Here is a 144,179-nt window from a genome sequence, read left to right on the forward strand (position 1 = left end):
ATTTGTCACCCCGAGTGGGATAGGTATGCTCAGACAGGAGTCCCATGCACTCCACACCACTGGATTCAAGCAAGCCGGGCTGAAGACGGCTGGAATGCCAGAAACCGGTCCTCAGTAGCTTTTTTCCGGTCCAGGGAAGGCATGGCTTGGCAGGTCGGGCTGGACTGTTCCCATGAGGCACAGGGTCTTACTGATTTCCATATGGTCATGTCTGAACTGGGGTGGTGTGGAGTGCAAAAAAACGATGGATTTAGGCCCAGATCTCTGTACTGGGGTAAATGTATGACATTGTTCTGCATTCTGTCCATCACCTGTGTTTTTTGCATTTGTCTCCCCGAGTGGGATGGGTATGCTCAGACGTGAGTCCCATGCACTCCACACCACTGGATTCAAGCAAGCCGGGCTGAAGACGGCTGGAATGCCAGACACCGGTCCTCGGTAGCTTGTTTCCGGTCCAGGGAAGGCATGGCTTGGCAGTTCGGGCTGGACTGTTCCCATGAGGTATAGGGTCAGACTGATTTGCATATGGTCATGTCTGAACTGGGGTGGTGTGGAGTGCAAATAAAACAATGGATTTAGGCCCAGATCTCTGTACTGGGGTGAATGTATGAAATTGTTCGGCATTCTGGCCATCACCTGTGGTTTTTGCATTTGTCACCCCGAGTGGGATGGGTATGCTCAGACGTGAGTCCCCTGCACTCCACACCACTGGATTCAAGCAAGCCGGGCTGAAGACGGCTGGAATGCCAGAAACCGGTCCTCGGTAGCTTATTTCCGGTCCAGGGAAGGGATGGCTTGGCAGTTCAGGCTAGACTGTTCCCATGAGGCACAGGGTCAGACTAATTTGCATATGGTCATGTCTGAACTGGGGTGGTGTGGAGTGCAAAAAAACGATGGATTTAGGCCCAGATCTCTGTACTGGGGTGAATGTATGACATTGTTATGCATTCTGTCCATCACCTGGGGTTTTTGCATTTGTCACCCTGAGTGGGATTGTGTATGCTCAGACTTGAGTCTCATGCACTCCACACCACAGGATTCAAGCAAGCCGGGCTGAAGACGGCTGGAATGTCAGACACCGGTCCTCTGTAGCTTGTTTCCGGTCCAGGGAAGGCATGGCTTGGCAGTTCGGGCTGGACTGTTCCCATGAGGCACAGGGTCAGACTGATTTGCATATGGTCATGTCTGAACTGGGGTGGTGTGGAGTGCAAATAAAACAATGGATTTAGGCCCAGATCTCTGTAAAGGGGTTAATGTATGACATTGTTTCGCATTCTGGCCATCACCTGTGGTTTTTGCATTTGTCACCCCGAGTGGGATGGGTATGCTCAGACGTGAGTCCCCTGCACTCCACACCACTGGATTCAAGCAAGCCGGGCTGAAGACAGCTGGAATGCCAGAAACCGGTCCTCTGTAGCTTGTTTCCGGTCCAGGGAAGGCATGGCTTGGCAGTTCGGGCTGGACTGTTCCCATGAGGCACAGGGTCAGACTGATTTGCGTATGGTCATGTAATGTAATGTAATGTAAATACTCATTTATATAGCGCTACTACCACTCCATGGAGCATCTTGGCGCTCAAGCCAACCCAGCTCGAAAGGGTTGGTGGACTGAGAGCAACACAAAACACATTACACACTACACACTCTACACTAAAGCCCTGCAAGCACCATCAGTGAGGGGAAAAAATCCAAGTTTTCAAGGATTTCCTAAATTGGCTCTCCTTGGACATGAGTCGGAGCTGAAGTGGCAATTTTTTCCAAGTCCTAGAGCCCAGAACAAAAAGGGATTTTCCACCTTTGGTGGCCAGTCAAAATCTGGGGATTACCAGAAGATTTTGGTTAGCCAACCTCAAACAACGTGCTGGCTGATAATGTTTGAAGCCCTTGACCAAGTATCTGGGTCCTTGAGACTGGAAAGCTCGAAAGGTGATTACAAGCACCTTAAACAATACACGCTTGTGTATGGGTAGCCACTGGAGAGTTTTTAGTGCGGCTGAGGCAGATGACTTTTTGGACCACCGAAGTACTAAACGGGCAGTGGCATGTTGGACTAACTGCAACTTGTGGAGCACTGTTTTGTTGGTCCCTGCATACAGGCTATTGCAGTAGTCCAGTCTAGATGCTATCAAGGCCACTGCCACTGTTTTCCTAGTGGTAAGAGGAAGAAGATCAAAAAACTTCCTTAGTGATCTAATAATGTGAAAGCACATGCCAGCCACAGCTTTCGCTTGCTGCTTGAACGATAAATGGTCATCAAACTTGATGCCCAAATTGCGGGCAGATAAGATGGTATTTGGCGGAGCTTCAGCATCCTCGGGCCACCATTGTTTAGGGGAAAACAGATTTTGTGGGCCAAACAGCAATATTTCCGTCTTTCCTGAGTTACATTTGAGGTGATTGTTATTCATCCACTCAAATGTGGCTGAGAGGCAGTTTTTAGGGTTTTCCTCTGCTCCAGGCAGCTCCCTGTCCAGTACCAGAATCAGCTGCGTGTCATCGGCGTATGATATTGCGCTGATCTGGAAGGAGGCGATTAAGTCCATCAGGGGAACCATGTAAAGGTTAAAAAGTACTGGGCTCAAGCTAGAACCCTGAGCGACCCCTGAGCTGATGTTTTTTTCTCCAGATTTGAATCCGCCTAATACAGTTACTTGGCGTCTCTGGTTAAGAAAATTCTTAAACCACGTCAGCACCGTTCCTCCTATACCAGCGCTGCCAAGACGGTCGATCAGGATGGAATGCGAGACCGTATCGAAGGCTGCCGATAGGTCGAGTAAAATCAGGACAGCCTTCATCCCTTGGTCCATAGCCATTCGCAGAGTCTCCGCCCTGAACAAGAGGGCAGATTCAGTCGAATGTTTGGACCTGAACCCTGATTGATGTGTATGCAGGATGTTATTCTCCTCGAGGAAATTTGTGAGTTGGACATTGACGAATGTTTCGGTCAGCTTGAACACTACAGGGAGTAGGGAAATGGGGTGCAGGTTGGAGAGCGTAGTTGAATCCGATAGAGCCTTTTTCTGGAGTGGGGTAACTGCAGCGAGCTTCCAGTCGCAGGGGATTTCAGCAGTAGCAAGAGATGAGTTGATAATACCATTGATGATTGGATTTACATCCTTTACCAGCGTCCGTAGGACCATGGGTGGAGAAGGGTCGAATGGGGACCCTGATTTGATTGCTAAGATGGCTTGATGAGACTCCTCTAGGGAAATGGGCATGAATGAATCAAAGTAGATGGTATTAACTCGATCATGACCCGGCCCAGCCTCTTCCGGCTTCAGCGGGTTGGATGGCGCAGGAGGAAAATCCTTCACAATATCAGCGATCTTCTTCGCAAAGTAGTCAGAAATGGCATTGCAGAGAGATAACGAGGGAGGACTTTTCTGAGACAGTGCTGTAGGATTAGTAAAGTTGGGGATGATCTTAAAAAACTCCTTTTGTCCACTGCCTGAGGAGGTGATAGCTTCTAGGTAGTGTGCTTTTTTCGCCAGCTTAATAGCGGCATGATACTTCCTACTGGCAGCTTTAAATATGTCCCGGGCAGCCACCTCATACTTTCTTCGCCATCTCCGCTCGAGGGATCTCACTTCGCCTAATTCCAATTTTAAGGCTAATGAGAACCACGGAGCGCTCTTTCTATTTTTGCCACTGCTTGGATTACTATGCTTCTTTGCTAAAGGCAAAGACGTACCGAAGGACGTCATCCAATTATTAAACTGCAGATTGTCAGTCTGCGTGTGACCAGTTAACACTGGATTACTGACTCTGAGTTTCTCCAAAAGTTCTGACCGAGTGAGTGAGTTTTTCCAGTCGGGTTTACGACTGGCTACACTTGTACTCACACCTTTTACTGGGACCAAGTGTTTTAGGGAAAGATCGAACGGAATGAATTTATGGTCCGACCAAATTTGGGCGCACAGAGATTTAACTGTCAGGCTGTCTGAATTAGAACAGACACAGTCTAACACATGCCCTGCACTATGGGTAGGTTCAGTCGTCAACAAGGTAAGACCAAGTATTTTAATGATATCCATAAAACAACTTGTCCCTAGCTCGTTGGGAGAGTCTAAGTGGAGATTAAGGTCACCCAACACTGTACAATGGGCAAACCTAAGCGTGAGGTCACTCAGCACGTCTCCAATACTCTCCAGGAAGTCCGTGGGTGAACCGGGTGGTCGATAAATCAATGCCCCAGAAAAGGAAAAGGAGTCATGGATACCAAGGCAGAAAGCCATGGCCTCTGCCCCCTTGATGCCAGGCAACTCATACGTCGTACATTTCAATGTATAATGATATATTATTGCCAGACCGCCACCTCGTTGTGGAGGTCTGTCTAAACGCTGGATTAGCAAGTTTTGCGGAAGAGCCACTGCACCAGGGACGGAGCCAGGTTTCTGTAACGAGAAGCCAGTCCAGATTCGTCTCTACAATTAGGCCGTTAATGTGCTGTGCATTTTTGCACAAAGACCTGGCGTTAATAAGGCCCCCTCGTAGTAAAATGAGCGGGGAATCATCTGGAACAGACGGCACTGGGCAGAACTTCGTTTTACAGTGTAAACAACAAGCTGGGCCGTCCCATGTATCAGGTGATAGGGAGTCGTGGCAATCAGAGGAGAATATGTTCAAAGAATGTAACCACTCCCCAGCATAAGTATGCCCGTTTACACATGGGGCCTGGTGCCTAGCCTCTGCCGCTGCCTCGACGCTGACGAGCGCAGACAGGCAGGACTCTGGCTCGGCTCCGGCGCGGCTACATCGCGCCCACTGCGCGTCACCGCTGCGCGTCACCGCTGCACGTCATCATGGTAGGTTTAAATAGGGGACTCGTCTGCCCGCCTGAGCACTAAAGCGCTCACCAAGATGGCGGCGCTAGGCGTCCCAATCTACCCCCAAGATGGCTACAGGACGTGAGCTCCTAACAGTGACCCACTGAAGGAGCGGTGGAAATAACAATTATTGTGCAAGTAAGCGCACTAGTTGCAATTAAAAACACAGAGCTGCTATTTGAACTGGGGTGGTGTGGAGTGCAAAAAAAACAATGGATTTAGGCCCAGATCTCTGTACTGTGGTGAATGTATGACATTGTTCTGCATTCTGTCCATCACCTGTGGTTTTTGCATTTGTCACCCCAAGTGGGATGGGTTTGCTCAGACGTGAGTCCCATGCACTCCACACCACTGGATTGAAGCAAGCCGGGCTGAAGACGGCTGGAATGCCAGAAACCGGTCCTCGGTAGCTTGTTTCCGCTCCAGGAAAGGCATGGCTTGGCAGTTCGGGCTGGACTGTTCCCATGAAGCACAGGGTCGGACTGATTTGCATATGGTCATGTCTGAACTGGGGTGGTGTGGAATGCAAAAAAACGATGGATTTAGGCCCAGATCTCTGTACTGGGGTGAATGTATGACATTGTTCTGCATTCTGTCCATCACCTGTGGTTTTTGCTGTGATCTCCATGACATCACAGGAAGTGATGTCATTACTCATTACCTTTGATCCTGAGTCTTCTTAAGAAGTGAGGTCACATGACCTCAACCCCGATGACAATATTTGACATTATAAGTTCCATAGTAACTGGGTGATGAACATAACAGCAAAACACAGATAAATATACATTTTTGATACAACGTATATTTTAATTAAGGTGCTGACATGATATGCCAAAGGAATATTACCCATTTCTTTTGGCCTTTTATGGCAAACTATACGTTTGTTTGAAGAGTAGGATACAGGGCAAAAAAAGACAGAACTGTGATGGGAACCTACATTATTTCTACTGCGACCTGTCATGATTTAATGATTTTCCTAGTATATACCTCAATGAGAAATGCAATCAGAAATCATATGGAGAAAGTTGCAAAGTCATCCTGTGTGACCTGTACACCCCCATTGTTTGCTGAGTGGTACTGGTGGTAACTGACTCTGACGAACCGTGGGCTCTGCCTAACCAGGGCCACATAGATGAGGGTACACTATATATTAGGGTGAACTTGTTATTTGCATGATCTACCCTTTGAGTCCCTATTACATAATAGAACAGGGGGATTCAAACTACCTTTAAGTTCCTAGGGCCACATGCATCATTGTAAGGTTTTGCGATTCCTTATTTGCGATTTTTAGGGAATCGCAAATAAGGAATCGCAAAATGAGATGCATGATTTTATTCGCATAATATTTGCGATTCGGTAAAAATTTTATTCGCATAATATTTGCGATTCGGTAAAAATCGCAATTTTTACCGAATCGCAAATATTATGCGAATTCCTAATTGCGATTTCGCAAATCCCATTCATTCCTATGGGCCAAAAGGCCCATAGGAGTCAATGGGAAGGCATTTACAAATTGCGAATTTGAAAATGCGATTCGCAATTTGTTAATGCATTCCAAGGGTGCAGAGGGGGGTCCAAAGGACCCCCCCCTGAACCCCTGAAATGTATTTTAAAGTGCATGTTTCACACACACATGTCCTAAGGACATGTGTGTCTGTAACATGAAAGTTTAAAAAATGCATTTTTGAGCATTTTCATAACTTTTCGCAAATTACCACGAGGTTCAACCTCGTGGTAATTTGCACCCCCTAATTGCTAATTCGCAATTTGAAAAGAATCATGCATTGCTTTTAAGAAATCACAAATTTGCGATTCCTTAAAAGCAATGACATTTTTGGTGATCACTAAAAATAGCGAATTTCACAAAAATGCATGATGCATCCCAAAAACTTATTTAGGAATCGCAAACGGCCGAATTTACAGATTTGCACCGTTTGCACTTCCTAAATAGGTTGATGCATGTGGCCCTTTGTATATAATAGGGCATGGCAGAGATCCTGAAGTCATTTTTAACGCTGCCCTGTGTTGCAGCACTGCTTTTATATGTAAATTGTGCCCAAACTCGACTTTGGTGGCTGGTGCACTTAAAAAGGGATAAACCGCAATATTCTGGCATATTCGGCACCCCCAGGATCTCACCTTGGTTTCCCACGTGTAGAGGGTCAGGTACTCATAAGGAGGGCCATCCCTAAACAGCTTTTATATGCCCTAGGGATAGAGAAGTTTCACATTTAACTTTCCCCATTGTAGTAAAGTGCTTCCCAAAATCCACTTCGGTGCTAGGAGCCCTGTGGAGCGAGATTCCGGCCTCTATTTGCATATTCAGGATCCCTAAAGTCTCCCATCGGTGTCTTGTGGGTGGGGGGTCATGTAGCATTAAACAGGGTCCTCAAAAACATTGTATAGACCCTGGTGTTGGAGAAATTGCACATTTCATTTTACCGTGTAGATCCCCAGCAACATAGGATAACATGGCAATAGTTTATTAATGCATAAATATTGCTAGGAATTACCAAAACAAATATAATTCAAGGTCTTCGGAGAATGGTCTTCTTTATCTGTGTGCAATAAATCCGTCTTGGATTTGACCCCCCGCGAGTGCAGTTCTTCTTTTTTCGTATCACATATATATATATATATATATATATATATATATATATATATATATATATATATGTATATATTACCTACTGGCGGTCGCCAGTAGGTATATATAGTTAGGATTTTTTCTCTTTGGAACTTTTGAAAATTCTATGTCTAATAACTTTGGCGTTTGTGTACGGAATCGGCTGAAATTTTCAGGAAAATTGCACATTTTGTTTCTGAGCAGCCCCTAAAATTTTTTTAAGTTTTGTCTAGGGGGGGCCGAGAAAAAAGGGGGGGTCCCAAAACGTGTTTTTTCCATTCATTTTTCCATAGGGCGTTTGGCCTCACTTTTAGCTCGAACGGCTGAATGGATTTACACGAAACTTGGCAAAATTGTAGGGACTGTTAGCCCGATGTGCCTTTGCTGGGTCTCAATATATGTGCTCCAGTGGATTTTGAGAAATTAACGTTTAAAAAAACAGATATATCTGTGACAGCGTCCCGGATAGCGCTCCAGATCGCGTACTTTTCGCGTAACGGAGCTTTGTGAAGCTGATTGGCTCTCCGGTGTCTGTCAACATTCTAAACAGTCCGGTGCGGCCGCCATCTTGTCTCTCGGTAGGATTGAGAGACAAGAGGAGGAGAAAAACGAAGGGGGAATTTAATGAAAGGGGGCAAGGTAGACTCCTCTTGACCCCCTAGGAATGATGTTGGGGTTATTAAAGGGTCCCGTGGGGCAAATTAAAAAAAATAGATTTTTCGTGGTAGAAGCACTTCTCGGTTCGCGAACCGGGTCGCAAACTGGTAGCGAAACGTGAATTCGCCATTTTGTGTTTCGATTTAATTAAATTACTAGATGAAGGAAAAGCAATGTGAGTATTGGGTATAAGGGGGTATGGGAGACGTATCCTGGCCCCCTATGTTTTCTGAGGGTGGTTGAGGAGGCTCATATATGTTGATACTTGTCTTCCAGCGGTTGCGTGTGAGCTTTTTTTTTTTTTTTTTTTGCCGCTTGACTTCTGTTAACGTTCGATTCAAAGGAAATCAGGAAGTGTTGACCGCCATTTTGACACTGCGAGTAAATATATTGTTAAAAATAATTGTTATAAATTAATCCGTATTGATAAACATTGTCTGCGCCATCTTGCTTTTTTTCCAATGCCACACTTTTGTCGTGCACTGCAGCCATTTTAGATGCCTTGACCAGACCCACTCTCTGCACGCCGCCGATCCTCAGCATGGCTCCCCACCCTCGCAAGCATCTCCCCCACGCACTGGTTACCCCTGCTCTCTCTCTCATGCATGGGCCATAAACCTCCCCCCATCTGCGCTGCTCTTCCCTGAGTATCACACCCTGTGCCCGCCCGACACCTCCCTTTCACCCTATTCACTACCGCACCCTCTGACACTCCTCTTCCTCTGTGTCTGATTGTCCAGGCCGATCCCAGGCTTTCACCTAGCCCTGCGGATGTAGTTTATGGCCCCAACTGTAAAGAATCACCCCTGTTCAAAGGAGTTACAGTAGATCAAGGCCCCCACCTCATGAGATCCGTCACACCACACGCGTTCCTACTATCTGATAACGATCCTGTATTGTGATTGGGGAGGGGATTCTCACTGTAAGGGTGTGTGGGACCGAGCCTGAAGCGGAAGATTCCAGGGATGCCTTTTTGTACATCAAAGTCTTCACAATTATGTGTCACATTAAAAATATATAGCACTCCAACAAAGTAGTAGGATTATAACACTTTAATAACTTATAAATATATACAACGCTCCAACAAAGTAAACACGTTAAAAAAACTTTTTAAACAACTATTTACATGACATTGCTTTAACCAGGATAGACAAAGAAATGACACAGTGATGTAAAAGTTTCTGAAAGAAATGCCAAGAACGTCCCATGTGAAAGTGAATTTTATCTGGCAATTTTTTTCTTTTCCTTCTTTTGAAAAGAAAGTTAATGCCAGGTTTGTTACCTGCCTCATCTGCAAAAAAAAAACTCTCGAGAGGGACCGAAAAAAAATATAGCTATGGTAATCATACCAAGTATGGGCACATGGAGAGGTGGCACCCTCTTAATTATTCTAAAGCACAACTTCGAGATTTGGTGGATAACCCCCGACCGGCAAAAACATCCACCAATGACTTAGCAATAAGTGAGTCAGAGGCAAGGGAAACGGTCTCAAATCTGCAAAAGAACTTTGGGCAGATGAGATTGACTTGTGTAGCATGTGGAAAATTAATTTCATGCGGAGAGATGAGTTTTACTTTAATAAATAGATCATATGAAAATCATCAATGTCCAAAACGTCCTAGAAAGTAATTTTTGTCATTTTTGAGGAAGAGAGATAACCTACAGTGGTACGGGTCGTTTTCCATCGTACTAGGGGGGCCAGGTGACATTACTTCGGGGTGGCTTAGGGGCATTTAAAACAACTTCCCTGATACAGGTAGCATATAAAGTAGAGGCTAAATACCAGGATCTTTATCGATTGCTTTATGCTGTACAAAAATGAAAAACACACAACAAACCTGGACAATTCATATTTTCAATGTTTCTGCGTACTATACATTTTAACCCTTAACTAATTGAGCTGCTTCATTTCACCTGCTTTTTTAAAAAAAAATTAAAAAAATCAGAAACAGTGGCCATTTATTCGAAACTTACCAATCTACGCGTTACAACTACGTTTGCTTTTTCAAAAACCTTTAATAAAAATGTTGGTGCCCAAATACGGGCCTACAACCCCGTGGGCCGGCCACGGAGCAGGCTGGAACAGTAAATGGGGGGGGTATTTATTTGTGGAAAACATAACAGAGAGTCAGTGGTCGTTGATTTCATAGTAAAAAGTGCGACAAGTGCAACAAAATCATATCGATAATTCATTGTGAGCAAGTACCAAAAGGGTCGACAATTCGAACCTTCAATAATAAATACAGTAATCAATGATGCATTAGAACTTAATATCAATTCATTGTTCGAACGTGTAATCAGTACCCGTCCCATGTCAATTCATTGTTCGAACGTATAATCAATACCCATCCTGGATCAATTCATTGTCCGAACATATAATCAGTCTTATCCCATATCAATTCATGTGCTAAAAACTGCATACATATCTCATGATATCAAGGCTGAGCAATCGGGGCACAACAAGGAGTTGAGAGTTTCATTTGTACCGGCGCCATTTTGGGTGAGGTCAGGAAGGTCCAAGTATAGTCAAAATGTCTCCACCAACTCGTGGTTGGACCGGGACCTCTTTCGGCAGTCCAAAAGTTTTCGTTGAAGGGTAGCAGAGGGGACTGCCGACATGAACCATCAGTCAAAGTGGGGTGGGAGGCAACAATCTCTCCTACTGGGTCATAATGGTGTCCTACCGGAACTGATCAAGTTGGTAGTCTTGCAGGATTTTGGTCATTTCAAGACTGAGGCCGGCGCCGGCATGAGTGCGCCGACGTCCCGCGGCTACGTCGTGGTCGTTCCGTGGGTGATCATGGCAGTCATTCCCCATCGGGGGTGTCTGCGGGGGTCGGGGGCCCCTGTGGCTCTTATAGAATCTTTAAAGTTGAGGAGAACGTTTCTGGACGCAGGACTCATTTTCTAGTTGAACTCAGAAGCGCCGTTGCACCGCAACAGTGGACGAGACCCCCGCTGGGTGAGCGGAGCATCATTGCCTCGCAATAGTGGACGAGACCTTTTGTCGGGTGAGTGCAGCGCCGCTGCATCGCAAGAGTGGAGGAACCCTTTTGTTGGGTGAGTGGAGCGTTGGGGGTGCAGCTGAGGGGCCCCTACCTGGGGGGGTGGGAGAGGCTCGTTCGCGCCGCCTCTCCCTCCCAGCGCACCCCACGCCAACACCTGGCGTTGATATCCGTGATGTCCGGACCAGGCGATAAGAGGGGGGGGGGTCGGAGGCAGAGGCAAGACATCCCCCCCCCATGGCCTGCAGGGCGCCGCTTCAGGACCGAACGGGGAGCTCATATCAAGCCAGGGCCAGACCAGGAGATACAAGGGGAGGGGGGGGGTCGGTGGCGTGTGCAAAACATCCCCCCCCAGTGTTGTCACAGCCATTATTGAAAAAAGAAGAAGATACCGTCGGCCTCGGCTCCTCTCCTGGTCCACCTTATGCGACGACCCTTTTGTTGGGTGAGTGGAGCGTTGGGGGTGCAGCTGAGGGGCCCCCACCTGTGGGGGTGGGAGAGGCTCGTTCGCGCAGCCTCTCCCTCCCAGCGCACCCCACGCCGACATTTGGCGTTGATATCCGTGATGTCCGGACCAGGCGATAAGAGGGGGGGGGGGGTCGGTGGCATGTGCAAGACATCCCCCCCCGTTGTCACAGCCATTATTTTAGAAAGAAGAAGAATCCCGTCGGCCTCGGCTCCTCTCCTGGCCCACCTTAGCCGATGACCTCCCCGGCTGACGGCTGCCAGCAGGACCCGCCCTACACGTGCCGAAGGCCTCGTCTTCCGGATGGGCGTAGCCGCGAACCTGTTGCACTTCGGGAGTTTCCGGAATGGGGGTAGGTATCTGCTGATTTGTATCTATTTCATGTTACCGTTATTGGGCGTGGCGGGCAGTGGGACAGACATGCTTGGAGCAGTGGGGGGGTGGCGGAGCCTAGCTACCTCGTGGCTGCCGTAACGTCAAGCTTGGCTTCTTTCACTACTTTCATGTTTCTTATTTCTAGCGAAGTCAAAAACTCATCAGTGGCCTACTGATTTTGTTCGATTTCTTTCCCTTCCTTTTCAAGTGTGTTTCATGCTTAAGTTTCTGTTTAACAGGATACAGTGATTACTTAGTATTTTACATATGTCTTCTTTATTAGGGGTACTCTCCGGTTGAGCCAGATGATGTACCTCTAATAAATGGTCCGGGTGGAACTAGTTTCTCAGTCAGTGGGGAGTAGATGGGCATGACATATTACAACGGGGGACAAAGGTCCGCATTACCCACCCTTCACTACTTGCAAAGACTAGACAGAATATTTCTATTCCACGTTATTTGCAAACAGAGAATACCTCGAGAGAACTATTCCTTGAACAATAAATGTCCAGCCAATCAATCAATTAGTGGGGAGAAAAACAGGCATGACGTATTACAACGGGGGACAAAAGTCTGCATTACCTATCCTTCACTATCTGCAAAGGGAGACAGAATATTCCTATTCTTCTCTGTTTGTAGACAGGGAATATCTCAAAGAGCAATAATCGATAAAAAATTAGTAGGATTATAACACTTTAAAAAAGGTATTGGTGAATTATACTTCTCCGGAAATTTAAAACTCACAAATGTTTTATTTGTGTAATCGTTTCAGGTCAAACGGATTGTGGGACAATGTTAAGAATGGAAGAGTCACCAAAAGGCAAAAAGTACACTCACGTATGAAAATCTTACTATTAATGCTTGACTGAGGCCAAGGAGATCAGAGTGCATGAGTCTCATGCTCAATCGATTGAGCTAGCCGGATCGGGCAACAAAAAGTATAAAATAGTTATGTAAATAGTTATTTAATAAAATGTTTTACCCTGTTACTTTGCTGGTGTGTTGTATATATTTATAATATTTGCATAGGGTTTGTCGTTATTTTGGGTGGGGTGGGCGGCGGTGCCGAGCTGTCTTGCAGCCATCATGGTGTCGAGCTCAGTTCCTCTCACTAGTTTCGTATTTCTCATGAGGGGTTGTTCATAATGTTTCTATTTTAGCGAGGTCAAAAAGAGATCCCATTAGTGGCCTACTGATTTTGCTTGATTCCTTTTGTTTTTTTAACAATTTTTCACTATCTGCAAAGACTAAACAGAGTATTGCGACTCTGTGCTTGTTTGTAAATAGAGAATGAACCAAAGAGAACCAATTTCAAAACAATAAATGCTAGGATAACAATCAATCAAATGGAGAGGGAAGCAGGCACGACGGATTACAACAGGGGCAAAGGCCTGCGTTATCTACCCTTCACTATCTGCAAAGAGAGAATACTCCTAAAAGAAAAGGGGAGGGGGGGCAGCGTTCAAAGCACATCAGCGTGCATAAACACGAAAATGTTTTTACGTACCACGTACTTGACATTTTAAAGCTTTTGACGTTTGCTATTAAAAAACCATTGAAATTCACTGAAAAAACCATAGGTTATAGATCATATATAGTTAGGAATTAGCATTTACAAAACCTTGAAAATTCACTGAAAAAAACATGGGTTATAGACCATATAGAGTTAGGAATTAGCATTTACAAAACCTTATTTTACTCACACAAAACCATTGAAATTTCATATATAGTTAGTTGCACTAACTATATATCGCGCACCCGCAATCCACTGCTGATCATGTCACATATTACATCATTCATGACATGATTAGTGACATCACTGATGACATCACTGATGACATCACTGATGACATCTCAAATGACAGCACTGATGACATCACTGATGACAACATCCAGTGACTGTATGTTTCTGAAAAGTCAAAATATGTCTTACATATTGAAGAATGAGTGGATGTATAAGTGTCTGGATGAAGGATTTAGTAGGTGCATGACTGACTGTATGAGTGAGTGATTAAATGTGTCTCACTGAGTGCATGGGTTAGTGACTAAACTGTCTTAATTTGTGCATCATTATGTCTGTTGTTCTGTAAACTGCTGCATGTGTTGATCAGTAGCTTTATGATTAAGTATATGGGTTATTGATTGGTTGCCCAAGTATTTGTATGAGAGACTGAGCGTGTGTGTGGGTGGCTGGGAGGTGTATGACTCTGTGCATAGATGTGTGAGCAGTTGATTCACTAGATGTATGGGTTCAAAAGTGCATGTGGAAACAGCTGTATGGGCGGTTGACTGTGTGCATGAGTGTATTGGTGAGTGAATGGATATCTCAGTGCTACATGTCAAAGTAAGTACATATGTAAAACACAGTACATGTGAGAGTTGACATATAAAAATAACTGTGCATAAGAGCCAGTGAATTTGTGAGTGGCTGTATGGATCATTGTGAACTTGTATCAGGGATTGTGTAAGAGAGTAAATATGTATTAGTATATGTTTGAATAAGTAAGGTGTGTATAACTGTATAGTTGAGGAAATGGAAGTGTGATTGATTCTTTGCATGACTGACTAGGTGTGTGAGTAACTCCATGGATGAGTGACAGTCTGTGAGTGTCTATTTACTCTGAGTGTATCTAAGATTATATTAGAGTCTGAAGAGGTTCACCGTATTATCACATGAATGATGTCATCAGTGATGTGATCAATAATGTCAAATGAGATGTCATCAGTGATGTCATTTGAGATGTCATCAGTGATGTCATCAGTGATGTCATCAGTAATGTCACTGATCATGTCATGAATGATGTAATATGTGACATGATCAGCAGTGGATTGCGGGTGCGCGATATATAGTTAGTGCAACTAACTATATATGAAATTTCAATGGTTTTGTGTGAGTAAAATAAGGTTTTGTAAATGCTAATTCCTAACTATATATGGTCTATAACCCATGGTTTTTTCAGTGAATATATATATATATATATATATATATATATATATATTACCTACTGGCGGTCGCCAGTAGGTAGTTATAGTTAGGATTTTTTTCAATGTTAAATCTCAAAATTCTATTTGGAATAACTTTGGCACCGGTTGACGAATCTGCCTGAAAATTTCCTGAAAATGGCCTCGCGGAGCTCCGGTCCTTCCCTGAAAGTTTGGGGGGGATACGTCATGCGGGGGCCGAGATAAAAGGGGGGTCCCAAAACGCATTTTCCCCATGTTAATTTCCATAGGGCGGTCAATTTCACTTTTAGCCCGAACGGCTGAATGGATTTACACCAAACTTGGCAAAATTGTAGGGACTGGTAGCCCGATGTGCCTTTGCTATGTCTGAAGATATGTGCTCCAGTGGATTTTGAGTAATTTAGGTTCAAAAAATATATATATCTATAGGCTCTCTCCGGTGCGCGCACTTGAGTGCGCTCCCGGCGCGACACGCGACTTGCGCGCAGAAAGCTGATTGGCTCTTGGGTGTCTGTAAACATTCTAAACAGTCTGGAGCGGCCGCCATCTTGTGTCTCGGTAAAATCGAGACACAAGGGGTTTGAAAAAAAAAGGGGCAAATGACCATAAGGGGGAAGAGTAGACCCCCTCTGACCCCCTAGGTTTGATGTAGGGACTAAAATAGGGTCCTGCAGGGCATTAAAAAAAATTTTTCGTTTTGCGCGGGGGAAGCGCATGGTACGCGCACCGGCGAAGCACGGGGAAAATCCAGGACCATATTTATGAAGGCCTTGCGCTGTTAGTTTTGCGCCTCCTGTGCGTCAATTTTTGTGACGCACCAGCGGTGTAAAAAAATGCGCATTGTTATGCAATATTTAAAAAGTGACGCATCTATCTAGATGCGTCACTTTTTAAATATAGTGCAACGAGGCACATTTTATTACACTGCTGGTGTTATGCGTCACTTTTCTGTGCGCACTCCTTATGACATTCCAGATGTGTCATATTTAATGTATGACAAATCATGTTGCAAGGAGTTACAGATACGTCAGTATTTCTGACATATCTGTAAACATAAAAGTGATGCGAGGCAGGTGCAAGATTTTGACGCAACAGCATCCTAAAAGTGACGCAGAGAAATCTTATAGATTTCAGTACGTCGTTATTACCAAGCTTTTTGCGGGGGAATGCCCCCTTTGCATACATTATACCTGACGCAGATATAATGTGGCGCAGAGTTTTAAAAAGTGACCCATGTACCTAGATGCGTCACTTTTTAAAAATAGCGTCAGGTATAATGCATGCAGAGGGGGTGTTCTCCCGCAAAAAGCTTTGTAATAGCGACGCAGTGAAATCTTTGAGATTTCACTGCGTCAGTTTTAGGATGCTGTTGCGTCAAAATCTTGTGCCTGCTTTACAGCAGGTGTTAGACTGAGGCAAGACCTTTCACATGCTGCTTTCCCCATTTGAAAGGACACATTACTGGAGTTGCGTCACTTTTGTGACGCACTCCAGCAATGCGTTACTTGGAATGTCATAAGGAGTGCGCACAGAAAAGTGACGCATCGCACCAGTGGTGTAAAAAAATGTGCCTCGTTGCGTTATATTTAAAAAGTGACGTATCTAGGTAGATGGGTCACTTTTTAAAATCAAGCGCCACATTATATCTGCGTGAGGTATAATGCATGCAGAGGGGGTGTTCCCCCACTAAAAGCTTTGTAATAGCGACGCAGTGAAATGTTTGAGATTTCACTGCGTCACTTTTAGGATGCTGTTGCATCCTTTAAATATAGTGCAACGAGGCACATTTTATTACACTGCTGGTGTGATGCGTCACTTTTCTGTCCACAGTCCTTATGACATTCCAGATGTGTCATATTTAATGTATGACGAATCATGTTGCAAGGAGTTACAGATACGTCAGTATTTCTGACATATCTGTAAACATAAAAGTGATGCGAGGCCGGCGCAAGATTTTGACGCAACAGCATCCTAAAAGTGACGCAGAGAAATCTCATAGATTTCAGTACGTCGTTATTACCAAGCTTTTTGCGAGGGATTGCCCCCTCTGCATACATTATACCTGATGCAGATACAATATGGCGCAGAGTTTTAAAAAGTGACCCATGTACCTAGATGCGTCACTTTTTAAAAAATAGTGTCAGGTATAATGCATGCAGAGGGGGTGTTCCTTGCAAAAAGCTTGGTAATAATGACGCAGTGCGTCACTTTTAGGATGCTGTTGCGCCAAAATCTTGCGCCTGCTTCACAGCAAACCTTTCACATGGTGCTTTTTCCATGTGAAAGGACACATTACTGGAGTTGCGTCACTTTTGTGACGCACTCCTGCAATGCGTTACTTTTGTGTTTACAGATATGTCAGAAATACTGACATATCTGTAACTCCTTGCGAATTGATTAGTCATATATTAAATATGACATATCTGGAATGTCATAAGGAGTGCGTCCAGAAAAGTGATGCATCGCTGTTTTCACGTAGCGATGCGTCACTTTTCAGAAATGAGGCCTCCAGTTTATTCACTGTGTCATAACTTTCTTTTCTAACACTCACCTTCTTTCATTCCTCCTACTTCACTTCCTTTCACCTCTCATACCTTTCTGTTCTTTCTTACTCATTCTCCTTTCAATTATCAATGCACTATATTTCACTTACTCTTCATTTTTTAAGAATATAGCTCTTTGATGAGAATTGGAGGTAGTTCTGAAAAGAACTTTTGGTTTTCTTCTTTTAACTGAACAGGAACAAAAACAGGGAATGGAAACTGCTCAACAGGAGCAAAAAGAAAAGAAAAAAATTAGGGGTGGGAAGGGCAGCGATGGTTCTCCAATGCTCGAACCATGAGCAGGACACTTTGCTCCCCATAGGTGAGGAGTTGATTGCAGTATCTGCATTTGACGACCCCATGGTTAAATGCAGGTTGTATGTTTGCTACCTGCTCCTGTGATTGTTCTCTTCCAGAAGAAGTTGCTCCTCCTGTTGATGTAGAGGCCCCATCTCTGGGAACCTCTTGTGCCAGAGCCCTGACACTTTCCCGGGCAAAATTCTGGGGGTGCCTCCTCTCCACATGGCGAATCATGGTGAAGTTGCCAAAAGAGTTTTTTTTTGGGGGGTTACCCCGTGACAGGACCTGTTTGCAGATCCTGCACTCTACTTTTGGTGCATTCACCTTCTTCTGGTCTGCTGGAAACTTAAAAAATTTCCAGATGAAATGTTCTTTGACCTTCGGCTGAGGAGGCTCTTCATCAATGAAATCATTGGAGTCATCTTCACTGCTGGATGGTCTGGCAGCCATGATGAATCCAGGAATATGGAGCAGCAAAAAAGGCAGGTCTTTCAGTCACAAAAGTGAAAGAAGAAGTGAAGGAAATGGGTGGGGATTTCATTCATTGTAAAAAAAAACTGTTAGCAACCAATGAAAAGTGTTATTTTAGGGTCACATGACCCGACGCGTTTACGCTGCGCGCTCCAGAGCACTTCCGGTACGTTTACGCAGCGCGATCGTAGGCGCTTCCGGGGCGCAAACGTGGCGCGATCGTAGGCGCTTTTGCGTGCGTTTATGCGCCGCGAACGTAGGCGCTTCCGAGGGCACTTACGTTGCGCGCCGAAGTGACGTCATCAATCTTTTATAGAAATGCATAATCATTTTCCTTATTAAAAAAAACTAATTTTATTTGTATGGTACGAAATGTTTTGCATTATTATTAACTTTTCATTCATATTTTTTTTCACGAACGACAGTTGCGCTCTGGGTGCGCTTTCAGATGAGCTCTCGGAAAAGCTTACCGGAGAGCTTAGGTGAAAGCTTCCCGGAGCGCGCACCCAGAGCGCAAAAGAAAAAAATTATATAAAAAAAAATGAATACTTAAAAAAAAACAGCAAATTGTAAAAAAAAAAAAAGGTTAGAAACTCGATATACAAAGGAATTAGCATTTAAAAAACTATGAAATTCACTGAAAAAACCATAGGTTTCACACCAGTTATAGTTAGGAATTAGAATTTAAAAAACCTATGAAATTCACTGAAAAAACCATAGGTTTCACACCAGTTATAGTTAGGAATTAGCATTTAAAAAACCTATTAAATTCACTGAAAAAACCATAGGTTTCACACCAGTTATAGTTAGCTGGAAATTTTACTGATATAAAACCATTGAAATTCCCACGTTATAGTTAGATGGACTCACTATAACTTGCGCGTGCAATGCACTGCTGATGATGTCTTATTAAGCCAGTTAACCAATCAATTTTTAAAAACCATCCATTTAGACACTTATTTAAACATTTATTCTTCCATCAACTTTTACATATACATATATAAAATATATTTATTTTTCAGAAAGACACACATTCACTGGATGGTGTCATCAGTGATGTCATGAGTGATGTCACTGACCATGTCATGAGTGATGTAATATGTGATGTCATCAGCAGTGCATTGCACGCGCAAGTTATAGTGAGTCCATCTAACTATAACGTGGGAATTTCAATGGTTTTATATCAGTAAAATTTCCAGCTAACTATAACTGGTGTGAAACCTATGGTTTTTTTCAGTGAATTTAATAGGTTTTTTAAATACTAATTCCTAACTATAACTGGTGTGAAACCTATGGTTTTTTCAGTGAATATATATATACATATATATATATATATATATATATATATATATATATATATATATATATATATATATATATATATATATCAGCGCGCTTGCCTGTCAGTCCCCTTTTTGCTCGAAGAAGGCAAGTGTAGACCCAAATCTTTTCAAGTGATGTTTATTTTGCTATCACCTTGTCGCCATGATGCGTTTCGGCTGGAAACAAACAGCCTTGATCACATGACAGTGCATGGGCGGCAATGTCTTCTTTTAAAATGCAAAGTGCATCAGCATAGAAATGGAAAACATACTACTCATTTTATAACAATCACGATGATTACAGCATAAATGCCTTAAAGTCATGTTAAAATTGAGCATGTGACGTGCAAAAAAATGCAAAGATAAATCTATTGTGCAAAGATAGTGGAAGCCACTTTAGCAAGTATTTGATCTAATTTCTAGGTATGGACAATGCCAATTACCATAAAGTGCCTGTGTGCAATGTGCATCTTGGTCAGAAGTAGATAAGAGTATGTCAACTCGGTAGTTAATTAGAGGAAAGATCTATAGGTTGGTTCCCACAAAATGATATATACCATATTAAAATTGTTATAAAACCATTCTGACCTAAAATCCTAATAAATTAACTAAAATCCTCCTGTTATAAGATGTTACACAATTGGTAATTGTAAAAGAATGAAAGTGGAATATATACAAGTTATTAGATACCTCTATTCTGGTACCTAAGACTGACCAGGCATAGCTCTTGTTTCAATAATACCCCTGCATGATAAGACAAGTCAATAATCCACAAGCCAACAAATCAACAATCCAATTAATTAATATGACGCAGATACCCAATCATATAAATACCCAATAAATAGATACGTAGATAAATACATAAATAAACAAATACACACTTAAATATTGGATAAAAACTACTGGATACAAAATGTAAAACAGATAACACAAATCACATTGTAAACAAATGATTCACTAATCATTCAAAGGTAAGTATGTAAATCTTCACAAGTGTTGAGACCCTTGGGTTGTTTGGTATCTAGTTCTAGTATATAACTGGTCTCCAAATGTCGCAGTCTGGCCTCTCTATTGCCACCCCCCTTGTTCAAAGGTACTGTGTCTAACACATAATATTTAAAGTGTTTGAGGCTGCTCTGATGTGGTTCATTAAAATGCCTCGCCACCGGGTAACTAGGATCTGTGTTCACAATGGCCCGAGTGTGCCTCAAAATTCTCTTATGCACTGGCAGTTAGTGCTGCTTATATATATGTAAGATTGCAACTACATACCAGTGCATAAACTGTATACTCAGTTTTGCACAACAGATATTTAGATCTGGCGTGTTGCTTTAAACTAAAGGCAGTTTGGTAATTTTTAGTATTTACACCATATTGGCATGCCTTGCAGTTAGAACACTTGTAGAAACCTGTTCTGGGGGTAAACCATGTATTGGATTTCACTTCTTCTGGGTTGTTTTTCATAAGTGCATTGCCCATCGAAGTTCTTTTCCTAAACGTTATAGATGGTTTTCTTGGGAACGCTCCACCAATGACAGGATCTCCCTTAAGTATGGGCCAATTACGTTTCGAGGTAAAGACTTCTTTCTCAAAGGCGATGCAGGTCTGTGTAGTGCGAGTCCACGGAGCTCGATATCAACGGAGCTTCATTTGTGGAAATTGCAGCAAAGGATGTGAACGAGCCGGTCTGCTGAGGCCCATACGAGGGCTTTGAACTTTCTCCGACACTTTTAAATAACAGTGAACCCATTTAGGGAGTTTAACTTACCTGCCACTACAACACCCAGGATGCCTCACGCAGATTCTAAAATGGAACACTCCATCAGGGGGCGTGGCAATAAAGGGACTACTTTACATCCTGGGCAGTGTCAGGACTCGCACTACACAGACCGGCTTCGCCTTTGAGAAAGAAGTTTTTTCTTCGAAACGCGTCAGGCGTATTAATGAAGGTCGCATTGTGAATGGATTTGGCAGTGCGTGGCAGTGATCAAACCGAATAAAGGGCTGTGATCATACGCTGCTTTTTCAAGTGATCTTCATCCGGTGGGAACATTTGAGCATACAATTTATGGCGGCATCCCAGCTGCCAAAGAGCACCACCCTTTGAGAGAAGGAGGCCATGGAGCTCGATATCAACGGAGCTTCATTTGTGGAAATTGCAGACAAGGATGTGAACGAGCCCGTCTGCTGAGGCCCATACGAGGGTTTGAACTTTCTTCGACACTTTTTAATAACAGTGCACCCATTTAGGGAGTTTAACTTACCTGCTACTACAACACCCAGGATGCCTCACGCAGATTCTAAAACGGAACACTCCATCAGGGGGCGTGGCAATAAAGGGACTACTTTACATCCTGGGCAGTGTCAGGACTCGCACTACACAGACCGGCATCGCCTTTCAGAAAGAAGTTTTTACTTCAAAACGCATCAGGCGTATTAATGAAGGTCGCATTGTGAATGGATTTGGCAGTGCGTGACAGTGTTCAAACCAAATAAAGGGCTGTGACCTTATGATGCTTTTTCGAGTGCTCTTTATCCAGTGGGAAACTTTGAGCATACAATATATAGTAAATTAGTGGATATTCAATGGCAAACGGACTTTCTACTGATTTCTCTTGACGTTTCCTCCCTTTATACCTCCATTTATCGTAGAGATGGACTCAAAGGTGTACAGCATTATCTCAATTGTAGACCTGTCTGTCTCAATGAGCATAGTAGAATGTTGCTGGCAATGATAGATCTCTGCTTGCATACCAACTTTTTCCTTTTTTCCAATCAGGTTTTTAATCAGGTGAGGGGTGTGGCAATGGGGGCCTGTTTTTCTCCCAGTTACGCCTGTCTTCACATTGGGTACTGGGAGGAACAGGTCCTCATGCCATCCTTCCCGTCGATAATGTCAAATCAGATTGTAAAATGGTTACGCTATATCGGCGACCTCCTGATAATTTGGAAAGGGTCAGAGAGTGAGGCAGTTACATTTGTGATGATCTGAACAAAAGCACTTTGAATTTGGGGTTCACTAGTCAAATTAGTGAGAAATCTATTTGTTTTTTGGATGTGGAAATGTACATTCACAATGGCAAACTGGAAACCAGACTTTTCAGACAACCTACAGCCGGCAAAGCCATGCGCCATGCATCTAGCCACCACCCTGTACATCTGATACGCAGCAACCCTTATGGAGAGATGCTGCATATCAGAAGGATCTGCAGCTCAGATTTGGACTGCAGATTAGCACAAAATGAATGTAGGGTGAGGTTTTTGAGGAGGGGATATCAATCCAAAATCCTGAACAAAGTGATGTGTAGAGCCAACACAGTAGGCAGACAACAGCCTAGAACTATGCTAGATCAGTTGCCCCGCACTACACATGATGAGAGTAGATTGAATCTTACGTACAGCAACCAGCATCTTGCGATTCGTAAAATTGTCCAGAAGAACTGGTCCCTTATCTCGAGTGACCCGGTATTGGGTAAGGATTTACCCAATCCCCCAAGCATCACCTACAAAAAGGCTAGATATATGAAAGATTGTTTGGTTTCCAGTAGCCCAGATGTCAGGGTGGCAAGCAACTGGCTGTCTGGCAGTAAGGGGTTCTTCAAGTGCTCGGTTTGCAAGGCTTACAAGAATGGGATCAACAAAAGTGAGTACTTAACACCCTTCAATGATAAACCTGTCCGCATCCAATCTAAATTGACTTGCAAAACGGAGTACGCCGTGTATGTGCTGGAGTGTCCGTGCGGCCTACGTTATGTGGGTAGCACCAAGTTGCCAGTACATAAAAGGATACTCCAGCACCTGAGAGCCATTACCAACGGTAACACCGCGTACCCTGTAGCCAGACACTTTGAAGAAACTCACAATAAGAACCCTGCTAATCTAAACTACTTTGTAATTGATACAGTTCCTCCGCATCGGAGAGGTGGTGACCGTGAGTCACTACTACGCAAATTGGAAACTCGTCATATAATTTTACTCAATTGCAAATATACCAAATGGATTGAACTCAAGTGAAGATTATTTTACCTGTTTGTAGGTCATCCTGTTTACATCGAACATATCTGTGATTTTTTGCTTCTGTAACCGAAATATTGTTTTTTTAAATTTTATAGACATTAGAGTTTTTTTGCACTTTCTATAATCATTTTATACTTTTTGATTTGTGTTAAGCATGCATATACATATATATTTCTTTGCTGAGTTTTGCATATTCAATTGCATAAAAAATGCTAGCAGCATATTGGATTTCGCCCACTTGGGCTTTATGATGGGATATGTGCGTTGAAAAGGTTAGACTGTTCGGACATGTAATCTCAGGTGGTACCTTATGAGTGAACAAAATAGAGGTTGTTTGCACTCATTAAAGAATAACTTTAAGTTGTACCATAAATGTAGATTTGTCCTTAGTGAGCTGTTTTGAAAGGTTTTTTAACGGTATTAAATTGAATGTGTATATGTAATGATATGGTAAAAAGATTTTAGGTTTATGATATTATTCATGATCTTTTTTACATATATTTATTCATTCTACTGTTGGATTATATGATTTTATGATATGCTCTGTTATTTATTGTATTTTATATTTATTTCAGTCAACCAAAAGCATATACCCTTGGTATATCCGCTTTATAGAAGTTTGTAAGTCTGACTTCTTTGTCTACGAAACTAATTGCACGCTTGCACTTTAAATTTCACACCGCCTTCTCAGCGATGTCATGTGATCAAGGCCCTTCGCGGGCTGAAACGTTAAATTTGCACTAGTTTCGGGTTCATCTTGTCTTGTTCCATCAACTAAGAAGACGCTGTATGCTTTATATATATATATATATATATATATATATATATATATATATATATATATATATATATATGAGAGCACAGATTTCCCTCTCTCTAGATCTGCGAATGCGGCCAAAGCCTCCACGCCAACCACAGGAAGGAAAAACGGACCACCAATTCAGCAAGCATATTTTGTTTATTGCATTTCACAAGCCATTTCAGCGACGCGTTTCGAGCACAAGTGCCCTTGTTCACGCTGCAGTGAAAGAATAAAGCAATCACAAGCCATTTTTAAATGCAGTGCACCTGTGTATGTTACCACCCCCTGGTGGTGATGTGCTGTATCACATGAGTGATAAAAGTGAAGAAAGACTATCGCTGCAACATCAATATGTCTAAAGCACACTTAAAGAGCTGATCACAGGTTAAATCCAGGATTGTATGAAAGAGTTATTTACATAAACAATATCACTGGTTAAATCCATCTATTAACTCAATCCTTCACTATCATGATTCTATAAACGGCAAATTGTATATAAATAGATGTTTCTTATACTATGATGTGATAGGGGTCTGAACTATACAAAAACCTGAAAACTATAGCTTTAGTGTGCAAAATTTAGCAATGTCGTATTAGCAGCAGATAGACTTTAAAAAAGTGCATGTGTGAAAAAAGTGCAAAAATAGTGATTGCGACAAAAAAATGTATATACATATGAAAGTGCATGATAAGCTGCATTACCACCAGACAATAGAAGCCAAATTAGCAAATATTTTAAAATTCAGAGCCCTGAATTAAAAATTATCATAAATTTATATCGGCTAACAGTGTCATAAATGGTAAAAATTGATATCAAAAGTGTATAAAAGTGTTAAAAAAGTGTTTTAAAAACGGGTGTGGAAATTTGCAAAGGTTAGTAAAACCATCAATATTTACAAACCAAATGGACAGGTCACTTTGTCATAGATACATAGATAAATTGCACCAATGTGCAAAATGCAGGTTCATAAAGTGCTAATGAAGTGCAAAGTCAAAGCGTTGTCATCCGTACACAGGAATAAATATTTACAAATTTACAACACGACTAAGATAGAAACAGATAATAAATTTCAAGTACACACATAGGGAACCTAACTAGTGTAAACTATACAGTCTAGTAGATAAACGAACTTTGTAATAAGAGATGGGCACATTATTCTAGATATCTCAAATAGGGAACCTATATAAATGCATACACATACCACTGCAATAAACTATCGTTGAAAGGTGGACAAGATATTGAGAGAGGAATTTTATTCTAGAAAATGATGCATCTCTTCAATATTGTGGAGCCCATTAGGCCAACGGCTATCTAGCTCTAGGATGAATCTTGATTTCAACTTTCTCAATAACAACTCTCTGTTGCCACCTTTCCTCAACAAGGGTACAGAGTACAAAATAAGAGAGGCAAGACAAATCTCTTTTGTGGGTGTGATCAAAATGCCTAGCGACCGGATAAGCTGGGTCATTATGTAATATGGCTCGTAGGTGTTGTAGTATGCGCATATGTACCTGGAGTTTGGTACTCCCCACGTACCGAAGTCCGCAGGCACATACCAAAACGTACACGGCATAGTCGGTTTTGCAGGAGTAATTGCCCAATATAGGTTTATCTACAGAACTAAATGGAGTCGTGTAGTGGGTAGTGGAAATGCCGAATTTGCATGCCCGGCAGCTAGAGCATTTAAAAAATCCCCTAGATGGTTGCAGCCAAGTTGCTTTAGTTTTTAATTCGGGCGCGGCTGTGTCTAGGTAGGTACCCATGGTTTTTGCTCTCCTAAAGGTCACTTGAGGAGCAGGAGGTAATACTGAATTGAGAACAAGATTACTTAAGACTATCGGCCAATTTTTGTTAAGGATAGCCTTAATTTTCTTTTCTTCCTTACTAAAGGTAGTGATCATACGAGGGCCAGAATCTAGAGGCTTGTTGGTAGTGGGGTTCTCAATATCAGAATTATTATCTGGAAACAGGCTTTCTCTTGTACGGGATAGAGATTTTTTATAGGCTTTTTCTAGTACTGCCTCTGAATATCCCCTGGCTTTGAGGCGGGAATTATGGTCCTTCAAACATAATTCGTAATCAGAGGTGGAGCTGCATATTCTTTTAAGCCTTAACATTTCACCGTAAGGGATGCCTGTGATAGTCTGTCTTGGGTGCATACTAGTAGAGTGTAATGTGGCATTACCAGCTGTTTTTTTCCTGTGTAGAGTAGTATTGACTTTGTTATTTTTTATGTACACTTCTACATCTAGAAATTGAATTCTCTCTTTTTCTACATGTGCAGTAAAATTGAGGTTAAGATTATTCTGATTGATGACATCAATAAATTCAATTGCTTCAGCTTTAGTACCTTGCCAGGCTATGAAAATGTCGTCAATATAACGTAAAAAACTGATAACATGGTTGTCCATCCAAGCTTTGTGATGCGTCATGAGGACCTGCTCCTCCCACCAGCCTACGTGTAAACACGCATAGCTGGGAGAGAAGCAGGCCCCCATTGCCACACCCCTAAGCTGCCTAAATATGTCTTTACCAAAAGAAAAGAAATTGTGATGGAGACACCATTCCATTAGATCAATGATGACCTTGTTATGTTCATAAAGTTTGATGGAGCGCTTAGATAAAAAATGTTTTACAGCCAAGAGCCCTTGCTCATGATTTATACTGGTGTAAAGCACTTCCACATCAAGGGAAATGCGCCACATTTCTGGATTCCATACAATATTCTCAATTTTTTGAATAAAGTCACTGGTGTCTCTTACGAAGCTGGGTAGCTCCTTAACAAAATTTTGGAGAAAGAAGTCGATATATTCTCCCACCTTTTCCCCCACGCTTCCAATCGCAGACACGATAGGTCTGCCAGGCACGGGTGTGACGGCTTTATGGATTTTTGGTATCAGATATAAAGAGGGCAATACAGGGTGGTTGATGCACATGAATTTAAATTCTTCAGACGAGATGAGGCCTTCTCGCTTCCATTGGCCTAGCATTTTGTGCAGTTTGTTTTTAGCACTTTCATAATCTTTGTATGAACTTTTCGCGTAGCAGCTGGAATCATCAAGCTGTCGTTTGGCCTCCAAAATGTAGTCCGCTTTAGGCCAAATCACCAGATTGCCCCCCTTATCCGACTTTTTGACGACTATTTCATGGTTCTTGCTTAATTTTTTCATCAGTGCATCGAACGCTTTTTTTCTATGTATTTTCTTTTTGCGAAACTTGTTGTTGGATCTTATATATAATTTTTTCACATCGTTGATAACGCAGTCATGAAACACATCCACAGCATCTCTCGGCATCATTGGGATATACTTAGACTTACTGCGGAATGGACTTAGTCCGGCTCCTGTTTGTTAAATGGATATTTTGCGCAGACGATTTTGCGTGGCTATATCAGGATCTATTTCTATTGGATCCGCATTGACTGCCAAATCATAGGCATCCAAAAAAGTGTGAGTGTCCGCTGCTCTTACTAGTAGAGTGTAATGTGGCATTACCAGCTGTTTTTTTCCTGTGTAGAGTAGTATTGACTTTGTTATTTTTTATGTACACTTCTACATCTAGAAATTGAATTCTCTCTTTTTCTACATGTGCAGTAAAATTGAGGTTAAGATTATTCTGATTGATGACATCAATACATTCAATTGCTTCAGCTTTAATACCTTGCCAGGGTATGAAAATGTCATCAATATAACGTAAAAAACTGATAACATGGTTGTCCATCCAAGCTTTGTGATGCGTCATGAGGACCTGCTCCTCCAACCAGCCTACGTGTAAACACGCATAGCTGGGAGAGAAGCAGGCCCCCATTGCCACACCCCTAAGCTGCCTAAATATGTCTTTACCAAAAGAAAAGAAATTGTGATGGAGACACCATTCCATTAGATCAATGATGACCTTGTTATGTTCATAAAGTTTGATGGAGCGCTTAGATAAAAAATGTTTTACAGCCAAGAGTCCTTGCTCATGATTTATACTGGTGTAAAGCGCTTCCACATCAAGGGAAATGAGCCACATTTCTGGATTCCATACAATATTCTCAATTTTTTGAATAAAGTCACTGGTGTCTCTTACGAAGCTGGGTAGCTCCTTAACACAATTTTGGAGAAAGAAGTCGATATATTCTCCCACCTTTTCCCCCACGCTTCCAATCGCAGACACGATAGGTCTGCCAGGCACGGGTGTGACGGCTTTATGGATTTTTGGTATCAGATATAAAGAGGGCAATACAGGGTGGTTGATGCACATGAATTTAAATTCTTCAGACGAGATGAGGCCTTCTCGCTTCCATTGGTCTAGCATTTTGTGCAGTTTGTTTTTAGCACTTTCATAATCTTTGTATGAACTTTTCGCGTAGCAGCTGGAATCATCAAGCTGTCGTTTGGCCTCCAAAATGTAGTCCGCTTTAGGCCAAATCACCAGGTTGTCCCCCTTATCTGACTTTTTGACGACTATTTCATGGTTCTTGCTTAATTTTTTCATCAGTGCATCGAACGCTTTTTTTCTATGTATTTCCTTTTTGCGAAACTTGTTGTTGGATCTTATATATAATTTTTTCACATCGTTGATAACGCAGTCATGAAACACATCCACAGCATCTCTCGGCATCATTGGGATATACTTAGACTTACTGCGGAATGGACTTAGTCCGGCTACTGTTTGTTAAATGGATATTTTGCGCAGACGATTTTGCGTGGCTATATCAGGATCTATTTCTATTGGATCCGCATTGACTGCCAAATCATAGGCATCCAAAAAAGTGTGAGTGTCCGCTGCTCTTAAGACGGCAGTATCATTAGTGGTGGTCACAGAATTAGCAATGTTAGTTTCATCCATTGTTTTGGTGGGTTTGGAAGCAAAATGTTTTTCTCAACTTCAATTTTCGTATAAAACAAAATAAATCCACTCTAGTCATTGCATAATTAAAGCTCTGTATAGGAGAAAAGTTTAAACCCAGGGAGAGTAATTGTTCCTCAGCTTTGTTCAAAACGATGTTAGATAAATTTACGATAGTGTTGTCCACTACCGTAAGCATGGGCGGAAAATCCGTTTCGCTCTCGGATTTTGCGGATTTTCGGTAAATTCGCAATCCGCGAGATTCGCGAATCTCCCGCAAAATCCGCAAATCCGCGAGCAGGGGATTTTATGGCTTGCTCGCACTGTTCGCGTGAGTTCGCGGCTTCCCAGTACAACTTCGCGCCCCGCGAATAAGCGCAAAATTGCAGAAATACGATCTTAGCAAAACTGAAACTACTTACCAGGTTCAAAAGTTCAGGCTCATCATTAGTAGCCATTTCCTGTAGTGCTTCCTGAGGGGCCCCTCCAGAGTTCAGTTGCCAGTTGCAACTATTATGTGACCCTGCTCTGAACCTCAGAATAGTTACACATATGCCACAAAGGTCCTGAATTACAGCTAAGGGAGACAAGCAGGAGCCAGGGTGGAAGTTCAAATCCATTAATCAGCCCCTAATTCATTATTGTCAGTTGGGGCAGGGCAGGTGTTGTAACTAATTTTGCAACAATGAAAGCACTTAGCAAGTGCAAAAGATCACTAATCAGGAAGCACTAAGGAAGCAGGTGCCAGCTAAAAAATATTCTGTGACACATTAATCAGCCCCAAATTAATTCAGGTCACTTGAGGCAGGGAAGGTGTGCTTGCTTTGCCACAATAATGTACACTGACTGGGCAACCAGAGGGTGCTGTGATGAAACAGAGGGTGGCATGGGTGGGCCAGAGGGTGGCATGAGTAGTCAGAGAGTGGCAGTGGTGACAGAGAGTGGCAGTGATGAAGAAGAGTGTCCCAAACAGGCTGGACACGTAGAAACAACAAGTTCGCGAAACTTGCGACCCGACAGGTAAGTTCGCATTTGCGAAATTGTACAAAACCCTCGCGAACTGGCAGAAACCCGCGCGAACACACACAAAAAAAAAATCCGCAAATTCGCGAGAATTCGCGGATTTTGCGAATTGCGAGTTCGCAAATCCTCAAAATTCGCGAACGCGAGATTCGCAAAATTCGCCCATGCTTACACTACCGGCGTTCCCCCAGGTTTTCTTTTTCTGTGGCTGTCCTCCGGCGTTGCTTCCACTTGCGTTTCCTTGCCTTTCGGCGCTGGTTTCGCTTTTGTCTGCTTGAGGATTGGACTGCCATGATCGCAGAGTCTGAAGTCTCTCCTCCACCACGAAATCCATCTCTTGCTGTAAGTTCAATCTCGCAAGTCCTTGTAAGTTTAAATCTGAAGTGGAGAAGCTCCTAGATGAAGCGTCACTGCTATAATCACTTTGTAGTGGTGTGGAATCACTGCTGTTGTCATTAGACATAGAAGTTGTTACGTTGCCAGAGCTGGTTTGCTGAGTGGGAGCAGGTAAAACACTGTTATTAGAACATTCCCCGGATTTTTTGTTAGAATACGCCTGTCGCTTGGCATTATTATATTTCCTGGAGAATGTGAAGATGCGGCCTTGGCTATAATCATCTGCGTCCCGTGCAAATTTAGAGGCCTTTCGCTCTTTTATTTTTTCTTCGTGTTTTCGAAGTCGCTCAGTCATTTTTTCAGTGAGTTTCGGGTTCATCTCGTCTTGTTCCATCAACTAAGAAGACGCTGTATGCTTTATATATATATATATATATATATATATATATATGTCCAAGGCTTCCTTTTCCAGTAAGAAAAAGATGAGGGGACGCGGCTGGACTTCACGGATTCTTCTATTGGTGTACGGCATGATGCGTTTCGGCGGTAGCCTCATCAGATGCCTCCGTTGTTGTACTCCCAAGAATGTCTTCTCTTGTTTTATTCATTATGCCCCTCCTCTGAAGTAGTGAGGGGCTCACCTGCACTGCATCACGTACCTGAGCGCTCCTCCCAGTTCATGGTTAAAGACTGCATGCTCCAGTATTCAGTTGGTTCTCAGCATGGAGGAGTGCTCACCACACAGCCAGAGTGTTTTCTATTCTCAATTGAGAGGCTGAGTTGGAGGGCGGTCGGCTTGGGATGGTAAAACTGTGTCGAGTGATTGTTGATTCCTGCCCCTGCGCTTCCAGCCTCACAGTTCCTCCCTTGGCTCGGCTTGGAGACACCGTTAAAGTAACATGTTCTCTCCGTGTGTGTCACGGACTGTCAGCTGGCAGCAACGCCTTCGCTTCCGTCGGGTGCGGGGTGGTCTGGGTTACGCCAATGAACCCAAAACTCTACCGGAAGACCACTTAAGGAAGGCTCCCCTCTGCGTGTCATTGGTCTCACGCTAATATGTCCAAGGCTTCCTTTCCCAGTAAGAAAAAGATGAGGGGACGCGGCAGGGCTTCACGGGATTCTTCTATTGGTGTTCCTCCTTTGGCTCTGTTTGGGAGTGCTGTCCCGGTTTCTCTGCATCTTTCTGGCCGTTAAGCCACGCCTCGCGGCCCCCGCTCCGCGGGAGCCGCTCACAGGCTGAAAACTCTGTCAGGGATTGAACCCTTGGTCCCTGTATGTGCATTGGAGCACCAACGCCCTCACTGCAAGCAACTTTCCACACTCTAAGGCCAGAGGCGGGACAACGAGGACCAGCCTGCTGAGCGGCGCTGAGCGGCCGCAGCTGGTCCTCTTCCCGCCCCCTCCACCAGTCAAAAGCATCACGGAGTGTGTGCTGCCTGGGTTCCTCCTTTGGCTCTGTTCGGGAGTGCTGTCCCGGTTTCTCTGCATCTTTCTGGCCGTTAAGCCACGCCTCGCGGCCCCTGCTCCGCGGGAGCCGCTCGCAGGCTGAAGACTCTGTCAGGGATTGAACCCTTGGTCCCTGTATGTGCATTGGAGCACCAACGCCCTCACTGCAAGCAACTTTCCACACTCTAAGGCCAGAGGCGGGACTGCAAGGACCAGCCTGCTGAGCGGCGCTGATCGGCCGCAGCTGGTCCTCTTCCCGCCCCCTCCACCAGTCAAAAGCATCACGGAGTGTGTGCTGCCTGGGTTCCTCCTTTGGCTCTGTTCGAGAGTGCTGTCCCGGTTTCTCTGCATCTTTCTGGCCGTTAAGCCACGCCTCGCGGCCCCCGCTCCGCGGGAGCCGCTCGCAGGCTGAAGACTCTGTCAGGGATTGAACCCTTGGTCCCTGTATGTGCATTGGAGCACCAACGCCCTCACTGCAAGCAACTTTCCACACTCTAAGGCCAGAGGCGGGACTGCGAGGACCAGCCTGCTGAGCGGCGCTGATCGGCCGCAGCTGGTCCTCTTCCCGCCCCCTCCACCAGTCAAAAGCATCACGGAGTGTGTGCTGCCTGGGTTCCTCCTTTGGCTCTGTTCGGGAGTGCTTTCCCGGTTTCTCTGCATCTTTCTGGCCGTTAAGCCATGCCTCGCGGCCCCCGCTCCGCGGGGGCCGCTCGCAGGCTGAAGACTCTGTCAGGGGTTGAACCCTTGGTCCCTGTATGTGCATTGGAGCACCAACGCCCTCACTGCAAGCAACTTTCCACACTCTAAGGCCAGAGGCGCTGATCGGCCGCAGCTGGTCCTCTTCCCGCCCCCTCCACCTGTCCCTCCCCTTGATAATCTGTGACAGCCACGCGCACGCGGGACGCGCGCAGGGCAAAGGCCGGGGCGAAGGCCGGGCTAAGAGCGGGCCGTTTGAGGCCGTTCGAGGACTGAGCGGACTGGACTGGCCCATCCTCTTTCGCCATTGTTCCTCGATCACCCTCTATTGAGCCTAAAAAGGTAAACTCATTCGAGCACTATCTCATTTTCACTGCTAGATCGGCGATCCCCTTCTTATACTAAGCTATGTGTACTAGGTTAACCCGGAGTAAGGCCTCCAAAGGTGGCCCACCAATTAGTGGCCCCATGGATGACTTTATTACCCGTACCAATCTAGCTATAGACCAAGAAATATCTAAACTCCAAACTCGGGTCTCCCTAGAATTGGTAGCTGCTAGAAGACTTTCCCAGGTTATTGCAACTTCTAAAAAATCCTCCCTAGGCCACATAGCCGCTGCGGTTACTCCGGAGCGTCCTGTTATTCCCCACTGTGTAGTCACGCAGGTTGATGTTCACCAGACCCCGTTTCCCTCCGCCCTTTCCCAGCCCCTAGAACAACTATCTAAATTAGACGAAGCAAATGTATCTGTCGCTTCTCCCAATCAGAATGCTACTTCCAACCCACCCCCCCCCGGCATTTTCTAACGCCACTAGTGGCACAAAACCTAAAAGAAAACGCCACTCCCGCTCTGCCTATTCCCGCAAAAAGGCGAAAATTGCGGTTTCACAACATCTGGCACTGATGAGTGTTCCGGTACCTAACGCTAAAGGAGAGCGTACCCCTAGGAAGCAGCCATCAAGGGAGGGAGGGGGGGAGGGGACAACTGCTGCTTCATCTACCATTACCCTAGAGGCTGAGGGCCCACAGGCAGAGGGGTTGGGCAAGAATGAAAGGGAATTTATAGATCTGGTTTGGGAAACCCTTAAAAAACTTCTTTCCCCCTTAGACCTCAGACTCTCACGGATTGAAAACAACTTACTCGAGATGGAAAAGAGCATCATTGCTCTGGCCACTCTCGGCCTGAGAAGTCTTGAAAATCAGGGTCTCCCTGTAGCTGATCCAACATCATTAACTCCTACACCTCAAGCCCAGCAACCTCCCCCCCCCAGTACCAGCCACTGTACGGCCGGTTCCTAAACCAAGGACCGTGGTTGTGGATCAAACTTCCACTGCCACAAAACCTAAGGCTCCCAAACGGACTTCCACACACCAATCAGTAAAATCTAACCCTGGAGTCCCTCTTAGACCCCATCCTAGTGAAGTGGCTTACCAGCCTACTCAGGGCCCTCCTGCAAAGAATAACTTTAGAGGGGGTTACATTGATCTTCCCCCAGAGGCCAATGATTATGTGGTCGTGTTGACGGGCGTCCCCCAGATTGGTAACGGCCAACAGGAGAACCACTGGTCTCTGAAAAACAAGATAATGTATTGGCTTAACGTCAATAGACCTATCCCCAATGGCCGCAGAAGCAGAGTCCTGATGGTTCGTAGAACTCCCTGGGTGGGCCCTACAAGGAAATCCAGTCCTGGGGATTGTATAGTGGTGACCTTTGACGACCCACATACGGCACAGCATATTTGTTCATGGCCCAGCAGTGAACGGTCTTCTGTCATACCTAGGCCGCTGTCCTTTTTCTACCCACCACGCCCCAGACATAACCAGGCGGATGACTGGTCATTGGCTCAACACCATTCATGGAAAAGCCGCCCTAATAACCATGAGGACTTCCTCTCACATTGGAATGGCCTTCCAACCTCAAATAGGTTTGGTGGCCTGGAGGAGGTAGATTGACTCTCTAGGCATCCTGTTTATCAACCAATGGGAAAAGTACCGCCACCACAGGTTGTTGGGCTTCGAGAATCTCCCTGTTTGCTAACCGAACCTTAGCTCCTGACCCTCCAGCAGGTCCAGTAGGAACACCAAACAGTTTGCTTTTTGATGGGGGGTTGATAGCTCCAAGCGGCTTAGATCCTCAAGGGGGGTTGATTGCTCCAGGTGGTTTGGATCTTCAAGGTGTGGAAGATCAGCTGGTTTCACCCTACATGCTACCCCTGTCACCTACTCAGTCTGTCTTATTAGAGAGAAAGCTGCCTGGGGCAGCTATGGCTCTTAATTACCCTCAGACTGAGCCACCAAGGCCTTCAAGAGCGGCTGTGTCCAATCCACCTTCACCTATCTATTTTCCTAGGCAGATTACCCCAGGTGAACCCCTGCTAAAGATTGTAAGCTGGAATGTGGCAGGGCTTGCCCGTAACCTTGAAAACCCAGAATGGAACGCGTTCTTAGAACCCTACAACATTTGCATCCTACAGGAAACCTGGTGCCAAGAACCCAGACACAGAGTAGGCTTCTCAACCTACTTTGTCCCAGCCTCTCAACAACATGGTTCTAAAGGTCGCCCGTCTGGCGGCCTTCTTATATGGGTCAGCATTGCTCTGGGTTTGAAAGTAAGTCAAAGGATTACCCAATCTCCTGCCCTCCAGAGGATAACCATACACTGCCAAGGGGGAAGGAACTTAGAAGTATTTAACCTCTATTTGAGGGGCGCCAGGGCCGGGGCATCATGTCTAACTTCAACAGGACTAAGCAACGACCTAGCTGCTTGCAAGATCAATTCCTACGTACTTCTTGCAGGCGACTTCAACTGCTGTTTTGAGCCACTGGCTAGGGAAGACATCTTGGATACCTTTGATGAAGATACAAGGAGAGGTATTCCTATTCTGACCCTCGACCCGATTCCCAAATGGACGCAAAGTGCGATAGACATCAATGCTCTTTGCATGGAACACAACTTGAGACCAACAAATGGTCGATCGAAATCGGACTCTATGGGTGCTCATACGTATAACAGGACGGGTCACACCTCCAGAATTGACTTCATCATGCTGAACTATAATCTCTAGTCATTCCATCAAGACATGGAGGTCATAGTGTCTTGTGATAGTTACCATAACCCTCTTTCCCTAACCCTTACTGCCCCTTGGCAGGTGGGGAAACAAGACAAGTCTGTCCACAAGTGGAAATCATCCCATGAAATTGTTCCGTCAAACTGTGGCAGGCGTCTAAAGTGGGCAAAAGCAATAGCGGACGAGGCAAGGATGGCGCAAGCCGGGACCATCTTGTCAGTGGTGGAGCCTCGGCTTGACGCATTAAGTCCCTCTAGCAAAAAAGTTTTACCAATGTTCACAGAGACTATAGCGGCTCTGAGTGATTTGTTTACCATTCCCCAATACAGTGCCAGGGTTGTACCGAATGGCGTTTCCAAGGCTAGAGACAAATGGTATTCCCCTAAATGCCGAGCTGCTAAGGGGAAACTTATCTCTGCAGTAAAGAATAAGGACCCAGTTAGTATTAGATCCGCGAGGAAATTTTACAAAAAAACTGTGGCTGAGGCAAAGGAGGCTTACGAATCCAATTTTTGGTGGGAGCTAGTAGAGGCAAGTACCAGGAAAGATTCAAAGGGGTTCTGGGATCTACTGAGAGCCAGGAATAAGCCCATTGACCAACAGATAACTTGTAACATCCCTGGTGACGTCTGTTTGCCCACTTCTCCAAGCTATATTCTGCTCCATTGGGGTCACCTCATTTAAGCCTGGGTTCCTTGCCCAGTCCCACAGTTGATCTCCCGTTCAATGACGGCCCCTTTACTAGCCAGGAAGTAGAAAGGGCAATTGGGTGTATCGTATCCAATAAGGCTGCAGGCCCTGATGGGATCCCGGGTGACTTGCTGAAGAGCTACCCAGTATTGTGGAGCAGATTAATTGCTTCACTCTTAAATGAGGTTTTGCTGGGAGGCTCTTTCCCTGACTCATGGAGGGGCGCTGAAGTCGTCCCTATTTTCAAGAAAGGCTGTAGGGATGACCCAGCCAACTATCGCCCTATCAGTTTGCTGGACTCAACCCAAAAGGTTGCAGGCAAAGTGGTACTGGGTAGGATTTTGCAGTGGGCGGACGAAAAACAGATCCTGTCAGATTTTTAAGCAGGTTTTAGAACAGGGACAGGCACCATCGAGCAGACATTCCGCCTTCTAATGCTATATTGGAAAGTGGTGGTGCTGGGAGGGGGTAGTTTGTATTTAGTCTTTATAGACTTGCGAACAGCCTTCGACCTGGTCCCACGAGCTCTACTATGGAATGTCCTCGATGGGTTAGGTCTACCCCCTTATTTGCTGGCCTTGCTTATAAAATTCCATGAAAACAATTTCGCCCAGATCAGATGGGGTGTCCAGGGGGAAAAAAACATCTCGTATCCCTGTAGATAGGGGCGTCCGCCAGGGGTGTGTGCTTGCCCCCACTCTGTTCTCTCTTTACGTTAACGGAGTGGTGGAGCATCTCCTTCAACATCCATCGGATGCACCTTCCCTGGCTGGAAGGAAAGTTCCGACGCTCCTATTTGCGAACGACACCCTTCTGATCTCGAAATCACCAGCGGGCATTCAGAAATTGCTTTCTAGTTTCAAAACCTTTTGTGACACCAAGGGCCTGGCTATAAATATAGGCAAGACCAAATTCCTTGTCCTTACCCCCCCTAAGAAATCTGTTGCCCCTCCTGTCCTAGACTCAGTTCCCCTCGAAAGAGTCAAAGAATTTGACTATCTGGGCATACGTCTCTGCGACACAATGAGTTGGAAGGCACACCACCAAAAGGTGTTTCTGACTCATAAGAGGGTCGCAGGTGCCTTGCTCAAGGAACAACGTGCCTCATCCATAAAACCAATCGGGGCACTATTAGACATCTACAGGGCAAGGGTTGTGAGCCCAGCATTGTACGGCGCAGAACTGTGGGGTATTCAGAGAGTTGACACCTTGGCCCACCTCGAAAATAATTTTCATAAAGATCTTATGAGGCTTCCCCACAGTACCCCCACAATCCCCCTCCTGTTAGATGCAGGCACCCGCCCAATTTGTGAGCAAGCAAAACTGCGTCCCCTGTTATTGTAGTCCAGGATATGGAATGTGCCTGAACTGAGTAGTTACGCAGATGCCCTAAATGAACTTTTGTCCCTTTCGGGTTGTTACAAGGTAACCTGGCTCAGGGAGGTTAAACGGCTTCTCTATGAGATGGGTTTAGGAGACGCTTGGGCTAATAATACAGCACCGCCTAAACAACTCCTAAAGAAGGCTTATTGGTCATGGGTGGACAATAAGAGAATGTGCAATCCAAATCATTGTAAATCTGTTGCCCAGTTTTTGCTAGTTAAGGAGCTCCCCTATAGGGAACCCTATCTGGACTTAATCCATAACTCGGGCGACAGATCATTGTACTTCAAATTCAGGGTGGGTGTTCCCCCTTTAGGACTGTTAACTTCCACCTGGAAACCACCACTACAAACTGTACCACATTGTCCCTTCTGTGACTCAAGGGTCGAGTCCGTCGCCCACCTCCTGTTCGAGTGCAATGCTTATGCAGCGCCTAGATCGAGATGGTTAAAGCCCTTATGTAGGAGCCTGGGAACGAGATCACACTCGGAAGCCTTACGCATATTGCGTACAGATGCCCGCCCCTTCTTTGCCTGCTGTATGGCAAAATTCTTAGGCTGGGCCTGGCGAATAAGAACTGCAAAGAAGCTGTTGATCCAGTAATGTGCTCCCTGCTTGTACTGTTTTTTACATTTCGCCCACTAATGTTTTATTGTTCTTTTTACTGCTGATCCCTTAGGACATTTTATATGAGTACTGTTGAACTGTTTTTATTGATGTTTTGCATTGCTTTTATGATATGTACTATATCGAAATAAAGCTTAAATCAATCAATTCTATTGGTGTACGGCATGACGCGTTTCGGTGGAAGCCTCATCAGAGGCCTCCGTTGTTGTACTCCCAAGAATGTCTTCTCTTGTTTTATTTGTTATGCCCCTCCTCTGAAGTAGTGAGGGGCTCACCTGCACCGCATCTCGATATATCCAAGAAAAGAAGCCCCAAACGCTTGGAGGCCCTCACATATCCGTTTATTTTATGAAGTGTCCTCAGCAGCACATTAAAATCTTGACTAGCTCGAGCAGGAGTAGCCATTCAAGTTCCAACGCATTTCGAGTGTCACCGTGCCCTTCATCCAGGGAAATGGCCTAAGAGGAGAGGTAGTGAGATCTTGCATTTAATAATGTTCTTAAGTCCCGCCTCTTCGTTTCGCCGCTATGCAGTATAGTACTTGTAGTTTGAAGTTCAATTAGGAAGTCCTATAGTAGGTACTCACTGCCACTTTCTCCTTCAGATACTTTTAAATACCTTAGTGGGTTGCTCGAGATACACACAGATGATAATTGCGCTCTCTTCACTGTAAGGCGTTGTCACTGGGGCATTCTGGTTGTAGTAGTCCCAAAATAGAAGCCCAAGGACTCGATGTTCTCTCACCAAGTGGCCCCAGTCCTGCCACTCATAATAATGAAATCCCTGTAGGGAGGAAAGCTCCAAGCACCTGCTGTCGCCCACAGGGGCGGGGACTCTAATTGATTAATAAAGAAGTGTTCTTCCAAACCGGTTTCCTGTCCCTCTGTGCCAGTGATCAAGGGCGTCCAGCCTGAAACGCGTATGGCCGAACAGGAACGCGAAGTGCCTGCCCTGCTCTCTTCCACCTACGTGGCGTTGTGAGTCTGGAGGTGTGTGGCTCCCCACATGGGCAACTGTGGTGTTTTTTGATATATATATATATATGTGATCAAGGTCACTGTGTAGTGACCGAAACGCGTCATGCTGGCGAATCCGTGGGAATAAACTATCTTGAATTTCACCCTTGCGCTGTGGAGTGGTCTGTACCTGTGGTATCCGTTGTGGCAGATTGGATCTTGGTCCTGGTTTGAGGCAGCGGAACAGGACTGTGAAGTGCATATATATATATATATATATATATATATATATATATTCACTGAAAAAACAATAGGTTATAGACCATATATAGTTAGGAATTAGCATTTACAAAACCTTGAAAATTCACTGAAAACCCCATTGGTTATAGACCATATATAGTTAGGGATTAGCATTTACAAAACCTTAATTTACTCGCACAAAACCATTGAAATTCGCATATATAGTTAGTTGCACTAACTATATATCGCGCACCCGCAATCCACTGCTGATGATATCACATATTACATCATTCATGACATGGTCAGTGACATCACTGATGACATCACTGATGACATCTTAAATGACATCACTGATGACATCACTGATGACATCTCAAATGATATCACTGATGACATCACTGATGACATCTCATTTGACATCTCATTTGACATTACTGATCACATCACTGATATCATTTATGTGATAATACAATGAACATCTTCAGACTCTAATATAACCTTAGATACAATCAGTATAAACAGACACTCACAGACTGTCACTTATCCATGGAGTTACTCACACACCTAGTCAGTCATGCAAAGAATCAATCACACCTCCATTTTCTCAACTGTACAGTTATACACACCTTACTTATTCAAACATATACTAACACATATTTACTCTCTTATACAATCGCTGATACATGTTCACAATGATCCATACAGCCACTCACACATTCACTGGCTCTTATGCACAGTTATTTATATATGTCAACTCTCACATGTACTGTGTTTTACATATGTACTTACTTTGACATGTAGCACTGAGAAATCCATTTACTCACCAATACACTCATGCAGACAGTCAACCGCCCATACAGCTGTTTCCACATGGACCTTTGAACCCATACATATAGTGAATCAACTACTCACACATCTATGCACAGAGTCACACACCTACCAGCCACCCACACACACACTCAGTCTCCCATACAAATACTTGGGCAACCAATCAATAACCCATATAGTTCCTCATATAGCTACTGATCAACTCCTGCAGCAGTTTACAGATCAACAGTTTAGTCACTAACACATGCACTCAGTGAGACACATTAAATCACTCACTCATACAGTCAGTCATGCACCTACTAAATCCTTCATCCAGACACTTATACATCCACTCATTCTTCAATATGTAAAAAAAAATTTAACTTTACAGAAACATACAGTCACTGGGTGTTGTCATCAGTGATGTCATCAGTGATGTCATTTGATATGTCATCAGTGATGTCATCAGTGATGTCACTGACCATGTCATGAATGATGTAATATGTGACATCATCAGCAGTGGATTGCGGGTGCGCGATATATAGTTAGTGCAACTAACTATATATGCGAATTTCAATGGTTTTGTGCGAGTAAATTAAGGTTTTGTAAATGCTAATCCCTAACTATATATGGTCTATAACCTATGGTTTTTTCAGTGAATTTTCAAGGTTTTGTAAATGCTAATTCCTAACTATATATGGTCTATAACCTATGGTTTTTTCAGTGAATTTCAATGCTTTTTTAATAGCAAATATCAAAAGCTGTAAAATGTCAAGTACGTGGTAGATAAAAACATTTTCGTATTCATGCACGCTGATGTGCTTTGAACGCTGCCCCCCCCTCCTCTTTTCTTTTAGGAGTATTCTCTCTTTGCAGATAGTGAAGGGTAGGTACCACAGGCCTTTGCCCCCGTTGTAATCCATCGTGCCTGCTTCCCTCTCCATTTGATTGATTGTTATCCTAGCATTTATTGTTTTGGAATTGGTTCTCTTTGGTTCATTCTCTATTTACAAACAAGCACAGAGTCGCAATACTCTGTTTAGTCTTTGCAGATAGTGAAAAATCATAAAAAAAACAAAAGGAATCAAGCAAAATCAGTAGGCCACTAATGGGATCTCTTTTTGACCTCGCTAAAATAGAAACATTATGAACAACCCCTCATGACAAATACGAAACTAGTGAGAGAAACTGAGCTCGACACCATGATGGCTGCAAGACAGCTCAGCTCCGCTGCCCACCCCACCCAAAATAACGACAAACACTATGCAAATATTATAAATATATACAACACACCAGCAAAGTAACAGGGTAAAACGTTTTATTAAATAACTATTTACATGGCAGCCTGCTGCAACATCGATCCAAACAAGCCTTTGTATTTTGAGCTCAAAATAAACCATCAATAGTAAGATTTTCATAGGTGAGTGTAGGTTCATGGTTTTCCATCCACAGACTAAAACCTGGAGTGGGAGTGAAAGAACAAAAACTAGGTAAGAAGGAAGGCAGAGGTTGTGGGAAGGACTCTGGATATGGTAAGTTGCTTGGTCCCTGAGATGCTTCGATGTCACTGCCTTGCACAAATGGCATGAGTCCTGGATGTTGGGTGCCATAGTTAAGGGTTCCGAGCAACGCTTGTAACACTGTCTGAAGCTTATTTGCACCTGCTGCAGCTTCACTATTCTCAAAGTAAATGGGGGCTGTTTGTGGACCTGACTGCATTGGAAAACAATGTGATGCGGTGCCTCCCTGAACCACTTGGCGGAGACCCCCGAGATAATTGCGCCTGCTCCACACCTTGTCCCACAATCCGTTTGACCTGAAGACACGTCCTGCGGTGCCATGGTCCGACCATCACATATACCTGCGCCAGGAGACGGCGTGGGGTGCAGTAGAAGGGAGAGGCGGTGTGAACGAGCCTCCCCCACCTCCCCAGGTGGAGGTTTTTCAGCTACACCCCAGCGCTTCACTCGACCAGCTGACTTGCGCCCGCTCTTGCGACACAGTGCCTCGCTCGGCCAGCTGAATTGCGCCTGCTCTTGCTATTACAACGTCTCACCCGCCATCCAACGGAATTGCACCCAATCTTGCGGTACAGTGACAGGCGGCTGCTACGGAGCTCACAAAATGGCGGTCGGCTCCACAGACTTGGGCCTGGCTTGCAAAGATGGCTCTGGGCAACCGTGGAACTCGGACGCTTGACTGCTAGGGCATGGGCCCCATTCCCAAAAGAGTCCCCTCAGCCTTGAAGATTCTACAACAGTCACCGAGACCCCCGACTCCCGTAGACTTCCGGTGGGGAGCGACTGCCATGATTGCTCACGGAATGGCCACGAGGTAGCCACGAGATGGTGGTGCTCTCATGCTGACGCCAGCTTCAGTCTGAAACATCCAGAAACACTGTAGACTACCAATTCGATCAGTTCCGGTGGAGCCCCAACGTGACCCGGTAGAGAAGAACTTGCCCTCCCCTCTTTGACTGATGGTTCTTGTTGCCTGTCCCTTCTCTTGTCATTTAACAGAACTTTTTGGACTGCTGAAAGGGGTTGTGTTCCGACCGCTCGTTGGTGGAGACATTTTGACTATATTCTGGACCTGCGTTGTCGCGTAATGCGTCATATGACGCGCCGCGTTAGCGCACCCGGAAGTGCTCCGGTGCGCGAGGCGCAGCTTCCCGGAAACGATCCAGAGCGCGGCGCGCAGCGCGTAACGTAAGCATAACAGGTCATGTGACTTGTTAATAAAACTTTTCATTGGTTCATTTTACTTTTGTTATTCTAATGATGAAAGGCTTGGTCATATGACCTAAAAATAACACTTTTCATTGCTTTCGAACATTTTTTTTTCCCAAATGATGAAAGCCCCACCTTTTTTTTCAGTACTCGTCCCCGCCCGCCATGTGCTTCAAAACTGCATACGTATCTCGTGATATCAAAGTTGGGCAACCAGTACACAACAAGGAGTTATGAGTCCCATTTATACCGGCGCCATTTTGGGCGAGGCCGGGCAGGTCCAGGATATAGTCAAAATGTCTCCACCAACCAGCGGTCGGACCAGAACCCCTTTCGGCAGTCCAAAAACGTTGCGCTAAATGACAACAGAAGAAATAGGCAACAAGAACAATCAGTCAAAAGAGGGGACGCTTTCGTGAATGGGGCCCATGCCCTAGCAGGCAAGCGTCCGAGTTCCAAGGTGTCCCAGGGCTATTTTAGTGGACCAGGCCCAAATCCAAAGAGCTGGCCACCATTTTGAGAGTCCTGTTGAAGCCGGCTATCGCTGCACTGCAAGAGTAGCCGCAATTCAGCTGGATGGCGGGTGAGTCACTGTACCGCAAGAGCGGGCGGAACTCAGCTGGATGGAGGGTGAGGCACTGTGCCGCAAGAGCGGGCAGAACTCAGCTGGAAGGCGAGTGAAACGCTAAGAGGAGCCCCACTGCAGATGAGGTGCCTCCACCTGGGGAGGAGGGAGAGGCCCGTTTGCGCCGCCTCCCCCCCCCCCCGGCACCCCACGCCGTCTTTCGGCGCAGCATTGTAGGATGGCCACACCAGTGAAACTTGCTGGACACCACCTCGGTGCCAACCGGATCTCGGCGCGTTCGAGTCACTGTACCGCAAGAGCGGGCGGAACTCAGCTGGATGGCGGGCAAGACGCTGTACCGCAAGGGCGGGCGGAACTCAGCTGGATGGAGGGTGAGGCACTGTGCCGCAAGAGCGGGCGGAACTCAGCTGGAAGGCGAGTGAAACGCTAAGAGGCGCCCCACTGCAGATGAGGTGCCTTCACCTGGGGAGGTGGGAGTGGCCCGTTTACGCCGCCTCCCCCCCCGGGCACCCCACGCCGTCTTTCGGTGCAGCATTGTAGGATGGCCACACCAGTGAAACTTGCTGGACACCACCTCGGTGCCAACCGGATCTCGGCGCATTGTGCTGCCTTCGGCCTACTGTAGCAGCAAGTGCGGGCGCAACTCTGCTGGACGGCGAGTGAAATGGTAAGGGGTGCCGCACTGCACATGAGGTGCCTCCACCTGGGGAGGCGAGAGAGGCCAGTTCGCGCCGCCTCCCCCCCCCCACCCCCCGGGCACCCCACGCCGTCTTTCGGCGCAGCATTGTAGGATGGCCACACCAGTGCGGCAACTTGCTGGACACCACCTCCGTGCCATCAGGATCTCGGCGCGTTGTGCTGCCTTCGGCCTATTCGCACATCGGTCCGCTACTGACGCCGCCTCACAGGCCAACGGATTTTGTAGGCTTTTTATAGCCCAAAGCCGCTTAACAGGTCATGTGACTTTTTTTATAAAACTTTTCTTTGGTTCATTTTACTTCTGGTTTCCTAATGATGAAATGCTTGATCATATGACCTAAAAATAACACTTTTCATTGGATTAAAACATTTTTTTTTCCCAAACGATGAAAGCCCCACCTTTTTTTTTCTCACTCGGCAATCCAAAAAGGTTCCGTTAGATGACAACAGAGGGGACAGGCAACAAGAACCATCAGTCAAAAGAGGGGAGGGCAAGTTCTTCCCTACCGGGTCACGTTGGAGCTCCACCGGAAGTCATCGAATTGATAGTCTACAGTGTTTTTGGATGTTTCAGACTGAAGCTGGCGTCAGCATGAGAGCACCACCATCTATAGGTAGTTGGACTCACTATAACTTGCGCGCCTGCAATGCACTGCTGATGACGTCACATATTACATCACTCATGACATGGTCAGTGACATCACTCATGACATCACTGATGACACCATCCAGTGAATGTGTGTCTTTCTGAAAAATAATTTTTTTTATATGTATTTGTAAAGTACAATGGAAGAATAAATGGTTAAATAAGTGTGTAAATGGATGTTTGTTTTTAAAAGAATTGATTGGTTAACTGCCTTATTTAGTGTATCTTAGTCAATACATATATTATCAAGTAACTTTTATATATGGAAATGTATGTATCAGTGTTTCACTTTGTGTATAAGTGGCTGTATGGGTTGGTGACTGACTCACTGTTTGTATGTGTTTTGAAGACAGCATATGTACAGGACTGTATGGATGTATGAGTGTGTATATGTGTATGTTAGTGAGTAAACGACTGTCTCACTATTGTCTTTTTCAGTAACGACATATGTTTTAATCTAGTATATGTGAGTATTGATTTATAAAACTGAGTATATGTGAGAGTGAAAAGATTATAAGAGTTCCTGTTTAAATTAGTATGTGTTTATATAAGTGATTGTTTAAGAGAGTAAATATGTGTAAGTATTCTTAGAAGTAAAGTGGTAGTATGTGTATAGCTGTATATGCAAATAAATGAATGTTCATTAGTTTTTTTGCATGTGTGAATATGTGTGTGAGTAACTTTTGGATGACTGTCGGTGTGTAACAGGATGTATAGGTGTATCACTACATATAATGAGTGAGTATATGTATGAGTGACTATATAGAACTGTTTGTGAATGAGTGGATGTGTATATAGATGGTGGAATTACTGAATTGTTTGTTGTAACTGGTATGGGTATCTCCACTTTTTTGAAAATGTTAAATACTATTCTTGAATATGTGTTTCAAGGCTTACATTACACTGAAAGGAGGTCTCTCACTCTGTCACAAGGATGGTGTCATCAGTGATGTCATGAGTGATGTCACTGACCATGTCATGAGTGATGTAATATGTGACGTCATCAGCAGTGCATTGCAGGCGCGCAAGTTATAGTGAGTCCAACTAACAATAATGTGGGAATTTCAATGGTTTTATGTCAATAAAATTTCCAGCTAACTATAACTGGTGTGAAACCCATGGTTTTTTCAGTGAATTTAATAGGTTTTTTAAATGCTAATTCCTAACTATAACTGATGTGAAACCTATGGTTTTTTCAGTGAATTTCATAGGATTTTTAAATGCTATATCGAGTTTCTAACCTATGGTTTTTTTTACAATTTGCTGTTTTGTATAAGTATTAATTTTTGAGTTTTTTTTTATATCATTTTTTCCTGGGGCGCTCTGGGTGCGCGCTCCGGTAAGCTCTCCGGTGAGCTCTCCGGTAAGCTTTCCGATAAGCTCACCGGTAAGCTCTCCAGAAAGCGCACCCAGAGCGCTACTTTCGTTCGTGAAGAAAATATGAATGAAAAGTTAATAATAATGCAAAACATTTCGTACCATACAAATAAAAGCAGTTTTTTTAATAAGGAAAATGACTATGCATTTCCGTAAAAGTATGATGACGTCACTTCGGCGCGCAACGTAAGCGCCCTCGGAAGCGCCTACGTTCGCGCCGCGTGTACGCCCCCGGAAGCGCCTACGTTCGCGCCGCGTATGCGCCCCGGAAGCGCCTACGTTCGCGCCGCGTATGCGCCCCAGAAGCGCCTACGTTCGCGCCGTGTGTGCGCACCCGGAAGCGCTCCGGAGCGCGCAGCGTCAGTGCGTCAAGTCATGTGACCTTAAAATAACACTTTTCATTGGTTGCTAACAGTTTTTTTTTACAAAGAATGAAATCCCCACCCATTTCCTTCACTTCTTCTTTCACTTTTGTGACTGCAAGACCTGCCTTTTTGCTCCTGGATATTTCTTGGTTTTACCATGGCTGCCAGACAATCCAGCAGTGATGAAGAACCAGAATTCATCAATGAAGAGCCTCCTCAACGAAAAGTTAAGGAACATTTTATTTGGAAATTTTTTAAAATCCCACCTAACCAAAAAAAGGTGAATGCTCCAAAAGTGGAGTGCAGGATCTGCAAAGAGGTGCTGTCGCGGGGTAACCCCTTCAAAAAGTACTCATTTGGAAACTACACGATGATCCGACATGTGGAGAGGAAGCACCCCCAGAATTTTGCCCGGGAAAGTGTCAGGGCTCTGGCACAAGAGGTTCCCAGTGATGGGGCCTCTACATCAACCGGAGGAGCAACTTCTTCTGGGAGGGGGAGATCACAAGAGCTGGTTCCGAACATTCAACCTGCTTTTAACCATGGTGCCCTCAGATGCAGATGGAGAACAAAGTGTACAGCTCATAGTTCGAGCATTAGAAAACCATCGTGGCCCTTCCCACCCCTAATTATTTTTGTTTTTTTTGCTCCTGTTGAGCAGTTTCCATTCCCTGTTTTTGTTCCTGTTTAGAAAAAAGAAGAAAACAAAAAGTTATTTTCAGAACTACCTCCAATTCTCATCAAAGAGCTATATTCTTATAAAAATGAAAAAAGAGTAAGTGACATAGAGTGCATTGATAATGGAAAGGAGAATGAGTAAGAAAGAACAGAAAGGTATGAGAGGAGAAAGGAAGTGAAGTAGGAGGATTGAAAGAAGGTGAGTGTTATGAAAGAAAGTAAGGAGAAGAAGAGTGAATATGGGGAATGTTGATCTTCAACGAAAATGTTGAAAAGGAACAGGGGTGTGGAAGGATAAGAAAAGATGCATTGCTGGAGTTGAAGGCAGAAGGCCTCATTTATGAAGCCATGCGTCACTTTAACGCCACCAAAGCATCACTTTTTGTGATGCATCAGTCCAATAAAAAATGCACCTTATTTATTCATATTTACAAAGTGGTGTATCTAGGTAAATACGTCACTTTGTAAACCCCTGCGCCACATTATTCCTATGTCAGGTGTAATGTATGCAAAAGGGACATATTGACGCAAGAAAGGGTCGTAGAGGTGACACAGTGAATAAACTGGAGGCCTCATTTCTGAAAAGTGACGCATCGCTGCGTGAAAACAGCGATGCGTCACTTTTCTCTGCGCACTCCTTACAACATTCCAGATGTGTCATATTTAATGTACGACGAATCATGTCGCAAGGAGTTACAGATACGTCAGTATTTCTGACGTATCTGTAAACACAAAAGTGACGCATTTGTGAATTGCGTCACAAAAGTAACGCAACTCCAGTAATGCGTCCTTTCACATAGGGAAAGCACCATGTGAAAGGTCTTGCGTCAGTCTTACACCTGCTGTGAGGCAGGCGCAAGATTTTGACTCAACAGCATCCTAAAAGTGACGCAATGAAATCTCATAGATTTCACTGCGTCGCTATTACAAAGCTTTTTGCGGGGGAACTCCCCCTCTGCATACATTATACCTGATGCAGGTATAATGTGGCGCAGGGTTTTAAAAAGTGACCCATCTACCTAGATGCGTCACTTTTTAAATATAGCGCAACGAGACGCATTTTTTTACACCGCTGGTGCGATGCGTCACTTTTCTGTGTGCACTCCTTACGACATTCCAGATGTGTCATATTTAATGTATGACGAATCATGTCGCAAGGAGTTACAGATACGTCAGTATTTCTGATGTATCTGTAAACACAAAAGTGACGCATTGCTGGAGTGCGTCACAAAAGTGACGCAACTCCAGTAATGCGTCCTTTCACATGGGGAAAGCACCATGTGAAAGGTCTTGCGTCAGTCTTACACCTGCTGTGAGGCAGGCGCAAGATTTTGACGCAACAGAATCCTAAAAGTGATGCAGCGAAATCTCATAGATTTCACTGCGTCGCTATTACCAAGCTTTTTGCGGGGGAACGCCCCCTCTGCATACATTATACCTGACGCAGGTATAATGTGGCGCAGGGTTTTAAAAAGTGACCCATCTACCTAGATGCGTCACTTTTTAAATATAGCGCAACAAGGCACATTTTTTTACACCGCTGGTGCGATGCATCACTTTTCTGTGTGCACTCTTTACGACATTCCAGATGTGTCATATTTAATGTATGATGAATCATGTCGCAAGGAGTTACAGATACGTCAGTATTTCTGACGTATCTGTAAACACAAAAGTGACGCATTACTGGAGTGCGTCACAAAAGTGATGCAACTCCAGTAATGCGTCCTTTCACATGGTGAAAGCACCATGTGAAAGGTCTTGCGTCAGTCTTCCACCTGCTATGAGGCAGGCGCAGGATTTTGACTCAACAGCATCCTAAAAGTGACGCAGTGAAATCTCATAGATTTCACTGCGTCGCTATTACAAAGCTTTTTGCGGGGGAATTCCCCCTCTGCATACATTATACCTGACGCAGGTATAATGTGGCGCAGGGTTTTAAAAAGTGACCCATCTACCTAGATGCGTCACTTTTTAAATATAGCGCAACGAGGCCTCTTTTTTTTACACCGCTGGTGGGATGCGCCACTTTTCTGTGCGCACTCCTTACGACATTCCAGATGTGTCATATTGAATATATGACGAATCATGTCGCAAGGAGTTACAGATACGTCAGTATTTCTGACGTATCTGTAAACAAAAAAAGTGACGCATTGCTGGAGTGCGTCACATAAGTGACGCAACTCCAGTAATGCGTCCTTTCACATGGGGAAAGCACCATGTGAAAGGTCTTGCGTTAGTCTTACACCTGCTGTGAGGCAGGCGCAAGATTTTGACACAACAGCTTCCTAAAAGTGACGCAGTGAAATCTCAAAGATTTCACTGCGTCGCTATTACCAAGCTTTTTGCGGGGGAACGCCCGCTCTGCATACATTATACCTGACGCAGGTATAATGTGGTGCAGGGTTTTAAAAAGTGACCCATCTACCTAGATGCGTCACTTTTTAAATATAGCGCAACAAGGCGCATTTTTTTACACCGCTGGTGCGATGCATCACTTTACTGTGCGCACTCCTTACGACATTCCAGATGTGTCATATTTAATGTATGACGAATCATGTCGCAAGGAGTTACAGATACGTCAGTCTTTCTGACGTATCTGTAAACACAAAAGTGACGCATTGCTGGAGTGCGTCACAAAAGTGACGCAACTCCAGTAATGCGTCCTTTCACATTGGGAAAGCACCATGTGAAAGGTCTGGCGTCAGTCTTACACCTGCTGTGAGGCAGGCGCAAGATTTTGACGCAACAGAATCCTAAAAGTGATGCAGTGAAATCTCATAGATTTCACTGCGTCGCTATTACCAAGCTTTTTGCGGGGGAACGCCCCCTCTGCATACATTATACCTGACACAGGTATAATGTGGCGCAGCGTTTTAAAAAGTGACCCATCTACCTAGATGCGTCACTTTTTAAATATAGCGCAACGAGGCGCATTTTTTTACACCGCTGGTGCGATGCATCACTTTTCTGTGCGCACTCCTTACGACATTCCAGATGTGTCATATTTAATGTGTGACGAATCATGTCGCAAGGAGTTACAGATACGTCAGTATTTCTGACGTATCTGTAAACACAAAAGTGACGCATTGTTGGAGTGCGTCACAAAAGTGACGCAACTCCAGTAATGCGTCCTTTCACATGGGGAAAGCACCATGTGAAAGATCTTGCATCAGTCTTACACCTGCTGTGAGGCAGGCGCAAGATTTTGATGCAACAGCATCCTAAAAGTGACGCAGTGAAATCTCATAGATTTCACTGTGTCGCTATTACCAAGCTTTTTGCGGGGGAACGCCCCCTCTGCATACATTATACCTGACGCAGGTATAATGTGGCGCAGGGTTTTAAAAAGTGACCCATCTACCTAGATGCGTCACTTTTTAAATATAGCGCAACGAGGCGCATTTCTTTACACCGCTGGTGCGTCACAAAAAGTGACGCACAGGCGGCGCAAAACTGTCGCAAGGCCTTCATAAATAAGGTCCTGGATTTTCCCAGTGCTTCGCTCCCTGCTCCCCCCGCGCAAATCGAAAAAAAATATTTTTTTAAAATGCCCCGCGGTACCCTATTTTAGCCCCCACATTAAATCTAGGGGGTCAGGAGGGGGTCTACTCTGCCCTCTTATAGTCATTTCTCCCTTTTTTTATGTCACCTCTTGTGTCTCGATCCTACCGAGACACAAGATGGCGGCCGCTCCGGACTGTTTCGAATGTTTACAGACACCCATGAGCCAATCAGCTTTCAACACGCAAGTCGCGTGTCGCGCCTGGTGCGCTCCCTGGTGCGCGCACCGGAGCGCGCCTATAAATATATATATTTTTTTGGACCTAAATTACTCAAAATCTACTGGAGCACATATCTTGAAACATAGCAAAGGCACATCGGGCTACCAGTCCCTACAATTTTGCCAAATTTCGTGGAAATCCATTCAGTCGTTCGGGCTAAAAGTGAAATCGACCGCCCTATGGAAATTAACATGGGAAAACGTGTTTTGGGACCCCCCTTTTATCTCGGGCCCCGCTTGATGAATCCCCCCCCAAACTTTCAGGGAAGGACCGGAGCTCGACGAGGCCATTTTGAGGAAATTTGTCAATCAGATTCGTCAACCGGTGTCAAAGTTATTCCAAATAGAATTTTGAGATTTAACATTGAAAAAAATCCTAACTATAACTACCTACTGGCGACCGGTTTCATATATATATATATATATATATATATATATATATATATATATATATATATATATCTTACACGAAAAGGAAAACCAGCACTCCGCTCGTTGGATGCAATGAAGATTTATTCATACACTGTTACAGCATACGCATTTCGAACCAGATGGTTCCTTCTCACGGCAGTGTTACACAGTTGTCCTACATTACTTTCGATTATTTATATTTTTGTGCATCTAAAGGTGCATTATGGGACATGCAGTTTAGAGCTCATTTTGCAAAATTATTCATAACATTTATATCATGTTATTACATATATGCATTCTCATGTATTGGAAAAATTCAGGCTGAGTGCCCTCCATTAGATTAACGTCCAGTTAGCACTTAGATTGTGTGTCTCGGCAGTGAACTTCACTGTGCACATGGGTGGAGCTTGAGATGCCAAACGCGTTTCGAGAGTTAGCAGCTCTCTTCTTCAGTCGCTACATACATGGGTGTGTGAGGGCCTTTAAGCGTTTGGTGCTTCTTTTCCTGTATATATATATATATTCACTGAAAAAACCATAGGTTTCACACCAGTTATAGTTAGCTGGAAATTTTACTGATATAAAACCATTGAAATTCCCACGTTATAGTTAGATGGACTCACTATAACTTGCGCGTGCAATGCACTGCTGATGACATCACATATTACATCACTCATGACATGGTCAGTGACATCACTCATGACATCACTGATGACACCATCCAGTGAATATGTGTCTTTCTGAAAAATAAATATATTTTATATATGTATATGTAAAAGTTGATGGAAGAATAAATGTTTAAATAAGTGTCTAAATGGATGGTTTTTAAAAATTGATTGGTTAACTGGCTTAATAAGACATCATCAGCAGTGCATTGCACGCGCAAGTTATAGTGAGTCCATCTAACTATAACGTGGGAATTTCAATGGTTTTATATCAGTAAAATTTCCAGCTAACTATAACTGGTGTGAAACCTATGGTTTTTTCAGTGAATTTAATAGGTTTTTTAAATGCTAATTCCTAACTATAACTGTTGTGAAACCTATGGTTTTTTCAGTGAATTTGATATGTTTTTTAAATGCTAATTCCTAACTATAACTGGTGTGAAACCTATGGTTTTTTCAGTGAATTTCATAGGTTTTTTAAATGCTAATTCCTTTCTATATCGAGTTTCTAACCTTTTTTTTTTTTTCAATTTGCTGTTTTTTTTTAAGTATTCATTTTTTTAATATATTTTTTTTCTTTTGCGCTCTGGGTGCGCGCTCCGGGAAGCTTTCAGCTAAGCTCTCCGGTAAGCTTTCCGGTGAGCTCACCTGAAAGCGCACCCAGAGCGCTACTGTCGTTCGTGAAAAAAAATATGAATGAAAAGTTAATAATAATGCAAAACATTTCGCTCCATACAAATAAAATCCGTTTTTTTTAATAAGGAAAATGATTATGTATTTCTGTAAAAGTTTGATGACGTCACTTTGGCGCGCAACGTAAGTGCCCTCGGAAGCGCCTACGATCGCGCCGCGTAAACGCACCCGGAAGCGCCCAAGATCGAGCCACGTTTGCGCCCCGGAAGCGCCTACGATCGCGCCGCGTAAACGCACCTGGAAGTGCTCCGGAGCGCGCTGCGTAAGCGCGTCGGGTCATGTGACCCTAAAATAACACTTTTCATTGGTTGCTAACAGTTTTTTTTACAAAGAATGAAATCCCCACCCATTTCCTTCACTATTGCTTTGTACTTGGAGAGAGCAAGAGCTGTTCTGTGTACTATCTTCATCTCCTACTTTCCTGATCTACAGCAATGGCTGCAAGAGAATCATCCAGCAGTGATTCAGAGGCATTTGTAGATGAGGACCCTCCTAGGCAGAAGAAAAAAATCCATTTCATCTGGAAATTTTATAACATCCCTGAAGGAGAAAAAAAAGTCAACGCTCCAAAAGTAACCTGCAAAATATGTGGTAGTACTTTATCCAGAGGCAATCCTCTGAAAAAATATAGTTTTTGAAATGCCAATTTAATCAGGCATGTCAAAAGAAGACACCCAAACAACTTTGCGAGGGAGAGTGTCAGAGACCTGGCACGGAAATTACCCACAGATGGCGGCAGCACCTCCACTGGTGGAGCAACACCTTCGGGACCATCCCGTAGAAGAATGGTCCCTAACATACAGCCAGAGTTTGCAGGCATCAAATTTCTGTGCACGGAGTGTGACGAACTGCTCTGCTATGGGGAGCAGAGTGTTGAACTCATTGCCCAAAAGAAACAGCAACACCGCTGCCCTGACAGTCCCTAAATTTTCACATTTTTTTGCTCCTGTTGAGCCGTTTTGGAATCCCTGTTTTTTGTTTTTCCCTTGACAAAAATCCAAAAAAATTATAAAATTGTTTTAAAAAGCCAAAAAAAGTTCAAAAAGTTCAAAAAACACAAAAAAATATAAAACAACAAAAAGAAGAAAAAAAAAGTTCTTTTTAGAACTACCTCCAATTTCTAAATAAAGGCTTTTTTTTTTATAAACTCTGTCATCTTTTTCCTTCCTTTTACGCTCCCCGGTGCGCTACCTGGTGCGCGTACCGGGCGCTTCCCCCGCGCAAAACGAAAAAAAAAAATATTTTAAATGCCCCGCGGGGCCCTTTTATAGCCCCCACATCAAACCTAGGGGATCAAGGGGGGAGTACCCTGCCCCCTTATGGTCATTTCCCCCTTTGTTTTGGCCACCTCTCGTGTCTCGATCCTACCGAGACACAAGATGGCGGCCGCTCCGGACTGTTTCGAATGTTTACAGACAACTGAGAGCCAATCAGCTTTCTGCGCGCAAGTCGCGTGTCGCGCCGGGAGCGCACTCCGGTGCGCGCACCGGAGAGCGCCTATAGATATATATATTTTTTGGAACCTAAATTACTCAAAATCCACTGCAGCACATATCTTGAGACATAGCAAAGGCACATCAGGCTACCAGTCCCTACAATTTTGCCAAGTTTGGTGGAAAACCATTCAGCCATTCGGGCTAAAAGTGAAATCGACCGCCCTATGGAAATTAACATGGGGAAAACGCATTTTGGGACCCCCCTTTTATCTCAGCCCCCGCTTGACGTATCCCCCCCAAACTTTCAAGGAAGAACCGGAGCTCGACGAGGCCATTTTCAGGAAATTTTCAGGCAGATTCGTCAACCGGTGCCGAAGTTATTCCAAATAGAATTTTGAGATTTAACATTGAAAAAAATCCTAACTATAACTACCTACTGGCGACCGCCAGTAGGTAATATATATATATATATATTCAATGAAAAAACCATTGGTTTTAGGCCATATATAGTTAGGGATTTGCATTTACAAAACCTTATTTTACTCGCATAAAACCATTGAAATTCCATATATAGTTATAAGCGCTAACTATATATCGCGCACCCGCAATCCACTGCTGATGATGTCACATATTACATCATTCATGACATGGTTAGTGACATCACTGATGACATCACTGATGACATCTGAAATGACATCACTGATGACATCACTGATGACATCATCCAGTGACTGTATGTTTCTGTAAAGTTAAAATATCTCTTACATATTGAAGAATGAGTGGATATATAAGTGTCTGGATGAAGGATTTAGTAGGTGCATGACTGACTGTATGAGTGAGTGATTAAATGTGTCTCACTGAGTGCATGGGTTAATGACTAAACTGTCTTAATTTGTGCATCATTATGTCTGTTGTTCTGTAAACTGTTCAATGTGTTGATAAGTAGCTATATGAGTAACTATATGGGTTATTGATTGGTTGCCCAAGTATTTGTATGGGATACTGAGTGTGTGTGTGGGTATCTGGGAGGTGTGTGACTCTGTGCATAGATGTGTGAGCAGTTGATTCACTAGATGTATGGTTTCAAAAGTGCATGTGGAAACAGCTGTATGGGCGGTTGACTGTGTGCATGAGTGTATTGGTGAGTGAATGGATATCTCAGTGCTACATGTCAAAGTAAGTACATATGTAAAACACAGTACATGTGAGAGTTGACATATATAAATAACTGTGCATAAGAGCCAGTGAATGTGTGAGTGGCTGTATGGATCATTGTGAACTTGTATCAGGTATTGTATAAGAGAGTAAATATGTGTTAGTATATGTTTGAATAAGTAAAGTTTGTATAACTGTATATTTGAGGAAATGGAGGTGTGATTGATTCTTTGCATGACTGACTAGGTGTGTGAGTAACTCCATGGATGAGTGACAGTCTGTGAGTGTCTGTTTACACTGATTGTATCTAAGGTTATATTAGAGTCTGAAGAGGTTCATCGTATTATCACATGAATGATATCATCAGTGATGTTATCAGTCATGTCAAATGAGATGTTTTCAGTGATGTCATCAGTGATGTCATTTGAGATGTCATCAGTGATGTCATCAGTGATGTCACTAACCATGTCATGAATGATGTAATATGTGACATCATCAGCAGTGGATTGCGGGTGCGCGATATATAGTTAGCGCTTATAACTATATATGGAATTTCAATGGTTTTATGCGAGTAAAATAAGGTTTTGTAAATGCAAATCCCTAACTATATATGGCCTAAAACCAATGGTTTTTTCATTGAATTTTCAAGGTTTTGTAAATGCAAATTCCTAACTATATATCCACTATAACCTATGGTTTTTTCTGTGAATTTCATTGGTTTTTTAATAGCAAATATGAAAAGCTTTAAAATGTCAAGTACGTGATAAATAAAAACATTTTCGTATTTATGCACGCTGATGTGCTTTGAACGCTGCACCCCCCCCTACCCTCTTTTGTCTTAGTAGTACTCTCTCTTTGCAGATACTGAAGGGTAGTTAACGCAGGCCTTTACCCCCGTTGTAATCCGTCGTGGCTGCTTGTCTCTCCATTTGATTGATTGTTGTCCAAGCATTTACTGTTTTAGAATTGGTTCTCTTTGGATCATTCTCTATTTACAAACAAGCACAAAGTCGCAATACTCTGTTTAGTCTTTGCAGATAGTGAAAAATCGTGTAAAAAAAATAAAAATAATCGAGCAAAATCAGTAGGCCACTAATTGGATCTCTTTTTGACCTCGCTAAAATAGAAATATTAGGAACAACCCTTCATGAGAAATACGAAAATAGTGAGATGAACTGAGCTCCACACCATGAGGGCTGCAAGACAGCTCGGCTCCATCACCCATCCCGCACAAAATAACGACAAACCCTATGCAAATATTAAAAATATAGACAACACACCAGCAAAGAAACAGGGTAAAACATTTTATTAAAAAACTATTTACATAACGTTGGTTTATAAGATGATGTCAGTAGTGGACCGATGTGTGAATAGATCGAAAGCAGCACAAGGCTCCAAGATCCGGATGGCAAGCTCCTGGATGTTGGGTGCCATAGTTTAGAGTTCTGAATTTGAGCCTTTTTCAATGTCTGTGCTTTGTTGAATCAAATTTGCGGCTTGACACAAAGCTGACTCAAGCGTTGCTACTGATGCTGGATGGCTACTCAGGCTGAGGCTGGATGGCTACTCAGGCTTTTCAGTCGCAGCTTGTCCCAGTAACTCGGGCAGAGCGAGGGGTGGTCTTTTGACTCTTTTTTCCCTTGACCTTAGTGGATCCCTGAAACAGATCAATTATGAATCTCCAAACTGTTTAATTGTGGAAAGGCAAATTGGTACGGCAAAGAGCATCCTGTTTATTAATTTCTACAATTCTGTTAACATGGAGTTTGGGGGCTATAATATCTCAAAATTGGATGCCTTTCTAAACTCATTTTGCCAAAACACCCTAACAAGTTATGAAATTGTATTAATGGGCGATTTTAATATCCACCCCTGCTACTTCGGTTGTACTACAATTGGAGGGTCCGAGACAGGGGATCAGGAGGCGCCGCATTTTGAACATACTAGGGCTGGCGAGGAACTTGAGGATCTTTTGGCCAACCTCAACCTCCTCGAATCTACAGCACGGGAGGAGGAACCTATAATACCAACGTTTAAGGGGACATCCCCGGGGACTGTTATTGACTATATTTTTGTGACACCTGGTATTTTTAATACATTATTTCTTATCGCACTGTGCCATCCCCCTTTAGTGACCACAATCCTATCCTTTTGACTATCTGCTGGGGGGACCTTATGGGACCTATGCCAGGACAGACCAGCCCCGGACCTACCCTACGCCCTATAGATCAGGGTAGACGGCTAAAATGGGGTAACGTGGTACCAGACGATTTTTACTTGGACATCGGCCCACAGATAAATGATCACATTATGGTCTGCTTAGATCAGACCTCTCAAGGCCAGGACATCATGGACGCCTTCCAGGCAATATGTAATACAGTGTCCTCTAACCTTACGGCCCATAGTGGCAGGGGAGAGTCAAAGCCCTACAGGTGGTTTGACTTAGCCTGCACCAAGGCCCTTAAAGCTTTGAAATCTGCCCTTAAAACAATTCCTAGGGATAGAGCCTTGGTCGCAAATCTAAGAAAAGAATACAGGAAGGCTACTAAAAACAGACGGGACAGTATTAAACAAGAGGCGTGGGAAAAACTTACCTCCACTGACATATTGCGGGATAGTAGGCAGTTCTGGGCAGTGGTTAACCACACATATTTCTCGGATTCACCCAACACAGATACTGATTGTGTGATACCAGATGAGAGATGGTTGGCTCATTTCAGTACCGTGTATGGCGATAGGGGCGATTGCACCGATCCACAAAACACTCCGGGTCCGATGGCCATACCCCTATATTTCAACAGTGAGGAGGTGGAAAAGGCAATTCGTGCCACTACAAAGAATAAATTTACAAAAGGGGGGTGGTGATGAACAGAGTGTCTGAATTGAGCAGACCACTCTTACCCAGTCCAAAGATCAGGGCTTGATCCATCACCGTTATTTATCTCACTGCCCCATCCCAGCTCAGAACCTGGCTATATGCAAATCAGTCTGTCCCTGGCCCAGTGCATCATGGGAACAGGGCAGACTAAACTACCAAGCCAATTCTTTACCAGAAAGGAGACAAGCTACCGGGGACCGGTTTCTGGCATTTCAGCCTCTTCGGCCCGGCTTGCTTGAATCCTGATGGAGCAGTGAGAAAGGGACTCATGTCTGAGTATACCCTGCCACACCTATAGTGGCCAAAATCGATTTACAAAAGGGGGGTGGTGATGAACAGAGTGTCTGAATTGAGCAGACCACTCTTACCCAGTCCAAAGATCAGGGCTTGATCCATCACCGTTATTTATCTCACTGCCCCATCCCAGCTCAGAACCTGGCTATATGCAAATCAGTCTGTCCCTGGCCCAGTGCATCATGGGAACAGGGCAGACTAAACTACCAAGCCAATTCTTTACCAGAAAGGAGACAAGCTACCGGGGACCGGTTTCTGGCATTTCAGCCTCTTCGGCCCGGCTTGCTTGAATCCTGATGGAGCAGTGAGAAAGGGACTCATGTCTGAGTATACCCTGCCACACCTATAGTGGCCAAAATCGATTTACAAAAGGGGGGTGGTGATGAACAGAGTGTCTGAATTGAGCAGACCACTCTTACCCAGTCCAAAGATCAGGGCTTGATCCATCACCGTTATTTATCTCACTGCCCCATCCCAGCTCAGAACCTGGCTATATGCAAATCAGTCTGTCCCTGGCCCAGTGCATCATGGGAACAGGGCAGACTAAACTACCAAGCCAATTCTTTACCAGAAAGGAGACAAGCTACCGGGGACCGGTTTCTGGCATTTCAGCCTCTTCGGCCCGGCTTGCTTGAATCCTGATGGAGCAGTGAGAAAGGGACTCATGTCTGAGTATACCCTGCCACACCTATAGTGGCCAAAATCGATTTACAAAAGGGGGGTGGTGATGAACAGAGTGTCTGAATTGAGCAGACCACTCTTACCCAGTCCAAAGATCAGGGCTTGATCCATCACCGTTATTTATCTCACTGCCCCATCCCAGCTCAGAACCTGGCTATATGCAAATCAGTCTGTCCCTGGCCCAGTGCATCATGGGAACAGGGCAGACTAAACTACCAAGCCAATTCTTTACCAGAAAGGAGACAAGCTACCGGGGACCGGTTTCTGGCATTTCAGCCTCTTCGGCCCGGCTTGCTTGAATCCTGATGGAGCAGTGAGAAAGGGACTCATGTCTGAGTATACCCTGCCACACCTATAGTGGCCAAAATCGATTTACAAAAGGGGGGTGGTGATGAACAGAGTGTCTGAATTGAGCAGACCACTCTTACCCAGTCCAAAGATCAGGGCTTGATCCATCACCGTTATTTATCTCACTGCCCCATCCCAGCTCAGAACCTGGCTATATGCAAATCAGTCTGTCCCTGGCCCAGTGCATCATGGGAACAGGGCAGACTAAACTACCAAGCCAATTCTTTACCAGAAAGGAGACAAGCTACCGGGGACCGGTTTCTGGCATTTCAGCCTCTTCGGCCCGGCTTGCTTGAATCCTGATGGAGCAGTGAGAAAGGGACTCATGTCTGAGTATACCCTGCCACACCTATAGTGGCCAAAATCGATTTACAAAAGGGGGGGTGTTGGATCTAGCCCTGATCTCTTGACTGGGTGAGAGTATTCTGTTTAATTCAGAGACTCTGTCCCTCACCACCCCTTGTTGTAAATATTTTTGTCCACCCTAAGCGTGGAAGGGTATACTCAGATGTGAGTCCCTTGCTCATTGCACCATCAGGATTCAAGCAAGCCGGGCCGAAGACGGCTGAAATGCCAGAAACCGGTCCCCGGTAGCTTGTTTCCTTCCCAGTGTAAGAATTGGCTTTTGTAGTTTGGTTTGCCCTGTTCCCATCATGCACTGGGACAGGAACAGACTAATTTGCATACAGCCAGGTTCTGAAACTGGGATGGTGCAGTGAGCTAAAAAACGGTGTTGGATCTAGCCCTGATCTCTTGACTGGGTGAGAGTATTCTGTTTAATTCAGAGACTCTGTCCCTCACCACCCCTTGTTGTAAATATTTTTGTCCACCCTAAGCGTGGAAGGGTATACTCAGATGTGAGTCCCTTGCTCATTGCACCATCAGGATTCAAGCAAGCCGGGCCGAAGACGGCTGAAATGCCAGAAACCGGTCCCCGGTAGCTTGTTTCCTTCCCAGTGTAAGAATTGGCTTTTGTAGTTTGGTTTGCCCTGTTCCCATCATGCACTGGGACAGGAACAGACTAATTTGCATACAGCCAGGTTCTGAAACTGGGATGGTGCAGTGAGCTAAAAAACGGTGTTGGATCTAGCCCTGATCTCTTGACTGGGTGAGAGTATTCTGTTTAATTCAGAGACTCTGTCCCTCACCACCCCTTGTTGTAAATACTACAAAGAATAAAGCACCAGGCCCAGACGGGGTACCAGCCGACTTTTATATTCACTCCCCCAAACTTTGGGCTGGAATCCTGGCAAAGGTGTTTACAGCTGTAAACCGATCACCCCCTCCAAGTACATGGGTGACCTCCACAATAGTCCCCATATTTAAAAAGGGCCAAAGGGACGACCCAGGGTGTTATCGCCCTATATCCCTCTTGGACTCTGCAATAAAAATCTTGGGCAGAGTCCTTCTGGGAAGGCTGAGGGACAGTCTGGAAGGATGTGGGGGTTTAGCTGACATTCAGTACGGCTTTAGGGAAAGGAGAGGCACAATAGAACAGTGCTCAAACTTGCATCTGTTGGCCGCTAAGTATACGGTGGTCAAGGAGGGGTCCTTGTACTTAGCGTTCATGGACCTCTCCTCGGCCTTCGACTTGGTGAACAGATCCAAGCTATGGGAAATCTTACTAAAGATGGGCCTTGAGGAAGACCCGGTGGCGTTTATAGCGTCCTTACACCGGGACCTTTTCGCCGCAGTTAGGGTAACAAAAGAGGGAAGATGTACTACCCGTTTCCATTCGAAGCGGGGAGTCAGGCAGGGCTGCATACTAGCCCCCCTGCTATTTACAATTTACATAAATGATTTAGGAAAGCACCTAGAAGGGGCAGCTACAGACGTTCCGCGTGTAGGAGAAGCTAAGATCCCTGCTCTCCTATACGCGGACGATGCTGTACTCATAGCACGTACAGGGGTGTGCCTCCAAAAGCTTTTAGACGCATTTGGGTCCTTTATGGACCGGCTCGACCTGAGGGTTAACGCCACTAAATCTCACACTATGGTCTTAGGCCACCAGGGGAAAAGGGCCAAAGCAAAAACATTTTGTTGCAGAGGTGAGGTAGTGTCGAGAGTGCATGTCTTCCCATATCTGGGAGTGCTTTTCGATAGTAGGGGGACCTGGGGTCCTCAGATACGAGCTAAAAGTTTAGCGGTTGCAAGAACATCTATGGCTACCCTAGGTTTTGCCAAAAGGTTGGGACATAGACCAATGAAAGCAATCATAAAGGTGTATAATAGTAAATCCCTTCCCGTGGCCCTATATGGTGCACCATTATGGGGCTATGCATGCATAGATAAAATCCAACTAGCGGAGAATAGGTTTTTACGTTCTCTCCTGTCCCTCCCCCAATCTTCCCCGACTTTCTCCATTCATATGGAACTTGGCCTGGATTACGTTCAGGATAAAGTGAGACTGGCACCCTTGATATATTGGCTTAAGACTTGGTTAAACCCAGAATTAACGTTAAATCATATGATCATGAGGGATGTGATGAGTCTGGAGAATTGTTTTAAGTGCCCATGGTTGGTCTATATAAAAAAATCCTTCAATGATCTGGGTCGCCCAGATTTATTCACTGTTCCCTCTGGTATAACAAAGCAGGACGTGGACATAATTAAAAAACAGTTTATGACAAGGGAACGTTTGCTCCGAGAAGAATCAGAATTGCAAAAGTCTACAGTACGATTGCATTATCTCTCACTCTATTCCCCTGCAATTGAGCCCTATTTATGTTTTGTCTCAAACCCCTTTCATAGATTTTTGTTAACCAAATTTAGGTTTAATCTTATACATTTTTATTTGGGTAAATTTAATTCCTGGATGAAACCAGAGTTAGCACCTCCCTGCACATGTGACAATTTTTCAGTTCAGGACACGATGCACTTTGTTATGTTTTGTGATTTCTTTTCTGTAGTAAGAAAAAAACACTTGTTACCTGTTTTAAGGGAAGCTGGTTTCCTACAGGTGAGACCAGCCATGCTTTATTTAAAATCCCTGGGAAACATACGCATCACATTTGCCATGGCAAATTTCCTAGTGGCAGCGTCCAGAACAAGAAAATGTATGAACTAGTCAAACCAGTATGCATAACTTTTTAATTCTTTTTTTAACTATCATGTCAAATTAATTCGATTGCAAAGAAATTGTTTAATAGTTTTTAATTGTAAATAATCTTGTTTTTATGTCCTTTGTATGATTTTAACTGAATCGAATAAAGTTAATTTGACTGACTGCTACTGATGCTATGCAGACCAAAACTGGTTTTCAGTTTGTACATTTTTCTAGATTTTTAATCCAAGTTTGGTTGACTTTGTAGAACGATGGCTTCAAATTTTCAACATACGGTGTGGTGGCGCTGACTGGGAGGGGGCGCTTCGCTCCTGTTCCCTCCCCAAGTAAGATTTTCATACGTGAAAGTACGTTAATGGTTTTGGTCCCTGAGATGCTTCGATGTCACTGCCATTCTCAAATAGCATAAGTTCTGGATGTTGGGTGCCATAGTTAAGAGTTCTGAGCAGCGCTTGTAACACTGTCTGAAGCTTATTTCCACCTACTGCAGCTTCACTATTCTCAAAGTAAGTGAGTGTCGTTTGTGGACCTGACTGCATTAGAAAACAATGTGATATGTTACCTTCCTAAACAGCTTGACGGAGGCCCCTGAGGGGCGGTGTGATGGCCATGGACTCGGAGAAGACGCTTGGCTCCGACACCCTCCCCAAGTCTTATAGCACTGGTGTAGCCTGAGATTGCCCCCGACATAGGCGGCCGGCTCCCGGGATCCGGCGGAACTTTTTGCCTTTTGATGACTCTTCAATTCTGAACCTTGTCCCATCCAGCTGAGTTGCGCCCACTCTTGCGGCTACAGCGTCTTGCCCACCATCCAGCTGAATTGCGCCCACTCTTGCGGTGCAGCGATAGGCGGCTGCCACAGGACTCTCAAAATGGCGGCCGGCTCTTCGGTTTTGGGCCTGGTCCACTAAAATGGCCCTGGGACACCTTTGAACTCGGACGCTTCCCTGATAGGGCTTGGGTCCCATTCTCGAAAAGCGTCCCCTCAGCCGTGAAGATTCTACAAAAGTCTTGGGGGCCTCCGACTCCCGCAGGCTTCTGGTGGGGAGCGGCTGCCATGATTGCTCGTGGAATGGCCACGACGGAGCTACGAGATGGTGGTGGTCTCATGCTGACGCCAGCTTTAGTCTGAAACATCCAGAAACACTGTAGACTACCAATTCGATCAGTTCCGGTAGCGCCCCAACATGACCCGGAAGAGAAGAACTTGCCCTCCCCTCTTTGACTGATGGTTCTTGTTGCCTGTCCCCTCTGTTGTCATTTAACAGAAATTTTTGGACTGCTGAAAGGAGTTGTGTTCCGAACGCTGGTTGGTGGAGACATTTTGACTATATTCTTGACCTACGTTGTCGCGTAATGCGTTATATGACACGCCGCGTTACCGCACCCGGAAGTGATCCGAGGCGCGGCGCGCAGCGCGTAACGTAAGCATAACAGGACATGTGACTTGTTAATAAAACTTTTCATTGGTTCATTTTACTTTTGTTAATTTAATGATGAAAAGCTTGGTCATATGACCTAAAAATTACGCTTTTTATTGTTTTCGAACAATATTTTTTTTTCAAACATATGTTATAATATTCCAGGCTAATGTACTTTCCCGGAAAATTTACAACTGTCTTGTAAGTAAAATATATTCCTTTTTCGAGAAAAAGGGCGTTTCTTCCTTCCATGACGGAGCCGTTAAGTAAAAGAGATTCGGCCTGCTATCTTAGTCGCCGATACGCCTGATTATCAGATTCTTATCGATCACTTTATATTGCAGACATGAAAAACACAACTGCCCTTAAGCATTTATCTTTACTGCGTTCCTACATATTATACCTTTTATCCGTCATGTAATTGGACTGCTTTATTTCACTTGCCTTTACTGATTCGAAAACAGTGATTAAAAGTAAAAACTTTACCAATGTAAATACTACTACCGTGTTTTGTTTTAAAAACCTTTATTGTGAAAATGTCAGTATACAAATACGGGCCTATAACCACGTGGGCCGGCCACGGAGCAAACTGAAATCGTATATGATGAGGAGACATTTACACTGTAGAAGAACGTAACGAGCGGGCCATTAGGTTGCAAGAACAAAGGTGTCTAACAGTTGCGGAATCGGTGGACGTACATTTTGTAATTAAAATACGACACGGCCACTTACAATAACATTTTCTAGATATACATTTGTGGGCAAGGAGTTACGAGTCCCATTTATACCGGCGCCATTTTGGGCGAGGCCGGGCAGGTCCAAGATATAGTCAAAATGTCTCCACCAACCATCGGCCAGACCAGAACCCCTTTCGGCCCTTTATGCTACAAGATGGTGTCTTCCATTCAGAAAATAGTGTTGGCAGCATTTTGAAAGGAAACAGAAACAGCCATTCTCCTAGTGAGTTTCACATTGTTACATTTAAGAAGAATGTTGAAGAGTAGTATGTGGAAAATCTGAAGCCATTTTTCTACAAACTCTCAATCAGACTTGGATGGAAAAAAAAACCTGAAGAATGTACAAACTGAAAACCAATTTTTGTCTGTATAGCATCAACAGTAACGCTTGAGTCAGCTTTGTGTCAAGCCGCCATTTTCATTCAATCAATAGCGTCCCGCTGCACACATTCAGGGACCTGGTCGTGTCTTCAGATGAAATGGATTGTAGGAAAAGAAGCAGAAAGGAAAAGGCAAAAAGTTCCGCCGGACCTCGGGAGCCGGCCGCCTATGTCATGTGCCACCTTTGGCCACACCAGGGCAATAGTGAAGCTGCAGCAGGTGCAAATAAGCTTCAGACAGTCTTACAAGCACTGCTCAGAACTCTCAACTGAGGCACTCAACATCCAGGACTTGCCATTCGGATCTTGGCGCCTTGTGCTGGTTCCGACCTATTCACACATCAGTCCACTACTGACATCACCTCATAAGCCAACGGGGCACCCCACGCCGACTTTCGGCGCAGCATTGTAGGATGGCCACACCAGTGCGGCAACTTGCTGGACACAACATTGGGGCCATCCAGATCTGGGCGCGTTCGACTCACTGTACCGCAAGAGTGACCGCAACTCAGCTGGACACGCCATCTTTCGGCGCAGCATTGTAGGATGGCCACACCAGTGCGGCAATTTGCTGGACACCACCTCTGTGCCATCCGGATCTCGGCGCGTTCGAGTCACTGTACCGCAACAGTGACCGCAACTCAGCTGGACACGCCGTCTTTCGGCGCAGCATTGTAGGATGGCCACACCAGTGCGGCAATTTGCTGGACACCACCTCGGTGCCATCCGCATCTCGGCGCGTTCGAGTCACTGTACCGCAACAGTGACCGCAACTCAGCTGGACACGCCGTCTTTCGGCGCAGCATTGTAGGATGGCCACACCAGTGCGGCAATTTGCTGGACACCACCTCGGTGCCATCCGAATCTCGGCGCGTTGTGCTGCCTTCGGCCTATTCGCACATCGGTCCGCTACTGACGCCGCCTCACGTGCCAACGGATTTTCTACGCTTTTTGTAGCCCTATGCCGCATAACAGGTCATGTGACTTGTTTATAAAACTTTTCATTGGTTCATTTTACTTTTGGTTTCCTAAAGATGGAAGGCTTGGTCATATGACCTAAAAATAACACTTTTCATTGGTTTAGAACATTTTTTTTTCCCAAACAATGAAAGCCCCACCTTGTTTCTGGATCATTCAGACTGAAGCTGGCGTCAGCATGAGAGCACCACCATCTCGTGGCTCCGTCGTGGCCATTCCACGAGCAAACTCAAATGCACGTTCTTTTTCTTACCTTTCCGAAGCATGGAGCGCAATAGCAGGCAGAGAAAGGGTGATGCACGTGTTGAACACTACCTGACCTGGCAAGTTGCTGGCAGTGCCCCCCCGCCCGTTCCTAAAAGAGGGCACACACACACCGCCGCCCCGAGTACTTCACAAATCTTTAAAATACCATGCGCTTGTTCATGAGGCTTAAATGGTTTATCACCTCTTCTAGAACCCCTGCATCGACCCTCTGACGTTTCCTGGAAAAATTACCATGTAACACAATACCAAGCCCTGTCAGCTGAAACCCCCAAGGAATCGTGGGGCATATTATCAAGGGGGTTTATCTCCGCTTTTTTGGCTTTAAAAGCCATGAAAGCGGAGATAAAATTATCTCCCTATTACCAAGCTGTCGCTAACACCAGTTAGTGACAGCTAAAAGGAGATAGCGACCATCTTGGGCCCCGCTTTGCATGTCAGTGATACTTATCACTAATGACATGCAAAGTGGCGTACCAAGATGTTAGCGACTGGAAACAGTCCCTAACATCGCTATCTTCTATTACCAACTTTTGGAGATATTCGCGCTAAGCGCGAATATCTCCAAAATCTAACACCTGCCCTGAGCAGTTCTTAGCCATGTTATCCAATGGGAGGTGGATAACATGGCTAAGAGCATTTACTCGATAATACATGAATATCGCTGACTTTTCTGCGATAATAGCAAGGTTTATCTGCGATAAAAATCGCCGATGTGCGGCGATAATTTTTGTCTCTAAACAAGTTAGAGACAAAAATTATCGCTAGTTGTTCGTAATATGCCCCCGGGTTTTTGCTTGCAGAAATCGGGAGGCGGGAGACTAGCACTGAAATCAGTAGTCACACGCCTGAATCAGGAGGGTTGGCATGTCTGAATTCTCTACAGCTGGGGCCATAAACTACATCCGCAGGGGTAGGTGATAGCCTGGGACCAGCCTGGCATCTAAAATGGCTGCCGTGCACGACAAAATTGTGGCATTGGAAAAAAGGCAAGATGGCGCAGCCGCTGGAAGAGATGTATCAACATATATCAGCCTCCTCAGCCACCCTCAGGAAACATAGGGGATTAGGATACGTCTCCCGCACCCCCTTATACCTAGTAATTTAATTAACGAAGCACAAAATGGCGAATTCCCGTTTCGCTACCAGTTTGCGGCCCAGTTTGCGGCCCGTGAAGCGCTTCTACCGTGAAAAATCATTTTTTTTTCCTTTTCCCCACGGGACCCTTTAATAACCCCAACAACATTCCTAGGGGGTCAAGAGGGGGATACCTTGCCCCCTTTCATTAAATTCCCCTTTCGTTTTTCACCTCTTCTTCTCTCTCGATCCTACCGAGAGACAAGATGGCGGCCGCTCCGGACTGTTTAGAATGTTGACAGACACCGGAGAGCCAATCAGCTTTCTGCGCGCAAAGTTCCGAAACGCGAAAAGTAAGCGGACCGGATCGCTGCCCGGAGCGCTGTTACAGATATATATCTTGATTTAAACGTTAATTTCTCAAAATCCACTGAAGCACATATATTGAGACCTAGCAAAGGCACATCGGGCTACCAGTCCCTACAATTTTGCCAAGTTTCGTGCAAATCCATTCAGCCGTTCGAGCTAAAAGTGAGGCCAACCGCCCTATGGAAAACTCAATGTAAAAAACGCGTTTTGGGACCCCCCTTTTTTCTCAGCCCCCCCTTGACGAAACCCCACCAAATTTTCAGGGGCTGCTCAGAAACAGAATGTGCCATTTTCCTGAAAATTTCAGCCGATTCCGTCCACAAACGCCAAAGTTATTAGACATAGAATTTTCAGAAATCTCATAGGGAATTAATCCTAACTATATATACCTACTGGCGATAGCCAGTAGGTAATATATATATATATATATATATATATATCTATATTATTTTCCACCAAACACAGCGGCCGCTGTGTATATGCACTTCCAATCCAGTAATTTCAAAGAATTCCACGAAACAGTGCGTGTGCTCAAAATGGATTTATTTCTCCATCAAGGTTCCAGCATGTAGTACACGGCAAGTATGGAACAATATATATATATATATATATATATATATATATATATATATATATATATATATATATATACACAATACCTACTGGCGATAGCCAGTAGGTATATATAGTTAGGATTTTTTCCCTATGGGATTTCTGAAAATTCTATGTCTAATAACTTTGGCGTTTGTGGACGGAATTGGCTGAAATTTTCAGGAAAATGGCACATTTTGTTTCTGAGCAGCTCCTGGAAATTTGAGGGGGGTTCGTCAAGGGGGGGCCGAGAAAAAAGGGGGGTCCCAAAACGCGTTTTTCCCATGTTAATTTCCATAGGGCGGTTGGACTCACTTTTAGCCCGAACGGCTGAATGGATTTCCACGAAACTTGGCAAAATTGTAGGGACTGTTAGCCCGATGTGCCTTTGCTAGGTCTCAATATATGTGCTTCAGTGAATTTTGAGAAATTAACGTTTAAAACAAGATATATATCTGTAACAGCGCTCCGGGCTGCGCTCCGGTCCGCTTACTTTTCGCGTATCGGAACTTTGCGAAGCGAAGCTGATTGGCTCTCCGGTGTCTGTCAACATTCTAAACAGTCCGGCGCGGCCGCCATCTTGTCTCTCGGTAGGATCGAGAGACAAGAGGAGGCCAAAACAAAGGGGGAAATGAAGGAAAGGGGGCAAGGTAGACCCCTTCTGATCCCCTAGGATTGATGAGGGGATATTATAGAGTCACGCTGGGCCCAAAAAAAAAAAAAAAAAAAATTCCGATTTTTTCGCCGTAGAGACGCGTCTTGGTACGCGAACTGGGCAGCTAACCGGGAAGCTAACTGGCAGTGTAACAGGAGTCTGACGAGTAGCTGATTGGCTGTCAACATTGTAAACAGTCCGGAGCGGCCGCCATCTTGTCTCTCGGTAGGATCGAGAGACAAGAGGAGGCCAAAACAAAGGGGGAAATGAAGGAAAGGGGCAAGGTAGACCCCTTCTGACCCCCTAGGATTGATGAGGGGATATTATAGAGCCACGCTGGGCCCAAAAAAAAAAAAAAAAAATCCGTTTTTTTCGCCGTAGAGACGCGTCTTGGTAGCTAACCGGGCAGCTAACCGGCAGTGTAACGGGAGTCTGAGGAAAAGCTGATTGGCTGTTATCATTGTAAACAGTCTGGAGCGGCCGCCATCTTGTCTCTCTGTGTGATCGAGAGACAAGAGGTGAAAAAAAAAAAGGTGTAAATGAATGAAAGGGGTAAGGCAAACCCCTCCTGAACCCCTAGGATTGATGAGGGGGCTATTAAAGTTCCCTGGGGGGTGAAAAAAAAAATTGCGATTTTTCGCGGTAAAGGTGCTTCCTGGTACGTTAACCGGGCAGCTAACCGGCAGCGTAACGGGAGTCCGACATATTGTGTTTTTTGAATGTTTATGATATGTGCACGTGTGGATTTTGTCTAATTAAGGTTAAAAAAATATATATATATCTTTAAGCGTGTTCTGGCGCGCTTACGTTTTGGGTTTGGTTTGCGCTGCAGAGACGATACGTCACGGTTATGCGATGCATCATGAGGCGTCTCACGGGCTACGTGATACGTCACTTAATAAAGAATATATTTTACAGCTATAGATATTAGCTTTTAAAAAACCAATGAAATTCACAGAAAAAAAACATAGGTTATAGACCATATATAGTTAGGAATTTGCATTTACAAAACCTTGAAAATTCACTGAAAAAACCATAGGTTATAGACCATATATAGTTAGGGATTAGCATTTAAAAAACCTTATTTTACTCGCACAAAACCATTGAAATTCCATATATAGTTAGATGCACTAACTATATATCGCGGACCCGCAATCCACTGCTAATGATGTCACATATTACATCATTCATGACATGGTCAGTGACATCACTGATGACATCACTGATGACATCTCAAATGACATCACTGATGACATCACTGATGACATCTCAAATGACATCACTGATGACATCACTGACATCTCATTTGACATTACTGATTACATCACTGATGATATCATTTATGTGATAATACATCTTCAGACTCTAATATAACCTTAGATACACTCAGTGTAAACAGGCACTCACAGACTGTCACACATCCATGGAGTTACCCACACACCTAGTCAGTCATGCAAAGAATCAATCCCACCTCCATTTCCTCAACTATACAGTTATACACACCTTACTTATTCAAACATATACTAACACATATTTACTCTCTTATACAATCCTTGATACAAGTTCACAATGATTCATACAGCCACTCTCACATTCACTGGCTCTTATGTTCAGTTATTTATATATGTCAACTCTCACATGGAGTGTGTTTTACATATGTACTTACTTTAACATGTAGAACTGAGATATCCATTCACTCACCAATATACTCATGCACACAGTCAACTGTCCATACAGCTGTTTCTACATGCACTTTTGAACCCATACACCTAGGGAATCAACTGCTCACACATCTATGCACAGAGTTATACACCTCCCAGCCACCCACACACATACTCAGTCTCCCATACAAATACTTGGGCAACCATTCAATAACCCATATAGTTAATGATATAGCTACTGATTTAAACATGCAGCAGTTTACAGAAGAACATAAATAATGATTGCCAAATTAAGACACTTTAATCACTAACCCATGCACTCAGTGAGACACATTTAATCATTCTCTCATACAGTCAGTCATGCACCTACTAAATCCTTCATCCAGACACTTATACATCCACTCATTCTTCAATATGTAAGACATATTTTAACTTTACAGAAACATACAGTCACTGGGTGTTGTCATCAGTGATGTCATCAGTGATGTCATTTGAGATGTCATCAGTGATGTCACTGACCATGTCATGAATGATGTAATATGTGACATCATTAGCAGTGGATTGCGGGTCCGCGATATATAGTTAGTGCATCTAACTATATATGGAATTTCAATGGTTTTGTGCGAGTAAAATAAGGTTTTTTAAATGCTAATCCCTAACTATATATGGTCTATAACCTATGGTTTTTTCAGTGAATATATATATATATATATATATTAGATAGATATACACAGAAAACAAGTTATAAGACTGTTTTGTCTGTAAGCCAAACTATAGCCTTCTTGTGGTGTCTCCTGATTGATCAGAGTTAACAGGATTAGCTAGGCTGCTTTGATGGATTGATAAGTGGTTCACCCAGAAAGAGGCTATCTGTTAGGGAGAGATCTGCTACACGGGATGCTAGGGCAGGGGGAGGGAGTCATACAAAATGGAGCTTCAAAGGGGATAGGACATGCAGGGAATACTAAGCCCATCTACCCCCCCCCCCCCAGCCACTCTAACCCAGCCAGATGGCAGGCTTAAGGCAGGAATTTATAGATGGTAGGGGGAGGAGAACTATCGAAATGAGCCATGCTGGAGGTTGGTATAGATTGTTCTTTCTTCTCTGCTGGGATGTCAGCCATACTGAATTTTGGAGGAATAGTGCTTTCTGAGAGAAGATTATGCCGCACTTTGGAGGAAGTGATCATGCTCTGGGGTATTGCTCTGCACCTCATTGGACAGGAGTGCTCTCGTGCTTGTTCCCCAGAGAACACTGAATAAATATGTGAGAGGAGCAAAGCCTCTCAGATCTGCTGCATGAAACTAAGAAAGAAGAAGGCTTTCCTTGCGGGAAGTTTGATTTGCACCATCAGGTCCTGCATTCTGACAGACTGCACCTGCTGCATTATCTGGAACTACAGCCCTCTTGATATACCTTGCTTCAAAAGGATTAACCCCTTCAATGCTGCGGATGGCCCCTGGCTGTCCCACATGACGGTGGGCGTATGCAGAGGACGGCCATCCAAACCCCACCCACTGATTAGAATGCCAGCACCTTGTCGGAATTCTCAACCGCGATCAAGGTGTTAAAGAGTGGACTCCCTGTAAGCGACAGGTTAACAGAGCTCACCTGAATAATCATCACCAAGAATCCCCTGCCTGTAGGGTGTCCAGTGGATTTGTAAAGGTTTTGCCCAGGTGCATTGTAAGAATTGTGCCCCAACCTTTCAAGGACCATCTTGGAGGTCCAGACCCTTCGATCGTGCTTTAGACACTTTGGACCCTCAAGAGGAACTTCAGGTAGAAGTTCCAAAAGTTTGGAGAAGTTTGGAGCAACCTTGGAAAATAGCTCCATAAGAGGACTGACGCAACGCGAAAGCCAAGCCTGCCACCGTCAACTGTTAGCCGGCCTTCCCTGCTGGTCCATTCTGCTTCCAGAGTTTGACTGGGAACCTGCTGAAAGTCAAGCCAGCGAACCAACTTTGAATCTGGACTGATGAGGAGCATTGAGGAATCCCGAAAGCTACAAAATAGTTTCTAAGTCCAAAGGTAAAATTTTGACCGGGGTCTTACGCTGGCTGTATCTCAGTGGGTCTTCATCGCGGTCATCCTAAAACTTTGGTCTGGTCAAGTGTGACCAGATGAGTGGCACTATAGGTTCCTATGTGCTTGGGAGTTTTTATTCTATGGAAATTCGTATCTCCGGTTCCCTACATTGGATATTTGTCGTTTTGGTATAATTTTAAAGTTATAAATATTGCCTATGTTTATACATTGGTGATGGATTTTCATTTTATGTTGTTATTTGTCCTAGTTATTCTCTGAATTGGTGTTTGCAAATGCTTTACATACCTGTCTCCTAATGTAAGCCTCCCTGCTTGCAGCTAAGCTACGCAGGGATGAGCATGGGCATGGATTGCTGAGACCTGTACTGAGACCTGGACTGTGTTAGTGGCATTATTACCAGTGGTAGATGCCTATTTACCACTACTAATAATCCACTTTCCAACAGAGAGGCAGAAGAAATAGACTTTACAAAAGCAATAGCATTCTTGTTCACCTCCAAATATTTATATTAATCGTTGGGCCTATTGACATGGGTAATTTCAGTTGTATTTGTAAATATATGAGTAGATATACCTCACTTATGTCTGCCAGGAATTCACAAAGGGATTCCTAGCAGATGTAATCTATTTCACAGATGCAAGATCTCTGCCATGAGTGTGCAGTTCCCACACTTTCAAATCCCACTTTGGATGGCATTGAGGGTGTTCTTTAGCATACTAAGGGGCCGATTTCTAGGTCGGGTGGACCTGAGTCCGGCCGACATCGATCTGGAATTGGGACCGACCGACTTCCGGTCAGCAGTCCCAAACCAGCAATTAGGATGCACCTGCACACTGTTCAGTTGCAATCCTATTCTTTACGATGGGAGCATGTATTCCGACTGGAATTTTAAAGAGCTGAGGGGCAGTTCATCGCTGCGCCTCTAGGTGCCTGCCACTGTGTGCAAGGATCAGCAGAGGTGCCCCTAGACCACCATCCAGAGGCCTTGCACCCATGGGGGCCCTGCTCGGGGCCCCCAAAGTCATATTCCCACAGCCTTTCTGTGTCCGAAAGGCTGGCAAAACAAGGCTGTAGGAATCTGACATCAAATCCCCTCAGATGGAAAGAGAAGCTCTTGGGATTACAAATCCCTTTCCGAATTGCATTCGAAAATCTTGTTTGGATTATTTTCCGACCAACTTCATCAAAATGGGTCAGTTGGAAATGAATGCAAACAGCAGATTATGATGCTGTAGGAACGGCTCCAATTGAGGGTCAGAGCCGTTTCCTACGGCATCGTAATCGGCCCCATAGTTGGGGCTTACCCCCGAAGTTTGTCGACACCCACACACGAGTACGGTTATGGGTGTTCACCAAATCCTAGCATTTCCCTTTCAAGCATGAAAATAGTTAAATATTTACTCCAGTAAAATGCTGGGGTAAATCCCTCTGCATGGCATGAATGGGAATGGATCACTCCCAAATTGTAGAGTAAGTGGTTTCTCTGCAGTGAACAATATTTTCCCTGTTGATGAAAAAGAAACAAATATTGAGCATTTGCAGGGAACTACATTCTACCTCTATACAATTATCTTCCATTGAGACAGCTGCACAGTGGAAATAGGTTCCATAATTACCTAAGGTATCCACAAGGAAAAATGCTCCAGGTGCAGCTTTCTAAGTAGATTCCAATCAAATTGTGTGAATTCCAAAAAATAGTAACATTCCTTTGGTCATGGATATAAAAATCAGAGTGTACTTTCACTCCTTTTTTGCGAATCAGCCCCATAAATTAAATGTGAACTATGCTATTGCCTTAAATGATTTCTTATTGTTAGTTATTTTCATTGGCGGTCAAGTGCAACAACATATTAGAACTGAAGAAGCACATAGGGCAATGTTCTGTTATAATATATAATTTTTGATGTAGCCAAAATAAAACAACTCAGCTTCTTGTTTGAGAATATATTCTTTTTTTTTGCATGTTTATTTTTAACTTAGTCGCATGAGTGTGAATTTAACGGCTGATTTCATGTTTGACAGATCAGGAAGAGTACTGTCCCCGCTCCCAGTGGGTAAATAGTGATAATCAGAACACTTTTGACAATCTTTTCTTGGAACTGCCTTTGTGACCGGTCAATCCAGGGGTGGAAAAAGCAGTACCAGGTTTTGCCCACTGAAAACTGATTTTGCAGAGAGTGGAGATCTATTTACTCTTCAAAAAGAGTCAGTCCAGCTATGAAGGGACTTTAATGTTTGTTATAAACATCCTCCAAGTGCAGCCTCACAGATATGACTGCCAGCCACCTCTAATTTTAAACAGTGAGCCAACACATTAGGCTGATCACTTCTTAAATCCCAGTGTATAGAATTCAAATTTCAGTCCACCATATAAATAACCATCTGAACAGATATTGTTTTGATCCACATCATGATGTGTCATTTCAGAAAAAGAAACGAATGCCCTCAGGCTCACATACTAACTTTTTGTTGATCATGGTTAGTAGCCATTTGATAACGGCTTATTCAAACTCTGTTTCTGGAGGTGATAAAAACCTCATGGGGATCCCAAATGAAAACAAGGTCTATGTCTCATTGGAGGAGGGTAAGCTAAACCCTGAAGTGAGGCAGGTGAATAGGAAATGACATAAGGAATATGTCTAAAAAATCTGCATGATCATTGCTGTATTTTACCAATACTGCATCAAGAAAGTGAAGATGTAGTCTTTTTGAGAATGAATAGAAAAATCAACATAATTGTGACTCTTCAATCCCTATTGTTAGATGACAGCTGTTCAATCACAATAGCCTTGTGAACACATTTATTGATATTCTATATAATTGTATTTGTTTTAAAGAATGCAGACATCACAGAGGAGTATGTATCGCCTCTTATTAACAGATCCAAACCAGGAACATCATTTATAACCAGATTGTCTAGCTTAGACATCAGAGATCCAGATCACGGCAGCAATCATAACCAGTTGGATTTAGGGCTCTCCAAATGACTCCTGTCCAGTGACAGTAGCAAACTAGTTGTGATTTTTTATTTGTTCACAAGGCTGGAAAACACCTATGATTAAGCCGTTCTTAAAAAAGCCACTGATAAGCATGGATGATCTGAGTACTTATTGCCCCACTTCCATGTGTCATACTTAGGCATGCCACTAGAAAAAAAAATTGAAGCCCTGTTACAGGTATTTTCAGACAAAAACATCCTTTTAAACTCTTCAAATGGGGCACTGTCCCGTACATTTTTACCAAACTGGCAGTAGTAAGGTTCTGGGCAAGGTATGAAGGCTGATTCATGGTGGTGGCATTGGCGGACATATATTAGTAGATCTTTCCTAAATGCAATTGGCTAATTCGATTTATTAACTATTTAAATTGTTTTTGTATTATTATAAGCATTAACTGTATTATTTTTCGTATTTTATATTTAATTGCAAAATAAATAAATAATTATAAGCAATAATATTACATTTTTATTGTGTACATTTCATTTTTTTTGTATTATGTATTTGGACTAGTATTGGGGGTTTTGGGAAGTATGGTGGGAAGTGATTTTAGAAGCATATTTTTCTTGTGATTTTTATGTTGTAATCCTAATTCTTAGATTATCAAATACATTATTTAGTCTTACATTATTATGTAGTTAAATATATGTATTAAAATGTATTCCTTTGTTATTGTTTTTGTAGATTTTTTTATGTTGGAGTGGGAAATGTAAACCTGACTATTGCATATTCCAACACTTACCATACTGTAGCTCAGGCTCTAGTGGAAATAGCATACCTGACACTTCCTGAAACTTCCAAAGCCCATCAGCAGTTTTGAAGTGGGAATAGAAAATCCGACTTTTCAATAGACCAACACTTTCCTTACTGTTGCTTACGTTGGAGTCAAAATAGTAATTCTAACCCCCTTAAATCTAAAACTTTCCAAACTGTTACTCAGTTATGAGTGGTAATAACAAATCTGACCCATCCTAAATCTAACATTTTCTCTAGTGTTGCTCAAGTTGGAGAGGAAATGTAATCTGACCCAAGTTTGAGTGGAATGGTAAATATGACTCCTCTAAAGTGAAACACTTTCCCTACTCAAGCTAGTGTATATGACCCTCCAAAGTCCATCCCTTTCCAAACTGTTGTACAGGTTGGAGAGGGTATAGTAAATCTAAACTTTCCAAGGTCCAAAACGTTCCCCCACTTTTGATAATGTAGCAATGTAATTAGTAAATCTGACCCTTCCAAAGTCTACTATTGTTTAGTTTGGATTGAAAGCAGTGAATTTGACTCCGCCAATACATACATTTAAAAAAATGTGTTTTATTTTTATTTTTTACTTTTGTTTAATTTTATTTGCTCTGTACACTTTTATTTTTTTAAGTGAGTTAAGTGCTAATGTTTTAAATGTTCAGTTTTATTGCATAGGTTTTAAAAAAATTAAAACATGGGAATGTGTGAAGCTCCATTGAAAACAATGGAGTGCTCCGGGCTTATAATGGCTGGTAGAAGCCTGGAGTTCCAACATTCCAATGTTTCTTTTTTCACAGCTCTGGCTGTGAACAAAGGCTTCGGGGAGCCCCAGGGGATTCCAATCCCCTCACACTCCCATAAGGCTTTGTTCTTTTTTGTTAGAACATTCTGCCCTGTAGTGGCAGAATGTTCTAATAGCCTTATAGCCCTTCGTAGCTGGGCGATACCGGCTATTAAAGTCCCTCTCCCTTTAATGCTGGAGAGGGCCTTTAATAGCCGGTATAGCCCTCTACGGCGGGCTATAAGGCTATATTATAAATGTTAATATATGGTTTCTTACATTTATTTTGATTATTTGTTATTATGTGTGACGCGAAATGCTTCACACACAGGAAAAGGAAGTAACGAGGAGAAATAAAGATACTTCTCCTTGCTACACCTTGATCTGGGAGGCATACCATTTTGACACATTCCTAGGTTTACAACTCTTTTTAAATCTCGAAATGTGGCAACAACCATGGGTGGATGTGTGAGAATGCCCACACTCCACCCATGGAACGCCTCCTTACCACAAGGTAATGCAAGGCAGCACAAGGCGCTGCCTTGTGTTACCTTAGATTTACTAAAGCATGCAGATCCATGCATGGTGGCTTTGTGTGGTTTAGTAAATCATAGTCAAGTGCTTGTGTTGCCTTGTGTCACTTTGTGTGACGGAAGAACAACGCAACCCTTTAGTAAATCTGGCCCATGGTACTTTAACACCTTTGGTGCTCGTGACGAGACCAGCTCATCATGAGTCATGGTGGAGCTGTGCTCATGACGAGCTGGTTTCGTCATAACAGCTCCGCACCGCCCACGCGCCATTAATTTCCCGCCTGTGCAGAAAAATTAATCAGTGGGTGGGGTCGTGACGAGACCAGCTCGCCATGAGCATTGCTCCACCATGACTCATGACGAACTGGTCTCGACACGAGCACTGCGGCACCGTGCTCACCCCCCGCTGCACTGTAGGGGAATTACCCCCGCAGCGAAAGGGTTAAAATGAGTTTGTCCACTGGCCACTTTTTTGCTCATATTAACCATTAGACAAGATAAGAGCCCCACGTCCCTGAGCACCTTAACAAATATATCATCAAAAAAAAACTTACCACCTAAACAAATGAAGATGAATCCGTGCTCACAGAAGTAGTTACAGGAATTATCATACCGGCTTTAATAAAGCCATCATTATTTCAAGTGTCATGTTACCAGTCATGCCCTACTCATTGCTCTGTTTGCCACAGTTTGCCACAGTTGAATTGTCCGTACCTTCTAAAATATGAAAATCAATAATTTAAACACAGCACACGTTTCTAATTTATACTGCTCTTTTACTGTGGTGAAATGCCACTACACTAGAACTACACAGAGACAAGGCAGTGAGCTTGCGATAAAAAGGCATAGGAGTGAGGAGTTGACCTTGAGACATACAAAAACTGCTAAGAAAATATCACAGAAACTGAGAATAACAGTCATGGCTGAAGAGACAACAGGCACAGCAGCGCTGCATTGATTTGAGTCAGACTACACGGCCCCCGTTGCACTTCAAAGCCACAACAAATGGCAGAAGTGTGCTGTAGAAATGGCATATAAAAAATGTTATGTAAATCACACAAAAATCCCTCCTGCTATATTCTTTTTCTAGGGTGAGGGTTTTACCCTCCACTCCACATACTGGTATTCTAGCATTTTAAGCTGTTCGGAAATTCGAAAGCTAGAAAACTGGTCTTCTTTTCTATTTTATGAAAGTCCTTCACCCAAAAGACCATTTCAATATGGGAAAGGTGGAGAAAAGTAAGCTTTCCATGCTATCCCATCCTTTTCACTTATAATGTATTGCACATTATTTGCGCTTAGTAACCCTGGTGAGGAGTAGATGTGCTTTAAGACGAGTAGCAAGATACTCCGGAAAATAGGTTGGTTGTTGAAACAGTGACTATTGTGTTATATTCTATTAGTAATTTGTTTCTTGTAAGTTTGTGCATTTAATGGATGATTTGTTAGACTGTATATGTTTAAGCCTTTATGTTGCTAGGCAGCTGTGGAATGTTAGGCTTTTGCTCTTCAGTTGAGGACTGGAGCTTGACAGCTGAACACTCTGGCAGATCTAGTGCTGTACTTGTTCTTAAGAATAAATCCTATTTTAAACTATTTTACTCAATTTGTCATCATTGGATGCAACATAAATTTGGTGATGAGGTGGTCAAGTCAGCACTTCTTGAACTCTCGCTCAGATTGAAGATTTATTGATCATTTTAAGGAAGATTTTGCCAGACTGCAGTGTTATTTGATGGACTTCACATTACTTCTTTGAATACTATTGAAGACTGAAGACTGAAGACTACTGCTACCCTGATTATTAAGATAAGTCATTTTTAATACTCTATATACTTTTTTCTATTGGGAGCTTCACTGCATGTACTCTACATCCTTATAAAATGTAGCTCGATGCAGGCTCATAGAAATAATCAATTACTGTTGCCCTGAAGATTGATTATCGTCTGATTTGCATTGTTACATACTCTTGGAGGTACTGTTTTTGTTGGGAGCTTTTGACTTGCATTGCCTACTTTGGCTACATTGACTCCTTTAACGACTTTGATTTTGCTGTCTCTCCTCCTAATTTTAATAATAATGGGCACATTTTACACTATTTGATAGCTCTTTGCGTCAAACGACCAACAATTTGACCAACTGCGACCTTCAAATTGTACAAATACGTTTACCGTCATTTCTTCGAATCATCCTCCACGTAACAGATGTTGCATACCTTCGTGTTCCGGTGATGTTTTCGAGCTCTGACTTCTCCCTTCCTGCTACGAGCCTTCTTGGAACTTCTCAGGAAGCGTCATCACTTTGATTCGACGTGTGTTGTCACCATGCAACGTCTAACAGCGTGGTGGACATTTTGATGGTATCTTAGCAACAATTTGATGTTTGTTTCCATTGCGTGTATTCTTCATACACTGACACGCACAGCTTTAAAACGTCGTTTTTGAGTTTCCTCGAACACTTTCAATTTTTGTGTGTTTGTGCTGACACACACAGCTTGAGAACGTACAACTTACAACTTTATGATAAAGTTTTCATCCTTGAGTTTCCTGCGACAATGTACACTCCATAACAAGTAATCTATTCCTTGCCTTTGAATGTTGCGCTTCATCTACGCTGATACGCACAGCTGAGAAGTAAGACTTTTGTCATTTTATCACATATACTTTGACACAATTACAACATAACATACTTTATTGCATTATAACTCTCGTCATCGGAAATGGAACAGTTTTACACTTTGAAGTGCTTTTCTTCATTTTGCTTTCACTGATATTTTATTATCTCTTGATTTATATATATATATTTCACTTGAAATTAACTGCTTTCATTATGGATCTCCAAACCGCAGTTCTTCCGTCTCCTTTTCTTCCGGAACCAGGAACACCTAATATTAAATGGAAGCAATGGAATAAGTCTTTTAACAGCTATGCCATTGCCATTGGTGGTGTGAAATTTTCTCCTGCCGGGAAAATGCAAGGCTATATAATGCTGTAGGTGCTGAGGGCCAAAGAATTTTTGATCATCAACCTCCGATAATTAGACCCCCCTCAGACACTTGGAATAAATACACCGAAGCCGTAATGAGGTTAGAAAAACACTTTAAAGATGAGCCAAGTATAATTGTAGAAAGACACAAATTTTATACTTGCAAGCAGCGAGAATTTGAAAATATTGATCATTTTCTGGCAGAATTAACGGTACTGGCTGCATCTTGTGAATTTGAGGGTCCTATTGATCAATATATTATGGAACAAATTGTGTTGAATTGCCATAGCAACAAGGTTCAAGAGAGGTTTCTATGTTGTCGAAATCCTTCACTCATTGAAACTTTAGAAATAGCAAGGGGTATTGAAAGATCAGTATCTGCCTCCAAGGAGTTAAGTAATAATAAACCTTCACAAACTGAGCCTGTAAACAAGGTTTCACAACAAACATCTCAAAATATGAACCAACGTGATAAATCTTTTGTTAAAAGTGAATGGAAGAAAACTGACAAACCACTTCTGTGCTCTAGATGTGGTTCAAAATCACATTCAGCTAATTCATCCTCTAGTCCTGCAATTAAAAAACAACGCTCTTATTGTAAAAAGATTGGGAACTTTGCTCCAGTATGTAAATTTAAAGCAAAGACAATGTATGTGGAAACTGCAAACTTTAATGAGTTGGCGAGTGTTAGAGAAGAACAGATAGTCAAGATAATGTTGTTATATGTAGACATGGTAGATGCACAAGGAGATTCATGTACTTCTGATCCTGTGTGTCATATAAAAATTGGCGATGTGTCTGTGAAAGTTACAGTGGATACTGGATCTCCAGTTACTAATATTTCTGATGTCTTTTTTTGGAACAATGGCAAGGGGTTCAGTTGATGCCTCCTGATATACGCACGGTGGCGTTTGATGGACAAGAAATTGTTTTATTCGGGTACTTTGATGAGTCTTACCTTTGAACATCGCACTGTCCCATCAAAAGTTTATGTAGCTAAAAAGGGGTACAATATTCTTTGGTGGAGAGACCATGGTAAATTTCCATTGGTTTTGAGACAAGTTACCAGTAATCCGAATTCCTTAGATTATTCGGAAGTGGCCCATGCTGTAAACACTGAATGCTCGCCTTTAGAGAAAATTATGGGCAAGTACCAAGCTGTGTTTTCTGATAAGTTAGGTTCAGTTAAGGGTTTCGAACATAAAATCATTTTGAAACCCGATGCTATTCCAGTGATTCACAAGGTGAGGCATGTTCCTCTAAGTATTAGAGGGAAACTTAAAGACCATCTTCATCACCTATGTGTGGATGGGGTGATTGAACAGATTAATTCCTCATTATGGGTTTCACCCATTGTTGTCACACTTAAAAAGAACTGTGATGAACTTAGGCTATGTATAGATTTTAGAACGTTAAATAACAATATACAAGTGGATTGCTTTCCCCTGCCACGTATTCAAGACATGTTGGCTCAATTGAAAGGTACAAAAGTTTTTTCCACTATAGATTTGAGGGCGGCCTACCATTAAATTAAATTATGCGATGAGTCTAGAGACTTGAATGCTTTCAACACTCCTTTTGGTCCTCACAGGTTTTTGAGACTACCCTTTGGCTTAGTTTTGGCGGCCTTGGTGTTTCAAAAATTGATGTTTCAACTTTTTGGAGAGGTAGAGGACATGTTAGCGTATCAAGATGATATACCGATTTCCACCAATACTGTTGAAGAACATCTCATTAAGTTAGATCAAGTTTTGGGAATTTTAAACAATCATGGTATGACTGCAAAAAAAAAAAAGTGAAAATTTCTATTGGATGAGGTGGAATATCTAGGCCACACTATTTCTCATAGGGGTATCAGTCCCAAACATGACCTGTTGCAGGGAATCCGTTATTGTGTCCAACCCTGTAATAAGGACCAGTTGAGGTAGTTTTTAGGGTTGAGTAAGTTCTATTCCAGATTTGTTCAACATTTTGCACACATCAGTGAACCTTTGATACTGCTCACAAGAAATAAAGTTAAGTTTTTGTGGGGTGAGGAACAAAAACTTGCATTTGAATCTTTGAAAGATTTGATAATAAGTGCCCCTGCCCTTATGCCTTTTAATGTAAATCACAGTCAAGTGCTTGTGTTGCCTTGTGTCACTTTGTGTGACGGAAGAACAACGCAACCCTTTAGTAAATCTGGCCCATGGTACTTTAACACCTTTGGTGCTCGTGACGAGACCAGCTCATCATGAGTCATGGTGGAGCTGTGCTCATGACGAGCTGGTTTCGTCATAACAGCTCCGCGCCGCCCACGCGCCATTAATTCCCCGCCTGTGCAGAAAAATTAATCAGTGGGCGGGGTCGTGACGAGACCAGCTCGTCATGAGCATTGCTCCACCATGACTCATGACGAACTGGTCTCGACACGAGCACTGCGGCACCGTGCTCACCCCCGCTGCACTGTTGGGGAATTACCCCCGCAGCGAAAGGGTTATAATGAGTTTGTCCACTGGCCACTTTTTTGCTCATTTTAACCATTAGACAAGATAAGAGCCCCACGTCCCTGAGCACCTTAACAAATATATCATCAAAAAAAAACTTACCACCTAAACAAATGAAGATGAATCCGTGCTCACGGAAGTAGTTACAGGAATTATCATACCGGCTTTAATAAAGCCATCATTATTTCAAGTGTCATGTTACCAGTCATGCCCTACTCATTGCTCTGTTTGCCACAGTTTGCCACAGTTGAATTGTCCGTACCTTCTAAAATATTAAAATCAATAATTTAAACAGAGCACACGTTTCTAATTTATACTGCTCTTTTACTGTGGTGAAATGCCACTACACTAGAACTACACAGAGACAAGGCAGTGAGCTTGCGATAAAAAGGCATGGGAGTGAGGAGTTGCCCTTGAGACATACAAACACTGCTAAGAAAATATCACAGAAACTGAGAATAACAGTCATGGCTGAAGAGACAACAGGCACAGCAGCGCTGCATTGATTTGAGTCAGACTACACGGCCCCCGTTGCACTTCAAAGCCACAACAAATGGCAGAAGTGTGCTGTAGAAATGGCATATAAAAAATGTTATGTAAATCACACAAAAATCTCTCCTGCTATATTCTTTTTCTAGGGTGAGGGTTTTACCCTCCACTCCACATACTGGTATTCTAGCATTTTACGCTGTTTGGAAATTCGAAAGCTAGAAAACTGGTCTTCTTTTCAATTTTATGAAAGTCCTTCACCCAAAAGACCATTTCAATATGGGAAAGGTGGAGAAAAGTAAGCTTTCCATGCTATCCCATCCTTTTCACTTACAATGTATTGCACATTATTTGCACTTAGTAACCCTGGTGAGGAGTTGATGTGCTTTAAGACGAGTAGCAAGATACTCCGGAAAATAGGTTGGTTGTTGAAACAGTGACTATTGTGTTATATTCTATTAGTAATTTGTTTCTTGTAAGTTTGTGCATTTAATGGATGATTTGTTAGACTGTATATGTTTAAGCCTTTATGTTGCTAGGCAGCTGTGGAATGTTAGGCTTTTGCTCTTCAGTTGAGGACTGGAGCTTGACATCTGAACACTCTGGCAGATCTAGTGCTGTACTTGTTCTTAAGAATAAATCCTATTTTAAACTATTTTACTCAATTTGTCATCATTGGATGCAACATAAATTTGGTGACGAGGTGGTCAAGTCAGCACTTCTTGAACTCTCGCTCAGATTGAAGATTTATTGATCATTTTAAGGAAGATTTTGCCAGACTGCAGTGTTATTTGATGGACTTCACATTACTTCTTTGAATACTATTGAAGACTGAAGACTGAAGACTACTACTACCCTGATTATTAAGATAAGTCATTTTTAATACTCTATATACTTTTTTCTATTGGGAGCTTCACTGCATGTACTCTACATCCTTATAAAATGTAGCTCAATGCAGGCTCATAGAAATAATCAATTACTGTTGCCCTGAAGATTGATTATCGTCTGATTTGCATTGTTACATACTCTTGGAGGTACTGTTTTTGTTGGGAGCTTTTGACTGGCATTGCCTACTTTGGCTACATTGACTCCTTTAACGACTTTGATTTTGCTGTCTCTCCTCCTAATTTTAATAATAATGGGCAAATTTTACACTATTTGGTAGCTCTTTGCGTCAAACGACCAACCATTTGACCAACTGCGACCTTCAAATAGTACAAATACGTTTACCGTCATTTCTTCGAATCATCCTCCACATAACAGATGTTGCATACCTTCGTGTTCGGATGTACCATGTTACAACGCATACCGTTACAACTACCTACTATTACAACGCGACCATTACAACGCATACCATTACAACGCATAGCGCTTTGAGGTGCTGGATAGTGGTAAGTATAATTTACTATTCTAACTCCAGTCCCCGTGGACCCTAGGGAAGGTGTTGGATAGTAAATTATACTTATTCCCTATCCTAGAGCGCCCCCCAGCGCAATGCGTTGTAATGGTATGCGTTGCAAAAGTCGCGTTGTAATGGTAGTGCAGAGTAACAGATGCGTTGTAACGGGTGTATACCTTCGTGTTCCGGTGATGTTTTCGAGCTCTGACTTCTCCCTTCCTGCTACGAGCCTTCTTGGAACTTCTCAGGAAGCGTCATCACTTTGATTCGACGTGTGATGTCACCATGCAACGTCTAACAGCGTGGTGGATATTTTGATGGTATCTTAGCAACAATTTGATGTTTGTTTCCATTGCGTGTATTCTTCATACACTGACACGCACAGCTTTAAAACGTCGTTTTTGAGTTTCCTCGAACACTTTAAATTTTTGTGTGTTTGCACTGACACACACAATTTGAGAACGTACAACTTACAACTTTATGATAAAGTTTTCATCCTTGAGTTTCCTGCGACAATGTACACTCCATAACAAGTAATCTCTTCCTTGCCTTTGAATGTTGCGCTTCATCTACGCTGATACGCACAGCTGAGAAGTAAGACTTTTGTCATTTTATCACTTATACTTTGACACAATTACAACATAACATACTTTATTGCATTATAACTCTCGTCATCGGAAATGGAACAGTTTTACACTTTGAAGTGCTTTTCTTCATTTTGCTTTCACTGATATTTTATTATCTCTTGATTTATATATATATATTTCACTTGAAATTAACTGCTTTCATTATGGATCTCCAAACCGCAGTTCTTCCATCTCCTTTTCTTCCGGAACCAGGTACACCTAATATTAAATGGAAGCAATGGTATAAGTCTTTTAACAGCTATGCCATTGCCATTGGTGGTGTGAAATTTTCTCCTGCCGGGAAAATGCAAGGCTATATAATGCTTTAGGTGCTGAGGGCCAAAGAATTTTTGATCATCAACCTCCGATAATTAGACCCCCCTCAGACACTTGGAATAAATACACCGAAGCCGTAATGAGGTTAGAAAAACACTTTAAAGATGAGCCAAGTATAATTGTAGAAAGACACAAATTTTATACTTGCAAGCAGCGAGAATTTTAAAATATTGATCATTTTCTGGCAGAATTAACGGTACTGGCTGCATCTTGTGAATTTGAGGGTCCTATTGATCAATATATTACGGAACAAATTGTGTTGAATTGCCATAGCAACAAGGTTCAAGAGAGGTTTCTATGTTGTCGAAATCCTTCACTCATTGAAACTTTAGAAATAGCAAGGGGTATTGAAAGATCAGTATCTGCCTCCAAGGAGTTAAGTAATAATAAACCTTCACAAACTGAGTCTGTAAACAAGGTTTCACAACAAACATCTCAAAATATGAACCAACGTGATAAATCTTTTGTTAAAAGTGAATGGAAGAAAACTGACAAACCACTTGTGTGCTTTAGATGTGGTTCAAAATCACATTCAGCTAATTCATCCTCTAGTCCTGCAATTAAAAAACAACGCTCTTATTGTAAAAAGATTGGGAACTTTGCTCCAGTATGTAAATTCAAAGCAAAGACAATGTATGTGGAAACTGCAAACTTTGATGAGTTGGCGAGTGTTAGAGAAGAACAGATAGTCGAGATAATGTTGTTATATGTAGACATGGTAGATGCACAAGGAGATTCATGTACTTCTGATCCTGTGTGTCATATAAAAATTGGTGATGTGTCTGTGAAAGTTACAGTGGATACTGGATCTCCAGTTACTATTATTTCTGATGTCTTTTTTTGGAACAATGGAAAGGGGTTCAGTTGATGCCTCCTGATATACGCACGGTGGCGTTTGATGGACAAGAAATTGTTTTATTCGGGTACTTTGATGAGTCTTACCTTTGAACATCGCACTGTCCCATCAAAAGTTTATGTAGCTAAAAAGGGGTACAATATTCTTGGGTGGAGAGACCATGGTAAATTTCCATTGGTTTTGAGACAAGTTACCAGTAATCCAAATTCCTTAGATTATTCGGAAGTGGCCCATGCTGTGCACACTGAATGCTCGCCTTTAGAGAAAATTATGGGCAAGTACAAAGCTGTGTTTTCTGATAAGTTAGGTTCAGTTAAGGGTTTCGAACAGAAAATCATTTTGAAACCCGATGCTATTCCAGTTATTCAAAAGGTGAGGCATGCTCCTCTAAGTATTAGAGGGAAACTTAAATACCATCTTCATCACCTATGTGTGGATGGGGTGATTGAACAGATTATTTCTTCATTATGGGTTTCACCCATTGTTGTCGCACTTAAAAAGAACTGTGATGAACTTAGCCTATGTATAGATTTGAGATCGTTAAATAAGAATATACAAGTGGATTGCTTTCCCCTGCCACGTATTCAAGACATGTTGGCTCAATTGAAAGGTACAAAAGTTTTTTCCACTATAGATTTGAGGGCGGCCTACCATTAAATTAAATTATGCGATGAGTCTAGAGACTTGAATGCTTTCAACACTCCTTTTGGTCCTCACAGGTTTTTGAGACTACCCTTTGGCTTAGTTTTGGCGGCCTTGGTGTTTCAAAAATTGATGTTTCAACTTTTTGGAAAGGTAGAGGACATGTTAGCGTATCAAGATGATATACCGATTTCCACCAATACTGTTTGAAGAACATCTCATTAAGTTAGATCAAGTTTGGGGAATTTTAAACAATCATGGTATGACTGTAAAAAAAAAAAAGTGAAAATTTCTATTGGATGAGGTGGAATATCTAGGCCACACTATTTCTCATAGGGGTATCAGTCCCAAACATGACCTGTTGCAGGGAATCCGTTATTGTGTCCAACCCTGTAATAAGGACCAGTTGAGGTAGTTTTTAGGGTTGAGTAAGTTCTATTCCAGATTTGTTCAACATTTTGCACACATCAGTGAACCTTTGATACTGCTCACAAGAAATAAAGTTAAGTTTTTGTGGGGTGAGGAACAAAAACTTGCATTTGAATCTTTGAAAGATTTGATAATAAGTGCACCTGCCCTTATGCCTTTTAATGAAAACTCTATTTCCTACATTACAGTGGATGCCAGCAATGCCGGATTGGGTGCAGTGCTTAGTCAGATGAATAGTAGCGTTGAAAACATTATAGCTTTCACTTCTCGCCAACTTACTTCATCAGAAAAGAACTATATCACTATAGAAAAAGAAGCTTTAGCTTGTGTGTGGGTTGTTAAACACTTTTCTACATACATATGGGGACAAGAGTTTGTGCTGGTTTCAGATCATAAGCCATAGATTTTTATCTGAAATGACAAGGGTTTGAGGAATGCCAGCCCAAGATTGGTCCGTCTTTTTTCTAAACTCTATGATTATAATTTTGTGATGAGACATATACCAGGTGGGAAAAATTTCACAGCCAATTCTTGTCTAGGTGTCCTTCAAATTGTTCTGGCTTCGGATCCATTCTTGATGACAAGGAGGTTGTGGTTAGTTTGTTAGATGGTTTGAAATTAGCTGAGGAAACTATATCTCAATTGGATTGGATTGAAGCATCTTTGTCGGACAATTTTCAAAACATTATAAAGAAATATATTTCTAGTGGATAGCCAAGAGAGAGTCAAATTGATAAGGACCTTGTTCCGTTTTCTAAAGTCAGGGAGGAGTTGAGTATTGAAGGAGACTTCATTTTGAGGGGCTCTTCTCTTATTCCTCCAGTGTCTATCAGGAATAAAATCATTACTATTGCACACAAAGCTCATGGAGGAATCACTAGCACTAAGAAGAGGTTGAGGCTTTATTATTGGTGGTCTGGAATGGATGTTTGTGTGGACACATTTTTGAATGATTGTGTTGAATGCTCACATGCTGAGAAGTCCCTACGCACTGTGAATAAGCCCTTGTGTCCTGTTGTCTTTCCAGAAAACCAGTGGGAAAAACTGGGCATGGATTTTCTGGGACCCATAGGAGGGTTAAATCAGGATTACAGGTTCATTTTAACTATTGTAGATTATCATTCTAAGTGGGTCACTTTTAAGTTCTTCAGGGATCCTAATACAGAGAATCTGATTAAGTTTTTAAAACAACTTTTCCGATCTGAAGGTTTACCAGCCTATCTAGTGTCAGACAATGGGGTGCAGTTCGTCTCGCATGACATGAAAGATTTTTTGAGTAATCTGGACATTAAGCATCTTATCACAGCATTGTAAAGTCCACAAGGGAATAGTTTGGTAGAAAGGGTACACCGTATTTTAAAAGATTCAGTACAGTTGGCTATTTCTTCAGGATTGCATGTTCAGGAAGTGGTTAGCTACAGAGTTCGGTGATACAATAACACTCCACATTCAACTACAGGAGTAACTCCATTCTCTTTGTTAAGAGGAAGACAGTCCTTCAATGAGTTGTCTCCTGAATGGGTTGTTACAAAGGTTTATCATGAGAGGGGTGTTTCCAGTTTGGATCAAGTTAAAAAAAATTGGAATGTGCTCAAGCCAAGTCAAAAATCAGATATGATCAAAACAAACATGTTAAAGATGTTTGTTTTGGTATTGGGGATAGGGTGAAAATTAGAAGACCTTTCAAAGTAAAAGGTTCAAAATTCTATCCTGAAACAACCATTATTCAAGTCAGTAAGCATGCTGTTAAAGTATCTGGGGGAAAACGGTGGAGTGAAAGAAGTGTTGCTAAAGTGAAGATTCCAGATTTACGGAGTGACACTTTTCAAAATGTGCCCGATGTTGCAGATCATACTGGTGGTTTGGATGATATTTCTCCTTTTATGAGTGGCATGCAACTACTTCAGGATAATAGTGTAATTCAGGGGGACATTGGAATTTGTGAAGAGGATGTGGGGGCTACTATAGATGATGTGTTATCTTCTAATGTTCCTGTTTCTTCTTCTAGGGCCAGCTCTAGAATGAAGTGTAAACCCAAATATTTAGAAGATTATTTGTGTGTGTTTCTTCTTGTAGGAGGGGAGGTGTGTTGTATTCAATTAGTATTTTTTTTCTTGTAAGTTTGTGCATTTAATAGATAATGTGTTAGACTGTATATGTTTAAGCCTCTATGTTGCTAGGCAGCTGTGGAATGTTAGGCTTTTGCTCTTCAGTTGAGGACTGGAGCTTGACAGCTGAACACTCTGACAGATCTAGTGCTGTACTTGTTCTTGCAAAAAAATCCTATTTTAAACTATTTTACTCCATTTGTCATCATTGGGTGCAACATTTTGGTTATTGTTGGCTATTCGTATTAGTCACGGGCTCCCAGGAAATAATTCAATGCATTTTCCCCTATTTAGGGCGAGCTGGTGTAGGCAGCGTGAAGCGCTGTAGTCCAGCGAAGCCTCTATTGTTAGCTACTTGCTCTGGAAGTGGGACAGCGGATGGGCACGCGCTTTCAGCGATTTCAGCATGTGTACGCGCATGTACAGCCACGCGCCGTGCACATCTCCTGTACCGCTTCCGAGGCAAGTCAGCCTCATGCAATCAATCAATCACACATGCACGCTCGCACACACACACACACGCACACTCGTGCACACACACACACACACTCCCCTCACTACCCTTACCCCCACTGCAACTTGCACACACGTTTCTTAATTTCCCCCACAGGTCCCTGCTACTGTTCCCACTCTCTGCTCAACTTCCGCTCTCTGGCATTGCACCTGTACCCCATCGGGGGTAACCCCCAACCATCCGGCTCCTCCACCTTCTCACCGGTCCCCGCTCTTTTTCCATCCGTCGCCTCTTCTACGACATCAGCAAGCAGAGAAACGGCCAAGAGCGCTCTGCGCCTGCGCTAAAGTGCGTGCGCCCGCCGTACATTACTCAGCGGCTGTACCGTACGGCAGGCAGTTGCGGGCCGCAGCCATTGACCTGTACGGACAACTGCCCTTTTCTATTCTCTACCCCCGGCTTCCTTTCAAGGGTCACCTTCCTGACCATGCCTGTTCTGTCCAGGGTTGTTCTGTTGGACCAGCAGGTCGGGGCAGACCGGTGCCACCTATAATCCCAAGAAGAGCAGGATCTAGGCCTCTGGATAGCAAAGTGAGAGGCCGCCATGTCTCCATGTGGTGCAGCACTGGTGGAACTGTCTATTGGAAGAGAGCAACACAGCAGGCCAGACAAATGCAGGGAGAAGATGAGGTAATGCCACCGAATGGGACCCCGTGCAGAATATGAGGAGGGGCCCCCTGGTTCTCTATTATCTCACAGACATTCATTGACCTCGTATTTGAATTGTCCCCCCCTTTGAAGAGTGCCCATGCAACACCACCCACCCTTTATTACGCCCCTGTTGTAGATGCTGCTCTGTGTTTGTTGTCAAGTGTGAGCATGGGACTAATAGGTTCCTTGTTTAAAAATGTACATCTAAATATTATTTTTATCGCTGGTAGATCCGGTGGTCTCACAGTATATGTAGGAGCACTCTATCTATCTATCAATCTATCTATCTATCTATCTATCTATCTATCTATCTATCTATCTATCTATCTATCTATCTATCTATCTATCTATCTATCTATCTATCTATCTATCTATCTATCTATCTATCTATCTATCGCCCTCACTGTATCTGTCTATCGCCCTCACTCTATCTATCTACCTCACTCTATCTGTCGCCCTGAATCTATCTGTCGTCCTCACCCTATCTGTCGCCCTCACTCTATCTGTTGCCCTCACTCTATCTATCGCCCTCACTCTATCTATCTATCTATCTATCTATCTATCTATCTATCTATCTATCTATCTATCTATCTATCTATCTATCTATCTATCTATCTATCTATCTATCTATCTATCTATCTATCTATCTATCTATCGCCCTCACTCTATCTATCTATCTATCTATCGCCCTCACTCTATCTATTGCCCTCACTCTATCTATCGCCTTCACTCTATCTATCTATCTATCTATCTATCTATCTATCTATCTATCTATCTATCTATCTATCTATCTATCTATCTATCTATCTATCTATCTATCTATCTATCTATCTATCTATCTATCTATCTATCTATCTATCTATCTATCTATCTATCTATCTATCTATCGCCCTCACTCTATCTATCTATCTATCGCCCTCACTCTATCTATTGCCCTCACTCTATCTATCGCCTTCACTCTATCTATCTATCTATCTATCTATCTATCTATCTATCTATCTATCTATCTATCTATCTATCTATCTATCTATCTATCTATCTATCTATCTATCTATCTATCTATCTATCTATCTATCTATCTATCTATCTATCTATCTATTTATCTATCTATCGCCCTTACTCGATCTATCGCCCTCACTCTATCTCTCGCCCTTACTCTATCTATCTACCTATCGCCCTCACTCTATCTATCTATCGCCCTCACTCTATCTATCTATCGCCCTCACTCTATCTATCTATCGCAGTCACTCTATCTATCTATCGCAGTCACTCTATCTATCTATCTCCCTCCCTCTACCTATCTATCGCACTCACTCTATCTATCTATCTATCTATCTATCTATCTATCTATCTATCTATCTATCTATCTATCTATCTATCTATCTATCTATCTATCTATCTATCGCATCACCACAGCATCACTCAGCACCGCCACAGAATCACTACGGGGCACCACAACATCACTCAGGGGCACCACAACATCACTATGCGCTACTCAGGGGCACCACAACATCACTATGCGCTACCACAGCATCAATATGTGCAACCATTCAACAACTAGTTCAAATATGTACTCTCAGTGTTTCAAGCTTTATTACAAATGTCACAAAAAGATGTTAATATTTCACTTCTGTTCTTGGATTTTCGTCACAATAAAATACACTGAACATAATCTTCACAAAAGTTATTTACAAAAGTTAAAGCTATTGCCATTATTTATTTATTTATTTATTTATTTACGCAACTTTTATAGCGCAACAAATACCCGAAGGTGTCTCGGCGCTGTGGAGCAACAAGGTTCATCATCCTACCGTCTTCTCACTGGTTAAACAACCATGTTTTCAGAAGCCTACGGAAGCTAATCAGATTCGGAGCAGCTTTTATGGCAGTTGGCAGAAGGTTCCAAAGTTTTGGGGTGGCCACAAGAAAGCGCCTATCACCCCAGGTGACTGATCTTGTACGTGGCACCAGCAGAAGACTGGTATTGGCCGATCTAAGGTGCCTTCTGGGGGTATAGAGCTGAAAAGCTTCGATCAAGAATCTGGGTCCTGTGCCATGTATGGCCTTATAGGCAATACAGAGGGCCTTAAATTTGACACGGCTCTCAACTCTCAGCCAGTGAAGCTGGCGAATACCAGAGGTGGTAGATTTGCGGCGAGGGATGTTAAGAAGAATCCTAGCAGCCGCGTTCTGAATAGATTGCAGCTTCGTGATGACACGCTTCTGAGTGTGGAGAAAGAGAGCATTCCCGTAATCTATTTTTGAGAAGACTAAGGTGGAGACCAAAGTCTTCCCGGCTGACGGAGGGAGATAAGGTAGCAGCTTCTTGATCTTTTTCAAGATGTAAAAAGAAGATGACACAACCTTATTAACATGGAGGTCGAAGACCAGCTTGTTGTCGAAAATCACTCCCAAGTTTCTGGCTTTTTCCACTGGGACAGGTGGATGGCCAAGCTTATCTGGCCACCAACCGAGAGACCATTCAGGGGAGAGTTTTCCGAAGGTCATGATCTCGGTCTTGTCCGAGTTATAAGTTACATTAACTTTTATTTAAGTATTAGTTATTCAAAAAAATTAAGAGCCACTGTTATTTGTAATATCAATACATCCAAGTCACGTAAATACAACACATATTGCATTACAAATGCTATAGGTGTCACATTTGCGAAAGTTAAAACAATTGGCATTGTAAATGAAAAAGCTATTAATTTCGCTATTTTCAAAACCAACACATAAATAAAATATTTGTCATTTACAATACCAATAGCTCAAACTTTCCTAATGCGATACCTATTGCATTGCAAATGCTTGTTTGATTTGTGGTAGAATGAAAATAATAGGAGTTTAATGTGATTGCTAGTGGGGGCTATTTTGTTTCACACAAATGGTTGGTGAGATGAATAGACAGGCTGGTGGAGACTAGGTACTGTTATATTACAGGGGTAGGTTTTTAAAGAAAGAGAGCTTGTGACCTATAAACTAAGCAGTCATGCAGAAGTATAAGAGGAGAGATAAAACATAGACATGTGTCTAGGAGAAGGATATACTCAGAAAGAGGTGGCACGCAGATGATGTAAGGTAAGGATAGGATAACTCCAATAATAGAAGGAGCAGAATCAGTCAAAAATTGTAACTTATTAAATGTTTTCCAAAGAGGGTTTAAGGAATACAGGGGCATATTTTCAAGGACGGTGTTAAAATTATCGCCGGTTTAGTGGCAGAAAACTGCAGCTAAAGTAGAGATGATGGGCTTGATAAAATGCCCTGGAGAATTCCCATTGAAGCCCATGTTCACACTAGAACATGGACTTCTATTAGAATTCACAGTTGGGGAATGCTTTATTAGATAGCAAACTGTTAGACCTGGCATCATTGGCTTGAGTCTCTCCTCCATTTTTTCGGTTTGCCTCCACTGTTTTAGGATGTTTTTGCTGGTATATTGCTTTGGGAACTGTGCCACTGCTAATCAGTGCCACGATGCAAGTGCTCCCTATGTAAAATTACTGTATTGATTGAATTCCATGTTTGACTTATTTGGTTTACTATCAGTCCCTAGTCTAGTGCACCAGGAGTGCCAGGGCTTGTAAATACAAATCCTGCTCGTGGGCTTGCAGCACATGTTGTGCCACCCACAAGAGCGGCCTAGTAAAAGTATGTCTGAAGGTCTGCCATTGCTAGACCTACGTGCAGTCTGGTACTATCACGCTGACTGCGCAAGTACACCTACTTACTAGTCCCTAAAACTTCCCTTAACTTCATCTTAGTCACCCCTATGGTAGGCCCACGGGCAGGGTGCATTGTAAGTATAAGCTAGGCCAAGCCTGACCAAGTTGGCATGTCCTAATAGCGAATTACAGCCATATTCGTTTTTCACTATTGCGAGGTAACCTGCTCTCCATTAGTTAGAATGGGCTGCCAGGATTATTAATGCTATAATCCTAGCTGGCTCGGGGAGCATGGTGCAATGTCGAGTTTGGTATCCCTGGGTTTAATAACGCATCCATTGGTGTGGATGGTTTTTGGACTCTGGGTTTGAAAATAGCCCTTTTAGAAAGTGGCTATTTTCTTGTCTAACTATTTCTAGTTTCTGCTGGTTTGGTGTGTGTGTGACAGGAGCTGGGTGGCTCCAGAGGTCTGAAAGAGTCAGTGTGGGATGAGTGGGACATTTGCGTTGAGAGTAGGGGGAGAGTAGTTTCTGATAGCCTGCCCTGCCTGATACAATGCTGGCTCCACCTCCTGCCAGGCGACTGATGGCTCTGTGCCTGCCATGGACGATCCTGGCCCCACCTCCTGCCAGGAGGCCGATAGCTCTGCTCCTGACCGTGACAATGCTGGCTCCACCTCCTGCTGGGCGTCTGAGGACCCAGCCCTGCTGAGTGAATAGGCCAGGTGCCTCTGCCTGGCTACACCCACAACAGGCCCAGGATGGTGGGAAATTCCCCTGCATGGACAAAGGGATCAAAGCCAAAAAGGGGTATAAGAGAAGGACCCCTGAACCAAGACTTTAGATCACTTCTGACAAGGAAACCTGAACCAAGGACAAGAAGCCTGCTGATCCAAGGAATTGCTTACCCCTTCTGCCAGTGTGCTGTTTGCTGGGGGGAATCCTACAGTGCTTCTTTATTTTTGCCAAGGAACCAGGAGAGAGGAACTGAGTGTGTACTCTCAAGCTTTGCTAAAGAAAATCTCCAAGGGCTGGAAGAGTGCCAGCCTCCTGTTGAAGTCACAGGGCTAAAGGACTTCATCTGCTAAAAAGTGCTTGTTGCTGGAACCTGAAAATCCAGCACCTCTGAAAGAAACCAGCAACCTCGACGCCGACGGACGTAGCCGAATCCAGCTCGACATCGTGAGTAACGACTCCAGTGTCCCGCTTCCCTGACGCCCGCCGCCGGCCCGATCGACGCCAGCAGCAACGCCAGTGAGTAGTGAGTTCGGCTCCAGCTCCAAGTGACCTCATGTCTGCACTGCTGCTGATCGCATCGACTTCGTGCCCTCTCGACGCCGTGAGCGCTGCTCACTCTCGCAACATCATCATCGAAATCGACATCGACGCCGTATCCTGCCTCGCCTCGTGAGCGCTGCTCCTGCCTGACATCTGTCGACGCCGCTGCAGGTCGCCCAGACTCCGAGGCCGGATCAACGCCAAAGACGCGACACCGGACATCTCGACGCCGCTGATTATCGTGTGCTTCGCTTTTCCAAGGTACTGTGTTGTGGGGGTCTGAGCGACTCCGGGCTCGACGTAGCGCTCCTCGCGGTCGACGCCGAACCCCTTTGGATTAACTTTGCCTCGACATCGTGTGACTCCCGTGTGGGTTACATTGTTGCCAAGATTTGTGTTTTACGGAAGAAGAGTTGCTTTTGATACTAAAGACTTTGTGCTAAGAAGAAACTACACTTGAACTATTATTTTTCCTTCCAAGAGTATTTATTAAGATTGTGGTATATTTTTGTCGTTATTTGGTCTTGTGCTAAGCCTTATATAAAAATCCTTATTTTTATAATACTACTGTGTCGTGTCCATTTGTAGTGTATTCACTTTATTACTGTATGTGGTCATAAATGCTTAACACACAGCCTCTGAGATAAGCCTGTCTGCTCTGCCAAACTACCAAGGGGTGAGCAGGGGTTATCAAAGGGTGTGATCCCTTGCCCTGACTAGAAAAGGTGTGTCCCTATTTGTCAAAAGTGCATACCTCTGCCAACTAGAGACAGCCGGTTCTAACACAAACCATCTATGGATGCAACGAAGAAAGAAACAACATTAGCTCAAGATCTACTAAAGAGTTATACACGCAAGTCAAAGTGTACAGTTCATTTAAACATTAGGTGCATGTTGTTTGCCAAGCGTGTGAAGCCCTATTAAACATACTATGGTGTCTCTCAGGCTTGGTGAAGGGTATGCATACGGTGCATGGGGAGGTGGTGCAGACTAGTAATGGCCTTCCCTCCATTCTCACATCACTGCACAAAAGGTTGTTTCACTCACTGAAAGAGTTAATTGGCACTGGTTGAGATCATCACACCAACAAGCACTCAGGTTTATATTATGTCACCTAATCCAATTCTAGGCTATTTCTACAGCAGAGGAACCACAAACCTGAACGTTACCTAGTGATAGCATTACAAACATTTCTTGTACATATTTGTATATGTGGTCTGTGTAGTACATGTATTGTGTATATGACTGAGACTGAGTAATGGAGGCCTATGGGTTTCATGTGGAAGCTCCTGGCCCTTTCCTGTGCACAAAAGGGAGGAGATGTTGTTTTTCCAGATAGTGGAACTGTATAGCTGACTTTCCAGAGGTGGAGGGAGGAGAACTAGACACTGGAGTGGCAACACAAGTTACAAGGCTTCTTTAGAAATTAAAATGGACTTTTTGCTGAGAAGCTGCTGCTTAGTCATCCATTTGGTGAATGGGGTGAAGAGTGGGACTGCTGTTCTTGATGTGAATGATAATTTAGAAGAGGTTCAGCCTTTTGTCTGTATCCTGCTTATTCTTAGTGTGGCTGCTGATGAGGCAGGAGAAGAAAGTTCACACCTATTGCAACCTCTGTTCTGGGCACTCTATGGCAGCGATTACCTTGTTGTGCAGAGCATCACTCTACACAAAGGTTCTCTGAAATACCTGTACGATGTAAACACGCTGGTCCCACAGTGGTGTCAGGAACACCCCCAACCAAATTATTTTTTCAAAGAGTTCTATTACTCTTTAGGCCATACAAGCCCAAGAAAAAACAGACTCCAACTTATCATTAAGGACATGGTTGCAGTTACAAACACACAAACACACACAGTTTATTTACATGGTGGAGACACTTTGAAGACTCTTAGCCCCCATGCTCACAAAGTTGCTTGAGTTCTTCCCTCCATACTGTGGTAGATGCCTTCAGTTTATCCCGCCTCAGCTTCTTCATGGACTTTTTCTTTCTGGGTAGTGTTTCCCTCAACCTAGGACACTTTCAAAACCCCTATTGAGCTCTCTCCCTTGAAGAATGACCCACAAAGCCTCTTGTGGCACTCTTGGCCAAATATCCCAGGTGTCTAGTCCGGAACCTGGCAAGAGGATTTGGGAGTAAATATACCCCATCCATTGGCCACAGAGAGTTTCTTGTTGCTACTGATGTGGAGACCCTGGATTCTGGTGGAGATATTTGGCGCACTTGCTAGAAATTCCTCTCCTTCTTTATACTGAGTTAAAGACAGTATTTGTGTATTCCAACAGTTAACCCTAAGACGGATTCTGTGCAGTTCTGCCCCTTTCGTCAAAGTCTTTGTTTCAGGGTGCTATCAGGCTATGACCACTGCCATATATGCTCCTTACCTGCATTCTTTATACATGCAGAAAAATTTACTTGTTCGACGTTCATATTCCGCATAAATAAACAAAGGACCAGGTTGCAGGGGACTGCTAGACCAATTGCAAAAGATGAGATAGGCCAGTAGGCAGCTCTCATGGGCAGGGATTGTTAAAAAGGCCTGCCTTGCCACTTTATTAATTATTGCTGTCACCACCGTCAGTTCTGTCCAGCCTAGTGACCTGACAGTAGTCATGAATGGTGAGGAGGGTGTATGTGTTGTGCCCCTCTAAGCTAGAAAACCCCACACAGGATCTAAATCTGTGAGACAAGACTGAATGCCATACATGGGACTTTCCTCCATACCAACATTGGATTACATGCATCCATATCAAGATTTTACTAAACCAACAGAGATTAAATGTACAGATGTCACCTATGAATGCAATGAATATCAGCTGAAGATCAACTGTATTCAGGTTTTCAAAATGCACTCCGTAGAAGAGTATTCATAATGCCTAAGATGTAAGCACGTAACCCATTTCAGAGGGTAGAGAAGGGTCAGAAATGCAATTAAGACCGTATTAAATTGGACGTGTTGGTATGAGCCATCACTTTTAAAGACATGTTTAGCTATTTGAATGAAGTGGTTTATGCTCTGATGTTATGTTTTGTTTTGTTATGTTATGTTACATTACATTTAGTTTCATTACGTTACATTATGTTATGTGTATTTGTATAGCACACTTTCACCACAGAGGTCATCTTGGCACTTACCAGGTGTGTGTGCCTAGCCATGCCTATGGTTGGTTGGTTAATTGAAAAGCCAGGTGCTCAGCTTCTTGTGAAGTTCAAGAAGAGAAAAGGAGACTTGGATGTGGAGTCAGAGGTCATTCCACGCTGTTGGAGCAATATGAGAGAATGCCTGTCATTCTGACCTGGTTCTGTGTATGCTTGAGATGTGTGCACATAAGGTCCATGTAGAGTGGAGGTGTAAGGCGGTTGGTGGAATGAGATGTCACTGTTTAGATTGGTATGCCTTGGGATGTGTAGTGTCTTGAATGTTTGCATGAGGAGTTTGAATTGAGTGCATTTGTTCATCAGAAGTGTAGTTCTCTGATGTGTGGTGTGATGTGAGTTTTGAGTGGGAAGTTGAAGACGAGTCTAGCTGCAGAGTTCTGGATGGTCTGTAGCCATTTCGAGAGTTACTTGGTGATCCTTGCATAGGGGATGTTACTATAGTCCAACTTGCGATTGACTAGGGCGTGAGTGACAGTTCATCTATTATTGTTCTGGAGACAGTTGAAGATCTTTTTTTCAGAATCTTTTATATGTGGAAGCAGGCAGCAGTGATAGTATTGACTTGTGCCGCCATGTCCAGTTTGCCTTTGATGTTTATTCCTAGATTCCTGCTGTGGGCTCTAAGTGTGGTTCCGAGTTCAGCCAGCCCCTAGTTGGAGACCCATGGTGAAGTGTCTTTGTCGAAGATCACTACTTCTGTCTTGTTGGTGTTGGGCTTGACATGGTTGACTTTCATTCAGTTAGCGACCTTGGTGATGTAGTTGGTAAACTTGTTTCTTGTGTATAGGGTCTTGTCCGAGGGGAAGAGTATCAGTTGCTTGTTATTTGTGTAGGAGAGGATGTTGATATTACCTGTTCAGGTGACGTTGGCCAAAGTGATCTCATGTATGCTTTGAAGAGGTTGGGGCTGAGCAAAGAACCTTGTGACACTTTGCAGATGACTTTGCGGGCTTCCAAGAAGTAAGGTGCCAGTGTGACAGCTTGTGTCATATCCATTAAAAAGGAGCAGATCCAGTGGAGGGTAGGCTTTTGGATGCCAATCTCGCACAGGGGCTTGAAGAAGATGAGGTGGGAGACCATGTGAAATGCTGCAGAGGGGTCCAGGATAAGGAGGGCTCCTGAGGATCATGCATATGTCATCTGTGACTAAGCATGGGCGAATTTTGTGAATTCGCGATCCGCGAATTCGCGGATTTGCGAATTTGCGATCCGGAAAATTCGCGAATTTGTGCAAATTCGCGAATCTTTTTATTTTTGCGTGTTCACGGGGCGCTTGGCGTATTCGCGGGGCACTTTGCGTGTTTGCGGGGTTTTTTTTGTGCGAGACAGCGATGCGCCCTCTGGTTCATCACTGCCACCCTCTCGTTTTTTGTGCTCTTCTGCCCTCTGCCCCACTCGTTTTTGTGCCATTCTACCCCCTGCCCCACTCGTTGTTGTGCCCTTCTGCCCTTTGCCCCACTCGTTGTTGTGTCCTTCTGCCCTTTGCCCCACTCGTTACTGTGCCCTTCTGCCCTCTGCCCTACTCTGTGACCTTCTGCCCTCTGCCCCACTCCTGTTTTATTTTAGAATGGCGCCAGCAAGCTGCCAGCACCATTCTAAAATAGTTACTAAGTTAGCTTCATCAGGAAGCACTAATAGATAAAATAAAGCAGGTGCTCGAGCACCTGCATTTTATCTATTAGTGCTTCCTGTTGAAGCTAACTTAGTAACTATTTTAGAATGGTGCTGGCAGCTTGCCGGCGCCGTTCTAAAATAGTTACAAGCTTGAAGCTTGAACTTTTGCCCCCGGATCCGTTCCGCTCGCGGATTCGTGGATTTTTGGCAAATTCGCGGATCACGAATTTGCCGAAAATCCGCAAAATCCGTGAGCGGAACGGATTTTGCGCCCATGCTTATCTGTGACAACGATGAGTGGACCTAATTCAGGACTATCGAGGAGCTGGTGGTTGCTGAGGTAGTAGGTGAGGCATAGTTTGATTAGTTTCTTTAAGACATTTGCTGGGTATGATAGGAAGGAGATGGATCTGTAGTTAGAAAGTGTGGCTGTGTCAGCGGATGTTAAATGTTCTAGACTATGTTTTTTATTTTCCTATTTGTCTGCCAACGTCTTTCCAAAAGCAGGTAAAATGTTGTTACTCATTCAAATCAATGATTAAGCTGTGCAGGGAATAATGTGCATGCAGGGAAACCCACAGGAAAGAGCAATGTGCAAGACAGAAAATGCACATAAGTGAACAAGATGTGATGTTTTTGGTAGAAAGCATTGGAACCAACAAGATATTATGGCAGGCATTTTTTCATAGTGGTAATCCTTGGAGGATCAGTGTCTTTTTTGTCAAAGGTGGCACAGAGATAGATTAAGCACAGAAAAGGGAATGCCTAGAAAAGGCTACCTCCAGGATGCTACCCTAAAAATAGCCACCTTTGCCTGTGTCCAGATTAGATTTACACAAACTTCAAGAATAGGTTATAAATGGGCTCAGAAAATGCTAAAAATAAACAAGCAATTTGTTGATCAAGGACACCTGACAGAGAACACATACATTATTCAAAGCGAACAGTAAAAAGTTAAATTATCATCACAAAACGTTTTTTTTTATAAATGAGCAGGATTAACATTTAGACTTTGAAGAAAAATAAAGTGAGTTTAACTGCAAAAATGTGTAATAGAAACCCATACATACTTGTACTAGCCCTAAAATGGTTAAAGGAACATTGCTTGACCCACAACTGACATAACTAAAGAATGCTGACATAACCTAAAATGTTAATTTTCTGAACTTTCTATGTACATGTTTTCATAGTGAACAGTTGTATAAATGTTTTCATATTACCTAGCAAATTTTTCCACTTACACATTGATAATGAAGAGTTCATATATGAAGATGCGTCTTTCTTGATGAGAATAAATGGTTGCTGTAGCAAGTGTTTTTCTTTTTGTTATATTGATGTTTCAACTTCTACATAGACCATTGCTAAACACATCAATACATTTTAGATACTGAAAGGTTAGAAATATAGTAAAGTATGTGAAAAAATTCCTAGGCAATAACACACTGGAAAACAAGTGACATAAAATGACAGCACATTTTTTTTACAATCCTAGAAATATAGTAAATACATGAGAAAGACCTGAATGGGAGAATGACCTATTGTGAACTGATACACCTTAGTTGCAAATTTGACATTGCTGTCTGCGGACTTTTGTATTTCTGTGAGAAGAAGAGGAGCCTTCCTGTTCCTAGGAGAGAATCAAAAGCTGATTGGCTGACTGAAGTCGGAAGGATCAACATGTTTCAAAGCTTCATGAAATGTGTAGTCGATATTAGTGCGTGTTTCTAGAACGGACCCAGTTTTTCTTCTACTTCCCATTACTATATTTTGATGTACCCTTTTTCCATGTTGCTCTGATACTCTACTGAGTTTCTTGAAAATCTATTTATGGGAAGTTCTGCTTTGAATTATTTGATTTTGATTAATAAGCTGACTTTAATGCTGAAGCTTTATGATTTTCTCTCTCTCAAAATAGAATTCTTTATGGACTCCGGCTGACACCATTTTTTTGTCGATTATTAGAATAGGGATTATTTCCATTATGAAATGCTTTTATTTATTATGATTATTATTGACCAATACTGATTATTGATTTCTGTTCATATTTGAAGAAATTGAGAATAATATGCATTAACTTGCGACCTTAATAAAAGATAAATTATTGAAAAGGCTGGATTTAAAAAACCTGAAACTCATATCAAGCTCTCATTATTGACTGAAAATAGATTAGTGATTGTGATTAATGTGATGTTCAGCTCTTGATTGATCTTCCCCAAAACAAGAGCAAAGTTCCATTACAAACAATTAGAAAGAGTGGCAGGGGTTAGCCCTGAAGTTGGCAAACTGATGCCTTTTATATTGAAAAGGATTCCTGCCACGTCAGCAGATGTGTGAATGTTCATAGGAAAATTATTAATATAGACATGTATTTGATCGGATAAAAGTAAAAAATATTTTTGTTATACCTTTTTTTTAGTCTGCTGCAATTATTAAAATAGTAAATGAATTAGGTTTCAAAAAATGAATCTTTATTTTATATAATGATGGAATAAGTTTCGAGAAATATTCATTCAATATTTTTTATTAAAATTCACATTTTTTGGCTCATTTTTGGTTTTTGATTTTATGGATCACACAGTGATATTTACAAAGCAATACACATATGTATATGTAATAGAAACAAAACAAATGTAGAATGTGAACTGAATAGGCCAATTGTCATGTTGTGATACCGACCTTTGTATTTATGTGGATTTGTTTGTTTGAATGGCAATGGGAATGTTCACATCGGTGTTATTTAGGACTTGTGGTTGAGCTGTTCATTTTTGAAGGCCAGTTACAGGAAATGTGCCTCCTATTTTTGATGTATACTTATGTTATTCCTTCAACACGAGAATAATTACAGATGTTTCCCAGTAACTCATTTCCGTATTTCATGCAGGTATTAATGATGACTGTCCTCATAGGCCCTTACCTCATTGCTCCCAATACAAACAATCTCTGGTTACGCAGTCAGCAATGTACTAAATTCGAGTCTCCTTTTACTAACAATTGGGTTTTTCGTAGGGGTGGGTGTAACATGCCTAATTCTGTGTTGCGTAATCACACAGAATTACCTATACATTTTGCAATATTACACTGAATTATGAAAAGAAGTCATTCTGCATTGAGCACTATTTTATTGGTGCAAAAATGCCCTTTGCATCCAAAATGGGAATAGCACTAAATGCAACGGAATATTATTAGCAGCACTTGGGGCTAGGATTTTCCCCCAACATTTCTCCCAATATTTAGCGCTAGTTTCTGAGCTTAAAAGTCACACTCGCGTCCAAGGTCAATTTGCTCTAGTGGTAGGTTTTTTCGCCCAATTACTCTTTATTATGTGGATGGGTAAAATCGCATTATTATCAGTAATTCTGCATTAAAAAGTAATGCAGAATTACTGAAATTGCTACAATTACTCTGACATCATTAACATTTCTCCTAGGCCTCATTTTTTACCCACTCCTAAAAACAAATCACATTTTTCGCTGTCAGAAGTTAATAACCTCTGCAGGGCTTCATGTTTTTAAGAAAAAGAATGTGTTTAAATAAATCAGGAATTTCGGGACATATTACCAACAAGTAGCGATATTTATCGCTAAATAGGCTTAGCGTTGATTTTTTGATCGCTGCCTATCGCTGGATATGTTAGCGTAGAAAACATGCTATTAGCAACGTTTTTCTCCATTGTGCTAAAATATCCAGCGATAGCGGCGAAATACGTGAATATCGCTGCGAATACAGCGATATCCACGCATTAACGACGAAATGCTCTTAGCCATGTTATCCATCTCCTATTGGATAACATGGCTAAGAACTGGTCTGGGCAGGTGTTAGTATTTGGAGATAGTCGCCCTTAGTGCGAATTTTTCCAACAATACGCCTGCCTTTCTAATAGGCGATAGCAACGTTAGCGACTGCTTTCAGTTGCTAACTGGTTGGGTACGCCCACTTTGCAAGTCATTAGCGATAAACATCGCTGACATGCAAAGCGGGCTCCAAACCGCTCGCTATCGCCTAAAAGCTGTCATTAACATCAGTTAGTGACAGCTTGCTAATAGGGCAATAGAAATATCGCCGATTAGCGGCGGTTTTTGGACGCTAAATCAGCGATAATTGCCTATCGCCCCCCTTGGTAATATGCCCCTTCATTTTTTTAACTGCTCAAGAATACAGAAAGTGTGGTCGTACTACCTTAGAGGTCATAGGGATTACAGAATTCATTTTTTTTTATAAACAATGGACTTCACGTTTTATTGACAACTGAATTTTAGGAGTAGAAAATCTGCAATATATTTTTGCTCCCCTTCATTATCTTCAGTTGGAGCTTGTATTTTTAATAGCTTTTTCGACCTGTAGCAGCCAGTGTATCATGGGCCCGAGTGTAAGCAAAGAAATTCAGTGGATGCTGTTTGAATTATAAAATGCAACACTAACCATGGTTGGATGGCCCCTCATTTCTGCTGGTCTATTCTTCACACAATTTACCAGGAAGATTAATTGAAGAATCTTCAATAATACATGAGAAATATATTGGGGGGAGGTAGGTGCACTGTTATTTCAAGCCAGCATCACACTGCCCTGTTCCTTGTCTCGGGAAGCCAAGATAGGCCTGAGATAATAAATGCGGTATTAGCGTCAAATCTCGACCTGTATTACTCTAACTGTCATAGAGGAGAGATCTTCTAAGGATTAATAGGGCATTTGAATATTGGGAGCTACATTGCAGACAATGGAGTGCTCCCTGCTTCTACCGGCCGGTAAAGGCCCGCAGAGCAACATTCCAATGTCTTACAAAGGCCTCTCGGAGCTCAAGGGGATTTAAATCCCCTCGAGATTCGAGGAGCCTTTGTTTAATTTGTTAGAACATTTTGTCCTCCAGTGGTAGAATATTCTAATAGCCTCCGTAGCAGGGCTATACCGGCTATTAAAGTCCCAGCCCTTGATAAAGTCCCTTGTCTTCGGCCTTTAACCGGGAAGAGGGCTTTTAATAGCCAGTATAGCCCACTATGGCAGGCTAATGAGGCTATAATATGCAAACTATTAGCTATACTGCAATGTAAAGTGAACAGTGAGCCACACATGGTGAGCCATGCTTTAAACACAGGAGTGGAGGTGGATCCAAGGAGTAGATGGACCTTACAGAAGGCCAACAGTACATATTAAGTGGCTTACCATGGACTGAAAGGGTGAGCAGAAGATCCATTTCTCACAGAAAAGGGATTATATTTAGAGGCTGTAGTTCTACTGCTATGACACCAAGGGCTCTGAAGCAGTAAAAGTGCAGCAAATCATGATCTTTCCCGGTTTCTACTTAAAACCAAATATTCCCTTTGGTGGTGCTTTATTGATTGTAATCAGTTGTAGCTGAAAACTTGAAACCCTATGTATGTGCCATTTTCACTCGGTGAACGATACAACTGTTAATTCAAAATGGCCCAGACACCATTACAATGTAGGATCTTAGAATGCTAGCGCATAATCTTAATTCATTAGGACGGAGCATAAGTGCCCTCACGTTTATAAGTCAAATGGTTAGGTCACTACTCTGGCTAAAGCAAGAATGGTGAGTAAGAAAATTTGAGACCAGGAAGAGCATCTTTGGGATGCTGAGGACAGGGCAGGATATGTTAATGTTTGGTTGCCCAAAATGATGATGACTAGTGCAAAAATAATGTTGCAAAATCTTTCCGGGCCCAGTCTACTCTTATGGGTGGGTTATTGGTACACTTCTACTGGACCATGAGATTTATTATTTAAACCACAACATGATACATGAATTTTGTTATCCTATTTCCATTTTGGGTGCAATACGTTTGTGGATTAAAAATTGAAGAAATGTACAGCAAGATTTATTAGCACTTTGCTCTCTTGCAAAATCACTAAAAGTTGTAAAACCTTTGCAAAGTGTTGATTTGTTATATACTTTACAGTGCAAAACTTGCTTTGTACTGGAAACTTGCCTATTAGTAACAAAGAGCAGTGCCTGAGATATGGGCATCTGGAAATAGCATCTGCTTCAATGTTGGACCACAACAGGTAGTCGAGCTGGAAGTCATATTTTGACATGAAAGAGAGCCACTGTTGTCTAAAGATTTTCAACTTGGTTTCATTCTTCAAGTATGTTAACTGACTGCTATTAGGAAGTCAATGGTATGGAATCTAGCCGGTAGAAGTAGTTATGCATATCCGTAGTTTCTGGCCACTTCAGTGTGAAGAATTCAAGCTTTTGGACTGGATAATTCTTCTCAGACCCTGATAAAGTGCAGCTGGTACATGCTAAATGATTATCGCGTTCCCTGATCCTTGTGCTGGACAGCACCCAAACCAATCAAGCTGGTATCTTCATGGAGCAGGCAGGGCTTTGTTAGGTTGACAAATTTGAAGATCAGTGCACTGGACAAACTTATACTCTGTGTCTAAAAGTAATGGACACTATCAGTCTTCCATCTTGATTTAAGAGCTCCCAGTTCTTTTATAATGCAATTCGTGGGATCAATTGTTTGTTTCCCTTTAGGAAGCTTTGTTGGAGTAAGCACCTCTGTGGTTTCAATGAGAATATTAGTGACCATTGTGAATCCTGCCATAGAGTATGATAAATTATTGAAGAAGTAAAAATAAGCTGTACACTATCTTCAGGACACTGGAAAGGCAGAAATAACTCTTGCAGGCATACTGAGGTTTTCAGTAATCACCGCTTGTGGCCCTTCAATGTCTTTCTGTATTCAATGATATAATTTAAACAGACAATACCTACTTGGAGATGTATGTGTCCAAGAGAGTTTGCTGAGTCTTTGGAAGATGGTTGATAGTCTGTAATCTCCTTGTGGCATTTTATGAACTCATAAAAACCTAGGGGGCAGATACACGCTTTTTTCTGTTGGTGTGCTTTTTTCATTGGGAATAGTTACCGGCAACCATTGGCTCCAACTAAATCTGATAAGAGTATCATTTACTGTTCTGGGAAGCATACCATTTGGGGTTCCTGGATGATCCCAGCTGCTTTGAGGTCTTCTAGGTGTCTCTTCACATTTCCAAACATTGCAAGGCAAATTATCTGACCCTATTCTCTGAAGGTACTCTTATTCTTTAAACAGATCTTGTGCTACTGCCCTTGGTTTCTTCAACATTCTACTAGATTATGGCAAAAACATTGTCATCTTGGTCAGTTTGCGTTGCAGCCTCTCTTTGGCTCTCTCACTGAGAAAGCCCATGGGTTCACGAGGATGTTGTTGAACTTTAGCTTCTCTTGTGACAAGACAGCGGTTTGTGCAGCATTCGCTGAGCGGTAGATGTGTGCAAGCATGTTTCCCCTTGGCAGAATCATTGTATGGTACCCCTGTTTTGAGATCAGTACTGCCTTGTTTGAATCTCTGCACAAAGGGACACTGCCTGTACTCTGGATAGGAAACCTTCATCTACCAAATGTGGTGCTAGTGCTTTCCCTGGTGCACTCTTCTCCCCCCACTTTCTCTTTAAAAGGACATAGCAGTGAAAGAAGAGTCAGTAGATGGAGTACACCAGAAATATCTTTGGGTGATGCATTTGTAGGCAGAGATACCCCAAGCAGTTGCTGGTTGGATGTTTTTCTTTTGCAAGGAGTCTGAAATAGAGTTAGATAATGGGGGTGATGGCAGCACAGGCACGAGTGCCTTATTAATCATCTTGAGATTGTGTAGTTCCCATCAAGCATTGATGCTAAAGAGCGCCACTTACATTGCCGAGAGGCTTCCAACAAGAGTGTTCTAAATGGAGGTGGATTTTTGGACAGACGCCCTCTGCCCATTACACAGCCACTGTTACGTCTATCAAGTTAAGTCCTGGCATGGTTGATCCACACCCCATTTTAAAAAGGGTCCACTATAAAGACAAGCAAGTGATAGGCTCATTGCTCCACTGAATGTGGAATCAAAATGCTATGCTAAAACTCTATTGAAATAGCTAAATGTCTGGGTTAATTCACTTCAGCTGATCCTTTTTAATGATACCGGATTCCTGTCAGCAATGTGTACTTAGAAAAATGTATTAGCTTCACCTTGAATGGTTGAAACAGCAATGAACTCTTCAACTTTGATATCTGCCCTTTTTTAATTGACTCGAAAGGTCAAACAAATCATTAACTGAAGTCCACAACGTTTAAGAGCTATTCAGATGTTATATACCAACACATGGGTAAAAGTAAAAGTTTGCTCACAAAATGTTATTTCACCTACAATGCACACGAGCGACGTAATCGAAGCAAAGCTATGTAATTTATACATCACAGATTGTTACAGAAGCTTGAATTGATATCCCATTCTCCTAAAATTGGCAGACAGGTAATTATGTCTCTGAAATATACTGCTCTTAAGTAAAACTTCAATAGCAAAAGCTGATTACCTTATTTGAAGTATTCTGTGGTAAAAGTTTTATGAAAGTGAACTTTGAGAAAACCCAAGTGGGGGGCATTGGCCGCACTTTTTGAAAAAAATAACAGGTTCATGATATCTTAATGGCAGAACATTTAATATTGTCCATGTCTATAAATAAGTCGAAAAACTTTTTGATGAGAGAGGTATTTTTCATAGACCTATCTCCTCATTAAAATCAAAAGCGAACTCTGGACGCGCTTTTATTATTTTAGCCAGAAAACTCAATGTTCTATCACTAAAGCTGATTTTGAGAATGGTTAAAAGCAAATGTGTGCCCTCGTTAACTTAAGGAGTGGAAGTCATTAAAGGAAAATCCGACAATACTTTGGAGGTACTACAATGTAACGTAAATAGAATGTTATTTGATCCGCCTAATTCAACTTCACAAGCTCAGATCAGGCTGAATTTAATCTGTTCAAACAGGCTGTGGTTCAGAAATACACTTTTGTAAAAACTGCTATGAACTTAAATCTGCTCCAGATCGGTGTCCTAAATATTACACTTGGAAACACGTTCCCACCTTGCAAAATGTCACGGTCAAATTCCTGCAATAAGTATTTATAGTCCGCCCTGGAGCCATTGAATATAAACCAATATTGGAGCAAGCAAATATGAGCTCCTTCTTGTAAATCTGTTGCACATAAACTGTGCAAGTCGATAGCCTGCTTATCGGACAAAACCAATTTTAGTAAAGACATTCATGCCTGGACTGCCAAATACTCATACTAAGAATAGGAAACCGGTAGAAAATAAACAGAATGAAATATATAGATCAGGGGCAGATTTACTAAACTTTGACGCAAAGCTAAAAGGGAAGCTGCTCAGGCGTGCAACGCCCATTGGGCTCCAAGGGCTTCAACTGTACCCTGTTTTGTGTGCCAGCCTGGTCTGAGACAGCTTCCCGGGCTGGTGACCATCTTATTACCATTTACTTGTCAACGAGGCGTTGTTGTGTTTTCACACCTTCTTAGAACCCCATGCATCTCCACTCCAATCTAGTGCTGGAAAAACTATCCCCCCTGAAATTTGTATTACCCCAGCCCCCACGACAATCCCCCCCCCCAGGTATTTGGCTCTGAAGCTGCTGCATTGTGGTGATTCAAAAGAAGAAAGCAGAAATCCGCCACATCCTTTAAGACAGGGGTCTCCAAACCGGTCCTGGAGGGCCGGATCCATGCCAGATTTTTTGGATATCCTCATTGAGATACATGTAGTAATTTTAAAAATCTGGCATGGATCTGGCCCTCCAGGACCGGTTTGGAGATCCCTGCTTTAAGATATGGTGCAGTTCTGCTCTCCCATAGCGCTGGTGCACTGCTGGCTGCCAAATGACAATGCAGGCACAATTGTGGCGCGTCACATACATCTTTGTGCAAGATGGAATGCCTTCACTCACTGAGAATATTCTTAGAGGCTTATTCTTCTTTGTATGAGTGCTGCAGAATGCAGCGCCCATGCAAAGGCTAAATAACCAAGAGAAATAAATATATTTCTACTTGTTATTCCAGCCTTGGGTAGGTGCTCCATTTTGGTGCAAATGAAATATTGGTTTGTGTCAAAATACATGGGTGGATGCATCGGAAAGCCCATTGCCACGCATGTAATGCTTACCTATGCAGGGTAATGCAAGGTAGCGTGATATGCTATCTTGAATTTCTTTTTACAAACGCAATTCAAAGTCACACAATCACGCTTCAAGTAGCTTTGTAAATTCCAAAATAGATTTTGTGTTTGGCCTGCGAAATAAAAGTGACTCAACATTTAGTAAATCTGGGCCTGTTTGTTTCTGATCACTGATTTGATCCCATATCAGCTACAGAAAAATTAAGGAAAAGCTGCAGATGGTATTAGCTTGAGTGTGTTTCACACATATTAATCCCTCTCTTTTGCATGAGGTAAAACTATGGGGCATATTACCAACAACTAGCGATGATTATCGCTATGTTGGTTTAGTGGCAATATTAATATCGCCGAGCTCCGACGATTTTTATCGCTTTGGAGCCTTGCTATTATCAAGGTTTATCTCCTAAGCGATAAAAATCTGCCGAAATGCATGAATATCGCTGTAAAGTCAGCGATATTCATGCATTACGGAGCAAATGCTCTTAGCCATGTTATCCACCTACCATTGGATAACATGGCTAAGAACAGCTCTGGGCAGGCGTTAGCTTTTGGAGATAATCGCGCTTAGCGCGATTATTTCCAAAAGTTGGTAATAGGAGATAGAAATGTTAGCGACTGTTTCCAGTCGCTAACATCTTGGCACGCCCACTTTGCATGTCATTAGCGATAATCATCGCTGACATGCAAAGTGGGCACCTAAATGCCCACTATCTCCTACTAGCTGTCGCTAACTGGTGTTAGCGACAGCTAGGTAAAAGGGCGATACAATTATTGCCGCTTTAGCGGGAAAAATTCCTGCTAAAGCGGCGATAATGCCCTTGGTAATATGCCCCTATGTTTGTGGAATCCATTAAACTTTCAAAAGATCGTGCTCCTGCTGCTTGGCCAGAATTTATTTTCTCAGGTTTAATGAACCCCTAAACTAAGTATCAGGTTTGTTAATTGTAAGGGACCTGCAGGAAAGCTGTTGATAGCTGTATAATAAAAATGCATATTTTAAAATATAATGGTTTGGTCTATTAACAGCTTATAGCACAATGCTGATTTCCGACGTGGCCTAGGATTGTCATGGTGTCTTCTCTTCCGGTTAATGTATTAATACTTTTTAGGATGCATGTGTTATGCTTTTTGAAATGGTTTAAATTAACTTTGCAAACGTATTCATCATTCAAGGACATTTTTCTTGAAATATGGATGCCTGTACCATCAGTGCTTGTAAGATTATATAAGCAAGGCATTTCCTGTACGTGAGATCATTGATAATGTTAACTTGAGAACCATTGTCTACAATTGCCTTCAATAAATGTCCCTAAAGCTCTACCATAATGTCCTTTTAGGGGATTACTAGGCCCTGCAGAATTAATGTGTTTTTCTACCTTGTTTTCTCTGGTGTCCCACGTTGATGACAATAGATCTTTTCAAGGCCACCGTCAGCTTCTCAGTCGTTTTGATTGGTGCTGAACATTCTTTCTTCAAAGGTTCATTCACTCCTCACATGACTGGCTGGAAGTAGCAATCATCTTACACTTGTTGGATACTTTGATGATGTTTGCGGGGCTGGGACATGCAGGGATTTAGTAACCTTCTTCTCAATTTTTGTCACTCACCAGAGGAGACGTTTTGAAGGAGAGAGGTTTCTGTTTGCACAGCGCACTTTTGGCGGCATTTAAGGCTTCGAGGCTTCCAGCTAACGACTCGCCGCACCCGCTTCGCGGGTGCCGCTTCGCTGGGGAGCCTTACTTCCAGCATCCTTGAGGGCGGATTCCAGAGGCTGCTAGCAGGAAGGCGGTAAGGGGCGCGAGGCACCAGCGGGGCTGCGAGCGTGCAGGGACTTCATTTCCCAGAAGTCCCTGCGAGACCAAGGAAGAGCTTCCGGTCCGCTCTCCCTGCTGGCCCGCCCACCCGCCCATCTAATGACCATTTAAGCGCACCTGCAACCCTTGTACCGTGGGTCACTCACCAGAGGAGAAGTTTTGAAGGAGAGAGGTTTCTGTTTGCACAGCGCACTTTTGGCAGCATTTAAGGCTTCGAGGCTTCCAGCTAACGACTCGCCGCACCCGCTTCGCGGGTGCCGCTTCGCTGGGGAGCCTTACTTCCAGCATCCTTGAGGGCGGATTCCAGAGGCTGCTAGCAGGAAGGCGGTAAGGGGCGCGAGGCACCAGCGGGGCTGCGAGCGTGCAGGGACTTCATTTCCCAGAAGTCCCTGCGAGACCAAGGAAGAGCTTCCGGTCCGCTCTCCCTGCTGGCCCGCCCACCCGCCCATCTAATGACCATTTAAGCGCACCTGCAACCCTTGTACCGTGGGTCACTCACCAGAGGAGACGTTTTGAAGGAGAGAGGTTTCTGTTTGCACAGCGCACTTTTGGCGGCATTTAAGGCTTCGAGGCTTCCAGCTAACGACTCGCCGCACCCGCTTCGCGGGTGCCGCTTCGCTGGGGAGCCTTACTTCCAGCATCCTTGAGGGCGGATTCCAGAGGCTGCTAGCAGGAAGGCGGTAAGGGGCGCGAGGCACCAGCGGGGCTGCGAGCGTGCAGGGACTTCATTTCCCAGAAGTCCCTGCGAGACCAAGGAAGAGCTTCCGGTCCGCTCTCCCTGCTGGCCCGCCCACCCGCCCATCTAATGACCATTTAAGCGCACCTGCAACCCTTGTACCGTGGGTCACTCACCAGAGGAGAAGTTTTGAAGGAGAGAGGTTTCTGTTTGCACAGCGCACTTTTGGCAGCATTTAAGGCTTCGAGGCTTCCAGCTAACGACTCGCCGCACCCGCTTCGCGGGTGCCGCTTCGCTGGGGAGCCTTACTTCCAGCATCCTTGAGGGCGGATTCCAGAGGCTGCTAGCAGGAAGGCGGTAAGGGGCGCGAGGCACCAGCGGGGCTGCGAGCGTGCAGGGACTTCATTTCCCAGAAGTCCCTGCGAGACCAAGGAAGAGCTTCCGGTCCGCTCTCCCTGCTGGCCCGCCCACCCGCCCATCTAATGACCATTTAAGCGCACCTGCAACCCTTGTACCGTGGGTCACTCACCAGAGGAGACGTTTTGAAGGAGAGAGGTTTCTGTTTGCACAGCGCACTTTTGGCGGCATTTAAGGCTTCGAGGCTTCCAGCTAACGACTCGCCGCACCCGCTTCGCGGGTGCCGCTTCGCGGGTGCCGCTTCGCTGGGGAGCCTTACTTCCAGCATCCTTGAGGGCGGATTCCAGAGGCTGCTAGCAGGAAGGCGGTAAGGGGAGCGAGGCACCAGCGGGGCTGCGAGCGTGCAGGGACTTCATTTCCCAGAAGTCCCTGCGAGACCAAGGAAGAGCTTCCGGTCCGCTCTCCCTGCTGGCTCGCCCACCCGCCCAAACCGCCACCTACAAAATTTCACCTCACTCCCGCAGCGCGGGACGCAGCGTGGGCGAAGACGGGGCAAAGACAGGGCCGTTTCAGGCCGTTACAGACCGATTAAGACCGGACCGGGCCATCCCCCTTGGTTGTGGTTCATCCAAAACGTAGTAAAACCTGTCTATATTATAATTTCTTAAGGGCTACACTTCCATCCTCCAACATGTCTGTTCGAGCGACACGAAGCACAACCACAAAAAACGGCAAAAAGGCTACTGGGACACTTGATGATTTTATCACACGGACTAGCCTGTCTATTGATAATGAGATTACTAAGCTCCAGCACAGAGTATCTCTAGAGCTGGAGTCTGCTAGGAAATTGTCAATAGAACTGGCACTGAAAAAGAAATCATCTTTGGGTCATATTGCAACCTCCAAAACGCCAGAGCGCGCTACCGGCCCTGTTCCCATAATCGCCTTGGCTGAAATACACTCTATCAATGAGGGGGTAGCTTCCGCTGATATCAGAGAAGTATGCAGCCAAGATGTATCTGATAGCATAGTCCCAGAAAACACCTTACCCCCTGAACCTTCTATTGAGTCTAACCAGGGGGTCAAAGTACTGGGGGGAACTGGCCCAAATGTTACTTGTGACAATGTTAAACCACCACCCAAACGCAAACGCAAAAACCTTTCAGTCTATGCTAGAAAGAAGGCCAAGGTAGCATCAAACCAATGTCTCTCGGGGGGTCTTGAACAGCCAACCATTAGCACAACTACAGGGACTGATCCTACTCCCCCTATTAACCAATGTAGCACGGACAATACAGGGCTGTCCAACCCGGTACAAAGCATGGATACACTAATAGAAGAGGGTGAGAATATCTCTACATCTAGGTATTCTACACAAGGGGACAGGGAAGAATTTTTGAAAATAGTGTGGGAAACGCTTAAAGTATTATTGAGGCCATTAGAAGTCAGGTTAGCTGGTATCGAAAACCAATTACTTGAAGTAGAGAAGAGGGTTATTACATTAGCAAGTATAAGCCTTAATGGCAATGAGGGGCCCATACATGCTCAAACTTTACCAGTGGCTGTTACCCCAAATACTAACCCATTTAGCGTTCTAAAACAAAAAGAAGGGGTAGCCAAAAATAAAAATTCTAACTTGAAAGCTACCACCCAAACAGCACCTATTTCCACAGTCTTGAATGGGCTACCGGCAAACATAACTGCATCTCAGCCCTCTGGGACTGCTCAAAGTAAAAAACCACAGCCAGTAAACACCTCTACAACTAATCCTGTGGCCACTAAATCTTCTGTTCCCCAGAAGCCAGCGGAGACAACCAGACCCCACCAGGGCTCTAACAAACCCACGCACGATAGGTCCCAAGCGCATAGAACTGACTCATATAACCATCAGACAGCTTATCCCAAAAATAACTTCAGGGGAGGATATATAGATTTGCCACCAGACGCTAGTCCATTTGTTATAGTCCTCACTGGTGTCCCCGAATTACAAAATCACAATGAAGAGAACTTTGCTTCATTAAAAAACAAGGTGATTTATTGGTTAAATTCAAACAAACCGATTCCAAATCACATGAGAAGCAAAATTCTGATGGTACGCAGAGTGCCATGGGTTGGGCAAATGACTAAGTCAGTTCCGGGCGACTGTATAGTTGTCTCGTTTGAGGAACCGCATAGTGCGGAACAAATCTGTGCATGGAAATCGTATGGAGACACATTCCCTATTACAGCTAGACCCCTTTCTTTTTTTTACCCTCCTCCTAGAATTCCAAAGCATGGCCCTGGTTGGAACACTCCTAATCTGTTTCATGGCTATGCACCAAATACAGCCAGACAAGCAGAGCTTAATGCGTGGTCTGGGGTCCCAACATTCAATAGATTTAGCTGTTTGGACGCAGTGGACTGACTGAAAACTATGCCCAACTGTATTCCTACGCTCTATGATCTGCACTGTACATTGGGAGTGGGGCAGGATCTCCATAGATCAGGAATAACAATTCCACAAAACCAACCCAGTTCTGAAGGCAACTCAGTATGTACCAGCATGCCGACAGAACGACATGGTGAAATTCCTACTTGTACAATAGGGGAAGTGGCACCCAATATTGAGAACAAAATAAACAATATACATTTAATTACTATTGCTCCTATACCATCCCTAGTAGTGCCTACAGCTAACGGTGACCCTTCTGATAAACCATTAATTCCTGAACTGAAATTTTTATCTTGGAATATTGCTGGAGTTGGGAAAAACTTGAAGGATCCTGATTGGGCGGATTATATTGATTCTGGTGAAATCTGCCTTTTGCAGGAAACATGGGCCATGGAAACCCCACATAGGATGGGCTTTAAAACTTTTGACAAAGTGGCAACTCAATCAGAGAGGGGAAGACCAGCGGGGGGTCTAATTATTTGGATTAAAATTACATTAACTATAAAAGCTGAAAGCATAGATACAGGAACTCCGGATATCCTAGCCCTAAAGATCACTACTGCAATGGGGCATCAATATTATATTATTAATATTTACAATAGACCTATAGGTCACTTTAGAGTTTCACCCACGCTGGAAATTTTGGATTCTTTCCTTAAAACAGTAGTCGGTGATGTCCCAGTAATCTTGGGGGGTGACTTGAATTGTAATTTTGAACCGATTCTCGGCATTACTGAAGCCCTCGAGGATGAAGACCATGCCTATAACATCCCCCAGCTCGAGACTGCCATACACGTCAAGTGCACTACGTTAGCAGTCCAACTTCTAAGGCTAACAGTTGAACACGGTTTACGAGCTTGTAATGGCCGCCTTCCTTCTGACCTATCCAAACAACCAACCTTTGTAAAGTCTGAAAGTAGGCTTGATTTTACTCTTGTATCATTAAGCATTTGGCACTTTATGATGGACTTTAGAGTATCTAACAGGGTTGAGAGTGATCATTTTCCCCTGGAACTCCATATTGAAGCACATATGTTTAGTGACTCTATGCCCACTGAAGTTGCAGATGTACCATGCGAATCTGTTCACATTAATAATAATAGACGTGCTCTAAAATGGCCGCATCTGTTATCAGATGGCACAACCCTTGCAGCTGTTTATTCTCTCTTTGATTCAACCTTTGGCCCCATAGCTGGCTCTCCACTCCTATCTGAGAACTATGCACATTTTGTTGAACTGCATAAAACCTTCTTTGACAAGCTCAAGATCCACATGTCTAAGATGCCAAAGAAGAACCAGCAAAATATAAGGATGGGTTGCCATGGGAAGCTATGGTTTAATCGCTCGTGTAAGATGGCCAAAAGGAGTCTTCTAACTGCAATCAAAGAGGGCTCTAAATTGGATGTCAAACTTGCAAGGGAAGAATACAAGCACGTCCTAAAAGATTCCAAAAAAACCTGGGAAGAGCTTCTTTGGGCAGATATGCTGGCTGCTGCCAAAGCAAACGACAATGTTGGCTTTTGGAGGTTGGTTGCTAATGGGGGGCATGCAGGAAGAGCAGTTAAGGACACTTTTCTGGATGAACTAACATGGGTAAACCACTTCACATCCCTGTACAAACAATATGACAGTGCTGCTGTTGAGGACACTTGGTTACCCCCACCTCCTGAATGCCTTGATTTTACCCTGGAAGAAACAACGAAGGCAATTAACGATCTAAAAAGCAGTAAAGCCCCCGGTCCGGATAAAATACCTGGCGACCTTTACAAACATGCAATCGAAGTTTGGGCTCCTTATATTAATTGTTTATTCAATGTGTTGTCTATTGATTGTTCGTTTCCTGAAAGCTGGCGTGCAGCAGAAGTTGTACTAATTTTTAAAAAGGGTAGCAAATCTGATCCCTCTAATTATAGACCCATTAGCTTAATGGACACCCTGCAGAAACTCTATGCCAAATATTTATTATTTAGAATGAACGACTGGCTGGAGGAGTCAAAAATATTTACTAAATTTCAGGCAGGCTTTAGGTCTAAGACCAGTACGCTAGACCAGGTCTTCAGATTCTGTTGTATTTACTGGAAGTACGTACATATTAGGAAGGGTCATTTGTATGTAGCGTTTGTTGACCTTAGAGCTGCATTTGATCTTGTTCCTAGAAAACTGCTCTGGAGTTCCTTAAACAAAGCCGGGATGCCAGGGTGCCTGTTAAGTCAGATAATTGAGTTACATGCTAGAAACCATGCAAACATTAGATGGGGACCAAACGGCGAACTGTCTCGCGATATTCCAATCGAGCGCGGCGTTCGTCAGGGTTGTGTCCTGGCCCCCACTCTATTTTCCATATTTGTTAATGATGTTCCTGAACATTTAAATGCCTGTAACAACGACTCACCTCAGCTAAATGGAGAGAGAGTACCTGCGTTGCTCTTCGCAGATGACACCATCCTCATCTCCCAGACTAAGAGGGGCCTCCAGATACTCTTAAACTCATTTAGTGGTTACTGTGAAAAAAAAGGCCTGGAAATAAACACTAACAAAACTAAATGTATGGCATTAAACCCTAGCAGACCAGATAGAGGGATTTTGACTCTAAATGGACAAACTCTTGGGGTCGTTGATAACTTTTCTTACCTGGGGGTGGTAATTGACTCAAAGCTAACATGGAAGGCCCAACTTGAGAAGAGTAGGGTGGTATATGCTCAAAATGTCAAACCTATAATGAGTAAATTGAATGCTAGCATAAGTAAGAGTGCAACACCTGCTCTTGAACTCTTCAAATTTAAAATCCAATCTGCCACTCTATATGGGGCTGAAATATGGGGTTCCTGGGCCAGAGAGTGTTTCCAAGGATTGGATAATAAATTTATGAGATCTATTGTAAGGGCTCCCGCTAGCACCCCCCTAACCCCCCTCCAATTTGACCTAAATTTTAACGAACTGATCATTTTACAATTTTAAGACCCTTGATGTTCTGGATTAGAGTTTGGTCCACCCCAGAATTGTTGGATTATAGAAACTGTCTTCAAGAGGTATTAAACCTCGACACTTTTAATTCCATCCCATGGTATGGGCACATACAAAAATGGTTTAGATTGCTGGGGTTGCATTCTTTATGGGAACACCCTGAGAGTCTGCCACCATCTGCAAAAACCATGGTGAAGAGAGCTTTCTGGTCCTATATGTATAACAAGGTTGTACACGAAAGTAGAACTGGCACTTTAACTAAAGAATTCCTATTGTTTAAAGTTGAACCTTGTTTTGAAACATTTCTGGACGAAATTGAGCCTCCTGTGGCCAAGACCCATTACCTGAAATTCAGATACGGGACTCTTATGCTAACCTCTAACCTTGAACGATGATCAAAGAAAAATGCTGATAGTACAATTGATAATAACAGAATATGTCCTATGTGCTCTGCCTCCTGTTTGGAGAATGAAATTCACATGCTCTTTGTATGCAATGCTTACATAAAAGCACGGAAAAAATGGTTAAAACCTATGTGTGCTCTCCTAGGAACTAGAAGTTGTCATATTGCATATAGGATTGTTAAAACGAATACTGACCAGTTTATTGTGTTCAGTATTAGCAGATTTTTAACTTCAGTTTTCTTTATTCGAAAAAAATTGGGTCAAATGTTTTGAGAATTTGTATCAGATTCTCCAAAGAGGTATACCCTGTAGTGCAATTCTGTTGCTAAACTGAATCATGTTAAATGAACTATTCTTGATTGGTGACCTTTTTTTAAGGAAAATGCTTATGCATGTTCTATATGAATTGTTAATTGTTAATTGGAATTCAAATTCTTTTTATGTATGTATATTCATGTGTCTTTTATGGCTATTTTGCTGAAATAAAGATTTTAAATAAATAATAAAATAGAAAGAGAACTACAAGGCTCATACTTTAAGAGTTTCTTTCTTGAAGTCTCTGGCCTCATGCCATCTTTTGTACTTCTGGACACCTCTGGTACAATCTGAGGAAATGCTCTTTGAAATTGACTAGAAAGGAGTAATTATTAACTAATTGTTAGGGTAGCTACCTGCTGTTGTATTTCCCTTACTGTCTTTACTAAATCTTCCTCCATATCATTTGAGGGATCGACATGCACCTTGAGCGATCCAACCAACATCAAATATGGGAAGTCCTGAGACTCCCCAGGTTTGTTCTGTTCGCAGACCTCTTGGAGGAGGTTAGTAAGGAAGGAGGCCTGTTGTTCTATTCCTTTAGCTAGAAACTGAGAAGCAGCAACTGATCTTCAAGTGTCCCTCAAACTAGCTGCTCAATGTAGGTGGCATCCAATCCAAGTGTACCTGTTTGATTGTCCTTGGGTGAGGGTTGACCGTGAAACTTCTTCAATGTGCACAATGAAATTACACAGTCATGTCAAATTTTTCTGATAGTTGGTCGTGAGCGGGATAAAACCAATCCTTTTCTTTATACTCCCATAGATGCACAGTAGAGAGGGATGTCTTTGGCTGCTCTAATATCTGAGTTGGCTTCAGAGTCCCTCTGGGACTTGAAACTCCTGGACTTCTAGCCCCTGGTACCACAGGTCCATTCTATCTCCAGTCAGTGTAACTGGTCAAGACAGACAGGAAAAGGGTACTATTCTTAAGTAATAGGCTTGCAAGCTTGCAGGATGTACCTGTGTGTATGAATTGCAATGGGGCCCACTAGATGAGGGTTTGTCCCAGTGAGGTCAAGACAGACCTGTAGTTTCAACTTATTTTTCGGGCATAGCTGTTGTGACTGATTTTTGTTCCAAAATGTGTTTCTCATTCATCTTTCCAGCTCCTGTATCTTCAAATTTGAGGATGAGCAATCAGTGCGGCAGAGATCTAAGTGGCTTTAAGGAGGAGTCGTGCTTTTATTCTAGCATTATTTGATTGACTGATGAAGGAAACAGTTTCAACAGCATTCAGGAGAGTAAAACTTTGTGTACTTCAATAAAAGTACTGTTTGAAAAGCAGAACATAAACTGCAGTATCTTCAGAGAGATAGTGAAAACATTCACTCCCCTAAAGAAGCTTGCCTGAGATATCTTACATGAATACCACCCCTACAACAAAGCATTTATTTTGGTCTATGCTTCCGAACTTAAACAGTGGCACACTTTGTTGACATTCAATCCTATCTTCCTAATAAGGGTACTGAAATAGAGAGCACATTCTCAGTAGCGAGGCAAAAAATATTGAAAATATCCATAGCACTGACAAGAAGATCTCAGCGGTACACTGTTAGACCTGTCAGACGTAGGGTGGTTTCCCCTAAATGTTTGCCTTACACCTCACTTTTTGTTAAATTAGTTTTTACTAACTTTAGGACTCTGTACACTTTACCACTGCTAACTAGTGTTAAAGTGCTTGAGCCATCTCCTTTAAAGATGGTAAAATTGGCTTACACCAAATTGGCACATTTAATTTACCTCAAATTCCCTAGTAATTTGTACTACATGTACCTCGGACATGTCAATTAAATGCTACCAGTGGATTGCGGCACTCATTGTTCAACCCACTAAAAAAGCCTTTTAAAACATGCTTCAGGCCTATCACTGACACCTGTGGTGCAGTTTTTAACTGCCAGGTCAGTTTGGCAAAATAAACCTTTTGCCAGGCTTAAACCTTCCATTTAAAACGTATATGCCATCGCTACGGTTGGACCTAGCACCTCTACGGCGAATGCATGGTATTGAAAAAGTCAGACACGTGTCTTTACGTTTTACCTGTATTGTCAGTGAGGAACTCCTAATGTACTTTTTTCCTGCTGAAAGGCATATCATTCCTGTAGAACTACCAGTAGGTTACCTCATTACAATTAATAAGTATTAACTTCAGATTGGCAGCAGAAGGAGGTATGCTGTTTACTCTCAAATGAGTTGTAATATAAAAAAATCCTCTTCAATCATGAAGTCAGATTTTTAAATTGCAGTTTTGAAAATTACACTTTTGGAAGATTAGCATTTTCTGCCAAAACTCTGCCGTCGGTGATGATTCCTACGCAAAGCTACGGTGAGACCTACTCTTCGCGTAATCAGTGACCGTCCGCGACAACTGGCAATAAGAGACCTGCACTCTGCGGAAACAGGGCCTGTGTGTATCATTTGAATGGGACTTCAACCTCTCTCAACTAATAACCTAATTTCTTACACACAGTATGGAGTTAAATGACCCTGGTAACATTACATTTAAAAGAAGCATGTGCTAAATATTGATTCTAGTGTACATTACAAACAGTACTTTTCCAAAACATACTTTAGAATATTGAATTGGTAGTATAAATATGGATATTAAAATGTTTCTGTAATAGGTCTGGTTTTTGCTGTAAGACATTTTTGAAGACTGTTTCTAACTAGAACCTGAGAAGTTGAATCTTTACATTTCAAGCTGTGTATTTTATGAAAAACTATGTAACAGCTGCTTTGTTCCTCCAAGCTCTAGGTCAATATCACCTTCCGAGATGATTGTATAATGAAAATATGGCGCAGATGTAATTAGTTTAATTAATTCAATTAATTATTTAAGAAATGTTAATAGTATTTTATTTCCGTCCAAAAAAGCTGTCACCGAAAAATTTCACTTTTCTTGTACCTTCCATCGGTGCATTTTTACACAACACGAGGGTCTCTTTAGGAGTAATTTCTATGTTCCAAGAGGCTTTTCTGATTTGTGAGTTGCAGATATATGGCCAACTAGAGAAACTGCGAATACATTTGGGATCATATCTTGTGAAGCTTCCTTAGCACCAGACAACAGATATCCTTACTCAGCCATAAAAATATTTGAGAGAAAACAGTTTTGCCCACTATGGATTATTAATCTTTCTCATGATGAATCGTCCTGGTTTGCACTTTGACCAATAAACAATGTTTTGTTTTATTTTCCAATTGCCGGTCTGTCCTTTCAGCTACCTTCAGGTGTTGCATTAAATGGCTCACTGAATGCAGAAATATTGTTTTTTTTGCTACTCCACCCCTTTTCCTTTATGGATAGGATTTTTTTACATGTTTATTGTTTAATGCATATGATTGGTCGTGTGGTTTCCTCAAATCAAAGAACCCTACAACCAAACTACTTCTTGGAGGCTATTTATTTATTTAATATTTATTTACTTTATTTATAGAGTGCACTGTCCCCTAACAGGCATCCTGGCGCTAGCAGACTCAGAGTGCAGTCTAAAGGTGTGTCCGAAACAGACAGCAAACTAGGTCTTGGGAAACAACCACGTTTTTAATCCCCATCTAAAAGGAAAGAGCTCACAGACTTGTCTCAGCTCCAATGGGAGTTTGTTCCAAAGTTTAGCAGCTGCTACACCAAATGATCTACCGCCCGATTTACATGGTGAAGATGGTGCGAGGATTTCCTTAACCTAATATATGGACTTCGTTATAAGTCTTCTGTTGGTGAAGCTTGGTTTTTTTTTCCCCTGATATCACCATAGCGTCTGCAAATATCGGAACGTTTTAACACCCTCTGTCCTACTCGTGGCCCATTGCCTTCGCTCGCTCTGAGTCTTCATTTCTCTGGTCGCACCCCGAGGGGCCTCCCCAAAGTGCCATGAACTGGTATAATCATAGGACAATGGTTCATGGTTCATGCTCTGCCACAGTTATGCATAATACCTACCACCCATGTGACCCAATTGATGAAATCCACCCATACCTCCGTAACCATTCGTGGTTTACATTCTGTCTCCAAACGGCTAGTCCACTTGGCAACTTTTAGCCACTCTTTACGATGTGGGGGGATGAGTCATTCCAGCGTTTACAGATCTCTTGCCTGGCTATAAGCAGCAAATAGAAAACCAGGCCCATTTGCTTACTGTTTAGAGTATTGCGTGTAGTTGTATCGACCCCTTGAAGAACTAAAACAGCAGTCGAAACAATGGGTTTCCCCATGATGCCACTTATAGTGATTTCAACTACCTTCCAGTATTCTTAAATCTTAGGACATGTAAAGAAGATGTGTTCATCGTTGGCTTTTAGGCAGTTTCATCGTTTACGTCTGGTGATAGGTTGCAACACAAACTTGGCCATTTTTTGAGGAGTCCAATATAGCCTACTGATGACATAGAAATGGTGTTGCTTGAGGTTTACAGGAGTGACAATAGAATATAACAAATTCAATGAGTTTTTCCAAAGGGGTGGTAAATTCTCTCCCTGGAGTACGTCTATCCAAACTACATGTGGTGCCACCAATTTCTTTTCCTCTGCCACCAAAAATTGCCAGTACAAGTTTGCTACCTATTTTCTCTTTAGACCGACATCCTGGAGGGCTTCCTCAAAATCCCACACCCCTCCTATCGCCAGTGTGACTGTTGAGCATCACGACATAAGCTGAATGCATTTAAACCTAGATAATCTATTACCCGTTTTCATGCTCAGCACCTCCCAGGGTCCTACCGACATCAAATCTCTCCACATAGACATTCCTGCCTGCTTCAGGGGAAGGCTCAACCTTCCCTTCATACACTTTGGTGACCCTGGGGATTCCCAGATTGATGCAAATTATGAGAAGTGCCTGATGTTTATCATCTTTCTCACCCCATACCAAAGTCTTAAAGCTTCCTTTAAGACCATCAACCTTGTAATTTTAAGCACTTGGGGGCTCTAAACTTATATAAAACAAAGCTGCTTGTCTGAACTCATTAATCATCTCCCACAAGAGTGGTCACCAAGTAGAAGAGTCGGGCTTTCCCAGGAGCATTCAGAAGTTTTTAAATTGGAAAGCCATACAATATAGATTATGATCTGGGATGGCCAACCCCCCATTCTTAAGGTGGCGCCTTAGCTTTTTCCAGTCATGTCTTACTCCACAGGAGACCCAGATAAAACTGGTTATTTTCCCCTGAATTTTATTGATGGCTTTCTTGAGGAACTTAAGTGGCATACGATTAAATAAATATGTCAACTAAGGGAGGATTGATATTTTTACAAGGTTCACCCTCCCATACATGGTTATAGGTATATTCTTCCATCTGGATAATGACCTATCCACCTCTTTTACAACCGTCTTCAGATTACACTGTGGGATCTCATCAATTTGATTGACTGTGACAATCCCCAAGGATTTTATCTCTGCACACATCCTCCCCGAACCTCCATGTTCCAGCACATTGCCTCTGTCTAAGAAATGTTCACTACATATACGGATACAGCCACAAATTCCATTGTCAACTGATCCACCCTATTGCTCGAGCAGGATCCGAGATATGGATTATCAGGTCGTAAGCATATAGTGCTCTTTTGCTACTGGAAGGCAGTGTGTGAATAGCGACTATCTGGTCGTCTTTCTCTAGAAGATGTACCAATGAGATGTGCCAATATGAGGCAGCCTTCCTCGAATCCTTCGCAGGTTTTAGGATCAAAACAATTGTGGCCTCCTTCCATGAATTTGGGATCCTTCCTTCCCCCTTATAGATTGAATTAAATAGTAACTCCATTTCTGGGACAATTTTGCCTGTTATTAATTTGTATTACTCAACTGGTATTGCATCTTGTCCCGCTGCTTTCCCATTCTTTATACGCAATAGCTGCTCTCTGATTTCTCCCTCAGTGCTTAGGGCATCCATACTATTCCTACCCTCTGTTGTGATCTCCAGAAGCCTTACACTACTTAGGCATTCCTTTAGTCTCCCCTCATCCACAATAGTTCAGAGAACAGGGAGACCAATTTAGCCTGCTTTTTCTCCTCCTTATACGAAATGTCGTCCTGAGGGCTGATAATGAAGTCCTTGATTTAGTTACATTTTTTTATTTTTTATGTATTTTATTAAGGCTTGACAAAATATACAAATAATACAAAGAAACAGTAAGTCGTGGCCATCCATACACAGAAAAGAAGTTTAGGCAGAAGAAACAGGCATAAATAAACGCCAGATCATGTACAGTGGAACAGGCAAAAGGGAGAAAAAAACTATTATTCGAGGACAACAGCAATAAAACAGACAGGCATGGTGCAAAAAATGCAGAAAAATGTATACTACGGCTCAAGAATACAATTCCACTTTTGAAAGCCTGAGCCACTCCTCCACTGGACCCCAGATCTTATGGCCCAGCTCACACCTCCTTCTGCCCCGCCTCCAATAAACTGACGACTCTAGATTATAGAGAGCAAGGATCCAGGATCTCCAGTTGAAAAAAGTGGGGGCTTCCGGACTAAGCCATTCTGACGTAATACACAGCCGAATTAAAGACATAGTAATATACAGAAAGGCAGAGACATGCCTCGGTCTATCAAGCGGGGCAGGGCTTTCATATCATTATCTCCGGTGAAAAATTCACCGGAATATTGAGCGTGGCATTTATAACGCACTCTACATCCGATAGGAAGACCCCAAGCTTTGGACACGAGAAAACATATGTATGTCATTAGCAGCTAGAAGCCCATATCTGGGACAGCAGTGACCCTTGCAGCCCCCATTTTGAGATTTTTGCAGGTGCATAGTAAAGATCAAATAATGCCATATAACTTTGGGTGCGTAAGCTTCCATCTACTAAAACATAGCTTGCTAGCTCAAGAGCCAGACTTATGTCCACCCCGTCTTACCTAGCTTGACCTCCCATTTGGCATTCTGTAATGTAAGATCGTCCGGGAGATAAGATAGCAGATGCTGATATACTGTCCTGATTCTAGACCTCCTTTGGATCAGTTCAACTAAGGTAATCTTATCAAACAGAATAGTGACTTGATACTGTATTTTATCTGTAAAGCTTCTAATCTGCAAATATTTGAAAAAATTGTGCGTTTTAAGATGAAAAGTATCCTTTAAAAATGAGAAAGAGGCCATTTTACCATCAAAGCCTAAGTCACCGATAACTCCCAGCCCTAATGACGACCACCTCAGCGTGATCTGATCTTGAATAATAGCCGGCAGGAGTCGAGCTGCGGTAAAGGGTGTATAAAAATTGATATTGGGGATTGACCATTTACGTCGAATCTTACGCCAGACTGAGAACATAGCCCTAATAACCTTGAACCATTTTCTTATAGTAGCTCGGTTCCAAAATCTGCATTAAAATCCCCTTGGCAGCCTCTCCCAACCCCAGTTCGTGGACGGTGGGTCTCCTGCAAATCGGGACCTCTGCCCTCTTACCCAGCAATGGCAAGCCCAGATGTTGGATCATTGCGGACCAATATTATAAAAAAGGTTTGGGATTGACCAACCGCCACGATCTCTGGAGAGACACGTCCACTTGGCTGCCCTGAGTGGACGGCAGTACCCCCAAAGAAATCTATAACAGGTCCTTTCGGCTCTGGCCAGGCTTTGTTGTGAGAACTCAAGTGGAATAGTTCTAAACAGGTACAAAAACTTTGGAAGGACCAGCATTTTAAGGACATTACACAGGGCCAAATAAAGAAAGATGTAGATTGTCCAGTTTTACTAATTTAGAATTAACTGATTCGATAACCAGAGCATATGCAAATCTGGAATATTATCGACTAGGGCGTTGACTTTGATCACTAAATATTTTGCTGCTCGAACCACTGAGGCTTGAGAGGGGCCCATAGTAGTAGTTTGAATGACCTGAGTCTTGGTGACATTGAGCTTCTAACCAGACAGCCTGCCAAAATGTTCTGCTAAGATCTTTAAAGCAGGGAAGGTAGAAGTGACATCCCTGTTTATAACTACAATGTTGTCCGCATAGGCGAGCGTCTTGTACTCTGTGACATTGACCCTTACAGGCAGAATAAACAAAGTGCCTTCGATCTTACTAAGGAAGGGGTCAATGTAGAGGGCGAAGAGTAGGGGCGAGCAGGGACATCCCTGCCTGGTACCCCTGCTGATATTGAATGTCACTACTAACACAAACTTGGCGATAAAGGGGTCACCCAGTTGGCCTCTCTTCACAAGCAATATTCAAGAATTCAAGTATTGTTATGCTCAACTCCCCACAGAGGCACCGTCCAAGCTCCCTATACAAAAACAATTGATCCAATCAGGAAGGAGCGTACTAATAATACAATGTGAATATAATAACTTCAATTCACAATAACTCTTCTCCACAAAGATGTCTTCTGTGTTTTCCAAAGTTTTCTTTATTCTTTCGACTCAACAATTTTCATAGAATCACAGTACAAATTTAACAGCCGACACGTTTCGTGCCGTGATGGGACGTCCTCAGGGCTTAAATCACTTTTTAACAGTCAATATGTGACTTGATCATGTATTTCTATCTTTTCGCAGATATTCTGAAGGCGACTCAAACTTTGAGTTTAAGTATAAGATTTAGTATAATCTCCTAATATCGTCTTTGTTTGTTTCAACCGTTGCACCAACATCAACCATCTAATATTCACCCTCATAGGATAATGCTCCTTATTACAAAATCGCTGTACTTAATCTTATTTCTTCCTTCCTTCCTTGCTTGTGATTCCCCTCATAACATCCTATTATTCCTATTTCTTTTGCTGATATCCGTACTCTGCATTATCTGATCATCTGATCACCAGCCTCGCACAAACCTAAATATTTTCCCTAGCTAGATAGTTATTCAGACAAATTAATATTGCACCAGGCTTATCATCAGTCTGGGCAGTTCTCTGCCTTTGCTTGAAAGAGAAGTGATGTGCACCCTGGACTTCGAGTTTCCAGTCCCACTGCTTAACCTCCGGAAATGCCTTGGTGAAAAGTTCCACAACAAACTGCCTGATTTCGGAGCCTTCGATCCCTTCTGGAACTCCCAGAACCCTAGGAGTATTCCTCCTAGCCCTGTTTTCAAGGTCTGTAAGTTTCCTAAGCATGTCCTCCCCATGCGTTTTGATAAGATCTGTGATACCCTTCTGAATGGCCAGGTCGTCTTCCAGAGTGGAAATCTTCTCTTCTGCCACAACAGTTCTGGACGCAATATCATAGCATGTTTTTGCCACTCTTCGAATAAAATTTTACATCCCCCAACACGCGCCCTGGGTTCCTGCACTTTCTTGCTGAGTCTCTTCTCGGTGGACCATAATGGTCTGATAGATATCCCAAAGTGTCATCTCTCCGGGAGGTGGCTGAGAGGGATTAGCCCCATTACCGCCTCCTGAATCAATGGGGTTTCACCCCAAACCAGATTGTGTGGAGAAGGAATAATCCCAGGGAAAAGAGCGCTATTCAAGCTTGACAATAAGCCCCCCTGTTCTCCGCGAGGTGAGACTTTTTACCCTAATACTTCATTAGATTGACAATCCTTATCAAAGCCAACATCCCCCTCCTCAGATGAACCAGTGTGCTCATACAGGGAGTAAAATTTGTCTCCGCCTTCAGCATTTTTTATGTTTCCATTGAGATTTGCCATAACATTGTGAAAGGCCTCTTGGCCCGCAGCACCTGCCATGATACTACTTTGTGTAGGCTTTTCAACAGTCCTTTGATCAGAGGGAACTCCAGAATCAGTACACGGCACACTTGGGACTACAACTCCCAGAGTTGCATTGGGCAGAATTGACTGATCTACAGTGTTAGGAGAGAGGTGAGCAGATTTGATGTTATTATCCACACTCAGGCCCCCGCCACCTCATTCTCGACCTTGCTCTCAGAGTCCGACCGGTGGGGGTCACACTGATGCCAGATGGAGCTGGCCCCGCAAGAGACAGGGCGACATCAGCTTTTCCTGCAGTTGGATCTCCCATAGATTTCGAGGATGCAGGTGCCAGCTGACCGCGTCTATTTTTATTCAATTGCTGCGGCGTCTTAATTTTGCCCGCCTGGGATTTAAACATAGCGGGGAGGGCCTGCCTGGTTTTTGTAGAAGCCGGTCCCGGTACCGCTGGTTCCGCGGGTGTTGACTGGCCATGAACCATGTCCCCAGCAGCAGCAGCTGCTGATCTTCCCCCTTGCATGACCGGTGAATCCCCCTCTGCGCCGGCTGACTTCAACAACCCAGCTCCACGGGCTGCAGGAGCACAACTCGCAGCAGCCGCTGGGTTCCCACCCTGTGCCTTGGGGGGCATGATGGTACGCAAAGAACCAGGCAGGTGAAACACGGAGCGGTGGCTGGAGCAGTGAGCAGAGAAGCAAAGCCACAAACAAAGAATCCTGCTGGTAGTCCATTCCATGATAGCAATAGTCCCCACACCATGACCTTTTAGAAATTTGCATTCATTAGGTCCGGTTAAGAATCACCCATCATTTTCAGCTTCAGGAGCTGTAGTACTCCGTGATCAGGCGAGTCGACCAGGAGAGAGTGTCCACCCAGCTCACTCGGCCGACTGACCGGCCGCCATCTTGCCTCCCTTGATGTAGTTTCAGGATCTCTTAAACCTCGACTTCCAAGCAAACAGTTCTCCAGCTTTCTCTCCATACTCAATTTGTTGCATATCCCCAATGACCACGGCTCTTAACATTTTGCCTCCAAGTTGATCTTGTAATTTAAACTAGCTTCCTCCAGCTGGTTCAATATATTTTCCCTATCCCGGTTGTTCCCTACCATTTGCTGTAGTTTAACCTCCAGCATCCCCACTCCTCCAATCCTTTCAACTCTGCTTTATCGGCCATGTTCTCATGAGTCACCTGACTTTGCAGGACTCCACGGACATATGCCTCAAAGGTACCCCGTATTACTTCAATGGAGGCGGAAAGAGCATTATCCAGGATGAATTCCATACTTGTTTTTTTAAAAGAATGGCCACATCTGGATCTTATATGATAGACCTTTTCAGTGTCCATCTTGTATTGTGGCTTGCACTGACTCCTGTAAGTGTAACAGAAACAGCAGCATGGTCTGAAATATGTCCTAGGGATAGAGTGACCTCTTTTATTTTTCCAGCTCTAGCTCTATCCACTAAAATATAATCTAGCCTTGAAAAGTGCTTATATGTTTTGCTATGGAATGTACATTCTCTCTTTTGCCCCCATAGGTACCTCCATGTATCCACTAAACCCATCTTGTATAACATATGCTTAAGGGCCTGCCTTATCCTCTGTACTGGAGCTTTGGTTCCCCTCCTGCTAGTGGACCTGTCAAGAATTGGATCGAATAGGGTATTAAGGTCATCCCCTATAATAATGAGGGGGATTAACCCTACTAGACTCCATTGCCGATTAACTGTTTACTGGGGGTCGTCGAAATTTAGACCATAGAAGCTGACACAGACAAACTCCATACCAGAGCATTTGAGAGTTGCTTGGACACACCTTCCTACGCTATTCATATTAGAAGAGATTAAATCAACCCCTGACCCCTCCTTATTAATATCGCAACTTTCTTACAATATTCTTATTGGTGTGAAACGGCATAGCTGTCAACCCATCTTAATTGAGTTTAAAGACCTCTGCTTTCGCTCTCTGTTAAGTGAGTTTCTTGGGCTTTACAATCAACCAGATATTTCTTCACCAATCTCTGCCTACTTTTATATCTAAGGTCATTTGCATTTCATGTTAGGATTTGTAATTTTTTATCATCCCGACCATCATTCTCAAGGTGGAAGATCTTTATGTCACCTAATAATCTAAAGTAATCTGTTACGATAATGATCCAAGGGGATATTGAGGACTTGTATTTTTTAGTTTTTTCCCTCAGCTCCCCACTCAACCCAGTGACCTACCCCCACCCTCTTTACCCCCTCTCCCTCCCATGGGAACCATCCCTTTACTATCAGTCATGAAGCCTGTAGAGCTGCCTGGTAAATGAGAAGTATTCTCAATATACTTTAAACAGTAACAGTGAGCCCCCAATCCCCACCGCATTTCATCCTCCAACACTATGCTTGCTATATCGTTGCCTTCCCATTAAGAGGTATTCTCCTCAAGATGCTCCACCCTTTTTCATAGTCTCTATCAGTCTGTTTGCTTCCTCTACTATCCTGGTTGTTCCACATGATATGGAGCATCCCCAGAAATTTCAATTGGGCCCTGGCCTGAACCTGTTCAACTCTACCATTGTCTTGCACAGCTCCCATTGCCTCTGATCAGTTGCTCTGCACACATATGACCTGATGTAGAAAGTGTAACTCTCGACTATGTATGGGCCATTCCTCAGAGCTTCTGTTAGGATAGCCTCTTTGACCACATATGAGAGAAAGTTTACAAGAACCTTCCTTGGCTTCTGTCTTTGAATATTCCTCTTAAAGGGGACCAGATGGGCAGGTTGTATCTCATGGTCCAGATTAATAACTGGCCTCTCTTTCAAGACAGACTCCTTTAGCAGTTTAATTATAAATGCCTTGATGTTAGTCCCCTCTTCGGCTTCTGGGATATTTCAAACTCTCAAATTGTGTCTTCTTGAGGGGTTATTAATCCTTTCTAGGTCCTCCCTGAGTCCTAAGTTCCCTTCGACCAGAGCTCCAGCCCTTTGATGTTTTTGGCAATGTCTTTCCTCATCAATCCTACCTCTTCCTCTAATGCACCTACATCTTCAAATGTTTGTGTGTGTGCAGTGCAAGAGGCTCATCTTTCTCTGCCAGTACACTGAAGGTATTCCTTGTTGGCATCTCAAAGGCGCCACTAACTTCTGCTCCAGTTCCATTGGCAGCTTCTACACACCCTATGCCCCCTGAGTCACGTTAACCACATTTCGGGCTCCTCCTGGGACACAATCACTTCTTTTCCACCCTCCTTCCTTAATAATGTTGGTTGGGTCAAAACTTTATAAAATGTTTTGAGGGAGGGAGTGACCTTTACCTTTTGTTGTGCCCCCTGGACTCCTTTATTGCCTACACCAGCCTTCACTCACATGCTGACGTTCAGCAACATGATTAACACTGTCCAAAGCCCCACATATGCAACTCTCTCCTTCTCCTCCTTCCTCTTGGCAGCTTGTGCTTGTGCTGGCTCTGCCATCATGTGTGAGGGCTCGCGCTACTCGAGTGCGGCCGCGCTGCACTACAGCTCTCTCTCACGCTTGTATTGCTCTTCTTGCCTCGGAGAGCACCGAATGGACCCGCGGCCCCCCACTAAGGCTACATCCAGACACACCTCACCACACAGCAGGTACACTATATTTTACCCTCTTTTGCTCTCATGCATTTCGGGAGTCACACACCAGCTCACATTCTCCTCCCGGGCGGCCCACAACCGTTTACCTCACACCCACCAGGTTCCCCATCTCGCAGTTTGTGTCCCGTTGGAGAACCTTTTTGTTGGCATAGGACAACTAAATTCAGCAGTGTTTTATTTGTCAACTCTGGTGTTAATAGGCACAATAGTGTGGAACCTGAACTAGGCCTCTATTCATTCAAGGTGGGGGGTAACTAGTTACCGTACTGATGGTGAAGCAGAACAAGAAGAATGAGATACTCCAAAGCTTTTAATTTGAAAACAAAGCTGCCTGAGTCAAAAAAGTAAATTTTAAAAGTTTCAGACTTTGTTCTGAGACCCATTCGCCATTGTGTGTTTAATAGGTTGCTGCCAGGGTTACCAGAGGTTGGAATTCCTCTGGTTTTTGCCCCTAAATAACTTTGCACCCATTTGACAAATCTCCATGAAACTTTCTAGCTGCATTGCACCCCATTCCCCACTACATTTTTTTAATGGAGTTTTATATAGCGCAAACTTGACCCAAAGGTATCGGGTATCAGAGTGCTTTACATAGTACCATTTGCGTTACATGAGGATACATTCATTGTTGTTAGACACAGGGGGCCTCATTTATGAGGCCTTGCGTAAGTTTTGCGCCGCTGGTGCTTCACTTTTTGTGACGCACCAGCGGCGTACAAAATGCGCCTTGTGGCGCCATATTTAAAAAGTGACGCATCTAGATAGATGCGTCACTTTTTAAACCCCTGCGCCACATTATACCACTGTCAGGTATAATGTATGCAGAGGGGACGTTCCCCCGCAAAAAGCCTCTTAATAGTGACGCAGTGAAATCTATGAGATTTCACTGCATCACTTTTAGGATGCTGTTGCGTCAAAATCTTGCGCCTGCCTCACAGCAGGCGTAAGACTGACGCAAGCCCTTTCACATGGGGCTTTCCCCATGTGAAAGGACGCATTGCTGGAGTTGCGTCACTTTTGTGACACACTCCAGCAATGCGTCACTTTTGCGCTTACAGATGCGTCAGAAATACTGACGTATCTGTAAGTCCTTGCAACATGATGCGTCATACATTAAATATGACGCATCATTGGTGTCGCAAGGAGTGCGCAGTGAAAAGTGACGCATCGCTGTTTTCACGCAGCGATGCGTCACTTTTAATAAATGAGGCCCAGGGAGATTAAGTGATTTTCCCAGAATGTTAAGTGTCATTGCTGGGCCTCGAACCCGGTTTCCCAGATTCAAGGACAAACTCCCTAGCCATTAGGCCAACTCATCTCCCCATTTGATGGAGGATGGAAAGTTTTGTGATGTTTAGTCAAGGGGGTGCAAAGAAAAAAAGGGTAACAAAAGCAGATTTTGACCTCAATGTATTTTATATAGCCTGTTTGTAATGGGCGTAGCAACAAAATAGATGACTGGGTTGTAGTGACGTTTCACAGCAATGCACAATAGACGATGTAGATAAACGTTTGCTATTGCAAGTGATGGTATGAAGTTGTTTGAAGTTGTAAAGGCCAATAACTCTTTCTGGCGATGCTCCATGTGATATTTGAGTACCAGAATACTACTAAAAGTAGAATGGAATCTCAAAAACCATACCAGAATGCATATATAATGATTCTGATTTACTATATGAACAACCGAAAGACCCATTTATGGTAGCATGCTAATGGAAACAAATACATAACTAACAGAATATATCTTATCTAAGTAGCTTCTTTGCATACTCTCTGCCTTATAAAATAAAATGGTGCCCAATAAGCCAAACAAAAAACATCTTCCTTAAGCATTCCAGTTCACCAAAATGGGCAAGTGACCTAGCAGTGAGCTACACAAACTACTATATGGAGTACCTAATAATTGGCCACTAGGAAAAAAATACTAATCTCAATTTTTTGTAATCAAAATCTATGATTGACTTTCATTACCTTTGGCCTTTGATGCTGGATAATACTACTAAAAGTAGCAAGGAAGTCTAAAAAATGAACTAGACTGCACATGCAAAGTTTCAGAATCACCAGACGAACAACTAAAAAACACATTTATGGTCACATGATTATGTAAACCAATAAATAAATACATACCAAATGCATTAGATTTTGTGCTGATGTATATTTTTATGGTGAATCGTCTCAGGTGTGCAAAAATTTAAGTCCCAAAAAGTGTTTTCCCACTAATGCATTTTCAATAGACTATTCTATTCGACGTAGCTCACAAACAGCTGAACAGATTTGCATGAAATATGGCAGGATTATACATTATGGTGTGCAAACAATTCTTTTTGGATACTGCATGTAAAGTTCTAAGACATTTAAACATAGTGGTATTTATGGCCTCAATACTTTTGCGGATTTTCTAGAAATTTCATGAAACACTCACATTATACGGCAATAACAAGTCATAATCTGATTGCCATTTTGTTTTCAGGCCACTTTGCCAGTATTCTGGCTTAGGGATTTAGATATGGGTAAGTATTAGGTTTCATGTTTTCTCCCTACCTATTATGACTCTAGAAAAGTGGTAATAGGTAGGGAAGAATAATGATACATTTCTATTTATTTTAAAACAAAGTTATGGAGTACTGCAATACGACTTAGGAAGTACTGCAATACTTTAAAAAAAGAATAGTTGAAAATATTGAAAAAACACTGCACATCCTATATTTTCCAAACCTTGGGGTCTATTAGAATGTTTGGCGGATCGCCACAGCCTGCATGGCGGTGGTGTTCCGCCTGACATTCTCCTCGGTCCACATTAGCATGGCGGACGGACCCCGGCGGACAGGAAAACCGTCCGCCGGTTTTCTGCCGGTCGACGAGTCGACCAGGCGGAAAAGGGCATGTATATGGTGGCGGTGTCTGCAAGACACTGCCGTCCATATTACTATACATGCGGGGAAGTGCCTTTCCATGGCGGCATGTCCATGACAAGCTTAATAGAGACTTCTGCATTGATTCGTATCTTTGGAAAGTCAAATATAAGTAGAAGCTCCCCCAGAATATCACCAAGTTATTACTTATTTAGAACGTTTTACAAAAATGCAAATAAGGCCCTAGTTAAAATGGGTATTTAACAACAAGGGGTGGTGATGGACAGAGTTTCTGAATTAAGCAGAATACTCTCACCCAGTCAAGAGATCAGGGCTAGATCCAACACCGTTTTTTAGCTCACTGCACCATCCCAGCTCAGAACCTGGCTATATGCAAATTAGTCTGTTCCTGTCCCAGTGCATGATGGGAACAGGGCAAACCAAACTACCAAGCCAATTCTTACACTGGGAAGGAAACAAGCTACCGGGGACCGGTTTCTGGCATTTCAGCCGTCATCGGCCCGGCTTGCTTGAATCCTGATGGTGCAATGAGCAAGGGACTCACATCTGGGTATACCCTTCCACGCTTAGGGTGGACAAAATATTTAACAACAAGGGGTGGTGATGGACAGAGTTTCTGAATTAAGCAGAATACTCTCACCCAGTCAAGAGATCAGGGCTAGATCCAACACCGTTTTTTAGCTCACTGCACCATCCCAGCTCAGAACCTGGCTATATGCAAATTAGTCTGTTCCTGTCCCAGTGCATGATGGGAACAGGGCAAACCAAACTACCAAGCCAATTCTTACACTGGGAAGGAAACAAGCTACCGGGGACCGGTTTCTGGCATTTCAGCCGTCGTCGGCCCGGCTTGCTTGAATCCTGATGGTGCAATGAGCAAGGGACTCACATCTGAGTATACCCTTCCACGCTTAGGGTGGACAAAATATTTAACAACAAGGGGTGGTGATGGACAGAGTTTCTGAATTAAGCAGAATACTCTCACCCAGTCAAGAGATCAGGGCTAGATCCAACACCGTTTTTTAGCTCACTGCACCATCCCAGCTCAGAACCTGGCTATATGCAAATTAGTCTGTTCCTGTCCCAGTGCATGATGGGAACAGGGCAAACCAAACTACCAAGCCAATTCTTACACTGGGAAGGAAACAAGCTACCGGGGACCGTTTTCTGGCATTTCAGCCGTCGTCGGCCCGGCTTGCTTGAATCCTGATGGTGCAATGAGCAAGGGACTCACATCTGAGTATACCCTTCCACGCTTAGGGTGGACAAAATATTTAACAACAAGGGGTGGTGATGGACAGAGTTTCTGAATTAAGCAGAATACTCTCACCCAGTCAAGAGATCAGGGCTAGATCCAACACCGTTTTTTAGCTCACTGCACCATCCCAGCTCAGAACCTGGCTATATGCAAATTAGTCTGTTCCTGTCCCAGTGCATGATGGGAACAGGGCAAACCAAATTACCAAGCCAATTCTTACACTGGGAAGGAAACAAGCTACCGGGGACCGGTTTCTGGCATTTCAGCCGTCGTCGGCCCGGCTTGCTTGAATCCTGATGGTGCAATGAGCAAGGGACTCACATCTGAGGTTAGCCTCCCCGAGTAGTGCGAGTGCGGATACGTTTTTACCGGATGAAAGAGGAACTCATAGCATCTCAATTAAATGTTTCCCTGAACTTCGAAAGGCGCAGTGCTGCCTCAGATCGCCTCAGATCGCCCGGACTTTCAGCCGTTAGAGACCGCTTTGCGGGAGAGACGCATCATACCTATAGACAAGACACATAAACGGTTTCGAAAATAACAATACAACTGTTACTCGCGTCTACAATCACGGAGAGATTGACTTCAAGCTCCAAGTTTCAGACATGGTGACAACAAGTCTATCATCGGACCCACAACAAAAAACAAGCCTTTGCACCAACAATCAGCAGAAAAACGATAATATCTGACAAAATAGGAAGTAATACAAAAATAAACCCTGAAGTCAATGCTTGTAGCTTGATAGGAATCCTTTCCCAGAACTAAAGATACCCAACCATGCAGGGGCCACAAAAATATTTGTTTATGTATGAGTATTCTGCAAGACAGGTCCTGAGGAAGGCGGTCTACACTGCCGAAACGCGTCGACCCTGCGTATTAATTTGCACTTCCACCTGCGATCCCTCAGACGCAGAATCAAGAATGAATGTAGTATGTATGACAAGTAAGGGGTGTATGTACCTGTGTGAATGTTGATTGTTTTGTAATCTGTTTTCCCTGCATGAAATAGTTTTTTACTGATGATATTACAAAATAATGAGTTTTATACTATGTGTTTTTTGATAAAATAAATTAACTGATGTGATAAATCGATAAATGAAAAAAACTTTTGTACTAAGAAATACAACTAAAGAAAAAAATAATAAAATTATAAAGTTCTAAAAAAAAATGTTCCTGTTGTTTGCCCTTATGTATTAAAATACAAAAATTAAAGTGTTGGATATATACCGTTAAAACTATAGAGGTCAAGGGGGAATATATATTTTGATATCACATCTGAGTATACCCTTCCACGCTTAGGGTGGACAAAATATTTAACAACAAGGGGTGGTGATGGACAGAGTTTCTGAATTAAGCAGAATACTCTCACCCAGTCAAGAGATCAGGGCTAGATCCAACACCGTTTTTTAGCTCACTCCACCATCCCAGCTTAGAACCTGGCTATATGCAAATTAGTCTGTTCCTGTCCCAGTGCATGATGGGAACAGGGCAAACCAAACTACCAAGCCAATTCTTACACTGGGAAGGAAACAAGCTACCGGGGACCGGTTTCTGGCATTTCAGCCGTCGTCGGCCCGGCTTGCTTGAATCCTGATGGTGCAATGAGCAAGGGACTCACATCTGAGTATACCCTTCCACGCTTAGGGTGGACAAAATATTTAACAACAAGGGGTGGTGATGGACAGAGTTTCTGAATTAAGCAGAATACTCTCACCCAGTCAATAGATCAGGGCTAGATCCAACACCGTTTTTTAGCTCAATGCACCATCCCAGCTCAGAACCTGGCTATATGCAAATTAGTCAGACATGAGTCCCTTTCTCACTGCACCATCAGGATTCAAGCAAGCCGGGCCGAAGACGGCTGAAATGCCAGAAACCGGTCCCCGGTAGCTTGTCTCCTTTCTGGTGAAGAATTGGCTTGGTAGTTTAGTCTGCCCTGTTCCCATGATGCACTGGGCCAGGGACAGACTGATTTGCATATAGACAGGTTCTGAGCTGGGATGATGCAGTGAGATAAATAACGGTGATGGATCAAGCCCTGATCTTTGGACTGGGTAAGAGTGGTCTGCTTAATTCAGACACTCTGATCATCACCACCCCCTTTTCTGAATCCTAGTTAAAATGGGAGCACCTCACAAAATGTACAGGATTTTTATAATACCATATAGAAGAATAGTAATTTTTGAGCAATGTATAGAACCCAATTTAGCACCATAACAAAATGGCGCAAAAAAGTGTGCATAAACCTTCTTGTCACAAATTGCCACCTCCAGAATCCCGTTTTCATAACAAGGAGGTTTGGAGCCAGCACTACCTTCACTTACCACCATGGACCAGAAATAGTGCCGGTCAAACACGTTTTGTGATTGTGGCCTCCATATTTTCTGATGCGCTTGCTTTCTGCAAGACTTATCTTGTTAGGTCTGCATTACAATGAAAATAAAATAGTGGAGATAGCCTGAAAATCTGTGACTGTCTGTTTTTTTCACCCTAAGTTGTTCATAGGAAATGCTATGGGAGCACATTTTGAGTACAATGAAGATCGAATGACTCATTTACCGGCATTCCGGAATGCGTCACAAATGTAGGAACGTGTACTTTTTCTCTCCAACAACATTTTATCGCAGACATAGAGATATCTACTATACTGGAATCAAAGCAGACTTGTACAATGTAATGCTCATTTATGCCACATTTGTTTTAATTTTGACCTGCAGCATCTTCTCTCCAGTCCAAGCACACTTAATGAAGCCAGCATTTACATAATGTTCCCAAAAGCTCTCGCTTATGCCCACCAGCATCTCCTAAATAGTTCTTAATACGCACGGTAGCCACAGCAAGAGATGAAATTAAAAAAAGAGGGTCTATTTAATAAAAAAAATACACTCTGCTACTCTAGAATTCGTCCATGAACACTAAGCATCGTGCCTTGCTAAGTAATGAAGATGTCCTTGGCGCGCGAAGGTGAAGGCAGGCATGTGTGCTGCTTTTATCTGCGTGCAGATTCACCTAATCCACTCACGGAGCGGGAGGACTCACGAAAAACCAGACTGATAAATCCTCTATGTATTCCCAACAACTTAATCATGCTTCAAGGATTACGTTTTAGCCTAAATGCCGCCCATAAATTCGTTCCGTGGTTGAACACGCTTTGTGCTGGAATTCTGCAGCACGTTTCCTTGAGCTGTCCAAGTTTGTCTTCTCCCTCAAGTGTGCTTGAGAAAAGCTCTGTTTTCTTGAACGCAGGCCTCGGAGCTCCTTAGGTAAAATTCTCCTTCATCTTCCAGTGATAGATAATCAAGAAAAGAGATCTGCTTTCTTGAAACTAATTTTAAACCTGACTTTGCTGTAGATGCAACTTTTCCCGGGCTGGGACCGTTGTTGGTTGGAGGCTGCATCTGTTCACCACCACCTCAAAACGGTAGTGTTTTCCTGTTAGATGTCTTGTACATATGTTTTAATTGATCTATGTGGTATATTCCTTGTATAGTTTACGTTAGCATTAAACTCAGGGACAATTTGTGAAGTATTTGTGCAACACTTCAAACAGTTCTGTAGTGAAAAAGCACCATAAAAGCATTCCAATTCAAAAAAATAAAGTACATTTTAATTAATAAAATAAGACAAAATGACAAAACTCCAATAAGTAGAACCAGAGTTATGCATTTTTAGAGGTTTTAGTGAAGATAGCACTAAAACGTCCAAAGCAACAACTATGAATATCTGGCTGTGCTGGATCGGGTCAAAGTCACAAGGTCAGACCAACCATGATGGAGCTCAGGCCTGCTTCAGCCACCAGATTAGTTCAACTGAAGTTTTACATTCTCAAATCAGCACCCAGAGTCCTGTTCATGGTGGAGGTGGCCGCAAGGAGTAGGAAGAGTGTTGCAGGAGGCTGCAAATGTAGCACTAAGAGCAGGCCAGGGTCGCAGATGGGTGTTGCTGGAGCCTTGCATTGGCAAGCTCAATGAGTAGTCTATGCTGTAGCATGAAGAGGCGGACACCGGAGCTTGCATTAAGTGGCAGGGCAGGCGGTGAGGTCTTGGCATGAACTGGCTCGTTCATGGTCAAGAAGAGCCCAAAAGCCTCAATACAACACTCTGAGGCCACACCAAAGTTCCAAGGCCCGAGGGGAACCACTAGGGGGTTAGGAACTCACTTCACCTTGGTCCAGGTGCTAGTGCAGGAGGTTGGGGAGGCTTTTATGTTCCTGAGGCTCAGATTTGGAAGCCAGCAGAATAGCCCTTGGAGTCAGTCTGGTCGCCCTGGGTTTGAGATGAAGCTGCAGGTTCAGCTTTCCTCACCCAGGCAAGAGAAAGCAACAGTCCAGCAGGGCAGCAGGGCATCAGTCCAGTATAGAAGCGTTCCTACCAGCAGCACAGCAGTCCTTCTTCCTGGCAGAGTCCACAGGTCCAGAAGTGTAATGAAGAGGGAGTGTCTGAGGTCCAGTATTTAAACACAGTTGTTACTCTGAAGTTGGGGAAACGCTTCTATGGGTGTACCTTTGATGTCCACAGGCATCCTACCTCCCCTGTCCTGGTCCAGACTATCAACAGGGAATAGGCAGCCATCTATGTTGAGGCAGTACACAGCATATGCAAGTGTAAGTAAGACTGGATTAAACCCAGATCAGTTGACTGGGGTGAGTGCTTGTATTGTCAACGCTCCGTCCATCATTTCCTTTGGTTTTTCTTTGTTTGCCATAAGTTGGCAGGGTATGCTCAGACGTGAGCCCCTTGCTCGCTTTGCCAGTGGATTCAAGCAAGCCGGGCTGAAGAAGGCTGAAATGCCAGAAACCGGTCCTCGGTAGCTTGTTTCCGGTCCAGGGAAGGCATGGCTTGGCAGTTCGGGCTGGACTGTTCCCATGAGGCACAGGGTCCGACTGATTTGCACATGGCCATGTCTGAACTGGGGTGGCAGAGTGGGCTAAAGAACGGTGATGGATTAAACCCAGATCAGTTGACTGGGGGTGAGTGCTTGTAGTGTCAATGCTCCATCCATCATTTCCTTTGGTTTTTCTAAGTTAGACTGTGCTCAGCTCTACCTTGCTATTCCTGCCAATTCTGGCCCACCCAGGCATACCTAAGCTCTCTATTGTGTGTGAATATTCAAAGCCTAACTGTCAGCTACATCTAGTCATGTGGCCCAGGGGAAGGCTAGATGCACTAAATGGGTAAGGCTGAAAAATGACAACTTTCTAAAAGTGACATCTTCAAAATTGTAATTTAAAATTCGACTTAGTTAGGATTTTTCATCACTATTCCAAAGACACCAAAAATTAACTGATTAACTGTTCCCCTTTGGCAATTTTAGCTTATCAAATGTAATAACGTGTCTCCAATGTTAGTCAATGGGAGAGGTAAGACTTGCAGTAGTAAAAAACAAATTTGAGGGCTTCCTAGCAGGTAATGTAAAGCTCTAAAGTGCATGTCTAACTTTTCAAATACTCTGTGCCCTGCCCTTTAGAAAGTCCAGGACTTACCCTTGGGGTAATTTGCATGTATTAAAAAGAAGGGTTTGGGCATAGTAAAACATTTATTTCATTCAAATCAAAAACCCTTGGTGTGACACACACATCTAATATACCATATAATACAAGGAGGCCTCCTATTATGTATTTAGGGTCGGACCGGTTCTAGTATTTATCTAGGAACAACCCCTGTGTGTATTATGTTTTATGATAAGCAGGTCCAGTACAATGGGATGAAACAAAGTGCAAGTAGAAATCTAGATAAAAAGGTAGAGGAGCTGCCCCACTTAAGCAACCACCATGGAACGTTTGGCAGTTTCTCCCCCTATTTGCACACTTTATCATCATATTCAACTTACCTATGTATAGGAAAGAGCCGACACCCAAACAAGTTTAGAAGAATGTTGTGCATGTGTATTTTTCCATCTAACTATGTTATGTGTTATGCACTTCTCAGCAACTCCTGAGTCCCTTTAGAGGAAGGCAAAAATACTTCCTCCCAAGAAAAAAGGTTAAATATGAGTTACGTAAGGCAATGAGCAAATATCTTTAATTATTAATGCCGACACTCATGATTAAAAATAACATACCATGTTTAGACCAATTTAAACAGAACGGCAGCCATGTTTCTTTGCCAATTTCTTCAGTGAAAGAGCACCACATTTCACCTAGAAGTGCACTGTACCTGTGTGTTTAAAATTAAAAAAAGGAGAACAAGCAGTATAAATGGTAAGTGTAACTCAAATTGGGTATAAAATTACCCAGATTCCTCACTCCAAGCAGGATCATTACCATATTGCTACCAAGTGAGTGCCTACCAATAGTCCAAAAGAATGGAACAGGCTATAGTTCTTGGAAACAAATTGACCACCTGAACCATAAATGGCATACATTTATTCATACCCATTTGAGGTCAGTTTTTTTTAAAGGTTG

The sequence above is a fragment of the Lissotriton vulgaris genome, chromosome 4_1, assembly GCF_964263255.1.
Source record: "Lissotriton vulgaris chromosome 4_1, aLisVul1.2, whole genome shotgun sequence".
Taxonomy (NCBI): domain Eukaryota; kingdom Metazoa; phylum Chordata; class Amphibia; order Caudata; family Salamandridae; genus Lissotriton; species Lissotriton vulgaris.